This window comes from Brassica napus, chromosome A6, assembly GCF_020379485.1.
Source record: "Brassica napus cultivar Da-Ae chromosome A6, Da-Ae, whole genome shotgun sequence".
In the NCBI taxonomy this organism is placed as follows: domain Eukaryota; kingdom Viridiplantae; phylum Streptophyta; class Magnoliopsida; order Brassicales; family Brassicaceae; genus Brassica; species Brassica napus.
Window position 1 is genome coordinate 29,255 of NC_063439.1, and position 122,281 is coordinate 151,535.

At 37.3% G+C, this 122,281-nt stretch overlaps 15 protein-coding genes, 1 long non-coding RNA gene, 1 other non-coding gene and 1 pseudogene across 22 annotated transcripts; 6 read left to right on the forward strand and 12 right to left on the reverse strand.

Annotated features, from left to right (window-relative positions):
- The window catches only part of LOC125575811, a 1,113-nt pseudogene extending 2 nt beyond the window's left edge, over nucleotides 1-1,111 (reverse strand).
- A 2,045-nt stretch (nucleotides 1,112-3,156) lies between these two features.
- BNACNNG40720D lies at nucleotides 3,157-6,154 on the reverse strand. Its single transcript, XM_022719982.2, has 14 exons — nucleotides 5,831-6,154; nucleotides 5,561-5,655; nucleotides 5,363-5,476; nucleotides 5,167-5,271; nucleotides 5,012-5,083; nucleotides 4,803-4,915; nucleotides 4,597-4,731; nucleotides 4,443-4,511; nucleotides 4,282-4,369; nucleotides 4,145-4,216; nucleotides 3,979-4,079; nucleotides 3,782-3,899; nucleotides 3,630-3,689; nucleotides 3,157-3,546 (listed from the first exon to the last, which is right to left on the reverse strand). The coding sequence occupies exons 1-14, from the start codon at nucleotides 5,928-5,930 to the stop codon at nucleotides 3,325-3,327; spliced, it is 1,464 nt and encodes a 487-aa protein (XP_022575703.2). The 5' UTR covers nucleotides 5,931-6,154; the 3' UTR covers nucleotides 3,157-3,324.
- Nucleotides 6,155-7,842: 1,688 nt separating this feature from the next.
- Nucleotides 7,843-9,406, reverse strand: LOC111215821. Of its 2 annotated transcripts, none has more exons than XR_007314403.1 (2): nucleotides 9,141-9,406; nucleotides 7,843-8,954 (listed from the first exon to the last, which is right to left on the reverse strand). It is a non-coding gene; the product is annotated as an uncharacterized LOC111215821 (long non-coding RNA). The 2 variants fall into 2 exon arrangements; XR_007314402.1 differs by having other exon boundaries at nucleotides 9,056-9,406.
- A 1,475-nt stretch (nucleotides 9,407-10,881) lies between these two features.
- On the forward strand, nucleotides 10,882-11,802 carry LOC125575812 (glutathione S-transferase T3-like). The gene has a single exon (XM_048734915.1). It carries the CDS (start codon nucleotides 10,882-10,884, stop codon nucleotides 11,800-11,802), a length of 921 nt encoding a protein of 306 aa, XP_048590872.1.
- A 3,615-nt stretch (nucleotides 11,803-15,417) lies between these two features.
- On the forward strand, nucleotides 15,418-16,096 carry LOC125575958. Its single transcript, XM_048735416.1, has 2 exons — nucleotides 15,418-15,721; nucleotides 15,819-16,096. Exons 1-2 carry the CDS (start codon nucleotides 15,511-15,513, stop codon nucleotides 16,025-16,027), a joined length of 420 nt encoding a protein of 139 aa, XP_048591373.1. The 5' UTR covers nucleotides 15,418-15,510; the 3' UTR covers nucleotides 16,028-16,096.
- A 785-nt stretch (nucleotides 16,097-16,881) lies between these two features.
- BNAC04G38880D lies at nucleotides 16,882-17,323 on the reverse strand. The gene has a single exon (XM_013874285.3). It carries the CDS (start codon nucleotides 17,254-17,256, stop codon nucleotides 17,044-17,046), a length of 213 nt encoding a protein of 70 aa, XP_013729739.1. The 5' UTR covers nucleotides 17,257-17,323; the 3' UTR covers nucleotides 16,882-17,043.
- A 969-nt stretch (nucleotides 17,324-18,292) lies between these two features.
- Nucleotides 18,293-18,948, forward strand: LOC125575808. The gene has a single exon (XM_048734904.1). It carries the CDS (start codon nucleotides 18,466-18,468, stop codon nucleotides 18,676-18,678), a length of 213 nt encoding a protein of 70 aa, XP_048590861.1. The 5' UTR covers nucleotides 18,293-18,465; the 3' UTR covers nucleotides 18,679-18,948.
- A 6,605-nt stretch (nucleotides 18,949-25,553) lies between these two features.
- On the forward strand, nucleotides 25,554-27,904 carry LOC106433466. Of its 4 annotated transcripts, none has more exons than XR_007314400.1 (4): nucleotides 25,576-25,998; nucleotides 26,075-27,250; nucleotides 27,326-27,468; nucleotides 27,610-27,904. It is a non-coding gene; the product is annotated as an uncharacterized LOC106433466 (transcript). The 4 variants fall into 4 exon arrangements; XR_007314401.1 differs by having other exon boundaries at nucleotides 25,577-25,998; nucleotides 27,330-27,468; XR_007314399.1 differs by having other exon boundaries at nucleotides 25,554-25,998; nucleotides 27,326-27,904.
- A 2,955-nt stretch (nucleotides 27,905-30,859) lies between these two features.
- LOC125575957 (cytochrome P450 94B1-like) lies at nucleotides 30,860-32,529 on the forward strand. Its single transcript, XM_048735414.1, has one exon. The coding sequence runs from the start codon at nucleotides 30,902-30,904 to the stop codon at nucleotides 32,378-32,380; it is 1,479 nt and encodes a 492-aa protein (XP_048591371.1). The 5' UTR covers nucleotides 30,860-30,901; the 3' UTR covers nucleotides 32,381-32,529.
- A 3,642-nt stretch (nucleotides 32,530-36,171) lies between these two features.
- On the reverse strand, nucleotides 36,172-38,015 carry LOC106441516. The gene has a single exon (XM_022719979.2). It carries the CDS (start codon nucleotides 37,957-37,959, stop codon nucleotides 36,187-36,189), a length of 1,773 nt encoding a protein of 590 aa, XP_022575700.2. The 5' UTR covers nucleotides 37,960-38,015; the 3' UTR covers nucleotides 36,172-36,186.
- Nucleotides 38,016-41,538: 3,523 nt separating this feature from the next.
- LOC106433470 (protein LYK2) lies at nucleotides 41,539-44,306 on the forward strand. The gene is made up of 2 exons (XM_013874297.3): nucleotides 41,539-42,073; nucleotides 42,155-44,306. The coding sequence occupies exons 1-2, from the start codon at nucleotides 41,715-41,717 to the stop codon at nucleotides 43,653-43,655; spliced, it is 1,860 nt and encodes a 619-aa protein (XP_013729751.2). The 5' UTR covers nucleotides 41,539-41,714; the 3' UTR covers nucleotides 43,656-44,306.
- LOC125575783 (probable calcium-binding protein CML40) lies at nucleotides 43,650-44,103 on the reverse strand. Its single transcript, XM_048734864.1, has one exon. The coding sequence runs from the start codon at nucleotides 44,101-44,103 to the stop codon at nucleotides 43,678-43,680; it is 426 nt and encodes a 141-aa protein (XP_048590821.1). The 3' UTR covers nucleotides 43,650-43,677.
- Nucleotides 44,307-54,363: 10,057 nt separating the features above from the next.
- Nucleotides 54,364-56,826, reverse strand: LOC125575782 (lysine histidine transporter-like 3). Its single transcript, XM_048734863.1, has 8 exons — nucleotides 56,620-56,826; nucleotides 56,283-56,428; nucleotides 55,827-56,216; nucleotides 55,348-55,738; nucleotides 55,145-55,250; nucleotides 54,943-55,034; nucleotides 54,775-54,843; nucleotides 54,364-54,678 (listed from the first exon to the last, which is right to left on the reverse strand). The coding sequence occupies exons 1-8, from the start codon at nucleotides 56,653-56,655 to the stop codon at nucleotides 54,562-54,564; spliced, it is 1,347 nt and encodes a 448-aa protein (XP_048590820.1). The 5' UTR covers nucleotides 56,656-56,826; the 3' UTR covers nucleotides 54,364-54,561.
- Nucleotides 56,827-58,152: 1,326 nt separating this feature from the next.
- Nucleotides 58,153-58,873, reverse strand: LOC106433494 (classical arabinogalactan protein 11). The gene has a single exon (XM_013874321.3). It carries the CDS (start codon nucleotides 58,783-58,785, stop codon nucleotides 58,369-58,371), a length of 417 nt encoding a protein of 138 aa, XP_013729775.2. The 5' UTR covers nucleotides 58,786-58,873; the 3' UTR covers nucleotides 58,153-58,368.
- A 74-nt stretch (nucleotides 58,874-58,947) lies between these two features.
- On the reverse strand, nucleotides 58,948-63,797 carry LOC125575810. The gene is made up of 3 exons (XM_048734907.1): nucleotides 63,533-63,797; nucleotides 60,939-63,299; nucleotides 58,948-60,815 (listed from the first exon to the last, which is right to left on the reverse strand). The coding sequence occupies exons 1-2, from the start codon at nucleotides 63,572-63,574 to the stop codon at nucleotides 62,895-62,897; spliced, it is 447 nt and encodes a 148-aa protein (XP_048590864.1). The 5' UTR covers nucleotides 63,575-63,797; the 3' UTR covers nucleotides 58,948-60,815; nucleotides 60,939-62,894.
- Nucleotides 63,798-79,679: 15,882 nt separating this feature from the next.
- Nucleotides 79,680-82,993, reverse strand: LOC106433513 (protein SIEVE ELEMENT OCCLUSION B). Of its 2 annotated transcripts, none has more exons than XM_013874345.3 (8): nucleotides 82,691-82,993; nucleotides 82,517-82,612; nucleotides 81,758-82,200; nucleotides 81,568-81,677; nucleotides 81,356-81,498; nucleotides 80,751-81,260; nucleotides 80,358-80,654; nucleotides 79,680-80,268 (listed from the first exon to the last, which is right to left on the reverse strand). In XM_013874345.3, the coding sequence occupies exons 1-8, from the start codon at nucleotides 82,934-82,936 to the stop codon at nucleotides 79,894-79,896; spliced, it is 2,220 nt and encodes a 739-aa protein (XP_013729799.2). In that variant the 5' UTR covers nucleotides 82,937-82,993; the 3' UTR covers nucleotides 79,680-79,893. The 2 variants fall into 2 exon arrangements, with proteins under 2 accessions (XP_013729799.2, XP_013729791.2); XM_013874337.3 differs by having other exon boundaries at nucleotides 82,685-82,982.
- A 3,563-nt stretch (nucleotides 82,994-86,556) lies between these two features.
- LOC106433526 (protein SIEVE ELEMENT OCCLUSION A-like) lies at nucleotides 86,557-89,844 on the reverse strand. Its single transcript, XM_013874357.3, has 7 exons — nucleotides 89,191-89,844; nucleotides 89,023-89,103; nucleotides 88,485-88,954; nucleotides 88,277-88,386; nucleotides 88,052-88,194; nucleotides 87,501-87,965; nucleotides 86,557-87,406 (listed from the first exon to the last, which is right to left on the reverse strand). Exons 1-7 carry the CDS (start codon nucleotides 89,833-89,835, stop codon nucleotides 86,765-86,767), a joined length of 2,556 nt encoding a protein of 851 aa, XP_013729811.2. The 5' UTR covers nucleotides 89,836-89,844; the 3' UTR covers nucleotides 86,557-86,764.
- Nucleotides 89,845-90,509: 665 nt separating this feature from the next.
- Nucleotides 90,510-91,565, reverse strand: LOC106433536. The gene is made up of 2 exons (XM_013874367.3): nucleotides 90,965-91,565; nucleotides 90,510-90,887 (listed from the first exon to the last, which is right to left on the reverse strand). Exons 1-2 carry the CDS (start codon nucleotides 91,481-91,483, stop codon nucleotides 90,570-90,572), a joined length of 837 nt encoding a protein of 278 aa, XP_013729821.2. The 5' UTR covers nucleotides 91,484-91,565; the 3' UTR covers nucleotides 90,510-90,569.
- Nucleotides 91,566-122,281: the final 30,716 nt, after the last annotated feature.

Sequence of the window (122,281 nt, forward strand, 5' to 3'; positions counted from 1 at the left end):
GAGAAAGCAAAGCTCGTGCCTTGGCATCTCCGCCTCTGTCACATATCTCTCTGCCTCTGCCGCATCTCATGTGCCGCTTCTCTGCAGCACCTCCATCTCTCCTCCGTGCCTGAAAAGTTCCATAGGTAACCCCCATTTTAAGATAATATATATCTCACATTCAGCTAGTTTTAGAACCTGTATCATATTTGTATGATTCAGTTCTTTTCCACTACTCTAGCCTAGCTTCTAACGGTTCTTATTACAGTGAACTTACCTCATCAAGGACTCCTCGGCACCTGAAAGACCAAAGACTAAAGTTGTCTCCATCTTTCAATCCATTAGCCTTCACGACATCGTTCCACCCACAAACCAAAGCATAGTTCATAGGACCGTTCATCTCCCATCTCTAGAGAAACGCACCCCGCTTCTTAGTGCCTTGATCAACAAGAAGCACTCCCAAACCCATCTTTTCTTTGCTGTTGATGTGATTCTCGACTCAACGGGTGTCAAGAAGTCGTTTCAGATCAGTTTGTGGAAAGGGATTGAGAGAGGGCTCTGGCTTGGTCTGACATCTGTTTCGAACATAGTCTTCTCGAAGATTAGCTTTGGGTCTTGCGCTGGACTATCCAATCCGGCGTATTTTTCCACTCCCATGTGAATAAAGGCGACGCCTTTGCTTTCTTGAAACTACGCTTTCCTTCTTGCACGGCACGGCACGTCACTTGCGGCTTGTGTTGTTCTTCTTTGTTAGCCACGAAGACGAAGATGATTGGGAACTAGGGTTTCGTGGGGTTGTAGTCTTTGTATTCTATCACTCAACCATGTTGCAATTGACGAGAGGATATCGTGTAAGGGATGAGTGATCTCTTCGATTAGGATTTTGATGGTTTCGATCTCTGTGAAGAAACCAGAGAGGGTTTCTTGATGGAGATCGCCTTTCTCGACGTCGTGCTCTGACTCTGTGTCGTTCGTCGTGTCTGTTCTCCGGGAAGAGAACTGTAACAGATAGATGAAATAGGGTTCAACAATGGTGGAAAGCAAAGAAACCCTAAAAATTATGAGAAAGAAGAAGGAGATGTATTACCCTGAGAATGATTGCTTCGCAAGGAACGGCTCCTCTCTCAATCATCGAACTTGGTTATTTTCTCTCTCTCTCCTCTTTTCTTGTTCTCACTATTTTCTCTCTCTGCGGTTTCTCAACGATCAGAAATAAGAGTGATTCAAATTTTGAAAGAGAAGGAAGAGAAGCTATAAAGAAGATCTTCAAGAATCTTTTAACCGAAACAAAATTAGCCGTTGCTTGGAGTAACGTTTCTGGTTGATCATTCTATGTAAAAACGACATCGTTTATTACTTATTTAAATCAACAAAGCAATAAGACACAAACACAACACGTTATGTGGCGCGTTGACCTTTTATTGATCAGTTTAAACAAAGGTATTAAAAGTTACAAACAAATTTGATTATATATATATGACTAGTTAGTTAGTTGATCAAAAAAATAATATATATGACTAGTTCAAGTTCATGATGCTTCTTGTTCTTCTGTATGTTGTTTTTGTTTCTCGGCTTTCTCTGCCTCTAACTTCCCTCAGGGTACTCAAACTTATCTTATTTCCACTTGATCCATCAGACACTATTTAGACAGCCTCTATCTGCAACAAAAGCACGTCCAATGATAAGGGTTCGCCGAATTGGATCTCTCAAAATGCATCACAAGGTTAAGGCTGATGGACTGAAAAGACGAATGACCTTGAGTTGAGAAAGACCTCTTTCTGCTCTCTTTCTGTTAACTGACAAGCCACAGGGTAACGTCTCTCTGCTGCATATTATGCTTAGCTAAGGAGCTTCTCGAAGCACCAATGTGAAAAGAAAATTAATAGAAAGAATGTGGCAACCTAACAACAATAGCTTCCAATGCTTCATCGACAATGGAAGGACCATATGGATCAGTACTGGGTTCGGTTTGTACAACCAGCTCGGGCTTTATAGCAAGAACATGGAAACAAGTAAATAAGAGAATTGAGAATCTTCATAGTCATTATAAACCAATGAAAAAAGCAAAACTTGTCAAAAAAAAAGACTCTTTTTATTTACCCAGTTTTTGGAAGGGTCTGCTTCTGCGTACAAGTTAGCCAAGTCTCAAACGCTTCATCTTTCCAGAGTTTGAAGCTAGCAGGACCAAAAATGGTTAGTTGAATAATTTCCTTTGCCGGGAAAATTCCACAAGTAACAGCATTCACATCAGATTGAGCAGTATTTGATACCTACTTTGCTCCTTTGTTCGTCGCAGCTACACATGGCAAAGCTTTCCATATCTCAAAAACTTCATCTAACTTGTCCTTTGAGCAGAGGAACTCTAGATAAGCCTTTTGGTATACATATCCAACAGGACCACCCCATCATCCTGCATAAGTTAAGGGAATTGATGAGTCTGTGTCAATAGCACTAGTTATGAGATGGAACTTATTTCTCACCAACAGTTGAGGAGTCAGATCTCTCGGCATTGACTGGGGCATCAATGATCAATTCCACACCTTGCTGAATGCGGTGGAGCTGTCAAGACAATAGGATCACCACTCATATTTGCCTTTGGTTCACCAACGTTAACAAAACTAGATTGTTGCTCCTTGAAGAGATCCAACTTTCCCGAATGTAAGCTCCTGTGACTTTCTATCACTATCAGTTTTGCTTATGCTTGTTAGTTGGTGACTTCCTAATTTGTTATGTTTGGCAGCCATGGTTATATTTAGAGTTTAGAGACTGTCAGTTCTAGTCTAAATCAATCAAGATTACAAGGTCAGTTGCATTTTTTTGTGAAATCATATTATCATATATTTTGGACAAACTACATGAGTATTTCTTGTTTTGTCGACCTGACATTGCTGGAGTCCATGTACGTATGCCTTTGTTTCAATTTTGACGAAGTCAACTTCTTGTGTTAATCGACAGTCAGCAGGTCTTATGTATACTCATTACTCAGTTGGTTGTGGGTTATTTGTCGACCCACTTATATTTGGTTTCTAGAGTAACCTGATCTCATGGGAGAGGACAACAGTACCTAGGTGATATATATACATAGACGCGCTGAGCTATCTGTAGCCTGGGAATAGAGACATTTTGTATTTTTGTAGGTCTTCCTTAAAAATTCTTCAGGCTTGCCCCGTATCAATATAGTTCAATATTGTATATTGCATGCGTTCATATCAGACAATTATTTACGGTGAATTGATTTGTTGCATTTGGATTTTGTAAACAACAGACAAAACATTCGCCACTTTGAGTTTTAGCGAAATGAGTAGAGAACAAATGTTAAAGAAGAGAAGAGAAGGTAGTGAGAGTTCAAGAAGGGGTGACGCCCTGTTTGGCCTTAAGGACAAGCTCCTCGGTGGTGGTCCCTATGATCTCGTTGGCTCGCTTCAGCCCCATGCAGTAGTACCTTCCAATTGTGTCACGGGCAACGATCCCCAACTTCTCTAGCTTTTGAACTGCATCGTCCACATCAAAGTTACACCTCTCACCAAACTCTTCCTTTATCAGTTCCTCACATCTCAGATCCAGATCCTATTCCCCACCAACTCAAGTCAGCACTTGCTAATGATAATAGACAATACCAAAAGAGTAAAAAAAAAAATGGTATTATGTACCTCCAAGGTAGCTTTCCCCTGCTCCATTAGTATGTAGAAGGAAATCATCACCTCTTTTACCTGCGCGTGTAGTGTAACCCAAGTTAGGCTGTGTTCTCCTATTCTAAAGGCATGAATAAGACTTAAGATTCATGCAGGCAGGAACTTTTTACTTCTTGCTGAATAACGTCATCGCACAAGTGTAATAGCGTTCCCTTCCCGCTGTCTAATTGTTTATCATACATTGACTGCGTTATCAGGTTCTGGTACGTCGCCATGTTCTGCTGGAAACTGAAGTAAAACAACTCTGCGATAAGTCTAACTAACACACAAGAATGAAGAGCAAAGGACAAAATAGAAAACACTTAACGTGAAGTATGTTTTGGCACAATAACCAACCACTGTGGAGAGAACTGCAAAGATTACCCATGGGTCTGCTTTCGGCATCTCAACTGAAGTGACCACGGCAACCTGTAGAGAAAGTCGACCAATAAAGAGACATACGATACAAATAGGAAAAGAAGGAGGAGACCAACCAGACCAACTACGGCAGATATCAGAAATTTGACCCAATCCATTGGAGTCAGTCCAGGATTTCTTTTCTCAGGCTGCAAAATAGACGTAGTAGATGTTATTGCTCGCATATGCATAGAGAAAGAAGAGAGACACTTACAAGCACAATCTCCATGTCGGCCATAGGAATGTTTTTGAAATGCTTGACGTAAATTCCTCGTTCTAGATTTGTTTTAGAGCTGGCACGCCTGCAACATCATATCCTTCTTGAACCACAATATTCACAAAGGGAATGAAACAAGAAGACACATAAACCCTTACCTATACACAACAATCATTCTATCAAATGTAGGCTCTTGTATCGTGAGCTTGCTCAAGAAACTCTTAACGCTGAATTTCATCAAGAGAAAAGCCATTTCTTAATTTATTATATATACAGTTTCCAGAAATAGCACAAGAAGCAAGGCGGGGGCACCTCAATTGTGTATTCTCAAGGCGAATACGCTCCACATACAAGTCCTCATTATCTGCTTCAGGGTTTGTCTCATCATATTTTTTGGGATCTTTCTTTTGATGTCTGCTTGACCGATTGGCACGTAACTTATCTAACCTGCGGAGGTTAAGACTCAGTCAGAAGCATCATTTAGTAGGAACTTTAAGACAAGGATAACTTGCGCTTACCAAGTGATTTTCAGGAAACATGACCAAATACGTGATATGATCACATCTAATTTCTCCATGAAAAAGAAGTCGGTGGTCTTATCCATCCCAATACCCCGCCTGAAGATGACATACTACAAAATTGACATACACTACGATGGGTCAAGAAAGGTAATTATGAAACTATAATAATTCTTGGTATTATAAAATCTACAAAACTGAAACTGTACATTATCAGAAAAGTCTGGAAGATTTTCATGTGGGTGCTCCTCAAAATATCTCTTGAGTAGCTTCTTGTCAAGCTTCATCATATACACCAAAACTGGTTTAAGAGAAATCCCGAGGGGGGGAGTAAAATATATGTAATGTGTTGTCGGATTAAAACCTTTGACTCGTCAACTTTGATGGGAAGATTAAGAAGATACTGCCCAGAGCGTGCAACCTCGATCTCATCATCTGTTGTTATTTTAAAGTTGCTCTTGTCCATAACCTTGTGAAAGGAAAAGGAGAACATTCAAGAACACTGACATACATACATACATACATACATACATCATAACACAAGTAAGGCTAATTAATACCTGAAACAAGTAAGCCAGGAAATTCTGTTCAAGCACATCAATTTCCTGAGAAGTTAGGTTCTGCTGCTGGAGTTTCTGAGCACCGTGTACAGGATCAAAAAGAGAGTAGAGTTGCTGCAGACAGCAAAAAGCCATGAGAACAAAATTGGGGGAAAATGCTCTAAGCAGATAGAAAATAAATAGGAACAGGGTAACCACCATCAAATCTTCAAACTGAAGATTATACCAAGCTCGGACAGTGTATTCAATTCTCTTGCAGAGCTTGAGAAACTCTTGTCTATCATTGCTATGTTCTGCCAGAAAAAAAAAAAAAAAGACACGATTTGTGGAAGTCGAGGCATCAAAAAGAAAATCATTACATTAATTAACTGAAGATCGATTACAAAACATGTAACTAAAGTTTTGAATCGGTATTGTCTAATCCGACCTAGCCAAATAGAGAAAGAGGAAGAAATTGGAGAGACTGACCAATGAGATTAGCCAAGGTCATGATGAGCTTAGGTTTGAGGATAGGGATGACGGATTCGGGCTCCAGACGAATCGTTTCCTTTTTCCGTTCAGCCGCCATCTCTTTGGAGAAAAAAATAATCGATTTTTAGGAAGAGAGGAGATCCCCGATTTTAAGACAAGAACAGGATTATATATAACTTAACCCCCCCCTCTGTCCCTAACTACGAATTAATGTCGTTGGGTGGAGTATTAACTCCACCAACGGAGATCTCCCCTGCTTTTCTATTTCGGGTTTTATTTTTTATTTTTTTTAATAATAAGGTATCCACACTCATCTATTTTCCTCCAATCATTGCATCCCAATTCTGAACCATATAATAATTCAGATGACTATTTCCTTGCCGACACCCAAAAAAGTATAATAATTTCAGACCAACTGATGAGCTGATGTGCCGGTAAAAGTTCAAAATGCTAATGATAAAAAAGACGGAACTAGGAATGTACGTCCTCAGTTCAGTTCTATTCCACCATGCTCAAATCATAAGTTAGGCCCGTAAGCTTTATTGGGCTTTGACTACATCCCAAATGTCAGATTAAACTCGAAGAGGCTCTGCCTGGCCCGTTTGGAACCCTAATTCCTCAGCTTTGTAATGGGCTTCACGCTCTTGCCGTGACGAAGACGCCTCTTTTCTGTAGATTTTGATGAGACCTAAATTGTTTTCTCATTATTAAATGTTTGCAAAATTTTGGGAATAGGAGTCATAGTGAATCATTGTGGTAGAGATGACATATACTGTGAGGGACATGATGAAGCCATCCAACAGAGATGCTCATGTAACTAAGCCAAAGCCAAACTTCTCTGATAATGAGCTCTCCTTTCTTCTCAAGCTCATTCCTGAGTTGATACAGCACCAAACTCTGAATTCCCTTTCTCCTATAGTTACTAGTTAGTTAGGATCCCTAGTTTTCCAAAAAGTGTCAAGTGTTTGTACAATGCGATCATGATTCATGAGATGAGAGCCCAAATGTTATGGATTATGTATGAGGTATCACTAGTCGAGTACCATCACCAAAATGCTCTTTGATTGGTGATGTGATTTTGTATAAAAAGATGTTCAAAAGGAGATAGTGTGGATTTGGATGATAGTGGAGACTAGGCAAGAGAGGTCTGTAAACTCTATGGATCTCTCAACCTCTTTCTTGCCTTCTCCTTGTCTCTCAATTTTTCCTCTCCCTTCTATATATATTTCCGTAGTAATACTATCTCCCTGGAGAATTTGGATAATCTCCCTGGATAAAATGTGTCCAGGCATGGCCAGTAATATTAGTCATTTAATAATTCATGTGTACATTCCCAACTATCTTTGGTTAGTGAATATTCATGGCCAGTAATATTAGTCATATTAGGGAATAAACGATTTATGTCAGCACTAACGACATGGTTTGCAGCTAGAGAGTGATGATCTAAAGACTTTTTTGATTTGACTTCATTTTGTACTAAAAAAACTCACAAACAAAGTCACACACAGTGTAAAAAAGTTTTTTTGATTTGAATAAATTTAACACTCTTTAAAAAAAAAATGAATATTCACATCTGGCTACTCTGTATATTGCGTGCCATGATCTGTGCATTTTCAATGTTCTGAAATTTTGTTTATTTACCATACAATCAACATATAATATTTTTTGGTGTTTTATTTTCATTCGCACCATATCAAAAATTTATTTTGATATATCATCTATCTTTCCACTAATCCGGCTCAAAACACATTTAAGGAAAACATTCTTACAACTTTACATGTATGTATATAATTCTAGAAATAAAAGAAGAGTAAAAGTTAGGATACGCATGTCTGACATTTTTGTAGTACATTTTGGTGATATCGGGTAAACATCTCGTTGATGGTGAATGTAAATGAGGCAAAGCATTGTGTGAAGGCTCACTATTCGGCCTTCTTTGAAACATATACCTACGAAGTTGACCTCAAAACTTGTATTGTTGCCTCCTGAAATTTCTAGGCTCAGAAACCTACTCTCAAGTGATGAAAATATATAAAAATGTAGATCAAGGGAAACCAAAAAGTTCGATAGTATACAGGCCCAAAAGATATTTGAATCCGTTGCACCAGAACTTTGAATTATTGCAAGTAAGTAGTCATAATCAGAATGATGAAGCCGCCACACCTTTTCTTTATACTTTCCACCAAACTCTTTAATCCGCTAATCTAGCCCATCTCACTTTCTCTTCTTTCTTTCTTTCTTTTTGTTATCGCTCGCGTCTTCGTTGCCGTCTACGCCTCTCTAACCTTTCACACATAGTCAAAGACACGTGACCTGGCCTACTAGTCTTTTTTGGAATTTACAAGTTCAAAAACATTGATTCTTTCTCTCCACAGAAGGCAGAGGGGAGCAAGAAATGGAGGATAGGTCATGTCAGGTGTTGTTTCCATCTTCATCGGTTGATCATCGCTTGTCTGGTGATCAAACTCAGATCAACACGTCCTCCTCGTTACAGCAGCATAACACTAACAAAGAAGAGAAACACAAGAGTAAGAAGAAAGAGAGAGAAGCCAGGTTTGCTTTCCAGACAAGAAGTCAGGTTGATATTCTCGATGACGGATACAGGTGGAGGAAGTACGGCCAAAAAGCTGTCAAGAACAATCCATTCCCCAGGTACCTACTAGGCTACTACATATATATGCTGCTTTTATTTGGTTGGTGCATGATAAATACTAAAATAATGCGTGTAGGAGCTATTATAAGTGCACAGAAAAAGGATGCAGAGTGAAGAAGCAAGTGCAGAGGCTATCAGGAGATGAAGGAGTGGTGGTTACCACTTACCAAGGAGTTCATACCCACCCCGTTGATACACCCTCCGATAACTTCCACCACATCTTGACCCAGATGCACATCTTCCCTCCCTTTTAGTTATCTTTTTATTGTTTTCATTTTTCTTATGCATACCGATGTATCTTGGGTGGGTTTAGATGAATGAAACTGGCGCAAAAGAATGCTGCTTTCAGACCAAAGCCCTTTTTTACTTTATTAAACTGAGCAATGCGTGAATTGTACACACACCCGTCCTTGTCTTTGGGTTTCCCTGGAACCTATCTCATTTGGTGTCTTGCTGGACTCCGCTGCCCTGAAAAAACCCATCAAACGCAGTCAACAGAGATGATAGACTGGCTGAAGGAATCTCAACTGACCAAATCACTTTGAAAGCAATGAATGATGAGCCCGAACCATTGAATCATTTAAATTTAGTTGTTGAATCAAAAGAGCACTCTTTTACTGTTTTGAGATCCAGAAATCAAAGTCTAATTCCGACCTGGAGGCGGATTGCTTGACATCGCCCTTCAAGAGGAGCACCACCGCCGTCTGAATGAAATTGGTCAAACCATGAAACTCCTTCAAGCGGCCTTTGCTTGAAAAGTAGCCCACTATCCTAAATGGGCTCTAATATTTGCTCTTTATATAACATCAGCCCAAACAAGCCCAGCTGTAGTAATACACCATATTGAATTTATCACCATTTTTCAGGTGCATCAACGTCGATACAGGATCCGGCTATCAAATGCCAACCATTTTAGAGGATTCAAGTGAGTTAGTTTTTTTTTTTTGTTGTTGAGATTTTCACCTTCTTTAGTCTCATCCCGAAACAAATTCAATGGGATCATCAATATAATATAACCATTTTGATAAGAACAAAAAACTAATCATAACTAAAGACCACATGTCATCTGGAATATTTTAATGTCTACGTAAGCAAATAAAAAACGCATCGTACTATAGATCATATACCTTTGGAAGGACCATGTGATAAAAAAGCAAATATGTAACAGAATATATACATTTATAAGAATCTTCTCAAAAGATATGCCAAGTTAAGTTTTAAAATAAAATATGCCAAGTCTTTCTTCCTTTTCTATTCAAGTGTTCTAAGGCCATCATTATCGGGCGTGCATTGGGCCGTCCCTTACCGTTTTTTGGGTCAAAAATAAATGAAAAATGGGAAAGGACGTTACAAACGGGCCTTAATTAAGGGTTGTTCGGCGTCGTCCCTCTTGGCTACGTGGCAGCACCGGAGTTGGAGATGAAATCGAAGACGGTTCGCGTTTTTCATTTTGTTCTTCTCTCCTCTCTACCATCTCCGAAAGGCGACGGCGAAGGGGATTTTCCAGAGGAGAACGCGACGGCGAAGGCGATAACCTGATCTCGTAATCGATCTCCGGTGGCGAAGACCTGATCTCGATATCGAAAGCCCAATCGACATCCGACTCCGAAATCGAAAACAAGGTATGTCTTTCACCTTCTTTTAGGGTTGTGTAGATTGTATGATTCAATCGTATAGATTCTGTGATTGTTTGATAGGATTCGGATAGATTATGTGATTGTTTGATATGATTCAATCATATAGGTTCTGTGGTTCGAGAAAAATCGTATAGATTATTTTCGATTCGGTTAAAATTTATACTACGTTTGACATTGATTATATGGTTGTTTCATATAGGTTGTGTGATTGTTTCTTATAGATTATGCACCAAATTCGTATAGATTGTATGCTTGTATGTGAAAATAACTTAATTATAGTTTGATATCAATGAAAATTTAAATTTTTTTGAATAAACAAATTAGAAGTATGATAGATTGTAACGAGGCAAATCGTTCATTTAGACCATGTTGTTAATGTCTTTAATCAACTAGACCAATCATTTCCAGTGAAAGTACATTTGTTGTTAATGTTTTATAGTAAAGGTACTGCCTAGGTTACACATTTAATCAACTAGATCAACTAGACCAACCATTTCCACGAATATAGTTTGTTTAAAACGAAATCCCTGTAACTTTTAATGATCTTGGTAATGGCTTTTTAGTTGTGTAAGAGAGTTGATAGCTTTTTAGTTGTGTAATAACTTCGGATTAGACATTTCTTGTTTATGGTTGTGTAATAACTTCACTTCCTCCTATTAAACCCGAGCTCATAGAGCTTAAATATACATAGCTACTTGCTCTCTTCTATCATCTCATACGGGTTTCTCCTCCTAAATCTCTTCTCTTTTCTCACTGGTATGGATTCAAGGAATCTTCATACTCAATCCTCTAGTTACGTAGGACTGCTTTACAGTCAACAAGGTAGTGTTCAACATGAAAACTTTCCTTATGAAAGTTTTCATTCTAGTGTTCACTTAGGAGAATCCGAAAACCCTCCATTCAGTTCACAACAATCTGAAGGCACACCAGTAGGCACACCAGTAGGCACACCAGCAGGCACACCACTGAGCACACCCGTGGACCGTGTGGTTCGACGCAAATGGACCCCAGCGGATGACGAGGTTCTAATCAGTGCGTGGCTCAACACTTCCAAGGATGCTGTAGTTGGAAATGAGCAGAAGTCGCTCACCTTCTGGAAACGTGTTGGTGAGTATTACGCAGCAAGTCCTCACGGAGGAGAGGATGGTGAAAAGAGAGAGCATCTTCATTGTAAGAAGAGGTGGCATAGGATAAACGATCATGTTAACAAGTTCTACGGCGCTTACGCAACAGCAGAGAGGCAAATTAGCAGTGGTGAGAGTGACACTGATGTTCTCAAGAGGGCTCATGACATCTTCTACGCTGATCACAAAACCAAGTTCAGCCTTGAGCATGCGTGGTGTGTGTTGAGGTATGAACAGAAATGGCTCAGCCTCAACACTCCAAAAGCGAGCTCAAAGAGGAAAAATGGTGAAACCACAGCTGAAACTCCAACCACCGAGAATGGTGATCATGAGACCCGGCCTGAAGGTATCAAGGCTGCTAAATCGAGAAGGAACACTACTCAAGGGAAGTATGTTGCTGAGTATACCACCCTTTGGGAAATGAAGAAGGAGGATTTGGCCATGAAGGAGAGATTGTCTAAGTTGGACATACTAGATACTCTCCTCGCCAAGTCAGAACCATTAACTGAGGTAGAAGAAGTTGTCAAGAATAAGCTCTTAACTGCGTACTTCTGAAGAATTAAAGCTTATTCTTCTGTTTTAATAACTAAGTCTTTTTAAATCTCGGTTTCAATATGTTTGTCCTTTTAAATCTCTGTTTTTATGTTTTTCTTTTTAAATCTCTGTCTTAACATGTTTGTCTTTATAACATGTTTGTTTGTCTTTATAATATGTTTGTCTTATTAAATCAGTTTCTCTTTTTAATAACTATGTCTTATAATAACTAAGTCTTTTTAATAATTAAAATAACAATGTCTTGCTTAAATGTATACTATGAATGTTCTTGCTTAAATGTATACTATGAATGTTGTTGCTTAATCTGCCATCTAATAATAACTTGACGTTTTCAGCAGGTTAAGAGGAACATGGGACTTGACTACAGCTATAGCCAGCCTTCAGAGTCAGAGGATTTATTTGGTAACGATGTGGACAGTGGCGACAGCGAGATGGATGCCTTAATTCGACGTGACCAAGCGGAGATAAGCTTACAAAGATGTTCACCGGTTCAGTACCCTCCGCAACCCGAGGTTGAGTTCGGCTTCCCCCAGAGATGCTACTGTGGCGCTCAGCCGGTACTTGCAACATCAGACAGTCGATGGAATGATATTGGTAGAAGATACTGTCTACTCTCACTTCTCATTTAGATTAAAAACATTGTTTCTACTGTCACTTCTCATATCTTCTTGCGTATGTTCTCACAGGTAGAAGATACTACACTTGTGTGAATGTAAATGATGGGGAGTGTCACGTATGGAAATGGTGGGATGAGGCAGTGATGGAGGAGATGAGAGCCAGAGATATACACGTTCGTCTGCTGTCTGAAAAGGTCGACAGTCTTGCCCTTTCGTCTGCCTACGAGACTGAGCAGAAGCTGGCTATTGTAGAGAAGATGGTGTGTGATTTAGCTAAGGATAAATCTAAGTTTAGCTATGGGTTTGAGTTCTTTCTCGGGGTAATGGTTCTTGTGTCAGTTTTAATAGGAGTGGTGCTTCTGTTATGGGTTTGAGTAGTTTGAGTGACTCGTAATGCATTGTACTAATGATGGACTTGTAATGTACTCACATGTTTTTGTTCTCAAGCTTCCAAAAATACACGGGAGTGTCACACTACTGTGTGCTCACATGTTTTTGTTTTCTTTCTTCCAAAACTACACGGGAGTGTCACAAGATGTAAATGGCTCACTCACTTCATTTACCATATAAGAGAGACACTTCTCTCATTAAAACTTACACTTCTCCTCACTTTCATAACATATTCTCTCTTTTATAAATTTGTAATGGCTTCTTCTTCACATTATCATTACCACAAAGATGATGATGATGAATTTGATTCCATATTTGAAGATTTATTTGAAACCCCTGATTTTATTCCAGAACCAAAAAAGAGAAAACCACGTATACATATCGAGAGAAACCGGGAAGAAGGCCACACGAAGCTCTGGAATGATTATTTTTGCGAAACTCCAACCTACCCGCATAACTTATTTCGAAGACGGTTTCGAATGAACAAGAGCTTGTTCTTGCGTATTGTGCATCGTATGTCGACAGAAGTAGAATACTTTCAACCAAGAGAAGATGCAACCGGACGGGCTAGTCTATCTCCGCTCCAAAAATGTACCGCAGCAATTCGTCAATTGGCGTATGGTGGTGGGTCTGATACAGTGGACGAATATGTCCGACTTGGTGAAACAACAGCTCAAAAATGTTTGCACAATTTTGCCGCCGGAATAATTCAATTGTTTGGCGATGAATACCTAAGACGTCCCACACCGGAGGATCTGCAAAGACTATTATATATTGGAGAACAACGTGGATTTCCGGGGATGGTAGGAAGCATCGACTGTATGCATTGGGAGTGGAAGAATTGTCCCACCGCTTGGAAAGGAATGTATTCACGAGGAACCGATAAACCAACAATTGTCTTGGAGGCGGTAGCTTCATATGACCTCTGGATATGGCACGCGTTTTTTGGAGCTCCAGGTACTATGAAAGACCTTAATATTCTTGATCGATCACCCGTTTTTGATGACATTATTAACGGAATAGCGCCAGAAGTAAATTTCTATGTTAATGGTAATCCGTACCATTTGGCATATTATCTCACGGATGGTATTTATCCGAAATGAGCGACTTTTATTCAATCTATCCGACTACCACAAGGTCAGAAGAATTCATTATTTGCTCAAACCCAAGAAGCTGTGCGAAAAGATGTCGAGCGTGCCTTTGGAGTCCTGCAAGCTAGATTTGCCGTTGTCCGAAACCCATCTCATTTATGGGATAAAGACAAGATAGCAAATATTATGAGAGCATGTATCATACTCCATAATATGATTGTCGAAGATGAACGATCATCATCCACTCAGTATGACGTTGATGAATTTCAAGAAAGAGAAGAGGTGGATACATTTTCCGTCAATATGCGTTCAAATCTTGGTAATATAATTGATCGTCGAACGAGCGTTCGAAATAGACAAGCCCATCAAAATTTAAAAAATGATTTGATCGAGAATATATGGGCTAAATTTGGACATCTTCCAAATAACATATAATTTATAAGTTTTTATGAATTGAATAAAATGTCGGTTTGCTTTTATTTAGTATGATGTTTGTAATTTTTTTTTTTTGTAATTTTCTTTTGTTTTCAATTTGAATGTTACATTTTTCTTCTATATGTTTTATTTAAAACTTCTCTTTTATATATGTCATTAATTATTAATTAAAATAATAAATTAAATTATGTAAGGGACAAGGTTAGTCCCACCAATAATCAACTAATTTAGCAAAAGCCCTTAGCTTAGTCCCTAAACAAAAAAATAATAATAAAAAATGTCAAGGGCCCTTTAACAAATCCCACCCATAATGATGCTCTACGAAAACACTCATGTTGTTTCATATTGTATACTTTTTTAATCCAATGTACACATATTAAAATTAATAATTTTAAATTACTTTATTTAATTATAATTTATAATTAGTTCATTTAATTATAAACATACATTAGAATACAATTAGTCACACAACACATTTAAAATTATTTGGAATTTTGTAATCTAAATGGAAGAAACATAGTTTTTTCAGTTGAAAACGACATACTAAACAGTAGATATGAAATGTGATGGTTGATACTGTGGCAAAATTATTCCTCTCATTGGTAATCTCATCTTCCTCTAATGGAGTGTAGGCTGTTTATTTATGAAATGAAATTGTGTGTTTTATCAAAAGAAAAAGCCAGTAGATATACATCCATTGAGAAAGAGCAATAAAAATGTTGGCTGTGAACCGCACAACGATAAAGTTAGGGCATGTTTATTGTAGAGTTCTTTGGGTGAGGTAAGAAAAACTAAGAACCCTCCAATAATTCGCTTGGTTTTGTTTATAATATCCTTCTCGAATAAATGTGTCCTCCATTCTTTAACAATAACAGAAAAGCTATCCACATTTTTTTTCTTTGACGACACCGATATGGATGTATCGTCGTGGCTTGTTGAGCATGAAAGTTGAGAGTTATTCATCAAAAAAGTGATGCTTCTGAGTGATATCATTTGAAAGGGGAAGGACCACGCGTCTTCGATACCTTATCTCCCTGCATGTCTTGGCTACAGTATAACGAAACTCGACCCTTTTCCGTGTATATATATATATATATATATATATATAGCATACATGTGAAACACCAACAACAGGAGAAAAGAACGAGTAGTATACTTAAGTCATTAATTCGATCATGGAGATGAACAGTTCAAGGAGATCAAGAGGGTTCAAGATAGCTAAGCTACTGCCCTTTTGCAAAGCTCTCAAGCCTCCAACTGCCTCCCAAGACCTTTACAATAATGTTCACTACACTTCCTCCACCACAACTTCCTACGCTCCTCAACCTAATTTCAGTAACGACGTAACTCCTCTTCCTCCTAAAGTTAGCTTCCTCCTTCAACCATGTACGTAATTAACTTAAATCTTTTTCTCTCTTTATCTCTATATATTTGCTTCATATCATAAAACAAATGACCAGTGGTGTGGTGATGTGTTTGGCAGCCGTGGCTCATGAGGGGGAGGATATGGACAAGAAGCTTAACAAGATGACAGAAAAGCTGATCGGCAGAGGGATTAATGGTATGGAAGATTGTGTTGACGCTAGAGCCGCTTCTTATATATCTTCGGTTCGAGAAAGGTTCAAGCTGGACCATCGTGAGAGACTGACGACGACTGTTGTTAGCTTAGATCATGAAGATGTTGACCGTTAGAATTTAGGTGACCTATAAATCTGTCAGAACACGTCAGAAAAAAAACACTCGCCACAAAAGCTTAAAGCCGATCGTTAAGTTAAATACAAGTTTCGTTGGGTTGTTATGACAGCCTTTTTAGGTTTTTACTGATTTAAAGAGGGAAAATTGAAACTTTAGTTCCTACGAGATATGAAGCAATCAGATTTGTGTACGTGAATTATGGTGGAAAGCAGATCACGTCATTTGTCAGAGCATCCTCAACGGTCAACATCTAAAAAACAGTTTCTATTCCTAATAATAATAATAATTTTATTTATCCATAAGTTTTTAGTCAATTTTTTTTTAGTTTAAAAAAGCAAACCAGTCAAAGATTGACAAATGGCAAAATAAGTATTAGAGGCGCTTTACAAACCTATTTTTAGAATCGCCTCTTACTTTTCTTTCTGTTTTATCATTATTTTTATATTTTTTGGCTTTAAGAACCCCATTATAATCTTCCTGTTGGATGTGTCCTTATTTGCTAAATAAAAATAAATAATAAGAGGAAGTCAAACCACTAATTTGATTGTAATTAGCGATGTGTTGACTCATTAATACATACACTTCAAGGTTCAGCTCTAATTCTTGAACTGCATGGTTTATTCTTATGTACCCTCATCTTTCCAACCCTCATCATATCTTTCCAACTTTCTGTACCACACTTTATCATGAATAAAGAACATGGTCTTTGATTCAGCAGTTGACCATGTTCTGACTCGTCATATATATATCACTGACCCTAGAGCTAAGAGCTTGTATAACGCACTTATTATATTTTTCCTATGTTAATTAAGTTGTATCAGCCCATCTTCCCATGCATATGTATGTATACGTGGAGTTTATAAAGTTAAATTTACGGACGAATTCATGATAGAAGGATGAATAACATGATAAAACATTAATTAATAAAAAATCGACAAGGGAATCAGAAATCAAGAAGACGCAAATATTGAGAAATTAAAGGGACTAGACGAAGTGAAGCTGGGTTTAATTAATTAGGCCGCGTAGATGTGGATGTTAAGGGCGATGAGAGAGATGGTGATGAAGGCGAAGAAGAGGAGAGTGTGTATGACAATGGAAGGACCGCTTGTTTGAAACCCACCGAACTCAACCGCTTTGCTCTTTCCAGGCAACTGAAACAGAACTCCAGGGCTCAACAATATGAAAAAAACCACCGACATCAACACCGGTCCCCAGTCCAACCCCATTTCGATCTCTTTGTTTTCCTACGTCTCTCCTTATTCTCTATATATATATATATATACATGTACTGTTTTACTTATATGTTTATATATATATAAATTAATTGAATCTTGATGTAACAATTTATTGATGTGGCTTGAGCATAAATAAAAGTGCAAGGAGGGTTCTTCTCAAGTTTAGTGGATGAAGGAAAGAACTATTCTTTGACTTGAATTTCAAAATTATATCTATAAACCCTACTTTAAATATATATATAATGGCATTGCTTGTTTGAAACCTAAGCATATGATTCTCGTCTTGAGGGAATCGTGTCTCGCAAGAAGACGACACCTTTTGCGATTCTAGGGGTTTAATTGCTTTGTGGTGCAGATGTACTTAGCCTCTAGTTTAAGCTTATTGTTTGTTAATATACCCGAAAGTTTGATGTTGCTTTGGCTCTTTTCGTAAAGTATAGCAACCGTCGTCACTCGTCCCTATACGACCAAAAATTCAAACCTAAAACAAATGATCGTCTTGAGGCACTTTCATGCATCCTTTCTGGGATTATATAGTCCATAAGCCTAAATATAACAAGTACTGTATATGTTGAACTAAATCTTACTTTTTTAATATATATAACAAATAATTGTTGCTTCTATGTATTTGGCGTAAAGCAACTCTAAATGACATACGAAATCGTAAAATTTATAAAGAGAATATAGGGGAATTTGAGAACGTTAACTCTCTAAGTCAGAAAATATATGTAATCACTAGAATAGACCCAAAACCGCATTAACGCTGATATTTTTAATCATGCACTAAACGCGGTTATACCAATCAAATCAAGTAGGATCTTAATTATGAAATGAGGTTAAGACGCAGTAGGAAAACAAAAGAATCGAAACCAACCCAATATATGCAATCAAGTATATTTCAACACTTTTAACTTTACATAAAGAAATGTATATAGTGGCAATCAAGAAACCACAGACAAGAAGAAAGGAAGATACCAATCAAGCCTTCTGCCTTTTTCTGTCATCCTTAAATAATCACAAATATTACTGAATTTGAGCAACGAACACCTATTCACACACGTTCACAGATATATATATACCAAGCAAGTGCAGTAGTGTGTATATGCTATACAATAAATTTTGCCTCTAGTTAATTAGTTCTTTGATATCTGATAAAACGATCGAATAGTTTGGAGCTCCAACGACTTGAGATCGGTAGAAATGGGAGGAGCTGACTGGGGTCCAGTGGCGGTAGCGGTGGTGCTGTTTGTAGTGTTATCTCCGGGACTTCTCTTTCAGCTGCCGGCGAGGAGACGGGTGTTGGAGTGCGGCAACATGACCACGAGTGGCATATCCATACTGGTTCATGCCATCCTCTTTTTCGCTATTATCACCATTTTGGTCATCGCCATTCAAATTCACATCCACATCTAGTTTGTTTATTTCTCATATAATTATAAAAGGTCTACAAGTTAGGCTGTACAAATTCCCCTCATGTGATTTTGGTGTAAAATTATCGGGAAGATATTGCTTACTATCTATCATGTAATCAGGGGAGAATCCAGGATGGGTAATTAATGGGTGCACTCTTTATAATAAAATAGAAACAGGTCAAAAGGTAGTATCAAACCTTGGTTGTTACGGGTGCACACCAACACTTTTCCAACTATTCTAACTAAAATTTTATGTTTCTTTACACGAAAACTACATTATCAATTAATATTACGGGTGCACAGGCCCCCGTAGTGGGTAACCTGGCTTCGCCCCTGGATGTAATAACAAATAAATAAATGTTACGAAAAGAACTTGTATTTTATTGTATCGCAGAAATTTAAATAAAGGTAAAATTTTATACCCGTAGAATTTATAACACTGATAGAGAGTGTTTATTAGAGGGAGAAGAGAAGGTCGAGGTGTGTTTACAAACGAACGCAAACGTTCGTATATATAGAAGAAAATTTACTGTGCAAATAGTGCAGCGGGCCCCACATCCTTTTATATTTTCAACATATACGGCTGCCTTATTTCTTTGACTTTCGTAACACTCCCCCTTGGGGGCCGGTGTCACTATCCGCTCTCGCTTAACGTCTTTGTTGCCTCGTTAAAAACCTTTCCAGGAAAACCCAATGGGAAAAACCATAGTAGGGTAAAAAGAGTACAACTACGTAAGCTCCCCCTCGAATAAGCAGTCATAGATCCTTTTGATGACGCATTCCAATGTTATGGATGTGTTTTCTGAATACCGAGGTAGGGAGTGATTTTGTGAAGAGGTCGGCTGTATTGTCGCATGATCGAACATATCTTATTTCAATCTCTTTATTCTTCTCGAGCTCTTGAGTGTATGAGAAGAACTTCGGAGGTATATGTTTGGTTCTATCGCTTTTGATATATCCTTCCTTCGTTTGAGCAACACATGCCGCGTTATCTTCATATAGAATAGTTGGCTCCGTATTTTCGTCAATCCCACTGCTTGAACAGATGTGTCGGCTTATTGATCTTAGCCATACACATTCTCTACTTGCTTCATGGAGTGCAATGATCTCAGCGTGATTTGAAGAAGTAGCAACAAGTGTCTGCTTCTGAGAACGCCAAGATATGGCGGTGCCTCCAATTGTAAAAACATATCCTGTCTGGGATCGAGCTTTGTGTGGATCTGACAAATAACCTGCATCTGCAAAACCAATCATTTGACCTTTTGAACTTTTAGGATAAAACAAGCCTAAATCAGTTGTTCCTTGAAGGTAACGAAAGACATGTTTAATTCCATTCCAATGTCTTCGCGTAGGAGACGAACTGAATCTCGCTAAAAGATTAATGGCAAAAGATATGTCAGGTCGAGTACAATTTGCAAGATACATAAGAGCTCCAATTGCACTTAAGTATGGAGTTTCAGGACCAAGTATTTCTTCATTTTCCTCAGATGGTCGAAACGGATCATTTTCAACATTAAGTGATCTAACGACCATCGGGGTGCTAAGAGGAGTTGCTTTATCCATGTTAAAGCGTTTCAATACTCGTTTGGTATATGTAGACTGGTGTACAAATATACCCTTTCGAGAATGCTCAATTTGTAATCCTAGACAATATTTTGTCTGCCCGAGATCTTTCATCTCAAATTCTCCTTTCAGATAGTTTGATGCCTTTTGGATTTCGTTTTGAGTTCCAATAATATTAAGATCATCAACGTACACCGCGATTATCACAAATCCGGATGTTGTTTTCTTTATGAAAACACAAGGGCATATAGGATCATTCGTGTATCCTTCTTTTGTTAAGTGTTCGCTGAGACGATTATACCACATTCGTCCAGATTGTTTTAACCCATATAATGATCTTTGCAATTTTATTGCACATAACTCTTTAGGTTTGGAACTTAACATTTCTGGCATTTTAAATCCATCTGGGATTCTCATATAGATATCAGTATCTAATGATCCATATAAATATGCCGTAACGACATCCATGAGACGCATTTCTAAATTTTCATTGGCCGCTAGGCTCATCAGGAATCTAAATGTGATTGCGTCCATAACAGGAGAATAAGTTTCCTCATAATCAATTCCTGGCCTTTGAGAGAAACCTTGGGCTACGAGACGAGCTTTGTATCTTGTAATCTCGTTTTTCTCATTTCTTTTTCGGACAAACACCCATTTGTACCCAACAGGTTTTACATCTTTGGGTGTGAGCACAATAGGTCCGAATACATTTCGTTTGTTAAGCGAATCTAATTCGACTTGAATTGCATCTTTCCATTTTATCCAGTCATGTCTCTTTTGACATTCATATACAGACTTTGGTTCTGGATCTTCGTTTTCTTCATTTATTTCCTTTGCTAAAAGGTATGAGAAAACGTCATCAATATCATCCATCTCATTTCGTTTCCATATCTTTCCATTATGGATGTAATTGATAGAAATCTCGTGATTTCATCAGATTCATGATGCTCTATATTGTCGTTCGATTCACAATTCGCTTCTTCCAAAATATTTTCCGCTATTTTGGGAGTATCATGCTTTTCACATTCCTTACGTTTTCTAGGAAGTTTATCCTTTGAACCAATAGGTCTACCGCGCTTTAAACGTGTTCCTGATTCACGTGTATCAACTGCCGTTCCACCATTTTGTGGTATTTCAATACGAGCAGGAGTATTTGCAGCGGGTATATGTGATTTAGTTACCATTTTGGTATCAGCAAATGCATCTGGTAGCTGATTTGCTATATTTTGTAAATGCATGATACGTCGAACTTCTAGTTCTGACTGTTTCGTAGGAGGATCAAGGTGTAATAACGATGGTACACTCCATTTGATCTCTTTTCCTACTTGTTTATTGTCTCCCCCTAGAGTTGGGAATTCTTTCTCATTGAAATGACAATCGGCAAATCGTGCCGTAAACACATCACCAGTTTGTGGTTCTAGGTATCTTATTATTGATGGAGAATCATAGCCAATATATATTCCCAACCGTCTTTGCGGTCCCATCTTTGTACGTTGTGGTGGTGCTATTGGAATATAAACCGCACAACCAAAGATTTTTAGATGAGAGATATTTGGTTCTTTTCCAAATGCTAACTGTAATGGGGAATATCTATGGTATGCACTTGGTCTTATCCGAATTAGTGCTTCTGCATGCAAAATAGCATGTCCCCATACAGATGTTGGGAGTTTTGATCTCATGATCAATGGCCTTGCAATTAGTTGCAGCCGTTTAATTAATGATTCTGCCAAACCATTTTGTGTATGAACATGAGCAACAGAATGCTCTACTTCAATCCCTGATACCATACAATAATCATTAAAAGCTTGGGATGTGAATTCACCAGCGTTATCTAATCTAACTCTTTTAATTGGATAATCTGAGAACTGTGCTCTTAATTTGATTATCTGAGTTAGAAATCTCGCAAATGCCATATTTCGAGATGATAACAAACAAACATGTGACCATCTACTCGATGCATCGATTAATACCATAAAGTAGTAGAATGGTCCACACGGTGGATGTATTGGTCCACAAATATCACCTTGGATTCTTTCCAAAAACTTTGGTGATTCTTTGTCAACTTTGGTTGGTGATGGTCTTATGATTAATTTCCCAAGAGCACACGCATCACATGTCATTTTATTACTTTGGTATATATCTTGGGTTTTTATTGAATGACCATGTGAGCTTTCAATGATTTTTCGCATCATTGTAGTGCCTGGATGACCAAGGCGATCATGCCATAATGTAACATCTTCTGGATTTCTTTTTATCACAAGATGTGATTCTATAGCATCAATATAAGTGTGATGCAATCCAGAAGGAAGTTCTGGAAATTTTTCCAGTACAAGGCCTTTGCCTGATTTTTCAGAAGTTATATACAAATACTTCTTTCCATTCTCAGTTGCAGACTGAGTGTTATACCCTTGACGGTATATATCTTTGAAACTCAACAAATTTCTCTTAGAATTTGGAGAATATAAGGCATTATCTATGGAAAACTTTGTTCCATTAGGCAACATAAAGTTCGCCTTGCCAATTCCTTCGATCAGGTCTGTAGGACCTGATATTGTGTTTATAGTCATTTTTACTGACTTTAAAGTAGAGAAATATCTCTTATCCTTCAGTATAGTGTGCGTTGTGCCACTATCTGGTATGCAAACTTCTCTACCAATTTGTTTAGTTGTTGTTCCATTTGCTTTCTTATCCATTTCTGTAACACACAGTTAATATAATAAAGAAAATAAACTTTCATAAGTAAACATATTATTCATCAATAACAAGTACACAATAATTATACATTAGATATTTTGAAATACAACATTATTTTGAAAGTGAAATACATAATATTTTATGGCATCACTAGGCATTATTAAGCTTGATCAGTACAAGCACTTCAAATATTTTGATGAGTGGCCTCGTCGAAATCTCCCATAAAGTCAGAGGATTCGAGGTATGTCGATGTTGTACCCACAAGGTGTTCATTGAGATTTACTTCCTTTGCCTTGCCTTTAATAGATTCTTGGTACAATTGGCATAGATGCCGAGGAGTTCGACATACTTGAGACCAGTGTCCCTTCGATCCACATCTGTAACAGACGTTCTCATTTTTATGAGTAGGGTTTTCTTGGGTTTCTTTCCCTTTTACCCGATCAGATCGATTCCATGTGTTGGATCCCCTTCCTCTTGGGTTGTTACTCCTTTCATGGTTGCGGTTAAATCGATAACCACGACCACGACCAAAACCACGATTGTGACCACGGCCACGACCACGCCCACGATAGGAATAATTTCCTTTTTCCGGATTTTTTATATCCGTTGCATTTACCTCAGGAAATGCTTTGGTTCCCGTGGGTCGGGCATTGTGTGTTTTAATGAGGAGTTCATTATTTCTCTCCGCTATTATAAGCGCCACAGCGAGTTCAGAGAACCTCGTATACCCACAATTTCTATATTGTTCTTGTAGAACATAATGATTTTTGTGGAACGTTTGGTAAGTTTTCTCGAGCATTTCTGCTTCCGAGACAGGCTTACCGCAATAATCTAATTGCGCCGCTATTCTCAATATAGCGGAATTGTACGTTTCCACTTTTTCAAAATCTTGAAATCGTAGATTTTTCCACTCATCGAGTGCATGGGGGAGAGTAATTTTCTTTTGGTTATCAAACCTCTCCTTCAGAGCTTTCCAAAGATCTAAGGGATCTTTGGTTCTCGCATAATCATGCGTAAGATTTTCATCTAGATGCCTTCTCAGAAATATCACGGCCTTAGCCTTTTCATGAGAGGTTGATATATTGCCGTCTTTTATTGTTCCGAGTATTTCCTCGGAATCTAGATGAAGCTCCATGTTTGTAACCCATGCCGTGTAGTTTGTCCCAGTTACTTCCAATGCCGGAAACTGAAGTTTCTCGATTTTTGCCATTTGTATTTCTAAAGCACATAAATAAAAATTATTAGAATATTATTAATATTAAAAGGAACCGTTTACATTGATCATGCAAGCAATTACAAGGAGAAGCGATGTAAAGAAAATTAAACCGATATTCATCTTAAATTCACTTGGAGTAAATTCTCCAACGAATAAACCATAAATAGAAACACAAATAAAAATGGCACATAAAAACAAAAGTGCGCGAATCATCTTTCTTGAAATGAAAAATCGGAGGAGAGCGATTTGAAATTTTTTGAGAGAAGATGAAATGTTTTGGATGATGAAATGGAGTGAAAATGAGTTGTATTTATAGATGAAAAACACTGTTCATAACCATTGGAGAAAGGGGAAATTTTTGAAAAAAATTCTTTGTGACCGTTGGGGTTAAATCGAGTGCACTAAAAATCAGTCTGAAAATATCGTATTAAACGGTCAATCAAATCTAAAAAGTAAAAAAAATTATGACAACAAATCATGCGACAGCTCAGCCGATCAATGCAAAATAATAAATAAATTATACGGCGGCTCGGCCGACCAATTAATAATAAACAGGATATAAGGCGGCTCGGCCGACCAATAAATAATAAACAGGATATAAGGCGGCTCGGCCGACCGATAAATAATAAACAGGATATAAGGCGGCTCGGCCGACCGATAAATAAATTAAATTACTAGTAAATAATATAGGCGGTATTCCGGCCATTATAACATGATATAAATAATAGTAGAGGCGGTATACCGACCATTATAACAGGGTATAAATGATACAAATAAATTTTACCGAATCGCAGAGTGATCGTGCTGATAACGTGTTATGAAAAGAACTTGTATTTTATTGTATCGCAGAAATTTAAATAAGGGCAAAATTTTATACCCGTAGAATTTATAACACTGATAGAGAGTGTTTATTAGAGGGAGAAGAGAAGGTCGAGGTGTGTTTACAAACGAACGCAAACGTTCGTATATATAGAAGAAAATTTACTGTGCAAATAGTGCAGCGGACCCCACATCCTTTTATATTTTCAACATATACGGCTGCCTTATTTCTTTGATTTCGTAACAATAAAAAATATATAGTGCATGATCAATTATTATTATGGTCATCTCAAGAAGAAAAAAAAGTTTATCCAAAATTTCTAAACATTACAAAAATAAAAGCCGCAACATTACCACCAAAAGAAGAGATTAGGGCCACAATTTAGAGCTAATTAGAGGGGTGAGTTCAATGGAAGAGTTAAGTGTTTAGTATCACAAATTCACAACAATATGCATGAAGAAGAAGAAAAAGGAGAGTTAATTAAGAAGCAAAATGTTGGAGGCATTGACTTGCCCAATCGAAAGTTGGTTGGGCCGTAATAGAAGCCTTTTGGGATATTTGGGCTGAGACTCTTCTTTGACAAAGTAACAAAAACCTTCGTACTCTGACCACCACAAAGACAAGCAAAGGAAGCGTCGTGGTGGTGGTTTATCTGTAAAAAAAAGATATGCCTGAGATTCGCGGACCGTCGGAATACTAACTATCAGGAACCATCTTGTGACCTCTGTCTCAAAGTCAACACAAAGGAAAGCTCTTCTTTGCTTTGTTTCTGATATGCTATTTTATGTATTCATTCGATTGACAGGAGATAGCCCTTCAATGCGGAGCCTTCTCGCTCTGCCTTAGTGTCATCTTTTGTCACTCTTTTCTACAAGCGAATCATGGCCCCGCCCGCTCCCATTGTTGATCACATCGAAAGGTCCTCATCTTCCGTTTCTTTCAACTTTGCCTCCCTCTCTGATTCTGGATCTCTCGTTTCTTCTAACCAGCTACTCCGTGGCCGTCACCCTATTCATCAAATATATCAGGTTTATTATAATAATATGTGTTTTTTTTTTGGGTGTAAATGTTAAATTCATACCAAAGGTTTTTCGAATTATACAGGATTGTTGCCTAGCAATTTATTTCAAGAAGGGGGAGAAGAATATTTAAAAAATAAATAAAGAAACCTACGAAGTAAAACTAAAATACAAGCCAAGAAGGGAAACAGAGGCATCCGAGGGAGTGGGAATGGAGAGAAGCCTATCCCTGATAGTTCGATCCACAAGAAGGAAGAAACCTGGTTCTGACAGATACTCATTCCGGAAGATCCTAGCATTTCGCTCCTTCCAAGTGTTGTAGACCATTACCTGGAGTATAAGCTTCAGAACGGACCAGGAAGCGGACTGAGAGGCCTGACTTCGCTGTTGAATGATGGTGATGGCTGAGTTGATGTCGTAAGGAGGTGCAGTAAGGAGGCGTCCACAGAATCTGAGCCACACTGCTTTGACAAAAGGACAATTGAAGAACAGAGGCTGATGTGATTCGGTTGCAGCATCGCATAAAAACAAGCATCTGGCACTTGCATTCCCCAAGAGATAAGCCTATCCTTAGTTGGAAGTCTTTGGTTAATCGCCAGCCAGATGATGAAGTAACATCTTGGGATCTCCTCCTTAAACCAGACCGCATTTGACCATGAAACAGTTGGTGAGTGCACTCTGATTCGGTTCCAAGTAACTCTAGAAGAGAATTTATGTCCAAAGCCACCTGCAGCATTTCTCCATAAGAACATATCATGGCCTCTTAGCCAAGCCACAAACCCTGAAGCCGACGCTCCTCCTCACTTATGAGATGAATGGAGAATTTTGATATCTTTCTCTTTGCCAGCAAAACTAGTCTCATCATCACTTGTTTGACGTGTCATTGCTCAGAGCTTTGCTTGTTTGTTGGTAAATGTTTACCGATCCTGAACATGGCTCACGGTTTTCCGTTAAGGGTGATTGATGCCATGTCTGTCTCAGCAAAAGTGTCATGCTTTGCTTTCCCCTGTTTTTAGAGTGCAATCTGCTCTTTGGAGGACGTGCAAATGGTGAGAACTTTCGAGTTGAAGTCATTCCCAGGTAAGAATCAATGGATATGAGGTTTCTGGAGGTAAAAGCGAGTGGATATATCTATGGATGGAGGCAGAAGCTGGGTGGAAGGCTTCTAGAACACAGAAACCAGGAAAGCATTACATCTCTGAACACAACTCCAGTGCTGTTTGAAGCCACCATTGATGTCTCCCAGGTCATCGCCAAGGCGGTAAAGCCTCTCAACATTATTCTCAGATAATTAGTGGATTATTGACATTATCTCGTTTAACAATTGTGGGGATAGGCAGGTGGATTCGGCGGCCATTGTTCAGCCGGAAAACGTAGAGTCAGTGTGGAACCTAAGAAGGGTGCTCAACACTTCGTGGCACCGTATCCTGCTCCATCTAGGCCACACTCTTAACTTGTAGATCAAGTTACCACCGCTTTGTATGTCTCTTCTTTGATCTCTTTTTCGGTTAAAAAAAAAACAATACTCTTCTTTTATTAAAAAAAAATATCCACGTGTGATTACCCATCGCTGTGGATAACCCAAAAAGTAGTATCCTTTTGGCATGTATCGGACGAAAGTACCCCTGCTTTATCGAAAACAGATTCGGCGATAGTACAAGGCGTGTGTCAGACGATGGACGGCGGGACAGGCGACGGACTGCTGGATAGAGAAGTGAATCGTACGCGTTATGATGATGATAGTGTCGGTAACTTTCTCCTTAACTGATACGGGAACCATTATGTGTTATACTTGTTATTAGCAGATACATAAACATAAGTTGTTAACGAATTCATATTCTATGTACATGTAAACTAATATGTTAGCAGTTAACCTAGGATTTAGAAGGTAAATAATACAATGTTTTTACATATACACATACTTATGATGTATTAAAGTTTAGGTTAATCTATACTAATAACAGATACATATGTCAATATCGCCTAAATCCGTTAAATAAAAAGTTAACATTTAGGCAAAGAAATAGCAAGTAACAGTTGCTAGAGGTGTTACGGATCGTCAACCATGTCGTATGGCTTGCTCAGAAACGGCGGCAGAATAGAGCTCATCACCACCGTCGTGGAAACAGAGGAAGAGTTCGCCGTAGGTACAGATTAATGAATCGATCCCATTTTTAATCCCAAAAGTAATCAAAGATGTCATCTTTATCGATGTAGATATATTGAGGACGAAATTAGGGTTTTCTTGAGGTGGATGAAACGAAAGAGACTATGAAATGGAACAGATTATGAACAAAATCATGTATAAAGGAGAAGAAGTAGTGGTTGGGTATATGTTAATAAATGCAACTCTTCGAAATTCGAAAACGACATAGTAGTCTCAAGCTGTTTCGTTTGCAGAAACTGAAAAGACATAAACCATTGTATTGACCAATGGGTGAAGGGAGTCACCAGACATACATCCACACGCAACGCATTTCTACTCGCTGTAGGTTGATGTATCTGGCAGGGGTAAAAACGTCCAATGAAAAAGGGTTTCCTAATTAAGGGTATATGACCCATTATACGAGTGTTTAAGTGCATTTTTACCAATTTCTGTATATTTATATTCAACCACTGTTTTACAGATTTTGATGCATTATTATTATTGTTATAATAAATGTGCATGGAATCATATGGTTGAGCACTTAAGAGAGAGAAAGAGAGAGAAAAAAAACAGATCTGTTTTGGGTCCGGCGTTTGGCCGGCGCGTGAGCGTCCGTGCCGTCGCCGGAACCCTTTTTCTTTTGGCTAGAAACGTTCCCCGACATCTTCTTCACTTCCTCTCTCTGTTCGTTTTGTCGAAGCTCTGTCCAGTTTCCCTCTGGAGCTGTCAACTCGGGGAGTGATCAGACACATGCGGTGGCGCGGTGGCTGGAGTAACGACGCGACTGGGTGATGGGTGAGGTGGAGTGATGTCGGTCTGTCAGATTAGGGTTTCCAAGGAGGTGGAGGCTTCTACAGATCCATCGCCGCCTGTCTAGTTTCCGGGAGGTGGAGGCTTCGTTAGCTCCCCTGTCGCCGGCTTCAGTTTCCGGGAGGCGGAGGCTTCGTCAGCTCCGCTTTCGCCGGCTTAAGTTTCCGTGGGGTGAAGGCGATCAGGTCTTGCGCCGCGGCATTTTAGTCCCCTAGGTTTGTTAGGGTTCGCTTTTTATCTTTGGTTTTTTCGGTTTCGGTTTGGTCTACTTGGAGGAGTTCTCGTCGGAAGACGATTGAAGCTATCCGATGTTGGTTGTTTGGTTGTGCCGGCGAAGCTTCCTTCCCATTTCCGGTGACGAAAGGAGGCGGATGAGATCTCGGGTTACCGATTGACTCTCTCCACTATTGGGAACTCGCGGTTGGAAGCGTTTGCGGCGAAGAAGTTGTGAAGCCTGTGAGTGTCGGTTTTTTACGGTGGGTCGTTGGGTTGACCACCGGTGATGGCTGGGAGCGGGGGGTCGCCGTCTGCAAACGGAGGCGCCGCTTTTAGTTTTTCTCTTCGGTTTCGTTTGGTGGGCCTTGGGCCTTTTTGTATTACTGGGCTTGGCCCTTAAAATAATAAATTTCACTTTGGGAAAAAAAAAATCATATGGTTGAGCACATTTATCTGTAGCGTATGCTCCTTGATTACTTCACAGTCCACTTTCCTCCTAGTCAAGTTTGGAAGAAGGTGGGAATGTAAATATTCCTTTACTGAGAAGAAAAAAGGATCAAATTTCTTTAATGATGTATAATCGCTATTTATCCTCTTTTCCTGAGAAGAAAAACAATAAAAATAGTATTGAGAATAGAAAGATTGGCTGACTATTGTGATGCAGTATTTCAAAAAAAAAATATTTCTCTTTTAGCTGCTCCATGTGTTTTAGATTTGGCATTTTTTCTAACCAACCCAGTAGATTGATTCCCTGATTATTTAAGAGTTACGATATAGTGCCACAGCTCGTTTCCTATGTATTTTTATTGATCGTATACCTTGTTTTGTCGGACAAATAATCTACGTGTGCTCCTCCTATAGCCTTACTCGTATGATAATATGTACATGATCCTTGCATGTATAACATATTATATTATTCGTGCGTCCCTAGGACCGCAATTCTCGCGTCAATTTGCAACACTTGGTAAAATATCGAGCATGGATGTTACACAACCTAAACCACATTATCATTGAATGAAATAAAATAATTTTAGTTGTGTAGAAGATTGAAGAAGAAAGAGGATTATTAAATAATAAGATGATGTCGGGGTAAAAGTTAATGGAACTCCACTATAGGTTATATACTTATATTTATATTACTTGAAACATGGGGGTCCCTTAAATGTTTGGGGCTAAAACAATATAGGGAGGGTTTTCAAATTTTTTTCTTTTTTTAACAAATTCGGAGGTTCTATACCAATTGTGCTCAGGAACACCTCTGAATGAAAAATAACTATAAATCATTGACAAAAGTCCTACCAATAAGAGCATCTTTATCCGGGGATACTAGAGAGTTTTTTAGCGTGTGGATCCCGTGTAGGATCCACTTTTTTTAAGAAACCGGTTACAAAAACTATTAAATAGTAGTCGGTTCTTAAGGGTTTCTTACACTGTTTGCGGGTCCCACTAACACGTGGCGGCCCACGATTGATTCGTTTTTTTTTCTTTCTAAATTCGAAAAAATAAAAAAAAAAAAAAATTAAGAAACCTCATTTGGGATTTCAGGGATAATGATGCTCCAAACAAATAAATATATAAATAATATTGTGGGACTGGGATCCAATTAATTCAGGCTCGTGCGTCAAATCTCTATAGACTAAATTTTTGTTGCTTAAAAAAATGAGAAGAAATGGTCTCTTGACCCTTCCCTAATTGTCGTATCCTTTAAAAAAAAAAAAGTTTTGAAGCTCATCATCAACAATGGAAGCTTTAACTCTTGTTCTTCTTCCTTTTCTCTTCCTCGTGGTTTTGATACTCTCTACTGGAAAATCTCTTTGTCTACGTAACTCTATAACGCCGAAAACATACCCGGTTATCGGATGCTTACTTTCCTTCTATACGAACCGGAACAGGTTGCTGGATTGGTATACCGAGCTCCTAACCGAATCCCCAAGTGGGACAGTGATCATTAACCGCTTGGCTGCCCGGAGAACCGTGGTGACGGCCAACCCATCCAACGTCGAGTACATCCTCAAGACAAACTTTGATAACTACCCGAAAGGCAAACCCTTCACGGAGATTCTTGGAGACTTTCTCGGCGGCGGGATATTTAACGTTGACGGAAACCTCTGGGTAAAGCAGCGGAGACTGGCTACTCATGATTTCACGCCCAGGTCGCTGAGAGAGTACGTTGACGTTTTGAGGAACGAGGTCGAGGACGAGCTTCTGTCCTTCTTGGACGCTGCCGCCCAAGATTATCAACCCTTCGATCTCCAAGAGCTTCTCCGGAGATTCACTTTCAATATTGTCTGCATTGTTTTCCTCGGGATCGATCGTTGCAGTTTAAACCCGTCGTCACCCGTTTCTGAGTTCGATCGAGCGTTTCAGACTGCGGCTGCCGTTAGCGCTGGACGTGGTTCCGCACCGCTATCCTTCGTGTGGAAGCTGAAGAGACTGGTCGGTTTTGGATCTGAGAAAGACCTCAGACACGCTGTCCAAAAAGTTCACAGCTGCGTCAATGAGATCATTCGAGAGAAGAAGATCAATACCAAGAGCGATTTTCTGTCGCGATTGATCGTCGCTGGAGAAAGCGACGAGGCTGTGAGAGATATGGTAATTAGTGTTGTAATGGCCGGGAGGGACACGACCTCGGCGGTCACCACACGCTTGTTTTCGTTGATCTCCTGTCACAAGACAACCGAGTGTGAGCTAGTTAATGAAATCAGATCGGTTAAGGATATAACCGGGGGCTTCGATTATGAATCACTGAAGAAACTGAGTCTGTTGAAAGCGTGCTTGTGTGAAGTGATGCGATTGTATCCTCCGGTGCCTTGGGATTCCAAACACGCCCTAACCGATGACCGTTTACCAGACGGTACGGCGGTGCGTGCGGGAGACCGGGTTACGTATTTTCCATATGGGATGGGGAGAATGGAGGAGCTTTGGGGGAAAGATTGGGATGAGTTTAAACCAAACCGATGGTTTGACTCTTATGATCATAAGACCAGAGTTTTGAAGAAAGTGAACCCTTTCAAGTTTCCTGTTTTTCAAGCCGGTCCGAGGGTTTGTCTCGGGGAAGAGATGGCGTACCTGCAGATGAAGTACGTTGTGGCTTCCATGCTTCACCGTTTTCAGTTTGAACCGATCGGTACGGACAAACCGGTTTTTGTGCCAATGCTCACGGCTCACATGGCTGGTGGGATGCGAGTCCGCGTTCGCCGGAGAGATGGATCTCGATGAAGAGAACCATATTTGCATTTTCAGTCAAAATGGTCTCTAACAGTCCGAATAAAGTCAATGATCACTATGGTTCTTTTGAATGTACGTAAAATGTTTCCATGCTCGTATTATCTCCTTTGGGTAAACCAACCCACATTTTAAATTTTCGAGATTTCAATACACATCAGTAAAAAACTATTATAATATTATTATTGTCTGAAAAATAAATTTAGTTGAGAAGCAATTAAGCACGGTAAAGAAAAAGGAAGCACAGAGACACGAGAGGGAGAGAGAAGAGAGAGAAACTAGATCTACTTTGGGACCGGCGTACAGCCGGCGCGTGAGCATCCGTGCCGTCGCTGGAGCCCTTTCTCTTTCGTCGAAGTTGTTCCTCTTAGCCCCTTCTCCGCCGTCGTGTCAACGACTGCCTTGTCCGAGCTCTGGTACCGCAACTGATACGACCAAAATATGGATCACTCTTTCGGTAAGGTTGATATGAACTCAGATCCGAGAGGATTGAGAACTGATGGATCGAGGGGTGACACTAAGGGTTGCGGAATAGCCCAAAGATACTACCAGACTTCGATCGTTGCCGGATGTGACGCACCGGTCCAACAAAAGAAGGATCGAAACTTGGAGATAACCTCACCAAGAAACTAAGAAGTGTTCTAAACAAAGAACAATGAGAGAAACTCATAAAAAAGGAAAAACAATCTGTTTTATTTCGTGGCTCTAAGGCCTTATTTATAGGATTACAAGTTGTAGAGATCCAAAGAAAAATGTGCTAAAAACAAGACATTGGAAATAGAAACAAAGACTTGACTAAATAAAGTCTTTGACTGAAACTTGGACTACCTCTTCATATAGCCACGACCAGGACTTTGAAAGGTGAATAATATACTCCTGATATGGGCCAAGACATGTCCCTTTGAGGCCTGGTCGAAATCCATCTTTTCCCTTAGCCAATATTTATCGGTTTCTCCATTTGGCCCAAACAAGTTCGTTTTTGAATCTTTTTGAAAACCATCAAGCCCAATGCTTTCTTGAACATTTAGAACATGAATAATAACCTTTGTCATGATTGAATTGACCGTTGGTTCATCAGAAAGAAGGTTAGCCATTTCGAGCTTCTCGGGTGGTCTGAATTCGCGAGAACTGAAGATCACCTGATTTGTAAATAGCATAACTATCACATATGAACTTCGTTTGATCTGATTCTTCTTCAAGGAGCTCCGTAATTGAGTTGAGAACATTCTCCAAGTGATTTCATGCGTAGAAGCCTCGTGGTTTGGAAGATATGAGTCAAACAATGAACATATATCTTTACTGCTTTCCATGATCAAGCCATGCATGCCTGTTTTGCCCGGTGCGCTACCCCACGGCACATCAGCAACCATCCCTAACGGTGGCTCGGCTCTTGGAGTAATGACACGCTCGATTGAAGGTCCACGGTGGAGAGGGAGCGCCTTGCATGCTCAGTTGTGGTGTTTTTCCGGGAGATGGAAGGTAATATAGATCCGTCTTCGTCGGTTTATGCGGGAGGTGGAGGCTTGCTCAGATCCATCGTCGCCGACTTTAGCTTCCGGGAAGGGGAGTTTCCTTCAGCTCCGCCTTCGCCGGCTTTTAGTTACGAAGAGTGGAGGCTTGCAAAGCTCCGCGCTGCCGCTTAGAAACCCGGTGTCCTTTGGGTTAAGGTTACTAGTTTGATTTGTGTCAAGTTCGGTGAGGTTGCCGTTAAGGTGGGTGTTTGGTCACTGCGGATGAGATATCGTTAGACGATGAAGCTCTCCGGCGGTGGTAACGACTTTCAAGGGAAGAAAGCAGTGGTTCTCGGTTCGCTTGTCTTGGGTTTGAAGTGATTCAAAGTCGGTGGAGATCTCGGTGATCGATGGAACTCGCCGGCGTGAAGACAGTGCGGTGAAGAACGATTATGGGTTCGTTGGAGGCTTGTCTGTTTCCAAGCTCCGACGAACGCATGTTTAGATGGTGATGCTCCGGCGGCGTAGAGGCGGAGGCGGTTAAGTTGAGACGGTTGCGACGCGTGTCGCGTGAAGGGAGCAGATCTCTCCACGTGTCTAGCCTCCTTGACTTGCTATCCGACCAGGTCGTCCGGTTTCTAGGTCTGGGCCGAGGGTCCATTTAGTCTTTTGTTTAGACCGTAGTCTCTTGAGCTTTAAGCCGTTTTTTTGTTGTATTCGGGCTTCAGCCGATTACTGGGCTTGGCCCGTTTATTTAATATATAAAAACATTGACGGAAAAAAAAAAGCAATTAAGCACTTTTTACATCTTTATTGTTCTTATGAAGTCATACGTATATTAAAAGCAACGTGAGAGCACATTCGTTAGTATTTATATATCTCAATTAATAATACAATAATATTACACATTAATATTGCTATTAAATACTAAATCCAATCAATCGTCCTAAATTTTTTTAATGTTTAAATTTTATTCCGTTTAGATTGTCAATTTGGAGTAAAACAATCAGCAAAACAAAAATTCCTATAAAAGTCAACCGTGGAATCGTCTGTTTGAATAACATAAGTGATGTTAAATTTATGAAAAAGTGCTGGATAAACTAGAACAAAGTAAATATGCAATTAAGAAAAAGAAGACATGATATAAATATTTTTAATGATAGCACATACCAAAAGTTAAGTATCCATAGCTGATGTTTGATGGAATAACTTACAAAATAACCTAAAAGAAAGAGAAGCTGGACAGCCATATTGACTGACTTGGGTAGTGAAAATAAGTAACTCCTTAGTGATTGTTGGCTTCTGGACCAAAAGTAGCGTATCATTGAAAGCAAATTTTCAGTGAGTGTATTAGTATTTTGATGGGGTGACTTTTTTTCTTTCTCAGCGTTTCAATATACTTCTCTGTTGCAAGCTTTGGTGAATTCCAACCGTGAAAACAACCATTTTCCATGTCTTTTTTCTCTTCAACATGATACTGGAAAGTCCCTTAGGATCGGGGAATGATACCTCCACTAGCACATCATAACACGCTAGCTCGATGGCGGGATTGTTCCCCCATAGCTTAATCATGTGTTTGAGATGGATGGAAGGAGGGGATATATATATGTGCTGAGGTATCTTATGAGAGACTATACTGGAAAATTTCATCTTTTCTTCCACCAAAATTCTATAGAAAGCTGCAGGGGCCATTAATTGTCTAACCCTGACATGGTAATCATAGAAAGAAATGAACCAGTTTACAAGCTTTGTTTTTTCTACAAACAGACGCACACAATGATGCAATTAGTTTTCTCTTTGCATACAACAAAACACATTTAAATTATGCGACTGAAATCAATTTGAAGGACTTTTTATTTTGAATTAATATTTACCATGTTTTAACAAGATGTATGTTTTGGTGTTTTTATATATATTAAACAAATTATAATAGATTTTAATTATAAATACATTATTTATCAACTATTTTCAGAAAACCTAAGCTAATAAAAGTTTGCTAAACACATTTTTAATTAAAATTTACAGTTTACCATATATTGCATAATAATAAAAGTGCACAGAAAATATACAAAATAAATATGTTTGAAACAATTTTTTTTCTCTAAAACACTGTTTTTCAGAAAGAATAACATTTTAGTTTTTAACACATATTTAGGTAAATTTTTTTTTTTGCTAAATTATAATTTTACGTAAAGTTTCACTAAATAGCTTTCTTTCTTTATCCCATCAAACTGAACTGACTCATATGAAAAAAAATCGACAGAAGGAAAAATCAAAATCAAATAGTTTGTTTATTTATTTTAGTTTAATTAAATATGAGGATCAGAGACAGGAATGAGTGAATGAATATTATTCATCAGCGTTCCAAGACTGTTTGACTTTGGGTCCAGTGGGACCCTCTTCTTCAAGGACTTCATGAGGTATTTTGTCAGTGAGCTCACGGAATTTCTTACGCAAAAATCCGGGCAATGTCTTGGCAAAACCGTCAATGGTCTTTTCAAGGTCATGTTGGACGGTTGGTCCCCATTTCCTAAAATAATTTAGCCACGGTGGCTCCACGATTCCTTGTCCCGCAATCACCTCATAACCAGTACTAGTATCAAAGAACTTATCACTTCTCGCCATGTCATTCCTTATGCCGTTCCCGTCTTGGCCTTGCAACACCAGTCCGGGTCTTGAGAACATTGCGTGTCCGTGAAGAGACGCGTAAGCCACAGGCTTGTTTCCACCTTGGAACTCTAGATCGCATGCCTCCACTAGACTTCCTCCACTGTGCTCAGAGAAGTAGACACGCCACAATTCGCCGTTGAAGTTGCTGATCCGCAAGGTAACGTGTTCCCAATCTCCAATATGTTCACCGACATTCCCTAGGGAGAGGCTCTTCATGAATAAAATCTTGAGGTGGGCATTGCCGTTGAAAGGAAGGAATATCCAGAGGACAATGTCAGTGAAAGTGCCTCCAAACATTGGTTTGATGTGTAGATACACCTTTGTGTTCCCTAAGTCTCCCCTCTTAACCCTTTCCCTTGCACTCTCATCGGCTGGATAATCCAACCAGTATAAGCCATCGTCCGAGCCGCCTTGCGGAAGGTTTGAACCGTTGGGTTGAACCGGGACGGGGTTAGATTCGTTACCTTTCTGGTATAACAAGGCACCGTTGGAGAAAACCCAATCGACAGAGGAAGGAAGGAACTCCTCATTCGGATGAAAATAAATCAAAGGAGAATAGGCTCGAAATAAATCTCTAGTCTGATCTTGGCTTGGCATGCTAGACAAGTCAAATTTTGTATTTCTCAGGCAGGACAAAGACGGAAGAGGAAAATTTAGTTGCTGAAAGCTGAATGTCCCTGTGTACACACCATCTGCCTCTGTTCCTCTGTTTGCAGGTCTCAAACTAGAAACAGTAACTCCTTCTATCCCCCATACCCATGCATCGGCTTCGCTCATTTGTTCCGTATGATCCGATCTGACACAGCTTATTGATTCTTGTCTTAAAGATGGCTTCACCGGAGAAGTAGTGACAAACACGCCAACCGCTCCATACCCGTTGGGACATAAAGGCTGCCAAAAATATGCTGGCCCATCTTGCTTGACGACGACGGAGGTAGTGTTACCGAGTTCCATGTAGTCAATGGGTGGTCTCAAGCTATTCCCGGATACGTCTTTTGCAACAAGAACCCAACCGAAAAGCATACGGTTGTTGGGTTGTGCATAGAAACCAAGTGTGAAGAAACCAGCAGGAAGATTGATGGGTTCAAAGATGCTGACTCCCATGTTGTCGGGCCCTCCCTCGAATGCTCTCCATACCCTCTGTGACGTTGACTCTGAGATGGAGACTTGGATCACCTCAAGACCTCCAAGATCTATCTTTCCATTCCCGAAGTTTTTCTCACCACCCGGAGGGATAACAGGCAACGGAGAAGGAAACTTAAAACTTGTCTCTACAGGTAATGGAGAAGGAATCTTGAAGCTTGTCTCTACAGCTAATGGATGCGGAGATATGCTAACTGTGAGATTCAAATCGGAGCTGGTTCCATTTCCGTCGCAAAATACATGGTTAACAAATACTATAATCAAAAGAAAACTCAAAAGTTTAGAGGCTTTTTCATTAGACGATTGCATTCTTCTCTCTTACTCTTGGTCAGTAATAATAATAACAGGCCACAAAACTATACATTTACGTTTTGAAACCGTTTGACCTCTATTCTCCAAACAATTATACTAATATAGTGTAAACTATCTTTTTTTTTGGTCAAAGTGTTATTAATAAAACGTGTATAATTGGTTGACTGTATGCAGTCAGACATATATTTATAGACTTTTTACTATAACTTATCAATTTATTTTGGAAATATCTTTTAAAAACAACATAATTTTAGGATGTAATATCCAATTATAGCATAAAATTTTCAAGTTCTTAATCTCACCAATTTTAAATTCCTGATTTCTTGATAAAGGAATCTAGGATTTTAGAGTCAGTCTTCAACTTTTTTTTATCATAAAAGAAATTTAGTTATTTTCAAAAGTAAAGTTTAAATATCTCTGTGTGTTTTTAATTTAGAAAAGTGCTAAATTTATCTTTTGTTAATTAAAAGTCTTTGGGATAGTAAAAGAGACAAATAATTTAAGTGGATCCATGCACTTTAGTTAATTTTTTATTTTAAACTTGATACTTTACGTAAGAAACAGCATAAGATATTGTGTACTATTATAGTTTTCTTAAACATGCATGATTATGAGTATCCGGTTCTCAATGTTTTCATCTAGATGTTTTCTTGAAATAGATCTTATATATTTGAGTCCAGTAGTTGTGTCAGTCATAATTGTTGTGCACTGATTTGTGGGATCTTTCAAATATATATTGACCTAAATTTTATTTATTTATTGAATATTTTTGAATAGATATATATATTATATATATATATATATATATATTTTTTTTTTTGAATAGATATATTTCCCTTGAACAAATGTTATAGGATTCTAACCCATATCACGAAAACCGTGGAGCCTGGTTTTGGAAGACAAGAAGTTCATGCCTAGAATGATGGACAATGTCTTTGACACGAGTGTTTAAAATTATGGAGATGTAATGCCATTTGCTTATCGAAATCCCCTCGATAAGACTAAGGCCTCTCTCATCCTACACAGACAGAGGATTGATCTTTCCCTTACAACTTATTGAGTGCATCTGTTGCTCCTCCTCGTTCCTGGATTAGGTAGACGACGGCTTAGGCTCTTCACGATCCATGCAGCTGTTGCAGCCGGGGGAGGGGGCAACCGGTATCGTCGCTGGAAACTCAGTGTTTGGCGCTTTTTTCTCAATGCGGGCCACCGTTGAAAAAGCCCAACCCACCACTTGATAGAAGCGTCAATTTCTAAATATTCATTTATGCAATAACAAGGGGATAGTTCTAAAAGTATCTCCAACACATTGCTATTTTTGCCTCTATAATAACATTTAGAGTAAAATAACTTCAATCCATTCCAAATATTTCTTTGAAATAGAAATTGTTATTTTTTTCTCTATTTATAAGGAAAGAAATAACAATCTCTAATTTTTTTATTCTTTATTTTGAAGATTAATATTATAGGGGAATACATTTGATTAAATTTTTTTTTTCTATCATAGAAATTTTCTATTTTAAAGGTAAAAATAGCAAAATTCATTTGAGATGGTCTAAGATAAACATTTCAAGTCCTTTGTTAAAAAAAACTCAAGTGCTTTAGCTAATAAAGTAATAAGTAGCTGTTTCTGTCTTTGTTGAATAATTGGAATATGTGGAAGCTCCATGTGTTGGCGGTGGTGCTTACACGGCACAGTATTTAAAATGCTATATCGTGAATCGTTTAATATAGCCTTGGTTTCAAGAGCTAGAGTGGTTATAATTCTCTTAACACAAGACTAGTATGTATGTATTTACAGGGACTAGTACATCATGATAATTGTTTTTAGGATTCTATTTCTTCACTCCATAGTATAGGAATTGGGTGATGAGTTTATGGGTAGTATACAATGTATTCGATCGTTTTACTATTGTAGTATTAAGTGTTTTTTTTAATAAAAAGGTAAAATCTTACATCGTTAAAAAAATGCACACTACTCCTTTTTTTTTTTTTATCAATGCACACTACTCCTATTTATTAAACACTTATATTATGATATCAAATAAAACATGAAGTCAAAATACATAGAGGAGTCTAATAAGATCCAAAGATCATATAGGAAACAGAGGAATCTAATTAAAAAAACCCTTAAGCCAATGAGGAAAACCCCTTGCAATGTAGGATTGAAACATATTTTCCTAGACAACACTATTAGCAATCGAAAGGCTGCAGTAAGGGCTTGTCGAGACTGTTTTTATACTCACCAACACAAAAAGTTGTTAAGCATAGAAGTTAGCTTCAGAGATTAGAACTTTAAAGCAGGCCATGCAGCAGGTTTTGCAAGAGCTCCAACTTTCAAAAGAGGCATCAGTTTTACTGAGAATATTGTTGAAAGATCTTCTCCCATGTAGTAAAACTAATCCAGTTGAATTCCTAAGAATCCAAGACGCTCCACATTCAGACCTACTTTTGTCCCAAACAGAACCAATATCACATTTCAACGTATCCAATGCACACTACTCCTAATTTTGTAGTTATCTGTTAAAATTACCCTTTTTGATCTCGTTTCTTTTTTTATTTATCCTTTTTAGGTCAACTTAGGTATATATTGCAAAATAGACCTAAGAGTACTTAGCTTTTTGCTCCTAGATGCCTTTGTCGTTGCTTTGTTTTGCATGTCTTTTCAATTTCTTGATAATGTTTTTGTGTCTTCCTGTTTTTGTTTCCTCCCCTACTATCAATTTCCACATCATTATTCTCCACACACTACGTTTTGGATTTTACTCGACCAAACCATTGGATCTTAAAAATTCAGTCTAGCTTTTTATTTATTTAACAGTATTTTTGTATGAGTTGGCTTGAAATCTTTTTGCAACTAGATATGTACTGACGGCATTTTGGAACGATTTCTCAATATCCGAATGATAATGGGGCAAGACAATATACTAAAAGTCTATTGTCGCTACGCCAAAAGTCCAAACTAGTGTGAACTACAATGGGCAAGTGTGTGCTTGGGTGAAATGCTTATCAGGTCTCAGCCAATAAGGAAGTGTTACTAGATTAACACAAAATGGATATATACGTGTTTGCCCCTGTGGTTATTATTTTGCAAGCTTACATACAGTAGAGTATAAAGTTTAGGTATGAATCAATTCTCAGAATCTTAGATATCCGACTCTATAAGCTAGTGCACATGCTATTGACCCAAAACTTTTTTAAAAAAAAATTGTAAAAGAAACATGGGGCATGAGTCTAGGATGATGATACCCCCAGCAAAATCGAAAACAGTGGGACCGAACACGGCCTAAACCTTGTTCTTAAACAATATAATCTTCTTAGGACAAAGCGAGAGTGTACCATTGAGATTCACTTAGCTTGGACTTTGCACACTTTGTGAATGTTGTTGAGTTTACGAAGAATAAGGTTCCAAGCACAAGAAGATGTCCTTTCTAATAAATTAATTAATTAGAGAAACTTGACTTGGGATTCACAGCCACCCCTGCTGTCTGTCGACAAAAGTCACAAAACTCAGAGGCTCCGATACTCGTTTCTGCTTTCCAATAAAATATCAAAAAACAATAGAATGCTTTACGGGTACTTTAACCTTGTAATTAATTTATTACTAGTATATGTATGTATATATCCAAGTGGAGGTCATGTGTACAAAATAATTCATCAAATATTTCCTTGCAACAAATCAATCAATTAAAAATCAAAAGTTGTTGTCCCACTTTCTCTTCGTCAATATATAGAGACACGCCTATACTGTAATGCCGAAGCTTATTCTAAACGTCAACATGGCTGGTTCAGTTAGTAAAGAGTGCGTGACAAGTCTTATAATGTTCTTTTTCACATGGTCTCTCTGTGCAACTTCAAATGATCTGCTTAGCTGCGACCCAGAAGAATCCTCTTCCTCCTCCTCAACTAGCTACGTTTGCCACTCAAACCTCCAAAAGTGCCGCACTTTCGCCACTCTAAGAGCCAATTCTCCCTTGAGGGGCCATTTTATCCCGATTGACTGCACATGTAATGGAAGGTTCTACGAGGCTCATCTGTTCAAAACTTGCGTTAAAGGCGACACCTTTCGCTCTCTCGCTGCATCCCTACAAGGCCAGCTGACCACGTGCCTGTGAGCCCATACCTGATTTTTCAATTTAAAATTAGACTTGGTCCTTTTTTTTTTTTTAAATTCCGGATGTTCATTTTTCAGGTCTATAAGGGACGAGAATCCTCAAGTTTCGGAGGAGAGCCTGGACGAGAAGGTTAAGTTGCGGTTGGGGGTCAAGTGTTCATGTCCAGAAGAAGGTGGCGCCACCAGGTTTCTCGTTACATATCCGGTGAGTGAGGGGGAAAGCGTTTCAAGCTTGGCAGACAAGTTCAACACAACAGAGGATGCTATTGTGTCTGCAAACAACAATTCTGGAGTGGTTCCACGCACCCCTGCTCTCATACCTCTTGATCATAAACCACAGAACACCACCCCGAGTCGCCAGAAGAAAAAGCGGTCAAAGATGAAGAAGCTGATGATCGCTGTGATCAGCGCGATTGCTGGAGTTATGGGTCTTATCACTCTCATGGTGCTGGGTTACTTGCACTGGAAGAAAGAGACGCGTCTGCAAAGCTGGATAAGCAATAAAGATCCAGAGACGCGGCAGCTGAGCCTGAGCATCCGAACCACCAGTGACAAGAAAATCTCCTTTGAAGGGTCACAGGAGTTGGATTCGGTTGTTGTTGTTGGCACCACAACTCCCCGAAAGCCCGTTGTGGAGATTTACGCGTTGGAGGAGCTGGAGAAAGCCACTGAGAATTTCAGCTCAAGCAATCACATCAAAGGTTCCGTTTATTTCGGTTCTCTCAAAGGCAAAGACTTGGCTATCAAGCAAGTGAGCGCCGGTGTAATGAAAAGATTCGACTTGGGGCTTCTCAACGATCAGTCACACTACTACAGTCACAACCTGATGAGGGTTCTTGGGACATGTTTCAGAGAATCCCCGCCGGATGAGGGTGCTTCTTATCTGGTTTTCGAGTACGCAAAGAATGGGTCTTTGTGGGATTGGCTCCAGAACAAATTGGCCATCAAGAATCAATTCATCGAGTCTTGTTACTGTTTCTTGGCATTGAAACAGAGGATCAAGATCTGCCACGATGTCGCCATCGCCTTAAAGTTTATGCATCGGATTAACTATGTTCACGGCAACATCACGAGTAGGAACATTTTCTTGAATGAAGATCTTAGAGGTAAAGTCGGAAACTTTGGCATGTCGTCAAAGGATGACAACATTGATTCTTCCATGTCTCCAGCTACTGACGTCTTCTCTTACGGGATCATCGTAATGGAGGTTTTGTCTGGACAAACCTCAGAGATGTTGCTTGGACCGCAAGAACAAGAAGAAGAAGAAGAAAATAGGGTTAATCCCGAGTGGAAGAGACTGAGAGAGTCGTTTATGATGGGGGAGAAGGAAATGCTAAGGGAAGTGATGGATAGCACGCTGGGGGAGAGCTATTCAGTTGACTCTGCCTATGAAATGGCAAGACTTGCAGCAGACTGTACTGCTGAAGAAGCAGAGCTAAGGCCGAGCGCGGCTGAGATTGTAGAGAGGGTTTCGAGATTGGTGGATGAAGAAGAAGACGAGGCAGTCTTAATAGAGAGAGATAATACCATTTCAGAGAGTTCTTACAAGCCTTTGGTAAGGAAAGGAGATGAATGCTAAGTTATATATATATATATATATATTATTGCATCATGACCCTAAACTCATCGAAACTAATAATTCCATCCCTATTAATATCGAATTGCGAGATCATAACCTCGCATTCTTCAAGGCTTTTAGACTCACCCAACAAACTTAGCATCCTCTTCAAACTTTTAGGAGTAATGCCTTGTAGACTCTCTTCAAACATCATGTTGAAAGCCTGCTTCAAGTCCCTCTCCTTGTCTTCCTCTGCTCCTTGTTCCACCAGCTTCACGAATTCCTCGAGTTCCAAGGATTTATCAGTGTGTGGTGAATCGGTCGTGTCTTCTTCTGGTACGGCCTTTTCCCCGGACTTAATAGCATCCACACATCTCTCGATGGCGGAAACAGAAACCTTCCCTTGTTGGGTCTTGTCAAAGCAACTAAACACCCTTTGATGATACTCTTCACGTTTGTTGCTCTTCATAGATTATACTAGGGAAAAGAGGGATGCGAGTTTCTGTCTTTCTTTTCTTGAAACTTTTGGCTTTAGGAATGTGGAATACTACTTTTTATATAACAAGAGAGAGAGAGCGATGGGGGAGCATAAATGTTGGACTTGTTTAATATTCTTTAAAAGACCAGAAGAAACGCTTGAATTTCCGCGGGTTTTAATTTCTGTGTTGACAAGTTCGTTTCCCATAGTTGTAACATTCCGATGACTTTTGACTATTCTTCTTCTTTCTACTAAAGAAACTCGGTCATGTGAATAGAGAGATGTTTAATTGGTTATCCATGCTCGTCGCTTTTTATTAGTTAGACTTGGATATGACTTTCTCAATCGACACTCACCAGAAACTTGTTAGTAATCTGGTTAAGGCTATCTTAAGACCCAGTAAAGGCCCAAAAGAAAGTTAAAATCCATTTACCTTGCGTTATTGCATACTTGTTCCGCAAATCGGACACACGCGCTTGTACATTTGACGGTTCGCAACCTGGGGAGAGGTTTACTCTCTCTCTCTCTAGGGTTTAACTTTATCTTCATCAAACTCTCAGGGGGGAGGAGATATACGATTCCGCCTCGGTTTGATCGAGTTGGTTAGTGTTTGTTTTGCATAATTGACTGTTCAATTTAGGGTTCATATTGCAAATGACTTCTCTGTCTTGTTTTATAATTTGGCGAAATGACAGTGAAGAAGGGTAGTTTCCGAGGAGGAGATTACTATCGTACTAGTTGTTTTGGTGATGATGATGATGAAACCTTTGGTAGAATCCCCAGAATGCTCCTACCATTGTCCAGCCTTGTCCTCCTCCTCCTCTGAAAGGCAAAATCTTATTAATAGGCTACGACAGGAGCTGCTTCAGTTACGCTCCTCCTTTCACAAGGATTTCCTCCACCTTCCTCCTCTTCTTCTTCAATGCGAGACCGTCCTGAAACGCATGAGTAGGGTCATCTCTTTAATTATCCTCCTCCTCAAGCTCAACATTCCTGATTATTTATCCATTATTAAGCATCCCATGGATTTGGGCACTGTAGCTCTACCCCTTCCCACTTCTCTGCTGATGTCCGTCTTACTTTCTCCAACGCCATGACTTATAACCCTCCGGCCAATCCTGTTTATCTGATGCCTGATAGTTTTTTGGAGTCAGGTGGAAAACTATTGACAAGAACAAGTCTTCCCGAGGAACCTTATTATCTCAACCTGCTGACAACAAACTGCCTGACCCTTAACTTGGCAGAGATCTGGGTTCCTTGACAGACTTATAATAAACTTCCTGAGAGATCACATCTCCAATGCTGGGGGATCTGGAGATGATGAGATTGAGATTGACATTAATGGTCTCAGTCATGATGCCTTGTTCCAGTTGCGGGATCTCTTGGATGAGTTTTTACAAGAAACCCAGAGCAAATATTCAAATGGTGGTGAACCCTGTGATGAGTTAGAGGTAAATTCATCTTCCTACATCTCATGCTTAATCCATTTGATAACATGACTGAATACAGCCAAAATTTCCTTGATGTAGCTTCTGCATGGACCAGGGAGTTCATTGACGCAACACTATGATGGTTTGTTTGCTGTTTGAGAAAGGTCTCATGTCCTACTGTTTGATTTAAATTCTCACTTTACTTGCAGGGAGTGAAATGGAGGACTAGGATGTTGACATTGTTTATAACGAGCAACCTAAATCCCGCATCTCTCCTGTCAGGACACACAAGGATGAGGCAGTGGGGAACTCCACTCGTGAGTTTTCTTCATCTCATATTGCATTAGTCTTGTTCTCTGTGTAACTTTTGCAGATGATATCTGATTGTTGATGTTCTTTCACCCACCCTCAGAACCATCTTAATAGTCTCTTGTCAGAAGTGGTCGACACTCTAAAATACTCTTATTTCCTCTATACTTGCTGTTCTTATTCCAGTGGCCTTTTTACTTTCAGTTGAGAGCAACTTACACGCCTAGTTTGATAGTGAACATTCTCTGTTTGTATTGCTCCCATATCGCTGTTTTCTTTGTTCTTTAGTGCTCATATTATTCCTTGTAGTTCTCTAACCTCTATGGGTTTTGGTGCATGTAACCAATCAGGCGTGAAGAGTGTGCCAAGACTATTGAGTTCACCAAAGGTAAATATCACTATGGATAATAATTGATACCTCTGAAAAGGTCTTAGATACGTTGCCACAGTCTGATGCTGGCGAACTATATTGAGTGGCATTATGAAAACAATTGTTGTTGTTGTCATGATAATATATACTTTAACTAAGTCTTAGATAGTGGAAGTAATTAAGAGCATCTTTATTTTCTCTCCCAGGCACAGCGTGCGAGATAAGTCTTTAGCTTACGGTCCCACCGGTCCCCCAGCCTAAGATCCAGCGGTCACTCCCTTCTGATTGGTGCAGGACCTGAGATACCTTTCTGCCAATTCAAAAAATTCCCTCTTTTAGAAGTATCCTTTGGTCCATCAAAGCTTCTGACGGTCCATCACCGGGTTCCACCTGCGACTCCGGTCGACAGGTCCGACTACCTCTGCCATCAGACTCCTCACCGACGACGGAACTCACCCCAAACCGACAATGAAGCAGGAAGGACCATCAGCACTAAGCGCTCAAACCCTCTGTCCAAAGGGACTACAAAGAACTTCCTGAAGGATCCCAGCCTATCTCCTTCACAAATTCCACTGGGGATTCCCGGTACTTCGTTCTTATCAGGCTTACAAAAAGCTTTCTAGAGGCAACCTCAGTTAACCCTCTTCCTAACCAGAACTTCCCGGTCAAGTGTGTGTGGTGTTGACTTCGGGGGATTCCCCTAAGCGATATCTACGGTTCGCACCAAGACTATCCTTCCTCTAAGCCATGGCGCACCGTCGGATCTCCTCTGCAGAAAAAGGGAAGGGGCTAGACCTAGGGTCTCAACAACCATCTCGCTCTGCTCGTGTGAGGGTTCCCCTCCCAGACAACTCGTAATTACTTCGCAAACATTCACTCACCTTTATCGGTAGAGTAACAAACAAGACAGCACAGAAAGTCTGGTCGTTAATACCTTTTTTCACGGAGCACTGGAAAACAGAGTTCAAGCCGGTTGGAGCTGATCTAGGCAATGGACTATTTCAATTTCAGTTTGAACGAGAATCTGATCTGCTAGCGGTATTAGAGCAGCGCCCATACCACTATGCAAGATGGATGATCATTTTGCAGCGCTGGGAACCTACGGTTTCCCCCAGCTTCCCTTCCCTTATTCCTTTTTGGATTAAGGTTCAAGGACTCCCTGTTCATCTTTGGACAGAACCTACCCTTAGATGTATAGGGGCAGATATCGGGATGTACGAGAAGGCTGAAATCACTCCCCTTACCGCTAGAATGAGAGTCCACATCGATGGCCTGCTCCCATTAATCAAAGAATCTGTCGTGGAGTATCCAAACGGAGACGAGGTTATTACTACTCTGGTGTATGAGCGCTTGGATAAGCACTGCACCAAATGCCATCGACTTGACCATGAACTAAAAGAATGCCTAGTGGCTAGGGCAGAAGCAAGAGCTCTGAAGACGTCCCAAGAGGAAACTAGAAGCAAACCAGTCAGCCACTCAGGCCAGGAAGCGGGCTCTGCCAGAGAAGCTTCCCTCGCTTCAGCTCATAATGAGCCTAGCCACAGAGAAAGAGGCCAGCGAAGTACAGCCCCTTTCCAGTTCTCAGCCTCTAACCAGAAACAAAACTTTGAAAAAGACCTACGAAGGACTTAAGAGAAACGCTGCACCACAGAGCATATAAAGATCAACCAAAAACCTGGCAAGAAAGGAGCTCATATCGCCGGTCGAATCAGGCTAGGGAGAGAGCCAGAGGAGCAGGTGACAGATCCACACATTCTTATCGAGCTTCTGAAAGCCAGCGTTACCTCCCTCCCCCCCCCCCCCCCCCCCCCCGAACAGAAGCTACTATCGGGAGGTTCCTAGGAAAGGAATAGATACAAAAGATACAGGATCTAGTGTTTCCAAGCAGCTGAGCAGACCAGCCAAAGGGGGGAATCCCCCGGAAAATGAAAACGATCTGAACTCAGTACCGCATGCTGCCCTACAAGCGGCTATAGGCGAAGTTAGGGACGTCATGTTACAGTATACTAGAGCCGCTGACCCGACAGAAAGAGAGGCAAGAATTGAAAGGGTGAGACAGGCTGAGGAGAGAGGTGAGCTAGAAGAAGTTGCCCTCCATATGCTGCAAGCATCTAACAATACAATCAGCAAGGACAATACCCCAGCCAATGCCACTCCGGAGCGCCTCTCAGCCTCCCAGAGATTAGGACCGGCTCCCCAGTCCCACTCTACTGATAGAAGGAAATCTTCCGCAGATCTCAGCACAGACAACCGAGAAAGACTACCAGCAACTCTTCGACTAGGCCCCCTCCCTTGGAGCTAGGTCAGCTCAGCAACGAGAGGAGCGAAATCCAGACAGTGACAACAACTGAAAGAGTTCCAGCCCCCCTGCGGCTAGGACCTTTAAACCTTGAGAATGCGGAGACACGGGTTGTACCGGAGCCAGAGCCGACTAAGAGGAAGCCAGGCCGCCCTCCTGGCCCAATGAAGAATACAGGGGAAAATCCTAGTTCCAAAACAAGAGTAATAGCAAGTAAGAGAAAGGTTACACAAAAGCCTTCTCCAATTCGCCGGAAGATCACTGCAGACTCAGAGGGTACAACAACAATAAAGAAAAAGACAGGTAGAGCGAAGACAGGAGGAACCTCTCGAGCAGGTGCACAGCAGGAACGACAGCCCACAGCCTCGGAAAATACTCCCTTGGTCAACTTAATACCAAAGTCTACGCGACGTCGGATGGATTTTCGGATTCCATCCAGCCTCGCTCCTTAGCGATTGCTAGTTGGAACTGTCAGGGGTTGGGGAATCCCCGGACAGTTCGACGCCTAGGAGAGATATCAAAGAAGTATGATCCTGATATTATCTTCATAATGGAATCGAAAAATCCCGATGAAGTGGTACTGAAAAAGCTCGAGCATCTCCGCCTGAAGTATGATTGTCACCACCTGGTCTCTCCAACGGGTCATGGAGCAGGAGGGTTAGGACTCTTCTGGAAACAAGAGTTGAATCTCCAAATTCTAGAATCAAATGCCCATGTATTAGACACAATTGTAGCTTTTGAAGGAAAGTCTTTCTACTCTTCTTTTGTCCATGGTAGCACCGACATAAATCAACGGAATTTATTATGGGACCATCTGGTTACAGAAGCTGTAGGAAGGGATGAACCTTGGTTCGTAACCGGTGATTTCACTGACCTTATAAATGGCGCAGAAAAAGATGGTGGAACGGAAAGAACAGAGGGATCTTACTCTTGACCTCCGTACTTTCTTTTCGGAGGGGAATCTGTTTGATCTCCAACACTCAGGAGACTTCCTGTCATGGCGAGGAAAGCGAGGAGATCACCTTGTACGGTGCAGGTTGGACAGAGCAGTTTTTAACACCCAATGGGCGGAATGTTACCCGACGGCTCGGTGCGAATATCTCGGCTTCGAGAGATCTGATCATAAACCCCTTATATCCTTTTTTGATAGAGGAAACAGGAGGAGGAGGGGCATGTTCCGCTATGATCGCAGACTGTGCAACAATGAAGAAGCGAAGAAAGTGATATCTAATTCATGGCGCGCTTCGGTCAACACCTCAGTCAACGAGAAACTCAGCTCAACCCGAAGTGCGATCTCAGAGTGGAACAAAACGCAACAACGCAATAGCCAGAGAATTATAGAGCAGCAGAAACGAGAGCTTGATGCGGCTCTCTCCAGCCCAGCAAATGATACCGTCCTGATCCAAACGATCTCCGAGAAGCTGAATGCGGCCTACTTAGCTGAAGAGGAGTACTGGAAACAGCGGAGTAGACTCCTGTGGCTCAAGCTAGGAGATCGTAATACTAGCTTCTTCCATGCTATAACTAAAAGCCGAAAAAGTGCTAATGGCTTCTCAATCCTTGAAAACGAAGAGGGGCAGATGGTCCACAAAGAAGAGGAGATTGTGGAGGTGATAGGCAACTATTTCCAAACGCTGTTTGAATCACACCTGGGAGATAGGGAAGAAACAGTACGCCGGGCCCTCAACCCTATTGTCTCTGAGGAGGAAAACATAGCTCTCATTGCTGTTCCGACAGCAAGCGAGATCAGAGAAGCCTTATTTGCGATCAATGCTGGAAAGGCACCAGGCCCGGACAGGTTCTCGGCGGGATTCTTCCATACTCATTGGAATGAGATAGGGCCTGATATTATAAGGGAGGTGCAAGGATTCTTCGCGGGAGAGCCATTGCCCGAGGGGATAAACAGCACACACATACGGCTCTTTCCGAAGATCTCCCAACCGCAGAAAGTCTCGGACTACCGACCGATAGCCCTGTGTAATGTTTATTACAAGATCTTCTCTAAGATCCTAACTAGGAGGCTTCAACCACTGATGGATAAACTGATCTCGGAGAACCAATCCGCCTTCGTACCAGGAAGGGCCATAGGAGACAACGTCCTCATCACGCATGAGGTCCTCCACTACCTCAAAACCTCCAAAGCGGAGCAGCGGTGTGCGATGGCGGTAAAGACGGACATGAGCAAGGCATATGACCGGCTCGAATGGGAGTTTATCTCGCTTGTATTGGCTCGGCTGGGATTCCACCGAGATTGGATTAGATGCATAATGCAATGTATCACATCTGTTACATACTCCTTCCTCATTAACGACTTGCCTAGAGGGAAGGTAGTACCGAGTAGAGGTCTCCGCCAAGGTGACCCTCTTTCTCCCTACATATTCATCATGTGTAGCGAAGTCCTCTCGGGATTATGCAACAGAGCGCAAGAAGAAGGCTCTCTTCAGGGTCTGCAAGTTGCTCGGGGCAGCCCTCGCCTGTCTCACATCTTCTTCGCGGACGATACAATTTTCTTCCTTCAAGCTTATAAGGAGAATTGTGCATCTCTAAAAACCATCTTGAGTGACTACGAGCAAGCTTCGGGACAGTGCATCAGCAAGGAAAAATCAGCCATCACCTTCTCCAAGAAAGCCCCGGCGAGCCTAAAGATTATGGTCAAAGCTCAACTGCAAATTGAAAAAGAGGGAGGAGCTGGAAAATATTTGGGACTACCCGAGCTGTTCGGACGTCGTAAAAAAGATCTCTTCTCCTCGGTCGTTGACAGGATAAAGCAAAAAGCACGGAGCTGGAAAAACCGATACCTCTCAGCGGCGGGAAAGCTGGTAATGCTTCAGAGTGTGCTCTCTGCAATCCCTTCTTATCCGATGTCCAGCTTCATGATGCCGGTTTCCCTATGTAAAAGAATTCAATCCGCGGTGACACGGTACTGGTGGGATCACAATGAAAATGAGAGGAAGATGGAGTGGGTGTCTTGGGAAAGTATGGCAAAGCCAAAAGCAGTTTAGGCCTCCGAGACTTCCAAGAGTTCAATGTTGCTCTGCTGGCCAAGATTGGGTGGAGATTATACCAGAAGCCAGATTGCTTGCTAGGGAAGGTTCTCTTTGGGAAGTATGGCCCGGGGAGCGATATTCTGAACGCTACTCCTTCATCTACAATGTCGCATGGGTGGAGAAGCGTGCTATTGGGCAGGGACCTTTTACTACAGAATCTGGGGTGGCTGGTTGGAAATGGGGAGTCGATAAACCTCTGGGATGACCCCTGGCTGAGCCTGACCAGTCAAGAGAGACCCATGGGACCTCCGAATGAGGCGCACGTGAAGCTTTCGGTCGCTGACCTTATAGACCATACAACAAAGGACTGGGATGTTGCTAAAATTCAACTACTACTCCCAGCCTATGAAAACAGTATCACGAGTATCAAACCAACCCTTACCGGGACTCCGGATAAGCTCTTCTGGTTAGGCACAAAATCTGGAGAGTATACAACAAAATCTGGGTACTATACTGCAGTTAACAAAGAGGATAACATGGCAGGCGTGGCCATTGCAGGTGGATTCAAGTGGAAGAATAGCGTTTGGAATCTTCCATGCGCGCCAAAGGTCAAGCTCTTCTCTTGGAAATTACTTAGAGGAGCAATCCCTGTGGGCGAAAGACTCGTTGAGAGACAGGTACCGATAGACCCTCTCTGTAAACGCTGCAGCTGTTCAGAATCTATTGTTCATCTCCTATTCCAATGTCGTTTTGCTCAAAGAGTATGGCACCTTGCCCCTCTTGCTACGACCCTGGATGTCAGCGGAACTATAGATTTGATGTCTAGCTGGGACAGCCTTTGCGCTCTCAAGTGCCTTCCCCCTGCAGGTATCACTACTGGATCGCTTGTTCCGTGGATCTTGTGGTCACTTTGGAAAGCTCGGAATAACTTTGTGTTTGAAGGCCACTCAGCCTCTCCTGAGGAAACCTTATCGACCGCCATAAGACTTGCAAGAGAATGGGGCGTGGAAGTTAAGAAAGACGATAATCTCGGCTCAAGACAGACTCCTTTGGAAATAGTTCCACCTTGCCCGGGATCGCTGGTGGTAAGAACTGATGCCGCGTGGTCTTCAGAGGCTAACGAGGCGGGTTTGGGATGGGTCATCTTCTCAAATGCGGGAAACTCCTCTTTCAAGAAACCAGTGAATCGTGTAGCTACACCACTGATGGCGGAAGGGCTTGCTCTCAGAGAAGCAGTTCAAACATGTGTGACCTTGGGCGTGAAAGCGGTGACCTTCCAGTCAGATTCGTCGCAACTGATAGAAGCAGTGACAGGAGGGGTAACGACAATCGAACTCTACAGTGTGGTCGCGGACATACACTCTTTTGTTTCAGTCTTTGATTCGGTATCTTTCTCTTGGATCCCTCGAGAAAGAAATGTAATCGCAGATGCTTTAGCAAAGGCTGCTTTGATTGTGGCTGGTGTTTGGTGGTTGAGGATGCTTTCATAGCTCCCAACTAACTCTCTTAATTAATCAATTTGTGTTTCAAAAAAAAAACTAAGTCTTAGATTTGGTCAGACACCAATTATTCTGATTGGTTGTTTTCTTTTTCCTTTCATCAGCTGATACAGGGGCCTCAATGCGTGGAATTGGAGTTGCCTTTTTACATGGAGCGACAAGCAATTCCCCAAGGAGAAAACGTGAGCAGCAGATCTCTAAATTTGTTGCAGAAGAGGCTATAAGTTCTGTTGATACTGATTGTGATTCGCTTATTACCTTTCTAAAAGAAGGTCCAGTCAGTGGATTGGGTGAGCTGGAAGATGCATCAAACGATAAGCAAACTTGTGTGGAGGGGGAAGATTGTCGTCGAGATGGTAAGCTCATGAGGAGTGTGGCAGAAAAAAAAATGTCTGGGGGTGGCATCTTACTTCTTCAACCGTTAATAATCTAGGGAATAGTGCTCATCAGAATGAGAGGCAAGTACCTCCAGAAAAGTTTCACAGGGCTGCTCTATTGAAAAATCAATATGCAGATTTAATCTTGAAGGCTCGAGAGAGAAGTTCTAATCAGGTTAGCTTTGTTTTGTGGAGCTCTGTTCTGGTGACCTTTTCATAACTAACTTTAAGAAATTAATTCTGAGTCAGAATAAGAAGCGAGACCCAGAGAAAATGAGACGAGAGAGGGAAGAAGTCGAATTGCAAAAGAAGAAAGGTATAACTTGATTTGCTAGTTGTAAGTATTCGATTTTGATGATACACATAAGAGTGATGTTTTTTTTTAGGGGGGGGGGGGTACCAGAAAAAGCACGGTTACAAGCAGAAGCCAAGGAAGCGGGGAAGAAGCTAGAAGAAAAGCTGAGGCGGGAGCTGCAGCTGAAGCATCAAGTGAGGCAAAGAGGAAACTGGAACTTGAAAGAGAAGCAGCCCGCAAAGCTTTGCTTGAGGTAAAGAAGAAGAAGCTAGCTATGAATGTTGGGTGTTGTGAAAGACGGAATGAAATATTAATGGGTGAACAACAAACAGATGGAGAAGTCGGCAGAAATAAACGAGAACTCAAGGTTTTTCAAGGACTTGGAACTGCTGAAAACAACAACAACAACAACAAGGGAGCAAATGAGAATAACAAGAGAAGAGGATGGGTTGGGTGTTTTGGGGGCTTGGAGGCAGCAATCCTCTAGAGCAGCTGGGGCTGTTTATAAAACACGAGGATGAGGATGAAGAAGAAACTGATACGCTGGTTGCTTTGCCAGATCTCATCTTGGCACAAATGAAGAAGTGGAGGAAGGTGAAATCGATTGATTCGGTTGTTGTGTCTTATTATGGTGGGTTTGTTAACATATTATGATATTTTGGTAGGTATCAAATCTGAGTCTAGATTAACTGTATAACCGGAAGAAAGAGCATAATCATCTGAATCTGAGTTTGTGTACAATACAAGAATATCAAATCTGAGTCTAGATTAACTGTATGATGAACCAAACCGGAAGAAAGAGCATAATCATCTGAATCTGAGTTTTTGTACAATACAAGAACTGACAATTCGTGGAATCCAAACGAAGAAATTTTCTACCTTTTCAGGTGATGGTGCAGTTTGAGTTAGGTAGACTGTCGTTATTGATCTGATATATTAATTTCGTTAGTCCCCCAATAGGTGCAATGATCATCAGTACAACCCCAATAATTATGCAACTCTGAGAACAATGAAGAAAAAGTTAACAGCATTTCCTTCTTTAATAGCTATTTGTATAGTATAAAAACAGAGGAGTGAGAGAATTTCAAATACATACCCAATTGATAAACCATGATAGACTAAATCTATTTGGTCTCTTCAGGATCAACCATATGATGCAAGGGATCTGAAACACAAAACAAACAAACAAATTGTTCAACTCTTCTGAATCATCATCATAACAAAGAATAGCAAAGTAGTATATTTATTTCTTAGGGGGGCTTACAAAGTATGTGGTTGGGGCAAACACGAATCCCCCAAAAAATGATAGCAAAGCACTGAAATACGGTAATGCCACTGCAATACCCATCGTGGCAGCTGCGACCATGATTTCATATGTTTTTAGAGGACCACCACACCAACGTATTATTATCAATTAATAATCTCGAACAAAACACATTTTTTTTTAATGATTGTGTGGAACTTACCCACGAATGTCCATCGGATGCTAAACCTTAGAACTCTAGTTGGCCTGAAGTGCCATTTCCTTATCATTACAGATTCGATCATATCAAACACGGGCATTGCGTACACCTTTTTTTTTTTTTTTTAAAGACAAAGACAAACATAATATAATTAGTTTCCCTGGTCGTGTCATGTTTGGTTTTCTTCTATTCATATAAAGTAGTACCTGGTAGCTTCCGAGGAGGTGTACGACCACAAACATGTTGGCAAGAATGATAAGTGCCTTGGGATCATGGAGTGATGTCAGTATGTTTTCTTCGACATTGTTCCCAAAGGTCTTAAACCCTATAAGAGCCACAGGGAAGTAGCAGAAAGCTACGATGAGATAAGCTACGATGGCTCCCTTCCACATGGGTCGTTTCGACGGATTCTCTGGTGTTGATGGGATCGTTGCTTGAATTTCTAAAACAACGTTATGACCTGCGTACGCAAAAGCCATCTCCCCCAGTCCACCTAACAAGTCTAACGGCACCGAGTTTGATCTTGTTTTGTAACCGTACTTGACACTCTCTGGGGCCTCCCTTGCCAGTGAGGCTACCCAAGCTATCGTGGAATAGCTGTGCATGCACGCAAAACATTGATGACTTAATATATATATTGTTTCTCTTTTTTTTTCCCCAATAAATAATGTCTGCCATACCATACCTTACAGACATGACGGCAGCTACCAAAGAGACACCGGAAATTGAGTTGAAGTTCTTTAGAAGGGAGAGCACAAACTGTGAAGAGGCAAATATCAAAATGAAGTGTCGGATTGTCAGCTTTGTGCACTTGTCATCTCCCACAGAAAGTTGATGAACCTTTTTCAACGATTCACCTCCGGTCACCATATAGATAATGCACGCACTGGTTTCAACAAGAAGCTGTAGCGGCACGATGATGTACAAACCAAGCTTCCTCCCAAAGGCTGCCTGACCCAACTCGTGGTACCTATCAAACCGTTGCCCTTCAAACATCTCGTGCATCTCAATCATTTGCCAGAGGGTGTACAACGTGATCACCCATGAGAGGATCAGCACCGCAACCCCAGGTCCCCTGATATTTTAAGTACAACAACAAATCAAGTTTATAATTTCACTTGTGAGAAGAAGAGGATTATACCATCCAAGCTCTGACATGGCGTAGGGAAGGCCAAGAACTCCAGCACCAACCATTGCAGTTACGTTGTGGAAAGCTGAATAGTACCAATTTGCATTTCTTGATGCTGTTATTGGAAGCCAATCTTCCAGATCAAATGATTGATGATCCTGCAAATGCATGATTTATCATTTTACAACACATCATTCATCAAAAATTAAACACTTTCAAGACCAAAATTAATTAAGGTTTTCTAAGATCGTATCACTGTGTTACAAAGCATATCTTTATATATATATATATATATATATATATATATATATATATAATCATGATTATATCATAAAGAGAGCTTAATTACCTCCACATGATCTCGGTTTGGTGGACTTTGGATCATTGCGGACACAAACTTTAGGAATGTTGTTGTGACTTGTGAGGCAATAGTTGTGTTATCTCCTTTTCTATGTGGTTCCAAAAGTTTGTATACAAAGAGAGATAGAAGTTGACTTTGACCTATTGGAAGTGCCTTGAATGAACTGTGTTCGTCCCTGATATTTTGTTTGTTTGAAATTACCAGGAAATTTATTTATAGTGTTGTTCAACTCTTTTATTATTCGTATTAGAAATGGTCGTCGATTGGGATACATGTCAATAAGTAAATAACTCCAATGGCGTTATATACTGTAATTGTTTTAAATTAATGTCACTATTGGACAGTTTTACAATTCCTAAATTATTGTTTTTATATACAGTATAATAATCTGAGACTCTTGGACCACATAATTATTTTGTCATTTCAGCAGTTCTTATTGGGGTCAACGGATCCCCCTTTAGGATTATACGGTTGAAATTAGCTGGAAACATTAGAGTACGAGGAAGGATATACATAATAACTATTTCACATCAATCACTCAACCGGCAAGGAGTTCCCTACAGTGCTTGATGCTAGAAACAAAAAACGGCACGTAGTTTAATTTCAGGATACAAATTCCTATTACCGACATTAGGGCATATTTATCGGGGAGTTCTTAGGACGGGGTTCTTAGCGTAATATAATAACCGTCTTTTAACTTTTAACTAAGAAAAACTAAGAATCGACTCTTAAATCATGCTCTAACTTCACGACAGTCATCTCCCATCTTTAGGTCTTTTTTTTAAGGAATGATGGTAAAAGTTCTATTTACACTTCCATACGCAAATGTTATAAAGAAGCATCTTTTACATGAATTGAGAGACATGATATTTCCTTGGTGCGATTTGCGACGGATTGTTATGGGAGATTATGACTATTTGTTTTGGTTTTAAAAATCTGATGAGCATTGTATTGTATATACGTACAATTAAACAAAAAAAGGTGAGACATTTTGCTTGATAATCTGGTATCCCACACCCCCACCCCCCCTATATGGTTTCTTTGTATTCTTAGTGATTTGTTTCTTCTTTTTTTCTTTTGTAATAATTCTAAATTGGCATTCTGTTTTCTCAAGCATGCAAAGGAACAATCTCTTAGTTCAAACTCATGAGAGAACACCATTAGGGATGAGCTGGAAGAAGTATCCAAGATCCTTTTGACAAAAGATCACAGTGGTTTAGTAGCCAAGGTGTGCTCCCACTTCCATCTGAATAATATCTGCTATAATTCATATCTAAAACATATATATTGACCTAATAAAAGTGTAATATATAGAATTGAGCTTCAACTGCCATAAACAAAAAATTAAGCCAATGTGTCAGAGAACTATGCTTCACGTCACTGTGTCTGTAAGGTTCAGTTTAGAAACTAAACCAAAAAAGTTGGAGTTTGTGTGGTGCAGTTTAGAAGAAGAAAAAAAACAAAATTAGAAGGTGGCATTCCGAAAATTGAATTTGAGACCTCTTAAGCGAGAATCATATATACCACAAGACCAAATGCTCATTTAAAAAAGAAATCAGATTATGTTTCAAAATTTAAATAAAAGATCAACACACAAAAATTAATCAAAAACATGTATATATATAGTAATTAAAACTCCATTTAATATTGTAGGTATAATTGCATGCAGTAGTAGTTAAAGAATCCTCTCACAAATGTTAAACAAATATGATTCCGTCCTCCAGGTTTAAAGAAAACTTAGAGAGAGAAGAAGAAGAATCCAACGGCGGCGACAGTGCCGGCGATAGAGAGCTTCACATTGGTTACGGCGCCGCTTTGGGGTGACTCGGCGGTGGGTGCGTCAGATGATGGTCCATCGGCGGATGTGCTTTCCGGGGTAGGAGCCGGTGGGGAGGATACGGTGGGTCCCTCGGCAGAGTCACTGGGGCTGGTTGCCGAGTAATCATCTGCGGGGGTTGGTTCCTCTGCGACAGGGGACGATGCTTTGGGTGCGGGGGCGGAGGAGGAGGTTTTGGGTGCGGAGGCGGGAGCCTTGGTTTGGGTGGTGGGTGCTTTGGTCGGAGAAGCAGTGGGTGCAGCTGAAGGTGCGTCGGCAGCGAAAGCGGTGGCCACAGCCAAAGCCAAAAGGGCAAAAACGATAAATTGACGTGCCATTTTTGTAAAGATTAATAATGTAATGAGGTTGTGTTCCAAAACTAAAGCAGTATTTTATTTAGTTTCTCAATACTGCAAAAGCTTTAGATGAAGAAAATAACAAAACCATGAGAGATATTTATATGCTTTTTGAAGATGAGATATATTAGGAAAATCGATGGATTTGAGAGAAAAATGGAGATCCAATTGCCTTATTTAGAAATGTTTCTGTATTTGTAGCAAAACTTCCTATAATTAGAATACATACCAAAAATTGACTTCCAGAAAGAGAACCCAAACCCGTGATGAAGCTTGGTTCATCACCGGGGACCTGAACGATATTTTGTGCAATGATGAAAAAGATGGAGGGACAGTACAGCTGGAAAGCTCTTTCTCTGACCTCCGGCCTTTCTTCTCAGAAGGAGACTTATTTGACCTTCAACATTCAGGAGATCCGCTCTTTTGGAGAGGTAAACGAGACGACCATATCGTGAGATGCCGGCTGGATAGAGCAGTAGCCAATACCCACTGGGTAGAAGCCTTTCCTTCAGCAAGGTGTCAGTATCTCGGGTATGAAAGTTCTGATCACAAGCCGTTAATCTCCTTCTTCGATAAGGGTGGCAGAAGGAGACGAGGCCTATTCAGATATGACCGCATGCTCTGTAAAAAAGAGGAGGCTAAGAAGATGATTGTGGAGACTTGGAAAGGGCTTCCTTCTGCCTCTGTTTCTGAGAAACTTGCTACCACTAGAAGCGTCATCTCAGCCTGGAATCGCTCTCAACAGCGAAACAGCATGATGATTATCGAGCAGAAGAAGCTAGAGCTTAATGCTGCTCTTTCCAGCGCTATCGAAGACTCTGGTTTGATTCAGGAAATATCAAATCAACTAAACTCAGCATATCTGGCCGAAGAAGAGTACTGGAAGCAACGCAGCCGGCTTCTCTGGCTGAAGCTTGACGACCGTAATACCGGCTACTTCCATGCCATCACTAAGTCTACGAAGAGAAAAAACTCTTTCTCGGCCCTTGAGCGAACCGACGAGCAGATGGTCCATAAAGAAGAGGAGATAGTACAAGTTATTGGGGACTACTTTGATCAGCTATTCACCTCAAGCCCGGGTGAGAGAGCCGCAACAGTCAACCGAGCTCTCCACTCCATTATCACACCGGAGGATAACTCCATTCTCATGAGCGTACCGTCTGCAGCGGAGATAAAGGATGCGGCCTTTTCTATTCACGCTGACAAAGCTCCCGTGCCGGATGGCTTCTCTGCCGGGTTCTTTCACACTCACTGGGATGAGATTGGACCAGATATAGTGACGGAAATTCATGACTTCTTTTCTGGTGCTCCCTTACCAGACGGGGTCAATGACACTCATATCCGGCTTATACCCAAGATTACCAACCTGCGCAAGGTCTCGGACTACCGTCCAATTGTGCATTGCAACGTCCAGTACAAGATCTATTCCAAGCTATTGACTAGACGGCTCCAGCCTTTGATGGACAAGCTTATCTCTGAGAACCAGTCGGCCTTTGTACCGGGCCGTGCGATTGGTGACAATGTTCTTATTACTCACGAGGTCCTCCACTATTTAAAGATGTCAAAAGCGGAACAGCGCTGTGCCATGGCGGTCAAGACGGACATGAGCAAGGCTTACGACCGGCTCGAATGGGACTTCATAGCGCTTGTGTTGGCTCGGTTGGGATTCCACCGAAGCCTAATCACGTTGATAATACAATGTATCTCATCTGTTACATACTCCTTCCTCATTAACGGCTTGCCTAGAGGAAAGGTAGTACCGAGCCGAGGGATTCGCCAAGGCGATCCCCTCTCTCCCTACATATTTATTATGTGTAGCGAAGTTCTTTCGGGATTATGTAACAGAGCTCAAGAGAATGGTTTACTTCAAGGGATCAAAGTTGCTAGAGGCTGCCCCCGAATAAACCATCTACTCTTTGCAGACGATACAATGTTCTTTCTCAGCGCTACGGAAGAAAACTGTGACGCCCTCAAGTATATCTTGGATAGCTAGGAAGAAGCTTCTGGCCAATCTATCAATAAAGACAAGTCTGCCATTACTTTCTCTCGAAGATCGCCTCAGTCTCTAAAGGATGCGATAAAGTCTTCACTTCAAGTAGAAAAGGAAGGTGGAGTTGGGAAGTACCTCGGCTTACCTGAGCATTTTGGGAGGAGAAAATGTGATCTGTTTGCCTCGATCTTTAGCCGTATACAACAGAAAGCACGCAGCTGGTCAACTAAATTCCTATCGCCGGCCGGGAAACTCGTTATGCTACAAAGTGCGCTTTCTTCAGTCCCCTCATACTCTATGTCCTACTTCAAGCTTCAGGTTTCCCTATGCAAGCGAATTCAGACAGTGATTACAAGATTTTGGTGAGATAACAACGAGGGAACAAAGAAAATGGCATGGATTTCATGGGAAAGAATGGCTACACCAAAAGCTGTCGGAGGACTTGGAATGCGAGACTTTCAAAAGTTCAATGACGCCCTACTAGCCAAGATCAGCTGGAGATTACATGAGAACCATGACTGCCTTCTTGGCAAGGTCCTGAAAAGTAAGTATTACCCGGAGAGCAACATCCTTCTAGCAGAAGAAACGTCTTCCTTGTCGCATGGATGGAGAGGTGTTCTGATAGGTCGCGACCTACTCGCAAGAAACATTGGCTGGGCGGTTGGAGATGGTCGGTCTATCAACATATGGCACGACCCTTGGCTTAGCATGAGCAAACAGGAGAGACCCATGGGACCTCCTACAGAGCAAAGCGCTGAACTCTCTGTTTCGGACTTATTGATAACAGGAACAGGCCTGTGGGATAGAAACAAGATCCAACGCCTGTTACCAGAATACGAAGAGAGGATCCTCTGCCTGAAACCAAGCGTCACCGGGGCTCCGGACAAACTATTTTGGTTGGGTACTAAGTCTGGAGATTACACCTCAAAGTCAGGTTATTATATAGCCATCGAGGAAGATATGGATGCACCACTTGCTGAAGCGAACTTTAATTGGAAGAAGAATGTATGGAATCTGAGTTGTGCGCCTAAAGTCAAGCACTTTGTATGGAAGGTCCTCAAGCGAGCAATACCAGTTGGAGAACGCCTAGTCGAACGCCATATTGATGTGGACCCGAGATGTAAACGTTGCGGAGAAATTGAATCTATCACTCATCTTCTTTTCCATTGTCGTTTTTCACAAAAGGTCTGGCAGCTTGCCCCCTTTACGACCGACAAGGATTATAGAGGAATCATAGATTTGATCTCTGTCTGGCCCTTGCTCTGCACGCAAGCGTGTTTACCCCCAACAGGAATTCCCTCTGGCTCCCTCTTTCCCTGGATTTTGTGGACAATATGGAAAGCACGAAACAAATTTGTCTTCGAAGGCTTCTCGGCTTCTCCTGAGGACACTCTCTCGTCTGCTATTGTGTTAGCCCGGGAGTGGACCATCAACAGAAAATCTGAGCCTTCAGGGCCATCAGGAAGAGCAGGACTTGATCCTATAACGCAGAGTGGCGCGCTAATTAGCAGATCCGATGCTGCTTGGGAGTCAACTAGTACTGTGGCAGGCCTAGGCTGGTGCCTCCTCTCCCCGTCTCAGAAGCAAGAGTTTCGCCAACGACGCGAGTTTGTAGCTTCCCCCCTAATGGCGGAGGGTTTAGCTCTGAGAGAAGCTGTTCTCACATGCCGAAATCAGGAACTGCGAGAAGTAGGGTTTGAGTCGGACTCTACTCAACTGATTAAGTGTGTAAACTCAGGAGATGGCGTTGCAGAGATTCATACTGTGGTTTCTGATATCTTGACTCTTGTTGAGGAATCTCTGTCTGTCTCTTTTGTTTGGATTCCTAGAGATAAAAACGTTCTAGCTGATAGTTTGGCCAAGAGTGCTATGATTGTAGTTGAACCTTTGGTGGTTGAAGAAGCTGTTAATGCTTCCACGTACCCCTCTATCTATAATTAAAAGTGTGTTTCAAAAAAAAAAAAGAGAACCCAAAAAAAGCTGAGGAAATTGTAGGCCTAATTTGTTGAAAAAAATGTTATTAACTGCATTAAAAAAAGAGTTACATATCAATATCATTATGTACTTGAATCATCATCTATACATATTATAATCATATATATTACTCAGGAATCCGACGGTACTCTATCACATTCTCAATCTCATGGGAGTGGTCAACGCTCTTCAGAGTCTTGTCATGGCAGTCAACACTCCTTCTAGACCGACGACCAAGATGATGATCAAAAGAGATCCTGAGCTTGCTGCTGCTTGTCTTCTTCGACTCATGACTCTTTGGCGGTGCCTTACACTCTGTGCTCTGTCTAGGCTTCTCTCTCCTGTCCACACTCTTCCTTTGAGGTAATCTCTCAACTGTTGTGATGAATTTTTTGAGGTGTCTTATGTATTCAGGGTAGTGCTCAAGGTCACAGTGGTTCCCTCCTTTCACCCAAAGCGGCTCATACTTGTTTTTGCACAGTTCCCATAGTTGTTTCCCATGACAACAGTCCACTACTTCATCCGCAGTCCCCTGCACATATATATTGTTACTCATATTGTTATAAACACAAAAGTTATGGCCCAAAAGGTATCTCAGAAGCTTTACTAATAACTTACATGAATGATGAGAATTGGGCAATCCACATATGTGATTTTGTCTATTCTGCAGATATACAAGGAAAAACCACAGACAAACGTATGTAAAACTGTTTTACGATTTGAAGAGTGCGCCAATATTGAAAAAAAATGAAATGAGCTGCATACCTTGTAGATATCGAACCAGTAGGTTTTCTTAACGGCGTACATTACTCTTAAACCGGAGAGGATGGGGCTGTGGAGTACACCGGCTCTCAATAGAGGTAACCGGGAAGCAAGATCTAACGTGGGACCGCTACCTACAGACTGGCCGTATAGGATAACATCATCTTGTTTAGAGCCGTAGGATAAACGAGACGACCATATCGTGAGATGCCGGCTGGATAGAGCAGTAGCCAATACCCACTGGGTAGAAGCCTTTCCTTCAGCAAGGTGTCAGTATCTCGGGTATGAAAGTTCTGATCACAAGCCGTTAATCTCCTTCTTCGATAAGGGTGGCAGAAGGAGACGAGGCCTATTCAGATATGACCGCATGCTCTGTAAAAAAGAGGAGGCTAAGAAGATGATTGTGGAGACTTGGAAAGGGCTTCCTTCTGCCTCTGTTTCTGAGAAACTTGCTACCACTAGAAGCGTCATCTCAGCCTGGAATCGCTCTCAACAGCGAAACAGCATGATGATTATCGAGCAGAAGAAGCTAGAGCTTAATGCTGCTCTTTCCAGCGCTATCGAAGACTCTGGTTTGATTCAGGAAATATCAAATCAACTAAACTCAGCATATCTGGCCGAAGAAGAGTACTGGAAGCAACGCAGCCGGCTTCTCTGGCTGAAGCTTGACGACCGTAATACCGGCTACTTCCATGCCATCACTAAGTCTACGAAGAGAAAAAACTCTTTCTCGGCCCTTGAGCGAACCGACGAGCAGATGGTCCATAAAGAAGAGGAGATAGTACAAGTTATTGGGGACTACTTTGATCAGCTATTCACCTCAAGCCCGGGTGAGAGAGCCGCAACAGTCAACCGAGCTCTCCACTCCATTATCACACCGGAGGATAACTCCATTCTCATGAGCGTACCGTCTGCAGCGGAGATAAAGGATGCGGCCTTTTCTATTCACGCTGACAAAGCTCCCGTGCCGGATGGCTTCTCTGCCGGGTTCTTTCACACTCACTGGGATGAGATTGGACCAGATATAGTGACGGAAATTCATGACTTCTTTTCTGGTGCTCCCTTACCAGACGGGGTCAATGACACTCATATCCGGCTTATACCCAAGATTACCAACCTGCGCAAGGTCTCGGACTACCGTCCAATTGTGCATTGCAACGTCCAGTACAAGATCTATTCCAAGCTATTGACTAGACGGCTCCAGCCTTTGATGGACAAGCTTATCTCCGAGAACCAGTCGGCCTTTGTACCGGGCCGTGCGATTGGTGACAATGTTCTTATTACTCACGAGGTCCTCCACTATTTAAAGATGTCAAAAGCGGAACAGCGCTGTGCCATGGCGGTCAAGACGGACATGAGCAAGGCTTACGACCGGCTCGAATGGGACTTCATAGCGCTTGTGTTGGCTCGGTTGGGATTCCACCGAAGCCTAATCACGTTGATAATACAATGTATCTCATCTGTTACATACTCCTTCCTCATTAACGGCTTGCCTAGAGGAAAGGTAGTACCGAGCCGAGGGATTCGCCAAGGCGATCCCCTCTCTCCCTACATATTTATTATGTGTAGCGAAGTTCTTTCGGGATTATGTAACAGAGCTCAAGAGAATGGTTTACTTCAAGGGATCAAAGTTGCTAGAGGCTGCCCCCGAATAAACCATCTACTCTTTGCAGACGATACAATGTTCTTTCTCAGCGCTACGGAAGAAAACTGTGACGCCCTCAAGTATATCTTGGATAGCTAGGAAGAAGCTTCTGGCCAATCTATCAATAAAGACAAGTCTGCCATTACTTTCTCTCGAAGATCGCCTCAGTCTCTAAAGGATGCGATAAAGTCTTCACTTCAAGTAGAAAAGGAAGGTGGAGTTGGGAAGTACCTCGGCTTACCTGAGCATTTTGGGAGGAGAAAATGTGATCTGTTTGCCTCGATCTTTAGCCGTATACAACAGAAAGCACGCAGCTGGTCAACTAAATTCCTATCGCCGGCCGGGAAACTCGTTATGCTACAAAGTGCGCTTTCTTCAGTCCCCTCATACTCTATGTCCTACTTCAAGCTTCAGGTTTCCCTATGCAAGCGAATTCAGACAGTGATTACAAGATTTTGGTGAGATAACAACGAGGGAACAAAGAAAATGGCATGGATTTCATGGGAAAGAATGGCTACACCAAAAGCTGTCGGAGGACTTGGAATGCGAGACTTTCAAAAGTTCAATGACGCCCTACTAGCCAAGATCAGCTGGAGATTACATGAGAACCATGACTGCCTTCTTGGCAAGGTCCTGAAAAGTAAGTATTACCCGGAGAGCAACATCCTTCTAGCAGAAGAAACGTCTTCCTTGTCGCATGGATGGAGAGGTGTTCTGATAGGTCGCGACCTACTCGCAAGAAACATTGGCTGGGCGGTTGGAGATGGTCGGTCTATCAACATATGGCACGACCCTTGGCTTAGCATGAGCAAACAGGAGAGACCCATGGGACCTCCTACAGAGCAAAGCGCTGAACTCTCTGTTTCGGACTTATTGATAACAGGAACAGGCCTGTGGGATAGAAACAAGATCCAACGCCTGTTACCAGAATACGAAGAGAGGATCCTCTGCCTGAAACCAAGCGTCACCGGGGCTCCGGACAAACTATTTTGGTTGGGTACTAAGTCTGGAGATTACACCTCAAAGTCAGGTTATTATATAGCCATCGAGGAAGATATGGATGCACCACTTGCTGAAGCGAACTTTAATTGGAAGAAGAATGTATGGAATCTGAGTTGTGCGCCTAAAGTCAAGCACTTTGTATGGAAGGTCCTCAAGCGAGCAATACCAGTTGGAGAACGCCTAGTCGAACGCCATATTGATGTGGACCCGAGATGTAAACGTTGCGGAGAAATTGAATCTATCACTCATCTTCTTTTCCATTGTCGTTTTTCACAAAAGGTCTGGCAGCTTGCCCCCTTTACGACCGACAAGGATTATAGAGGAATCATAGATTTGATCTCTGTCTGGCCCTTGCTCTGCACGCAAGCGTGTTTACCCCCAACAGGAATTCCCTCTGGCTCCCTCTTTCCCTGGATTTTGTGGACAATATGGAAAGCACGAAACAAATTTGTCTTCGAAGGCTTCTCGGCTTCTCCTGAGGACACTCTCTCGTCTGCTATTGTGTTAGCCCGGGAGTGGACCATCAACAGAAAATCTGAGCCTTCAGGGCCATCAGGAAGAGCAGGACTTGATCCTATAACGCAGAGTGGCGCGCTAATTAGCAGATCCGATGCTGCTTGGGAGTCAACTAGTACTGTGGCAGGCCTAGGCTGGTGCCTCCTCTCCCCGTCTCAGAAGCAAGAGTTTCGCCAACGACGCGAGTTTGTAGCTTCCCCCCTAATGGCGGAGGGTTTAGCTCTGAGAGAAGCTGTTCTCACATGCCGAAATCAGGAACTGCGAGAAGTACGGTTTGAGTCGGACTCTACTCAACTGATTAAGTGTGTAAACTCAGGAGATGGCGTTGCAGAGATTCATACTGTGGTTTCTGATATCTTGACTCTTGTTGAGGAATCTCTGTCTGTCTCTTTTGTTTGGATTCCTAGAGATAAAAACGTTCTAGCTGATAGTTTGGCCAAGAGTGCTATGATTGTAGTTGAACCTTTGGTGGTTGAAGAAGCTGTTAATGCTTCCACGTACCCCTCTATCTATAATTAAAAGTGTGTTTCAAAAAAAAAAAGAGAACCCAAAAAAGCTGAGGAAATTGTAGGCCTAATTTGTTGAAAAAAATGTTATTAACTGCATTAAAAAAAGAGTTACATATCAATATCATTATGTACTTGAATCATCATCTATACATATTATAATCATATATATTACTCAGGAATCCGACGGTACTCTATCACATTCTCAATCTCATGGGAGTGGTCAACGCTCTTCAGAGTCTTGTCATGGCAGTCAACACTCCTTCTAGACCGACGACCAAGATGATGATCAAAAGAGATCCTGAGCTTGCTGCTGCTTGTCTTCTTCGACTCATGACTCTTTGGCGGTGCCTTACACTCTGTGCTCTGTCTAGGCTTCTCTCTCCTGTCCACACTCTTCCTTTGAGGTAATCTCTCAACTGTTGTGATGAATTTTTTGAGGTGTCTTATGTATTCAGGGTAGTGCTCAAGGTCACAGTGGTTCCCTCCTTTCACCCAAAGCGGCTCATACTTGTTTTTGCACAGTTCCCATAGTTGTTTCCCATGACAACAGTCCACTACTTCATCCGCAGTCCCCTGCACATATATATTGTTACTCATATTGTTATAAACACAAAAGTTATGGCCCAAAAGGTATCTCAGAAGCTTTACTAATAACTTACATGAATGATGAGAATTGGGCAATCCACATATGTGATTTTGTCTATTCTGCAGATATACAAGGAAAAACCACAGACAAACGTATGTAAAACTGTTTTACGATTTGAAGAGTGCGCCAATATTGAAAAAAAATGAAATGAGCTGCATACCTTGTAGATATCGAACCAGTAGGTTTTCTTAACGGCGTACATTACTCTTAAACCGGAGAGGATGGGGCTGTGGAGTACACCGGCTCTCAATAGAGGTAACCGGGAAGCAAGATCTAACGTGGGACCGCTACCTACAGACTGGCCGTATAGGATAACATCATCTTGTTTAGAGCCGTAGGTTTCTTCAAGACACTTATAAACAGCTTCGATATCAGCATACGTGTTATTCTCACTCGTCTTTTTTTTTTTTTTTTGTAACACAAACATATTTCATTCATAATTTAGCCAGCTACAAAGATAAAAGCAACATCAAAGACTGGATGTGCGATCCTAATGAAAACGTTCAATACAAGGCAGTAAAGATATAAAGACACAAGTAGATAAACTTGATAACAAGTTGAAAGAGTGATCAAAGGTGCCACGTACGAAGAAACCTCTAGAGAGATTACAGCGTCCTTTAAATTCTTCAACGATAGTCACCGTATATCGTGACGTTGAGCGCTCCACAACCTCGATTCTCACCGGGGTGAGTATCGTTGTACCTTCCGGTCCCAAACAAACCATCACACAAGGTATCAAGCGGTAAGGAAATCGACAATGATCATTGGCTATGCAGCCAAGACAGGGGTCCTTCTCATGAAGGAAGACTTTGATGGAAGTTGTCACTCCTGCAAAGCGGAGGAAGGTGGAAAAGGATCTCTCATGGCCCTTGCATGAAGAAGTTTGGCTAGCCTTTCTAAGAGTGGAAAAAGTTAAAGGACTACAATCTTCAAGCTTCGATAGATTCCAACATAATAATAATAATATTGATGTGGTACTTGTTGTTGTCGGAGTTGGACGTTGATGGTGAGTTACACTTGAGACATTTGGGACAATTCCAAAGATTGCACCAAGGAGGAACGTATGTACTTCTGAGTCTATCACTCGTGGATGTTTCAACTTGTGTCTCCAAGCTAAGTGTTGAATCCCACAAACACAGGCCGGTCGAACAGACATTGACAATGTAAAGCACGAACTCATGAAGCATGTATGATGTGCGCCTAAGACAATGGTATGAAGACATGAATGATACAAATTAGGCAACACTGATCTTTTTACCTTCACATCAACGGACATAAGGATGAGCTTCTCAATAGATTCCAAAAGGGCAGGCAGTGAATCCATGCATATACTTTCACTTCCAACATTACCGTGTTGGAGCCATAAAGATTTGCCAGAACCAAAGTCGAGCCTCTGGTCAATGAAGTCTGAAAAGCTTAAGGAGAGTAAGCTTTCGTTGTTGTGTACAGCTGCGAGGATTTGCGGTGAGAGCTCAGAGCCGTCATGGCTTGCGATTTTTGTCTGCAGTGAACAAGAAGGTTCAGGAAGATTGGTGAGACAGGTCAGAGTAAGACATAACGCTGTCGGGATGGAGCTGGAGAATCGACATCGTGTTTTCAGCTTTGGTTGTCGCGATAGGAGTGGAACTCGAGCATCGAGTATAGACGTAGTGTCTGTTTTAAAGTGAAGTGCAAATCTCTCGTTAATGGAGGTCCATCCGCCTCCTACCATACCAGCGGCTAGCCCGTGCACGAAGGTGATGGAGAGTAATCTTCGGAGGTTTTCCGAGAATGGTTCAGATCCGGATCTCAGATCCGGAAGAGAAAGTTTGTGATTGAGCGGTGATTGAGCACCGTAAAAAAGCTCAGTTTATCTAGGGCAGCGAAAGAGTGAGCATTGACATAGATGGTTGACATCGAACCAGAAGCCAAAACACCAGTCGGAGTCACCCCCCTTGCGGACCAGTCCAACCCGAGAGAAAGAAAAAGGAGAAACAAAAGGATGAACAAGGAGGAAAGAAGCAACAAAACGAAACTACAAGTATGTGGAGGTCGACGCCGGCGAGCAGTGGCTCTACCGGCGTCGGAGAGCTGTCTCTGATGCGGCGCCTCGATATTCACGTCTAGGAGGATACTTAGTTGAAATGCATGGATAGTTTCCAGACGAGCCACAGGGGCGAAAACCTCATCAAAATCTACTCCATACTCTTGAACATAACCCTTCGCGACCAATCGTGCCTTATATTTGTTGACCGTTCCATCTGACTTACGTTTGATTTTAAAATTCCAACGTAGTCCAATAGGTTTTACTCCTATCGGTAGATCCACCAGGTTCCACACTTCGTTCTTCTCGATGGATCGTAGGTCTGCTTCACACGCTAATATCCATTCTCTAAGTTCGCTAGCCTCGAGAAAGTTCCTCGGCTCATTATTTAAACATAGCAGCAGCAGTTCACCTTCTTCTTCAGCGAGTAAGACGTAATCCCCAAGATATTTTGGCTTCATCGTTTGTCTTTCACTCCTCCTTAGTGTTCCTGCATTGTTTTCTCCTTGAGTTATATCTCTTATCTCATCATTCTCTGTTTCAGAATGATCATCACTTTCAACTTCATTGGTTTGACTATCGACCTCGTCCTGTTGAATTTTCTCGTCATTGGCATTAGCCCTTTCCATGATGCCATGGTTACCGAACTCCCCAAGCTTCACAACAAAATCTTCATAGCTCTCCGGCTCTGTATTGTCCTTCTTCCAATCCCAACTTTTTATTTCATCGAATATAACATCTCAACTTACCACTATCTTCTTATTTTCAGGATCCAACAGTCTGTATGCCTTTGATCCAGGTTCAGTCCCTAGATGTACAAGAATTCTGGACCTATCATCAAGCTTCTTCAACTGCTTCTTGTCGATCTTTGCATAACTTATGCATCCAAAAATACGAAGGTGGCTGATGTTTGGCTTCCGTCCTTTGAACAGTTCATATGGAGTCATGTCTTTGAGCGCTCTTGTAGTAAGTCGGTTGATCAGATAAGTTGCGTGTTGTATCGCTTCACCCCATAAGTAACTTGGCATATGCGTATGCTTCAATAAGCTTCTCGTCATCTCTATCATCGTTCTGTTCCGTCTCTCGACCACTCCGTTCTGTTGAGGAGTGTACGGAGCAGTGAGATGTCTTGTTATGCCAGCGTCTTCGCAATACGAGTTGAATTCATGAGACACGAACTCTCCGCCTCTATCAGTTCTGAAGGTTATTATCCGTTCCCATGTTTCTTGCTCGATTATGCTTCTTAAGTTTTTGAACTTCTGAAACGCATCTCCTTTGTCTTTTAATAATATTGACCACATGTAACGAGAATGGTCATCAATAACCACAAATACATACTTGTTTCCGGCTAGTGTGCTCGGATTTATGGGTCCACACAGGTCACCATGTACGAGCTGTAGTCTCTTAGTTGCTCTATACGAAGTGGCTTGTGGAAAAACTTGTCTTGCTTGCTTCCCAAGTATGCATGAAGGACATATTTCTCGCACAACATTGACACTAGGGATTCCGTTTACCAGCTCCTTCTGCATCATTATCTTCATTGTTGTTTGATTAACGTGACCCAGCCTTGCATGCCACCTATTTGCTTCGCTAATCTCCGTTAGGTGCAGCTGTGTAGTGTCTTGAATTCCCATACGAACCTTATACAAACGGTTCTGTGATCTATTTGCTAAGCTTTCCACTGCTGTCGTGCATAGTCAGATAGTCTCCTCTCAATCTTATATCACAGCCAGACTCTGTTGCTTGACCTAGGCTGATGATGTTGCTTCTTAACTCGGGTATAAAGTATACATCCATCTAGGAGGATATTTAGTTAAGAGCTCATACATTTGTCCCAGATCGGCGGCGTTTCCATGCGAGTAGATTATCGTCGAGTTTGCCATCGGGTGCCTCACGTACATGGCCATTATCTCGGTGCCTCTTCGGGTCTGAAGCTTGTGGATTTCCACGTTTTCTCGGTGTGGTAAAGAGGCGAGAAGCAACAGTCCCGTCACCTTGTCTGTTACCACCTTGTAAGACGGCGGACTCGGCGGGAAGAAGACTAACTTCGCCGCCACTGAAGATGTCATCCCTCCCATGTTCTTTCTCTCTTTCTCTCTCTCTCTCTGTATCTACACAAATAGCTTGAGATTGAAGCTTCTTTTTAACTTTTGTTGTTCTTGAGAACAGAGAGACATATAGTTGACTAAGCAATAAATAGTTTACATTCTTCTATGTTTCTTTTCATGATTCCAACGCTAGAAAATAAACAAGAGATTAAAAACTTTCGACAAGATAGCGTGACTCTAGTTTATGTAGGGTCTGTGTAACGTATCATGTGATTTCACGTACTTTCATTCATTTATTTTTTAGTATATGCACTCTGTCTGGAAAATAACCCCCCCCCCCCCCCCCCCCCCCCCCCCCCCCTCAATGGTACAAGACAAAAACCAATTTAAAAGTTTTGTTCGCAAGATCATGAATATACACACTATATCTAATCTATTAAAAGAGAAGTACAAATAGTACTTAGCCCTGACTTTTCCCAAACAATTACAATAGAATGCCACTGGGCTTATACACCGTCGTTTTGTAGCATTACTATACCATAGCATTACCATCTATTTTTTCTTCTTGATTTTGCATCGTGTTCTTCGTTGTATCTCCAAATTGTTATTCTTGATTCTTCAGTAGGAAATGGAAACTCTCTGCGCCAAGCTCTACGACAAATACACCACCTTCAAGGTTTGATTTCTGATTTTAATTTCTAGGGATTTCGATTTTAGAAAACTTTCAAAACTTTCGTTTCGATTTGTGTCTCCAGAAATTTTCAAGTTTTCGGAATTGGACGAGGTTAATAGGAAACAAGAAGACGAGAGTTCATTACCTTTGTTTCAGGTACCATCTGAGAAAGTCTCTTCCTTTTTCATCCATACTTCAACTTTCACTCTCTCATTACTTGCTTCTGTGTCGTTAGGTTTGATTACTAATTTGTTTGACAGTAGAGCATCAATACCACTCCGAATCCCTAAGCTTCCTTGTAAACATTTGGAATTATATAACAATTCAGTTTCTTTAATTTTTTATGTAGTTAATTGCCTGCTGAACTCCAGTGTTTTGAAAGTATGTTCTTTGCCTGTCCTTCTCTCTTTTTCTTTTATAGCCTCAGACACAACATTTGAGAAGTGAAAACCAGAATTTGAAGGAGAACATGGAGAGATTGAGGAATGAGATAGCTGAAATCAGGCATGTAGTATTACTGTGTTAATCTTCTCTTCCCTTGGACTTCCTTCTGGATTCTTGTGAAATGTAAAAATCATGGCTGTTTTGGTCCACAGATATACCAGGGACGAGGAGCGTTTGGAGTCTCAAAAGTGTCTTGTGGAAGAAGAACGAAAGAGTAAGAAAGCTGAATTTTTTTTAATGAATCAAGCTTTTCTTTGATATCAAATGCTTTGTCCTTTTACTAACTGGGCATAAAAAAATTTACAGACAAGACACTTTCCGAGCAAGTTGAGAAAATAAAAGAGCTGATATCAGAGGGAGTTCCTCACTACAACAAAAATCAAAGTGGAAGAACACGAAAGACTCCTGAATCTCCTCAAGTTACAACGTGAAGCATGAGGAAGCGTAGCAGGCAGACTGAGGATATGGTTGAAATGGACACGGTATAACCTATGAGAAGCATGATGAAACGTAGCAGGCAGACAGAGGATATCATGGAAACGGACGTGGTATCACCTCATATTAGCGTACGTCACAAATCAACCGACTTAAGCTGCAGCATCTTCTTTAAGTGAGTCATCAAAATTTTGCTTACTAATACTATTTTCTTGCTTTTGTTTCAAGGAAACGCTCTTGGTTTCTCAACCACAATGCTGTAAAACAACTGACAGTGGATCAAGTAACTCTGCTGGTTGTCCATTTCAAGCTCTTGGCGAGCACTTGACCGGAGTGAAATTGTCAACAAATAATAAAGACAAACGAATCTGCATTGTTGCCTCCCATCCATCAAGTGGTACGTACTTTCTTTTGGCACATAGTTTATGCGCCAAAGTTCTCAAGTAAAACATCCATTTTAGATCATCAGCCACCAGAAAAGCACCAATTTTTAATATTACTCCCTGGCTTTTGACCATGACATGTTTATCATTCACCTTAACTTGGGTAAATAACTACGCTGATTAAGAAGCTGCTGCTGTACAAGGCTGAGTCGTTGGGAATATTTGAAAGAGTTGTGTCCAAATGGATGATACATATATATAATAATATATATATAAGTTCGTATAAATTATTTTAAATTTATATTCCTTTTTTTACAAAGTACAAATACATTCATATAAACAAACAACTAAAGAAACTGAATAATCTAAACAATAAATTAGAACATATAAACAGTAAGAATGTTTATGTGTATACATAAGGTGTCCAATCCGGTAAAACTGAACCAATTAAACCAAAACCGACGTACAGAAAATATAGATTTGGTAATACCGAATATATCGAATGTATTTTTAGAAATCACAGTAAATAGATATGGTTTGATATATAAATTGATCAATTAATTATAGTAGTATTATCATATGTAAATTATATAAAATAACTAATAACATAATTTATTTTATTGATATGATTTCACACATAAAATGTTGATTTTAGTAATTTAATATTTTATATTAAGTTAAAGGTTTTTTATCAAATTAAAAAAAAAACATATTTTTTACCTTTTTGTTGACAAATATATGTACTAATATTTAGTTATTTAATAGTATTATGGATTAGTATTTTTTATTTTTATTCTAAAAAACTATTACTATTATTAACTTATTATGTTTACTTATAATTTAAATAGTAAAATAAAAAATGAAAATAGTCTATTTAAAAATCAAAATATCTTCATGATATATTAAAATTGATATCAAACCATATAAAGCAAAATTTGCAAAAAAAATATTATAAATGATAAATATATTTATGGTTTTTGGTATAAAATCGAATAAACAAAAAATTGATGGTATATCAGCCGAACCAAACTAAAGTATGCATGATTTTAATATGGTTTAAATTCTTTATAAACCGAAATACCGAAAACCAAAAAAAAAGAACCGAAATCGAACCGATATCCGGATTAGACATCCTTTAAATAAAAGTATCATAAATAAATCATTCACAAAAAATGACACCCGTGCGCCCGCACGGGTGGAAGCACTAGTTTTCTTTTAAAAATAGGTGCATGCTGAGCTGATATATAAATATATATTAAAAAGACCCGGGGGTACATATATATTGAATGTTCCATTCCATACATTTTCAGCTGGATACTGTGTTAACTGAGGGATTTGTTAGTATAATGACTAGATATCACATTAATAAATTACTTACCACGGAATAATAACACATCTCATAACTCCTTTGAAAACTATAGGTATCTACTTTTCATATAAGATAGCAGAAACTGGAAGTATATATCAGATACTCGTTAGACAGAGAAGAAGGACAATAGCATGAGAGGGTCGGTAATTAGATAAAATCATAGGCCATGTGATCAGACACTTGTGTTCTGTTAACATTTAAGCCTTGATTAGACTAATCCAACGTGCATAAAAAAGATCCATCATATTACTTAAATGAAAGTGTTTTTTTAATAATTGGTTTAACAAATGAAAGTTTCCTTATTAATTATGGCTTACATCAAAAGAAGAAATTATGGATTTGTATTCTAAGCATATAACAATACGATTATTTATAAGTAAATAATTCATGCTTTACTGGGAATAAAAAAAGAAAGAAAAGAAATATCTGAAATTAATAAGATGGACCACACATGAGCATATGGCCCAAAACAAAGAAAATAAAACATTAAATTGACAACATGAGGGGCACACTGAATGCTATAATTCAATGGACAATAAAATGAGATATCAGCTACAGCATGTTTATTGTAATTCTCTTGAGTTGGGTCTATTAGCGTAATATAAGATACGGTCACTTAGCGTAATATAAGATACGGTCTCTTAGTTTTTAACTAAAAAAACTAAGAGACGTCTCTTATATCTCTTATTTTAAGAGACGTCTCTTAGCTTTTCTAGTTAAAAACTAAGAGACCGTATCTTATATTATGGTAAGAGACCCAACCTAAAAGAGTTACAATAAACATGCTCTTAGAGCACTATTAACCTAACAATTCACGTGTCAGTGGAGCCCGCAAACAGTGCAAGCAGCGGTGTTCTAATGGACTGCAAAAAAGCTGGTGCTTAAAATTTTGTGGGTCCCACCCTGGAACCCACATACTATTATATTATTTTTTGTTAAGCACTCTTTCCATAAGTATTTGGGTTAAAGATGCCCTTACGTAGGAAAAAAAACATTTAGAAGAAGATATATAAAACCCAACAAATTAGATGATAAGAACATAAGAAAGTATCTTTGTATCACAAATTCACAACTCTCCCTTTGGCCCTTTTTCTGAGTGAGTCCCTTAATGAATTATCTTTGTTGCTCAAAAAGACATAAGAAAGTAAAAACATTTGATGTCAAGGATCCTACAAGGCAAATACTACCACTCAGAAAGCTTCATGGATGTCACTGAAAAATCTGCAATATCACATGGCTGGCGTGGGATTCTTGTCGGCATGGATCTTCTAAAGGAAAATATGGGATGGGTGGTAGGAGACGGCTCGTCAATCAGCGTGTGGAATGACCCATGGCTCAGTCTTACCGATCAGTTGAGACCCACAGGACCAGCGACAGAAGCCTCAAGGAATCTAAAGGTGGCATACCTATTCCATGAAAACTCTAAAATCTGGAATATGGAAACAGTTCAAATGCTGCTCCCACAATGGGAAGGAACTATCAAGGCAATTCAACCAAGCATTACGGGAGCGCCTGACAAGCAAATATGGCTGAGCACTCCATCAGGAGAGTACACAACAAAGTCTGGTTATCATACATCCATTGCGAGGAAAACAGAGGAATTGGAACATGTCGAGGCAGCGGGAGAAGTGGAATGGTTCAAGAGTGTTTGGAATTTAAATACCTCCCCAAAAATTAAGATGTTCCTCTGGAAAGTGTTCCAACAGGCAATCCCCGTGGGAGAGTTACTTATTGCGAGACATATCCCATCAGATGGATTATGCAAGAGATGTGGTACTCTAGAATCTATAGATCATCTGTTCCTACACTGTCCGTTTGCAGAGGAAATTTGGAGAAATGCCCCCTTTGCAACAGCCATTGAGCTTAGCGGATTGATAGATTTGCAGAGTAACTGGCTTGATTTGTGTGGAAGATCCTGTCTACCACCAATCGGGATTGTCTCAGGCCAATTAGCACCCTGGATATTATGGCAGATTTGGTGTGCTAGAAACAAATTTGTGTTTGAAGGGAACTCAGCATCAGCAGAGGAGATATTGACAAAAGCGATAGTTTCGGCTAGAGAATGGATAAATAGTCAAGAAAAACAAAGAAAGCCGCCAGCCATAAAAAACCAACCTCGACTCCGGATAGCAGAGAACTGCACAGTCGTTACCACAGACGCATCATGGAGAGCAACTACTCAGGCAGCGGGTCTTGGATGGACAATAAAATCGCAACAAAGAATGTCTGAGTTTACCTCTTATGTCCAATGCGTTGGCTCGGCACTGGCCGCAGAGGGTCTTGCGATGAGGGAAGTGATCGCCAAATGCAGAGAGATGGAGATTCAACGCCTACATTGCCACTCGGATTCAGCCTCGCTGATAAAAGCCATCACGTCTGGAGAAGCTCCACCGGAGCTATAAGGAATTATGTCTGATATTACCTTCTTTTGTAGATCACTTGATGAGTTTTCTTGCTCTTGGATCTCGAGAGTACAGAATAATGTTGCTGATAAGCTAGCAAAAATGTGTCTGGTTGAGGGTGAAGCATTTATGGCAGACACCTAACTCTTTTCTTGCATTAATATAAGTTGTGTTTCCAAAAAAAAAAGTAAAAACATGTGAAACTCGAAAGAAATAAATATAAAGGTGTATGTTGGGGTCCTTCATGGCGGTCCCGATAAACAAAATGGAATCTAGAAATATTAAAAAGAGGGAAAGCAAAAAGTTATTTTGAAGTGGAAAAAAAAAACAAAGGGACAAAATGTATTATATATATATATATATATGAAACATAGAAAGAAAGTATAGAAAGATTTACAAAGATTGTATTTACTTTCTCTCTGACCCGCAACCCTAGGCGCCGCTTCATAGCAATGGTCATTGACGCCGGCGGCGGCTCGGCTCGCCGGCGTCACCGCTTCCCCTCCTCACACTCTGTTCTCCTCGTCTCCATGTACCTCGTCTTGCTCTCTGTTTTGATTCCGGTGGCCCCTCCACCGAGAATTTCTCACTCACCATCAAGCACATGCTTGAAGTCCATCGTCTCTTCCGCCATTCGCTCCTCCTCTCGTCATAGTTCCGTCCTGTCCTCCGCCACCACGTTTCAAACCTCAGCCACTAGTCCTATGCTTCCCCCAGATCTAGCGCCTCAGGGTTCAACCGCTCCCCTCATCATTGCCGTCTCTCCCACTTCTCCATCCCTCAGCACCGTGCCTCCTTGTACAAGCGGGGACACCAGGTCTACTCATCCCGAGCAGAGGCTCGCCAGATCTGATCGTTTCTGTATCTCTAAAGCGCCTCCACCACTCCACACCGCCTCAGATCCCTTCACCGATGCCGTGACTCCGTCCTGCTGCTCCGTATCTTATTTAGACTACACCGTACATCAATGTCGTTCCGATTTAGTCTCCTTCATCATCGCTGCGAACCTTCGCCGCTCTAGACGAGGAGGCGTCTCTCACTCGTGTAGCATCGCGTCTTTTTCAGTTCGGAGTCCAGATCCGGCCACCGCCTCCGTCTTCAACCTGCGCATCTCACCAACCCTCGTCAGCTTCCTTGCGGGCTTTGATAATGATGTATTTCCATCTGTCATTGAGCCAACACTGCGTCAACGCCAAGTACTCTATAGAGATAAGCTTTTCCGAGTAGACCTTTTGTCATCTCCACCAATTGCAAGGTTCTGTCCACTGCGTTTCAACCTCCTTCCTCACCTAGGAAGAGATATCGAAAAAGGTCAGTTCGCTCCTCCACTGCCATGTGCTCTCATTCCAACAAAGCGGAGGAACACTCCGAAGTATTGTGCAAGGAGACTCGACTGTTCCAAAACACTCTGCCTCTTACCCGACGTTACTTTAAACACGCTAAACCAGAACGAGTGCGATGTTAATATGCTCAGGTCTGTCTCGGTTACTAATTATTGGCTTCGACACGGTAATGTTGAGGTCCAAAGTTTTGACCCGAGTAAACTGTTGAGTTCGTCATCAAACTCCATTGTCCTAAGCGTCCCTAAGAAGGCGAAACTAGCTTTAGAGATTCACCTAGTCTCGTTGAGAAGCTTTGTTGAGTTCAGAACTGATCCTACCAACTTCAGTGCCAAATCAAGTCAGATAGGACTTCTTCTTGGTGTTGCCCAAAGTCTTGGAGCTTCTCACCAAAAGCTCTTGTCGCGCAACAATCCAACTGCTTCTTATTGGTGTATCAACGTCGATTTCGACTATCAGTTGTTCTTGCGAACAATCGCCTTAGGGATTAAGGTGAAACTTCTCTATGGGGTTTTTCATCTTGCTGAGTTTGACTCGCCTCTTATAGGCTTTATCCTTCTATGTTTCATAATGCTTTCTACTTTTGTTGTACCGTCGAGCATGTCTCCGGAATCATATGCTTCAGTTGTAAACGTTCTTGCTCTTTGAGCTCTTTAATATAAGTCTCGTGTTACAAAAAAAAAAAATATATATATATATAAATTCATTCAAGAAATAGTGAAATACTTTATTATTGAGAATTATTTAGAAATAAATCAACGAAACATGGTCCACAAAGGACAAACCACACACATGGACAGGGCCAATTCTGTTATACAAACACTGAAATTATTGAAACAAATAAAGGAAATGAGAGAATTTCCAAATTTGAAGTAAAGAAAAAGAACCGCGAAGAGGGTATAGTATAGGTTTTTTTTATTATTATTTATCTAGAAGTTGTAGTTCTCGTCTTGGTCAAGGAGCTTCTCATCGTGACAACAAGCGAAGCTCATGTACTTCTCCATGGGACGGTGGCATTCGAAGCAGTTCATCTTCTCTGGAATCCGACCGCTCCGAGCAGTGATGTGGAAATCAAAGTGAGCGCATGGATGTCCGGTTTCCCTGAGAACCTCGTCATGATGGTGGTCGTACATTGCCTTGCTGTAGCCTTTGGTCGGGACGTGAGTTTTCCAGGTTCGGTCGTAGACGGTGACAGTCCTCTCAATGACACCGTGAGTTATCATCACTATCTCAGCTCCTTTGCTCAGCAGTGCCCATCCTCCAAGCTTGTCGTAGCTCAGTATCTTCTTGATTCCTTGCATCACCTATAATTTGATAGATAGACCCACACATTTTAAACCATTCCCAACCCTAGTCTACTCTTGTTTCAGTATTTTGTTTTACGAGTACCTACCTCATCGTGATCATCGGATTTACCGAGTTGAATTTTGGAGTAGAGCATGCTCTCGAGCCTAGCCCAGAAGAACCACATTAATGCAGGCTCGGCCCAGCTGTGACTCAGATTTTCAGCCCTGACGGCTTCACTGATCCGCCTGATCTGTTCTCTGTGGCTGTGGTTCCGTTTACCAACATAAGCCATCTCCAGCTTCACGTCGGAATCTTTAGCCGTTGCTTTGGCCGCCATTGTGAACCTTCTTATCCAGTCCAAGTCATCTCCTCCGTACAAGAATATGTAATTTCCCGGATTTATCTGTAAATCAAATCGCAGCCATCATTAATTAAAACATATTATTTGGATGGTAGCCAAAAATGGAAACTTTCCATGCATATATCTTTTTTAATTTACCCAGTTGAAAATGACAGCGTCGATGCCATCGACGATGAGGTTAAGGGTAAAGGTCTCCCTCCTCCAGAGCTCTTCCTCACGAGCTCTGGTGAAAGGGAAAGCTTCAGTCCCCCAAATCCAGATCATGTGAAGCGCATTGAGACTAGCCTCGTTGCCTTGTGGGTCAAGCACCACAAGTATTGGCTTGTTCATGAAATGCCATCTCTCTCTCATAAACTCCACCACATGTCTCTCTACCAGCTTTGGACTATCCACTGTGTACCATGGCATAGGTGCACGGAGAGCCTCGAATTTCTTCTGCAGACTCGGTGATCTTTCGTAATCTTCGATCGGATCCACTATCGGAACCCACACAACCTCGTACGGCATATGACTCTTACCATCGGCTCCCAACAAGCTGCTCCTTGATTCTGTGTAGATTTGCTCGAATATCGATAGCTCGTCTTGCAATATGTTGAGGTCAGATATTAGCAACAACACTGTCTTCCTCCTCAACACGTCCAAGTGAACCTACAATTTATTCTTACTAGTTTAGTTTTTTAGATTGATTGAGCAGTTTGTTTACATGAACGGCCTTTTTTAAATAAAAAAAGAAATTTAGAAACCTTTCTCTTGGTTAAACCATCTTGCAATGGCATGGTGTGGTTTTTAGGATGAATGAGGGCCGTGAGAATCTTCATGTTATCAATGTGTGTTGTGTCGAATAGAGAATGCAACATCTTTAAGGATTCTGAGCTCCTCTGCTTCTCTGTTACCTTTATTTGTCAGCAGAGAGAGAGAGAGAGAGATCAATGTGTTGAATTGAGACCGTACGAACCTATGTGACGGTAGCAAAGTCTCAAGGTCTCGGCGAGATGGTCATGAATGTTCTTGAGCTTGTTAGCTAACATGGACGTTTCCCATGAATCCATTTGAGTGTTCATCATCCTGTTATAGTAGTAATATTATCGTTAAGAGTCACAGCTCAAAAGCAATAAAAAGATATAAAATAAAAATCATCATCGCACTCGTGTCCCATGGCAGTGATCATGTTGATTTGAGAAATGCAAGCCACGATGCTTCTTATGGTCCAATAGACAGCGATTGGGATGGTAGAGATGATTCTCGACAGCTGAGGATCGTCCAGTGTAATGTAGCGACCAGGTAACTCACTGAGTTCCACTACACATGCGGTGACGCTCTTCATCTCACGGATGAGATCGTTGAGCCCTTGGGATACAGACTCGAGGGTCACTCTGTTCTGAACAGGGACGAGCTTTAGCATAGCTAGGGATTTAGCCAGCTGATTCTTTGAGTAGAACTGGACCAGAAGCCAAAATTCTCCGTAGTTCAAGGCGAACGCGGCTAGAGTCAGGACTAGCTTGCCGTCCCAGTGGAAGCTCGAGAGGTGTTCGAACACTGACATTGTTATTTCATGTGCGTCTGATCCGGTCAGAGACTTGTAGGCTATCTACAATAATAATAATTAAAAACATAAAGACAGTGCATGCAAAATTAAACTTATCCTTATATTTGCTTGTTTCACAAGTTATTTCGCAAATTAGGTTTTGGTGGTAAATTGTATAACAAATTTTACAGGGTATGATGGCTACAAATTTGGGTTTCCCATTCAAACCAAGATAATTAAACCAAAACCAAAGTAAAATCTTCCATAAACTGATTAGTTCTATATATCATGAAAGTAACCAAACACACCAAATCCTTATATTTGCTTGTTTCCCAAGTTATACCGAATGTAATTCTAAATAAAGAAAAACCGAGTTCACCTCGCAGGCGACGCGATCGATAGCATATGAGACGCTATCAAGAACGCTCATCATGCTTGATTGCATCAGTTTATCATCCGTAGGCAATGGGAGCATCTGCGAATTCAAACAAGTGCTTAACATTTTATGTCATACGAATAAAGTAATTATGAAACGTGTTATATGTACACTAACGGAGGCGTTGGAGTCGTCGGAGTCAAGAGTGGCACGATCGAGAATATCTTCAACGAGAGAGAGAAGGCCACGCACTTGGACTTCGCGAGCATCAGGGGAGTGTGTTTGTTGGATCAGCTTCAGCATCATGCTCTCGTCCGATGACATCGTTAGTCCCGTCGTCGCCGGTATAATCTCCGTACCCGGAGCTTTACCACTGTGGCCAGCTTGTTTCTGAGCGTGCTGGGACTTGATCAGTGACTCCATTTCTTGGTTTGGTTGCTTCTGAAGAAGAGCTAGCTAGGGAGTTTTGAATTGGTGTGTGTTATGCGAAATCAACTACTAGCCTTTAAATACTCCATTTTCCAAATTGGGAATCAACTACTTTGCTTCGGCAACAATTAAATTAAATCTACAAGAATATAAACCAAGAATGCTTTTTTTTTTGTTTCTTTTCTTTTTGGTATCTTACTTTAGAAGAATGTTTTTAGATATAGCAACCGTCCACGTGAATGTCGCTACTATAGAGTAGTATTAACCTAAACTATAAAATGTACGCCATGTATTAGATTTTTTACTACATTTTTTTCTGTATATAGTAATATTCACGGTTCACCGAAGCTTGAGCGTTTATTGACTCCGATTCATATAGAGGAAATATGGATTAAGAGAGATTAGTTTACACTTTACTATTTACTATTACACGATTGATTTTATACACTATCACCTTTGATCGTTTGGTCCCTATATATTTATTTAAACAAATTTATTCTGTAGTATCACGTTTTAGACACGGCCAGAGCCTATACATTCATATATTGATAATAATGATATCAAAAAGCTATTTTCTGTGTATTTCGTTGTATCATCAAATATTCCATATTGGCCATAGCTAGTAATCACTCTTATGTTTCATCCAAGAAAGAATTCATTCTTATATGTTATATAACAAATACAACGGTGATCATTTGGACAACCATGTAATTTAATTTCGCAGTTTATATTACTAAAAGAGATCGAGAAAACAAACCTAGAACACATGGAGTTTAATTGCTACTTTGCTTTTATTCTTATGTTGCTTCCCTTATGCAATATAATTTTGTGGATTCTGTCATTTACTTTTATTTAGTTTATTTTTTATAGTACGTATATATTACTCGTGTATCACAAAATAGCATTAAGAGTGAGGTGAACAAAAGGTGTGAAGTGATTCTTTGCTCTTTTTGGGGTAAAACTATGAATTTCTATAAGTTCATATATATAGGATAATGCTAGAATAAAAAATGGCAAAACTAGAGTAACCAAGGATATACGAATCAAATGCAATTCCTTTTATAAAAGTTATGCTTTGTTAAATATTTGGTAGTATCTAAAGGTAATGTTGGTATGTTTGGAATTAAATCTGCATGACTTGTTCTTTTTTTTATTTGAACACTGCATGACTTGTTCTTCTTCTCAAAATTTACCACAAGTTCGTAACTTGGATTAATTTGAATTCCATACAAAACAAATGAGTATTTCTTGGTACCTTTTGGTTGCAGTATCTAAAAAAGAGATTATTTATGCAATAATTCGAAAACAATTTAGCTAAAATTTTAAACTACAGCTGGCTAGTAATCGATGCTTTCCCCTTTAATTTGTAACATTAATTAGTTTTGTTGTTGACAAAATGTAATACCGCCACAACACTTATATATTGTTCAAAAACTTTTTGCTCAAGCGATATGAGTCGTTTATTAAAATTTCTTAAATGTGAGCATCTAATAAAAAACAGTTGAACCCCAACATCACGCATATACTATAACAAGATAGACTATTATACATGTATTATAAAAAGTTTGTCTAACTCATAATCAAAAGTTAGTAAAAGATTGCCACATCGTTTGGATATTATCCCAAAAAATCCTCTTATCCAAGCAATGTGGGAAATTTAATAATGACAAACTTTATTTGGAAACCTTAAATATATCTCATGTATGTTACATTATTCTTTTTGTTGTCAACGTTCATCTATGTACTAAAGATCCACGACAAAGTGATGTCTAAATTTTATTTATATGCCAGAAACTGTTCATTTGTTGACTGTTTATTTATTATCTAGTTAGTGATCTAATTTGTTAGCTCTAAACTAATTTTAGTTTCAGAAAGCTATATGTTCACTTTCTACTAATCTTTTTTTGTAACACGAAATATATATTAAAACTCAAAAGTCTAAGTGGTTATAACAGGAGCCATAGTCGAAGATAAGATGAACAACAAATAGTACATTAAAACAGACGATATGATGTTGGTGGGAGAGGCTTGCTCAATGTGAAGAAATCCTTGGATGATCTTCACTTTTATCCCTGAATTGAAAGCTCCAACAAGCTAGCTATAGTCGTAAACGACGTTGATACACCCAAGCGAATGGGTTTGAACCGAAGTACAGCTAGAACTAGATAAATAGTCGAGCAAACAAACAACCGTATCTCCATCAGTAATCTCTGAGAAGATTATCTGAATCTTATACATAGTAGAGAGCATCTTCAGTGAAACGTACAGTGATCTGGACGGGTCTAACATCATCTCCAGTTCCATAATTGAATTTGATACTATGAAGCTTGATATGGACACATACGGAGGGAAACGTGGTAAGAGACCGCAAGAAAATACCTTTGGGTAGCGACCACTGATATCAGCTCTACCACCGACGATGTTGATCCGGGAGACTAGGTGAATCTCAATCGATCCGGTAATCACACTGTTCGGTGAGCGGGATGGTAAGATGGTTGATGATATCTTCCTCTCCGAATACATAATTGTTTTTGGCACTGAAAATACCAGAATGGATGAGTAAGTCGGAGGAAATTGTCGGATGGGGCACTGATGGTGAAGGCACTTGACAATATAGGAAATGTTTAGGTTAAGGCCCAATACATCAGGGAAGGCCCAAATACTTGAAGAGGCCCAAAAGATTAGGTTTAGGTCAGATGGGAAGCTGGGACCACGGACGCCGCCGCGAGAAGAAGATGGGACACCCACCGGTAGCCGGTTGTATTCATCGGAGCCTTGAGTAGACACGACGGGTCTTGATGGGGAGGAGACAAATCCATCCTCAGAGGAGCCTGCGTTGGAGTCAATGAAGGGGCCGACCAGAGATGGATCAAACGGAGATACGGTGGAGACGGTTTGTAGCAGAAGGCTCGAGTACATCACCCACCATGGCACAGGATCTATTCGACAGTATGAGAGTGGAAAAACATGATTCCCAGTCACCAATTCGTCGAGGGCTGTTGAAGTGCGATGCGGTTGCGGTGTGGGGACATGAGCCCATCGGAGACTGTCTTCAAACAGAGATGTCTTCATTGAAGCTTTAGGCGGCGAATAGAGCACAGATCTGGGCGACGACCTAGGAGAGGTGAGTCTTAGACCAGAATTCCAGAGATTCCCGGAGCCAAAGTCAGAGCTGGGAGAGCTCAAACAACGACCCGAGGTAGTGGCGATAGAGAGAACCGATGGGATGGCGATGTTGAAGATGACGATAACACAGAGGCTGAAGACGACGATGTAAGAAGCAGCGGACGGTAAAGAGAAACTGGTGGAACAGAGAACCCGACGCCGGCGGCCAAAAGCCTCTCCGGCGTCGAGGAAGATGGGGTGCGGCACGACCTCGAAAATCGGGACAGAGAGAGATTTCTACGTTTCTTTTTAGGACACTCAGCTCACTTTCTACTAATCAAATTCATAAAGAATGTGGTCTAGTGTTCAATTAAAAAGTTGATTACGGACAACAGAAGAAGAAAATCAATTATTTTTGTAAGCTAACCAGTGTTATAGAAGTTTAAGACTCAAGAAATCAACAAAGGAGAACACTACTCAGTCGGGTTATTGTTCTAAAAGCTTTGAAATACATAAATTCTTTGTATTTTATTTTTCAAATCACAAATGAACAAATTTTAGTACAAATATACTTCGTTCATAGACCAGAAGCAACGGCAACAACAACAACATGAAGTAGAGAAACACGAGAGAAATTATTTGAAGGAGAAAAAGACGCAAACTTTGGTTTTATTAGAATGTTGTAGAAGCTTCCAAACCAATATTGTCGGATCGATCTCACTCAAGGCAGCATTGGTACAAGTAATACTTTTCCATGGTCCTACGGCACTCGGTGCACTCGACCTCATTGGGTATAATCCCAGCAGTCTCAGGAAGCATGAACCTTGTGCAGTGGTGGGGTGGGATACGCATCAAGAGATGGTCATTGAGCGCTTTCAGAAAACCATGTGCGGGAATGTTGACTTCCCACTCGTTATATTCAGCCAAAGCATTCGAAAACAAGTTACCTTTGGCACGAACCATCAAGTCGGAAGTTTTACTCACCAGTCCCCACCCATCTCCTTCTCCTCCAAAACCTAACAAAGCAACGATTTCTTGCAGAACAAGGTCCTTTTCCTCTTCTTTAAACCCTTTGGTTCCGTGGGCTTTTAGCATCCGTTGCTTCGACTCCCACATGCTCTCGATCCTCGTCCAGAAGAACCAGATCTGGAACAAGTCCGGAAGTGTGTGGCTGAGGTTGTCTTCTCTGATTGTGTTGATTATCGGCTCGATTCCCTTCTTAGGGTTCCTTTTCCCAACATAAACCATCTCGAGTTGAATGTTTGCGGCTTTTGCGACACGACGCCACAGACTCGTGAAGTTTCTGATCCATTGCATGTCTTCTCCCCCATAGATACATATGTATTTTCCTTCAACAAGCTGATATAAGAAAAATACTCATTTTCTTTAGGTTACTTGTTGCGCAAGGAATATGATTTTATAAATACTCTATTTTCACAATCTCAAGAAAAACCTGGTTGAGGGAGTGAGGATCAGTGCCATCAATCAAGAACTCAAGATTCCACTCCTGCTCACCCCAGAGATCACGTTCCCTTGAGGTCGTGAATGGATGGGCGTAGGGTTGCCAGATCCAGACCATGGGGAAAGCGTTAGTGGACATAACTTGACCTTTGGGATCAAGTGCAATGAGTATAGGTCTGTTCTTGAATCCCCACCATTGTCTCATAAACCTCACAGCAGATCTCCTTAACCTCCGAGGCTCTCCAAGAACGTACCACTTCATGTTGGAATGAAGTGACTCGAACTTAGCATCATCGGCTTCTGTCCAGAAATCTTGAACTGGGACCCATAGAATCTCGAATGATTGCTGCCAGGCTTCTGTGTAGAGAGATTCGAGGATGTAGAGCTCTTTTTCGATGTTTTCTAGGTCAGATACAAGAAGAAGCACGTGCTTTTGGGTGAGCACATTGATCCCAACCTAGGTTAATAATGGTTGAAAACATAATCAAAAGGCAGAAACGGAGCGGCAAAGAGATTTGAAAGAAAAATTAGTATATAGATTACGCGTCTCTTGGAAGCACCATCTCCATGGTAAAGAAAATCAATGGGTCTGAGAAGACGAATGAGAGGAGGAACAACGTCAATGTGAATGATAGTAGTGAATGTCTGAATGAGTTCTTGATACTCTTCTTCCATGATACCATCCTCTGTATACAGAGAGCTTCCAGATGAGAAAATCAAAGAGAAAGAGAGCTTAAAACGAACTTGAATTATGCATATAAATCTCACCTATGGTCAGGTGACTCTTCTTGAGTTGTTCTAGCAGATAAGCATTGATCTTCCTAAGCCTTTCACTATTCTCATGTATCTCCGAAACTTCCATAAACGACATGATTTGGCTGCACACCCCAAATATGATTAGTTTTATTTTTTTTTAAAAAACTGCTTTCTTGAAGGACAAGAAATCTTCGAAATAAGAATATATTTGTGTACGTACTCCTGCTTGAAACCGCTGGCGCCACTGATATGAGAAGCGCAGATCAGAACACAGCGAATAATCCAGTAAACTGCAGTGGGGACATGATCGGTAAACGCGGGTGTGATGTGGTGAGGTGGGAGTTGATGGATCTGGATGATGGTAGTGGTGAGATCAACCATGTCTTGCATCAGAACTCGGGTCTTGTCGAGACGCTGGTGTAGCGCGTTCTGCCTAGAGAAGATGCTAGGCAGCTGTTTGATGAGTGCCAGAGATTTAGTGAGCTGATTTGTTGCGTATGTCTCCGCCAGGAGGAGGAAAACGCCGTATTTCACGGCCAAAGCGGCTAGGATAAGGACTAGCTTAGCATCCCAGCGGTATTTGGAGACCATGCCCAGAACAGAGAACGTCGTCGTATTGCGACTGTCTAAATGAAGCCCTGTTGTCCTCATACCGTGAGACTCACCTCCATGAAGACACTTGCACTCGATCTGTGTCAGAGACATTGATACTTTTTAGAAAAATAAAAGCTTCATATGGGATGACTGTATGTAAATACCTCGCAAGAGATTTGATCGATGAGGTCCGCGAAAGTTTCAAAGGAGACATGGTCAGCATAGTCCTTGAAAACGAGTGACGGCTACACAATTTTGAATTTGAAAGAAAAATAAAATTAGTCAATATATTGAAATGCTGGGGATTGATTGCGGAGCAAGAAACAAAAAACCTTAGGAGCAGAGGAGTCGATGGATGGGACATGAGACTTGAAGATGTCGTCAACAACGGAGAGAAGTGATTTGACATCAAAGAAGATCATGTCTGGACTATGAGTCTTCAAGACTCTATCAGCCATCACTCTGTCATCAGAAAGTGAAAACATGGGTCTCCCATTTCTATGGAAAGCTTGTTTCTTTCCCGGTCCAAATCTTCCACCGAGAGAGTTGTCACCCAGTGATCTCGGCACCAAAGAGTGTCGACTATTGGCAGCGACGATATCCTCAGATGAGTGAGGATGATGTGCGGTCTTAGGGGTAATGGAACCCTTCTTCTCGGTCTCATGATCCATCACCTTAGTAGGTTCCACAGTTTTGGGAGGAGGAGCAACATGGTGACCATCTGATTGTTCACCGTCTTCGTGAGTTTTCGCGGGTACGGGACGCCTCTCGCCTAGGTTATCAGTCAGCTTCTGCTCGGCGGATCTTGGGATCAGAGAGACCCTTTTGAGAGGATCGGCTGGTGGGTCAGTACTGAAGGGCTTTGGGTTCAACTGGAAGCGTTTGGCCATACTCGCCGAGGAGGTAGGGGTTGAAGAAAAATCGATATGTGAAGGATATGATGGGTTGAGGAGGTGAATGATTGGGTTAGTACACATGCATGTATATATATATACACGTGAAAAGGGATTAAGAAAACAAGTGGTAACTTCGAATCAACTTCTTTGCTTCATCTATGGTTCAATATTTGTTTTGTGTCTTTGACACTTCCGTAGACGTTTCCTTTGATAAAAACGTAACCAAATTTGTTTGGTTGGTAACTTCTTCATAGCTACTTAACATTACTAATTAACTGTATATCAGTAGTACGTACTACATGCAATTAACATAATATAACGCATTTTTTTAGTAATGTTGTCATAGATAAAATTAAAAAAAGTTCATGATATAGACAACTCGTGATACTCGTGGAAAGGGACAAAGCTACCTTGCTTGGATATTGTTAAAATTGTCCATGAATCTAGGAACAAAACGAATCACACACAAACGCATGCATGCTATTGAAAATTATGTTAGAATATATTATAATTTCCACAGTGTGTATGTCTGATTTTTCTTTCAGTTAATTCTTTTGTATTACAGGTTCCTCCAATCTCATTGGTTTCTAAAAATCTAGAATTTTCTTTTTTTTACTGTTTTTGAATTTGTCTTGTAAGTTTCTCCAGCTGGATTTGGTCTTCTAATTCAAAGCTTCTTTTTCTTGCTTATCTATGTTTCAAACTTGTTATTCAAGATCAACTTCTTTTCTATATATTTTCCACTCATAGTAATATTAGAAAAAACGTGACAATGCATTTATACTCTCAAATGAAATAATAGACTATTTGTTTGTTTACTCATACAGAGGTTTGAAATTCTTATAAGCAATCACAGCATTAAAAGGGTCCGGCCTAGAAGCTAAACCAATTAAACCCATAAACCAATTCAAAACCGGTTTCTCAGCTCCTCCACCAGGAGGAGGCTGTTGCCGGATGGTCTCCGGCTGAGTAAACCCTTGGACAGACTGAAAGTACTGAACCACCAGTTGCACCCGACCGTACTCGGTTCCATCTCTCCAAACCCTGATTGCTTTCTCATAAAACATCCGATTGCTAAAACTCACTATCAACGCACCTCCCGGTTTCAACACTCTATACACTTCCGCAAACACCTACGCAGCATTAGTACGCATGTCCGGTTTAGGAAATAGACATATGTTCATATACATATTATTTTAATGTTAGGTACCTTTTCGGGTTGTTGTAGATACTGTACACCGACAGAACATAAAACCGCATCGAAATATTTGTCTTGGAATTCGAGTTTCTGATCCTCGTTAAGATCCTTGACGAAGAAGTAATCGACTCTAGGGTTTCTGGCAAGCTCCTGTGCGTTAAGACCATGTCCCACTACTTTCTCGTACTTCACCTCTTCTGGTAGATGGCTAACCCATGAGCTCATCAGGTCTAATACAATCGAACCGGATCTTAACCGGTTTCTGTAGAGATCCGTTAAGGAGGATATGAAACCGTCGTCGACGTGGTTCACGAATCGTGGGTATGAATAGAATTCGCGGTCAGGACCGGCGTTGAGTTTAGTACGACCTTCATTGTTGAGTACTAACCGTTGGATCTTACCGGCCGAGGATGGTGGTCGCGTTTCGGTTTCTTCGGTTTGGTTCGAAATGTTAGTGATTCTTGGTCGAATAGTTCTTCTGGGTCTCAACTGAAAGGGAGATTGCTGAAGGTTGAATCGAAGAGAATCCATAAAAAGCTATATATTCTCTCTCTGTTTTGGATTTTGTGGCTACAAGCTAAGAATCTTTAGCAGAAAAAAAAGGTGAGCAACCCCTTTAAATGTGTCTTTTTGAATTTTATAAATTTTTTACAAGGAGTGGATAATTGATGAGTGGTGGATATTGCTTTAAGCCCATTTCAGTTTTAATAGGCCTTTATTGGATAATTTATTTCTACCTTTTTGCTCTAAGAAATGCTCAAATGTTTTGGATTGATCGGAGATGTTTTTCTTCGGCCTATCTATTTTATAACGATTAGTCTACTAATTCGAGATTATGGCTCCGAATGGTAACTGCAGATTGAACGGTGCGAGACAAGCGGTTCAACTGCGGTGCGGTTCTAACAGTTATAAAAACATATAGATATATAATATATATAGAGATTTTTGTGGTGCGGTTCGTAACAATCTAAAGCATATATGAAGTTTTACAAAATTAATTTATAAAAAAAAATAAACGATGCTCATGTACCATGAAAGAGAGTTTAACATACATTAATATAAATGTAGAATGTTGTTAGAAATTATAAAACAACACTAAAGATTATAAGCTTCAGTATATAAAGCATTTACCAAAAACTCAATATTTTCGTAGATTTTGAGAAAAATTCGAAAAATATGACAATAATGTTTTAATGCATAGTTGCATCATGCACTAACATATGATGATGTTCAAAGAGGTTTGGAGCCTTTTTTGTTTCCATTTTTCAAGAAAATATCGATTTTATAGTGGTTATTCCACCGATTTAGGGAGTATTATATTAATTGATAAAAAACTTATAACGATTCACATATATCGTGAAAGAGTGTTTAACATACATTAATATAAATGTAGAATGTGATTAGAAATTTTAAAACAACACTAAAAACTTTAGGTTTCAGTATATAGAGCGTTTAACGTAAAACTCAATATTTTGTATGGGTATATACATAGATTTTGAAAAATTTCAAAAATATAACAATATTGTATTAATGAATAGTTGCATCCTAAACTAACATATGATGATGATTAAAGAGGCTTGGAACCTTTGTTGTCTGTGTTTCTCTAGAAAATAGCGATTTTATAATGGTTAGTCCACTGATTTAGGGATTATATGAATTTTTACTAAAATAATTGATAAAAAATTAGAAAGATGCCCATGTACCATGAAATAGAGTTTAAAATACATTAGTACAAATGTAGAATGTGGTAGGAAATTTTAAAACGACACTAAAGATTATAGGCTTGAATATATAGAGCATTTACCGAAAACTCAATATTTTCGTAGAGGGTACACATAAATTTTGAGAAAATTCAAAAAAAAATGACAATATTATGCATAGTTCCATCCTGAACAAACATATTAATGTTCAAGGAGTTTTGGAACCTTTGTTGTCTCCGTTTCTCTAGAAAAACAACGACTTTATAGTGGCTATAGTCCACCGATTTAGGGAGTATTATGAAGTCTTACTAAATTAATTGATAAAAAATTAGAACGATTTCCATGCATCATGAAAGAGAGTTTAACATACATTAATACAAATGTAAAATGTGGTTAAAATTTTAAAAAAACTCTAAAAAGTATAGACTTTAGTATATAGTTTGTTTAACGTAAAACTCAATATATTCGTAGCAATTTATACATAGATTTGGAGAAAAATACAAAAAATATGACAATATTTTTTATAGTTGCATCCTGCACTAACATATGATGATGTTCAATGAGGCTTGGAACCTTTGTTGTCTCTGTTTCTCAAGAGAATAACGATTTTATAGTGGTATTCCACTGATTTAGATAGTATTATGAAGTTTTACTAATTAATTGATAAAAATATAGAAAGATTCTCATATACCATGAAAGAGAGTTTAACATACATTAATACAAAATTAGAATATCGTTAGAAAATTTAGAACAACAATAAAAAGTATAAGCTTTAGTATATAGAGCGTTTAACGTCAAACTCAATATTTTCGTAGGGGTACATTTTGAGAAAAATTCAAAAATGTAACAATATTGCTTTAATGCATAGTTGCCCACTGTACTAATATATGATGATGGTCAAAGAGGTTTGGAACCCTTGTTGCCTCAATTTCTCTATAGAATAGGGATTTTATAAAGGTTATTCCACTAATTTAGGGAGTATATGAAGTTTTACTAAATAAATTTATAAAAAAAATTAAACAATGCTCATGTACCATGAAATAGAGTTTAGAATACATTAATACAAATGTATAATATGGTTAAAATTTTTAAAACAAAACTAAATATTATAGGCTTTAGTATATAAAACATTTACCAAAAACTCAATATTTTCGTAGATTTTGAGAAAATTTCAAAAAATATGACAATATTGTTTTAATACATAGTTGCATCCTGCACTAACATATGATGATGTTAAAAGAGGTTTGGAGCCTTTTTTGCCACTTTTTTTCCAAGAAAATAGCGATTTTATAGTGGTTATTCCACCGATTTAAGAAGTATTACGAAGTTTTACTAAATTAATTGATAAAAAAATTATAACTATTCCTATATACCAAGAAAGAGAGTTTAACATACATTAATACAAATGTAGAATATGGTTAGAAATTATAAAACAACACTAAAAAGTATAAGCTTCAGTATATAGAGAGTTTAACGTAAAACTCAATATTTTCGTAGGGATTAACACGTAGATTTTGAGTAAAAATTCAAAAAATATAACAATATTGCTTTAATGCATAGTTGCCACCTGTACTAATATATGATGATGGTCAAAGAGGTTTGTAACCTTTGTTGTCTCCATTTCTCTAGAAATAGCGATTTTATAATGGTTAGTCCACTAATTTAGGGAGTATAGGAAGTTTTGCTAAATTATTTTCTAAACAAAAATTGAACGATACTCATATACCATGAAATAGAGATTAACATACATTAATAAAAATGTATAATGTAGTTAGAAATTTTAAAACAAAACTAAAGATTATCGGTTTCAGTATATAAAGCATTTACCAAAAATTCAATATTTTTCGAACACATAGATTTTGAGAAAATTTCGAAAATATGAAAATATTGCTATAATGCATAGTTGAATCATGCACTAACATATGATGATGTTCAAATAGGTTTGGAGCCTTCTCTGTCTCAATTTTTCAAGAAATTAGCGATTTAATATTGGTTATTCCACCGATTCAGGGAGTATTATAAAGTTTTACCAAATTAATTGATAAACAAAATATAACGATTCACATATACAACGAAAGAGAGTTTAACATACATTAATACAAATGTAGAATGTGGTTAGAAATTATAAAACAACAATAAAAAGTATAAGCTTCAGTATATAGAGCGATTCACGTAAAACTCAATATTTTCGTAGGGGTTAACACATAGATTTTGAGAAAAATTCAAAAAATATAACAATATTGCTTTAATGCATAGTTGTCTCCTGTACTAATATATGATGATGGTGAAAGAGGTTTGGAACCTTTATTGTCTCCATTTATCTAGAGAATAACGATTTTATAAAGGGTAGTCCACTAATTTAGGGAGTATAAGAAGTTTTACTAAATTAATTTCTAAAAAAAATTGAACGATGTTCATGTACCATGAAATAGAGTTTAGCATAAATTAATACAAATGTAGAATGTGGTTAGAAATTTTAAAACAACACTAAAGATTATAGGTTTCAGTATATAAAGCATTTACCAAAAACTCAATATGTTTCGTAGGTGTTAACACATAGATTTTGAGAAAATTTCGAAAAATATGACAATATTGTTTTAATGCATAGTTGCATCATGCACTAACATATGATGATGTTCAAATAGGTTTGGAACCTTCTTTGTCTCCGTTTTTCAAGAAATTAACGATTTTATAGTGGTTATTCCACTGATTTATGGAGTATTATAAAGTTTTACTAAATTAATTGATAAAACAAATTATAACGATTCTCATATACCACAAAAGAGAGTTTAACATACATTAATAAAAAAGTAGAATGTGGTTAGAAATTATAAAACAACACTAAAAAGTATAAGCTTCAGTATATAGAGCGTTTAACGTAAAACCCGATATTTTCGTAGGGATGAATACATAGATTTTGAGAAAAATAAAAAAAATATAACGATATTGCTTTAATGCATAGTTGCCACCTTTACTAATATATGATGATGGTCAAAGAGGTTTGTAACCTTTATTGTCTCCATTTCTCTAGAGAATAACAATTTTATAATGGTTAGTCCACTAATTTAGGGAGTATAAGAAGTTTTGCTAAATTATTTTCTAAAAACAATTGAACGATGCTCATGTACCGTGAAATAGAGTTTAGCATACATAAATACAAATGTAAAATATGGTTATAAATTTTGAAAAAACGTTAAAGATAATAGGGTTCAGTATATAAAGCATTTACCAAAAACTCAATATTTTTCGTTGTTGTTAACACATAGATTTTGAGAAAATTTCTAAAAATATGACAATATTATTTTAATGCATTGTTGCATCCTACACTAACATATGATGATGTTCAAATAGGTTTAGAGCCTTCTTTGTCTCTATTTTTCAAGAAATTAGCGATTTTATAGTGGTTATTCCACCGATTTATGGAGTATTATAAAGTTTTACCAAATTAATTGATAAAACAAATTATAACGATTCCCATATACCACGAAAGATAGTTTAACATACATTAATAAAAATGTAGAATGTGGTTAGAAATTATAAAACAACACTAAAAAGTATAAACTTCAGTATGTAGAGCGTTTAACGTAAAACTCAATATTTTTGTAGGGGTTAACACTTAGATTTTGAGAAAAATTCAAAAAATATATCTATATTGCTTTAATGCATAGTTGCCACCTGTACTAATATATGATGATGGTCAAAGAGGTTTGTAACCTTTGTTGTCTCCATTTTCCTAGAAATAGCGATTTTATAATGGTTAGTCCACTAATTTAGGGAGTATAAGAAGTTTTACTAAATTATTTTCTAAAAAAAATTAAACGATGCTCATGTACCATGAAAAAAAGTTTATAATACATTAATACAAATGTAGAATGTGGTTAGAAATTTTAAAACAACACTAAAGATTATTGGTTTCAGTTAAAACATTTACCAAAAACTCAATATTTTCGTAGGGGTTATAACACATAGATTTTGAGAAAATTTCGAAAAATATGACAATATTGTTTTAATGCATAGTTGCATCCTGCATTAACATATAATGATGTTCAAATAGGTTTAGAGCCTTCTTTGTCTCCATTTTTTAAGAAATTAGCGATTTTATAATGGTTATTCCACCGATTTAGTGAGTATTATAAAGTTTTACTAAATTAATTGATTAAAAAATTAAAACGATTCCCATATGCAAAGAAAGAGAGTTTAACATACATTAATACAAATGTAGAATGTGGTTAGAAATTATAAAACAACACTAAAAAGTATAAGCTTCAGTATATAAATCGTTTAACGTAAAACTCAATATTTTCGTAGGGATTAACACATAGTTTTTGAGAAAAAATAAAAAATATAACATTATTGCTTTAATGCATAGTTGCCAATGCATAGTTGCCACCTGTACTAATATATGATGATTGTCAAAGAGGTTTGTAACCTTTGTTGTCTCCATTTCTCTAGAGAATAACGATTTTATAATGGTTAATCCACTAATTTAGGGAGTATAAGAAGTTTTACTAAATTATTTTCTAAAAATAATTGAACGATGCTCATGTACCATGAAATAGAGTTTAGCATACACTAATACAAATGTAGAATGTGTTTAGAAATTTTAAAACAACACTAAAGATTATTGGTTTCAGCATATAAAGCATTTACCAAAAACTCAATATTTTTCGTTGGAGTTAACACATAGATTTTGAGAAAATTTTGAAAAATATGACAACATTGTCTTAATGCATAGTTGCATCCTGCACTAACATATGATGATGTTCAAATAGGTTTGGAGCCTTCTTTATCTCCGGTTTTTCAAGAAATTAACGATTTTATAGTGGTTATTCCACCGATTTAGGGAGTATTATAAAGTTTTACAAAACTAATTGATTAAAAAAATTAAAACGATTCTCATATACCACGAAAGAGAGTTTAACATATATTAATTCAAATGTAGAATTTGGTTAGAAATTATAAAACAACACTAAAAGTATAAGATTCAGTATAAACGTTTAACGTAAAACTCGATATTTTCGTAGGGATTAACAAATAGATTTTGAGAAAAGTTCAAAAAATATAAAAATATTGCTTTATTGCATAGTTGCCTCCTGTACTAATATATGATGATAGTCAAAGAGGTTTCTAACCTTTTTTGTCTCCATTTCTCTAGAGAATAGCGATTTTATAAGGGTTAGTCCACTAATTTAGGGAGTATAAGAAGTTTTACTAAATTATTTTCTAAAAAAAGTTAAAAGATGCTCAAGTACCATGAAATAGAGTTTAGCATACATTAATACAAATGTAGAATGTGGTTAGAAATTTTAAAACAACACTAAAGATTATTGGTTTCAGTATATAATGCATTTACCAAAAACTCAATATTTTTTGTTGGAGTTAACACATAGATTTTGAGAAAATTTCGAAAAATATGAAAATATTGTCTTAATGCATAGTTGCATCCTGCACTAACATATGATGATGTTCAAATAGGTTTGGAGCCTTCTTTGTCTCCATTTTCAAGAAATTAGCGATTTAATAGTGGTTATTCCACCGATTTATGGAGTATTATAAAGTTTTACTAAATTAATTGATTAAAAAATTAAAACGATTATCATATACAACAAAAGAGAGTTTAACATACATTAATACAAATGTAGAATGTCGTTAGAAATTATAAAAAAACACTAAAAAGTATAAGCTTCAGTATATAAAGCGTTTAACGTAAAACTCAATATTTTCGTAGGGATTTTGAGAAAAATTCAAAAAATATAACAATATTGCTTTAATGCATAGTTGCCACCTTTACTAATATATGATGATTGTCAAAGAGGTTTGTAACCTTTGTTGTCTCCATTTCTCTAGAAAATAGCGATTTTATAATGGTTATTCCACTAATTTAGGGAGTATAAGAAGTTTTACTAAATTATTTTCTAAACAAAATTGAACGATGCTCATGTACCATGAAATAGAGTTTAGCATACGTTAATAGAAATGTAGAATGTGGTTAGAAATTTTAAAACAACACTAAAGATTATTGGTTTCAGTATATAAAGCATTTACCAAAAACTCAATATTTTTCGTAGGGGTTAACACATTGATTTTGAGAAAATTTCGAAAATATGACAATATTGTCTTAATACATAGTTGCATCCTGAACTAATATATGATGATGTTAAAATAGGTTTGGAGCCTTCTTTTTCTCTGTTTTTCAAGAAATTTGCGATTTAATAGTGGTTATTCCACCGATTTAGGGAGTATTATAAAGTTTTACTGAATTAATTGATAAAAAAATTATAAAGATTCCCATATACCACGAAACAGAGTTTATCATACATTAATACAAATGTAGAATGTGGTTAGAAATTATAAAACAACACTAAAAAGTATAAGCTTCAGTATATAGAGCGTTTAAAGTAAAACCCGATATTTTCGTAGGGATTAACACATAGATTTTGAGAAAGATTAAAAAATATAACAATATTACTTTAATGCATAGTTGCCACCTGTACTAATATATGATGATTGTCAAAGAGGTTTGTAACCTTTGTTGTCTCCATTTCTCTAGAAATAGCGATTTTATAACGGTTAGTCCACTAATTTAGAGAGTATAAAGAATTTTACTAAATTATTTTGTAAAAAAAATTAAACGATGCTCATGTACCATGAAATATAATTTATCATACATTAATACAAATGTAGAATGTGGATAGAAATTTAAAAAAACACTAAAGATTATTGGTTTCAGTATATAAAGCATTTACCAAAAACTCAATATTTTTCGTAGGGGACACATAGATTTTGAGAAAATTTCGAAAAATATGACAATATTGTTTTAATGCATAGTTGCATCCTGAACTAATATATGATGATGTTAAAATAGGTTTGGAGCCTTCTTTGTCTCCGTTTTTCACGAAATTAGCGATTTAATAGTGGTTATTCCACCGATTTAGGGAGTATTATAATGTTTTTCTGAATTAATTGATAAAAAAATTATTACGATTCCCATATACCACGAAAGAGAGTTTAACATACATTAATACAAATATATAATGTGGTTAGAAATTATAAAACAAAACTAAAAAGTATAAGCTTCAGTATATAGAGCGTTTAACGTAAAACTCAATATTTTCGTAGGGGTTAACACATAGATTTTGAGAAAAATTCAAAAAATATAACTATATTGCTTTAATGCATAGTTGCCTCCTGTACTAATATATGATGATGGTCAAAGAGGTTTGGAACTTTTGTTGTCTCCAACTCTCTAGAGAAAAACGATTTTATAAAGGTTAGTCCACTAATTTAGGGAGTATAAGAAGTTTTACTAAATTAATTTCTAAAAAAAATTGAACGATGCTCATGTACGGTGAAATAGAATTTAGGATACATAAATACAAATGTAAAATGTGGTTAGAAATTTTAAAACAACACTAAAGATTATAGGTTTCAGTATATAAAGCATTTACCAAAAACTCAGTATTTTCGTAGAGATTAACACATAGATTTTGAGAAAATTTCGAAAAATATGACAATATTGTTTTAATGCATAGTTGCATCCTGCACTAACATATGATAATGTTCAAATAGGTTTGGAGCCTTCTTTGTCTCCGTTTTTTCAAGAAATTAGCGATTTTATAGCGGTTATTCCACCGATTTAGGGAGTATTATAAAGTTTTACAAAATTAATTGATTAAAAAATTAAAACGATTCCCATATACTACGAAACAAAGTTTAACATACATTAATACAAATGTAGAATTTGGTTAGAAATTATAAAACAACACTAAAAAGTACAAGCTTCAGTATATAAAGCGTTTAACGTAAACCTCAATATTTTCGTAGGGATTAACACATAGATTTTGAGTAAAAATTCAAAAAATATAACAATATTGCTTTAATGCATAGTTGCCACCTGTACTAATATATGATGATGGTCAAAGAGGTTTGTAACCTTTGTTTTCTCCATTTCTCTAAAGAATAGCGATTTTATAATGGTTAGTCCACTAATTTAGGGAGTATAAGAAGTTTTACTAAATTATTTTCTAAAAAAAATTGAACGATGCTCATGTACCATGAAATAGAGTTTAGCATAAATTAATACAAATTTAGAATGTGGTAAGAAATATTAAAACAACACTAAAGATTATTGGTTTCAGTATATAAAGCATTTACCAAAAACTCAATATTTTTCGTAGGGGTTAACACATAGATTTTGAGAAAATTTCGAAAAATATGACAATATTGTTTTAATGCATAGTTGCATCCTGAACTAATATATGATGATGTTAAAATAGGCTTGGAGCCTTCTTTGTCTCCGTTTTTTCAAGAAATTAGCGATTTAATAGTGGTTATTCCACCGATTTAGGGAGTATTATAAAGTTTTATTGAATTAATTGATAAAAAAATTATAACGATTCCCATATACTGCGAAAGAGAGTTTAACATACATTAATACAAATGTAGAATGTGGTTAGAAATTACAAAACAACACTAAAAAGTATAAGCTTCAGTATATAGAGCGTTTAAAGTAAAACCCAATATTTTCGTAGAATTAACACATAGATTTTAAGAAAGATAAAAAAAATATAACAATATTACTTTAAAGCATAGTTGACACATGTACTAATATATGATGATGGTCAAAGAGGTTTGTAACCTTTGTTGTCTCCATTTCTCTAGAAATAGCGATTTTATAATGGTTGGTCCAATAATTTAGGGAGTATAAGAAGTTTTACTAAATTATTTTCTAAAAAAAATTAAACGATGCAAATGTATCATGAAATAGAGTTTATCATACATTAATACAAATGTAGAATGTGGTTAGAAATTTTAAAACAACACTAAAGATTATTGATTTCAGTATATAAAACATTTACCAAAAACTCAATATTTTTCGTAGGGGTTAACACATAGATTTTGAGAAAATTTCGAAAAATATGACAATATTGTTTTAATGCATAATTGCATCCTGAACTAACATATGATGATGTTCAAATAGGTTTGGAGCCTTCTTTGTCTCCGTTTTTCACGAAATTAGCGAATTAATAGTGGTTATTCCACCGATTTAGGGAGTATTATAAAGTTTTACTAAATTAATTGATTAAAAAATTAAAACAATTCCCATATACAACGAAAGAGAGTTTAACATACATTAATACAAATGTAGAATGTCGTTAGAAATTATAAAACAACTTTAAAAAGTATAAGCTTCAGTATATAAAGCGTTTAACGTAAAACTCAATATTTTCGTAGGGATTAACACAGAGATTTTGAGAAAAATTCAAAAAATATAACAATATTGCTTTAATGCATAGTTGCCACCAGTACTAATATATGATTATTGTTAAAGAGGTTTGTAACCTTTGTTGTCTCCATTTCTCTAGAGAATAGCGATTTTATAATGGTTAGTCCACTAATTTAGAGAGTATAAGAAGTTTTACTAAATTATTTTCTAAAAAAATTGAACGATGCTCTTGTACCATGAAATAGAGTTTAACATACATTAATTCAAAAGTAGAATGTGGTTAGAAATTTTGAAACAACACTAAAGATTATTGGTTTCAGTATATAAAGCATTTACCAAAAGCTCAATATTTTTCGTAGGGGTTGTTAACACATAGATTTTGAGAAAATTTCGAAAAATATGACAATATTTTCTTAATGCATAGTTGCATCCTGAACTAATATATGATGATGTTAAAAGTGGTTATTCCACCGATTTAGGGAGTATTATAAATTTTTACTGAATTAATTGATAAAAAAATTATAACGATTCCCATATACCACAAAAGAGAGTTTAACATACATTAATACAAATGTAGAATGTGGTTAGAAATTATAATCCAACACTAAAAAGTATAAGCTTCAGTATATAGAGCGTTTAACGTAGAACCCGATATTTTCGTAGGGATTAACACATAGATTTTGAGAAAGATTAAAAAATATAACAATATTGCTTTAATGCATAGTTGCCACCTGTACTAATATATGATGATGGTCAAAGAGGTTTGTAACCATTGTTGTCTCCATTTCTCTAGAGAATAGCGATTTTATAATGGTTAGTCCACTAATTTAGGGAATATAAGAAGGTTTATTAAATTATTTTCTAAAAAAAATTGAACGCTGCTCATGTACCATGAAATAGAGTTTAGCATACATTAATACAAATGTAGAATGTGGTTAGAAATTATAAAACAAAACTAAAAAGTATAAGCTTCAGTATATATAGCGTTTAACGTAAAACTCAATATTTTCGTAGGGGTTAACACATAGATTTTGAGAAAAATTCAAAAAATATAACTATATTGCTTTAATGCATAGTTGCCTCCTGTACTAATATATGACGATGGCCAAAGAGGATTGGAACCTTTGTTGTCTCCAACTCGCTAGAGAAAAGCGATTTTATAAAGGTTAGTCAGCTAATTTAGGGAATATAAGAAGTTTTACTAAATTAATTTCTAAAAAAAATTGAACGATGATCATGTACCGTGAAATAGAGTTTAGCATACATAAATACAAATGTAAAATGTGGTTATAAATTTTAAAACAACACTAAAAATTATAGGTTTCAGTATATAAAGCATTTACCTAAAGCTCAATATTTTTCGTAGGGGTTGTTAACACATAGATTTTGAAAAAAATTAAAAAAATATGACAATATTGTTTTAATGCATAGTTGCATCGTGCACTAACATATGATAATGTTCAAATAGGTTTGGAGCCTTCTTTGTCTCCGTTTTTGTCAAGAAATTAACGATTTTATAGTGGTTATTCCACCGATTTAGGGAGTATTATAAAGTTTTACAAAATTAATTGATTAAAAAATTAAAACGATTCCCATATACCACGAAAGAGAGTTTAACATACATTAATACAAATGCAGAATTTGGTTAGAAATTATAAAACAACACTAAAAAGTATAAGCTACAGTATAAACGTTTAACGTAAAACTCGATATTTTCGTAGGGATTAACACATAGATTTTGAGAAAAGTTCAAAAAATATAAAAATATTGCTTTATTGCATAGTTGCCTCCTGTACTAATATATGATGATGGTCAAAGAGGTTTGGAACCTTTGTTGTCTCCATTTCTCTAGAGAATAGCGATTTTATAAAGGTTAGTCCACTAATTTAGGCACTACAAGAAAATAGTAATATTGCAATAGTGGTATATTGTTGCAATTCTCTAATATATTGTTGCAAAAATGAAATTGCAAGAAAAATGTGACAAATTTTAATGTCGTGCTGTTTGAATGTTGCAAATTCACATTTGTTGCATATATGTAGCAAAATTAGCAAGAAATTGAGTTGTTGCTATAATTGTCATATTATTGCAACAATGGTTTTATAACAATTCTGTTGTTTTTTTGCAACTTTTTTTTTGTAACTAAATAGTGACAAATCATTGCTACATAAAATTTATAGCAAATAACATTGTAAATTTGCAATTAATTTATTTCTTGCAATGATATAGTATTAATGCAATAAGAAGAATAATTAACGATTGTTAAAATTACAACGTATAGTTGCAACTTATACATTGTTACAAAATTTTGCTACATAAAAGATACAAAAAAGTTGTTGTTGCAAAATTTCTTATAGTTACTTTTACATTTCGTGCAAGGTGATTGTTACGTGCCATCAATTAATATTTCAATAAAATTAGTAGACTATCAAGCTTAGCATAAATGATCATTGTGGTTTTTATATTTAATAGCAGATGCATAATTTACTTTTATAATATATATATTTAAATGATCACATTTATTCAATACAATAAAACATTTAAAAGTTCAACAACCATTCATAAAAAGAGATCAACGCTAATTTGAAAACTAGATAAATGATCCATCAATGATCCATCCATAAAAAACATCTACATTTTTTAAAACTCCTCACTAATTAGCTTTTTCCATTCATCCACAAATGATCCATGTGATTTCTTGTGTGTCTCCAGAAAACATAAATGTAAGATGCATATCCATTCTTTTCCTTCTACAAAATAAAAATTAATCTGAAAAAATGACAAAGTCAAAGATAACACTTAAAACAAACTGATTAAAAAGAAGTAAAACACAATAACATACTGGAGATGAATAAGCTTACGAAGAACTTTTTTTTTTTTTTTGTAAACTAGCTTACGAAGAACTATTGTGTACAGAAGTGTAGAGTTATTAAAAAGCACACTTATGGTCTATATATAGATATATGAAAACAATAAAATCTGAAGGTATCTTGATATGGGATATTTTCTTATCATTTAATATCATATTATCTCAACAAACTAATGGGATCAAAATATAAGATGGAAACAACAGATAACAAAAAAAGGAATCTAAATTTTATTACTAGTAGATTCTTTTTGTGTCCCTTAACCAAAAAACAAACAACTCTTTACACAACTAATTTTATTCACGTTGGGACTGATGATGTGCATTTTGATATTAGTTAGTGGAAAATTTCCATTTTTAAAAACTTAAACTTAATACTATAAATGATCATAGTTTCTTCAATTCCAAGCAACGTATACGTCTTGGATAATGTGGTCGAACATCAACTAAATTGCCTACTCAATAGAACTTTTTCTGGTTGGATTTAATCTAACAACCGATTCATGTTTGAGCTCTTACACATTCAGGACATAGTAGAATAATGAAATGAAATCCTCAAGATCTAAGGTATTAAATTTTTTTTTTTTTTTTTTTTTTTAAAAGGCCCTAAGGTATTAAATTTCCATAAGTATATTTTCTAAAGTTCCATTGTGTACAACAAACTTGTGTTCAATCAATTTAGGGACTAGGGGTTATAAGTTCTCGGCACATAATCAATATGACTAGTCATTAGCGTTGCCAAATTTAAACTTTGAAGATCATTTACTTCATTGTCTTCTTTGTTAAAATAGTACTTCGTCTAATCAAACAATCCTAATTAACACTTATTAATATACTATACTATATTAGTTATTTTATAATTATTTTTGAAAAATATGTAAATTAATTTTTCATCTAATTTCTTTTTTGAATAGAACTAAATCACACCATACTAGACCTAAACAAAATAAAATTCATAACATAAAACTTTTTACAAAATCTCAAGAATCGGAAACCTTTAAAATATAGTGTACATTTCAAATTATCTAATATATATATATATATATATATATATATATATATATATATAGTATTTTGTTGTACTTTATATACAAAACGTTTTTTAGGAACATATGACTAATGTCACGTTTTCGTCACGTATTGTTTATATATTTTTTTTTTGCAATTTAGCAATGGTTTTTAAACTGTTGAATGTTTCTTGCAAAATTTCCGAGATATTTTTTTACGTCGCAAAATGTTGCAATTTACTAATGAAAACCTGCAACATATATTTTGGTTGTAGTTTTGCAATAAAATTGTAATGAAATTGGAACAAAAATTCATCATTGCAAATATATTGCAATAATCATGGCAAATTTTTAACATAAATGAAGGTTGCAATTTTGTTGTTGCAATATTGCTAATTTCTTGTAGTGAGGGAGTATAAAAAGTTTTACTAAATTATTTTCTAAAAAAAATTAAACGATGCTCATGTACCATGAAATAGAGTTTATCATACATTAATACAAATGTAGAATGTGGTTAGAAATTTTAAAACAACACTAAAGATTATTGGTTACAGTATATAAAACATTTACCAAAAACTCAATATTTTTCGTAGGGGTTAACACATAGATTATGAGAAAATTTCGAAAAATATGACAATATTTTTTTAATGCATAGCTGCATCCTGAACTAATATATGATGATGTTCAAATAGGTTTGGAGCCTTCTTTGTCTCCGTTTTTTCACGAAATTAGCGATTTAATAGTTGTTATTCCACCGATTTAGGGAGTATTATAAATTTTTACTAAATTAATTGATTAAAAAATTAAAACGATTCCCATATACAACGAAAGAGAGTTTAACATACATTAATACAAATTTTGAATGTCATTAGAAATTATAAAACAACACTAAAAAGTATAAGCTTCAGTATATAAAGCGTTTTACGTAAAACTCAATATTTTGTAGGGATTTACACATAGATTTTGAGAAAAATTCAAAAAATATAACAATATTGCTTTAAAACATGGTTGTCACCTGTACTAATATATGATGATTGTCAAAGAGGTTTGTAACCTTTGTTGTCTCCATTTCTCTAGAGAATAATGATTTTATAATGGTTAGTCCCCTAATTTAGGGAGTATAAGAAGTTTTACTAAATTATTTTCTAAACAAAATTGAACGATGCTCATGTACCATGAAATAGAGTTTAGCATACGTTAATACAAATGTAGAATGTGGTTAGAAATTAAAAACAACACTAAAGATTTTTGGTTTCAGTATATAAAGCATTTACCAAAAACTCAATATTTTTCGTAGGGGTTAACACATAGATTTTGAGAAAATTTCAAAAAATATAACAATATTGTCTTGATGCATAGTTGCATCCTGAACTAATATATGATGATGTTAAAATAGGTTTGGAGCCTTCTTTGTCTCCGTTTTTTCAAGAAATTAGCGATTTAATAGTGGTTATTCCACCGATTTAGGGAGTATTATAAAGTTTTACTGAATTAATTGATAAAAAAATTATAACGATTCCCATATACAACGAAAGAGAGTTTAACATACATTAATACAAATGTAGAATGTGGTTAGAAATTATAAAAAAACACTAAAAAGTATAAGCTTCAGTATATAGAGCGTTTAACGTAAAACCCGATATTTTTGTAGGGATTAACACATAGATTTTGAGAAAGATTAAAAAATATAACAATATTGCTTTAATGCATAGTTGCCACCTGTACTAATATATGATGATGGTCAAAAAGGTTTGTAACCTTTGTTGTCTCCATTTCTCTAGAAATAGCGATTTTATAACGGTTAGTCCACTAATTTAGGGAGTATAAGAAGTTTTACTAAATTATTTTGTAAAAAACATTAAACGCTGCTCTTGTACCATGAAATAGAATTTATCATACATTAATACAAATGTAGAATGTGGTTAGAAATTTTAAAACAACACTAAAGATTATTGGTTTCAGTATATAAAGCATTTACCAAAAACTCAATATTTTTCGTAGGGGACACATAGATTTTGAGAAAATTTCGAAAAATATGACAATATTGTTTTAATGCATAGTTGCATCCTGAACTAATATATGATGATGTTAAAATAGGTTTGGAGCCTTCTTTGTCTCCGTTTTTTCACGAAATTAGCGATTTAATAGTGGTTATTCCACTGATTTAGGGAGTATTATAATGTTTTACTAAATTAATTGATTAAAAAATTAAAACGATTCCCATATACAACGAAAGAGAGTTTAACATATATTAATACAAATGTAGAATGTGGTTAGAAATTATAAAACAACACTAAAAAGTATAAGCTTCAGTATATATAGCGTTTAACGTAAAATTCAATATTTTCGTAGGGGTTAACACATAGATTTTGAGAAAAATTCAAAAAATATAAAAATATTGCTTTAATGCATAGTTGCCTCCTGTACTAATATATGATGATAGTCAAAGAGGTTTGGAACCTTTGTTGTCTCTATTTCTCTAGAGAATATCGATTTTATAATTGTTAGTCCACTAATTTAGGGAGTATAAAAAGTTTTACTAAATTATTTTCTAAAATAAATTGAACGATACTCATGTACCATGAAATAGAGTTTAGCATAAATTAATACAAATGTAGAATGTAGTTAGAAATTTTAAAACAACACTAAAGATTATTTGTTTCAGTATATAAAGCATTTACTAAAAACTCAATATTTTTCGTAGGGGTTAACACATAGATTTTGAGAAAATTTCGAAAAATATGACAATATTGTTTTAATGCATAGTTGCATCCTGAACTAATATATGATGATGTTAAAATAGGTATGGAGCCTTCTTTGTTTCCGTTTTTCAAGAAATTAGCGATTTTATAGTGGTTATTCCACCGATTTAGGGAGCATTATAAAGTTTTACTGAATTAATTGATAAAAAAATTATAACGATTACAATATACCACGAATGAGAGTTTAACATACATTAATACAAATGTAGAATGTGGTTAGAAATTATAAAACAAAACTAAAAAAGTATAAGCTTCTGTATATAGAGCATTTAACGTAAAACTCAATATTTTCGTATGGGTTAACACATAGATTTTGAGAAAAATTCGAAAAATATAACTATATTGCTTTAATGCATAGTTGCCTCCTGTACTAATATATGATGATGGCCAAAGAGGTTTGGAACTTTTGTTGTCTCCAACTCTCTAGAGAAAAGCGATTTTATAAATGTTAGTCCACTAATTTAAAGAGTATAAGAAGTTTTACTAAATTAATTTCTAAAAAAATTGAACGATGGTCATGTACCATGAAATAGAGTTTAGAATACATAAATACAAATTTAAAATGTGGTTATAAGTTTTAGAACAACACTAAAAATTATAAGTTTCAGTATATAAAGCATTTACCAAAAACTCAACATTTTCCGTAGGGGTTGTTAACACATAGATTTTGAGAACATTTCGAAAAATATGACAATATTGTTTTAATGCATAGTTGCATCCTGCACTAACATATGATAATGTTCAAATAGGTTTGGAGCCTTCTTTGTCTCCGTTTTTTCAAGAAATTAGCGATTTTATAGCGGTTATTCCACCGATTTAGGGAGTATTATAAAGTTTTACAAAATTAATTGATTAAAAAATTAAAACGATTCCCATATACTACGAAACAAAGTTTAACATACATTAATACAAATGTAGAATTTGGTTAGAAATTATAAAACAACACTAAAAAGTACAAGCTTCAGTATATAAAGCGTTTAACGTAAAACTCAATATTTTCGTAGGGATTAACACATAGATTTTGAGTAAAAATTCAAAAAATATAACAATATTGCTTTAATGCATAGTTGCCACCTGTGCTAATATATGATGATGGTCAAAGAGGTTTGTAACCTTTGTTGTCTCCATTTCTCTAGAAATAGCGATTTTATAATGGTTAGTCCACTAATTTAGGGAGTATAGGAAGTTTTGCTAAATTATTTTCTAAACAAAAATTGAACGATGCTCATATACCATGAAATAGAGATTAACATACATTAATAAAAATGTATAATGTAGTTAGAAATTTTAAAACAAAACTAAAGATTATCGGTTTCAGTATATAAAGCATTTACCAAAAATTCAATATTTTTCGAACACATAGATTTTGAGAAAATTTCGAAAATATGAAAATATTGCTATAATGCATAGTTGAATCATGCACTAACATATGATGATTTTCAAATAGGTTTGGAGCCTTCTCTGTCTCATTTTTCAAGAAATTAGCGATTTAATATTGGTTATTTCACCGATTTAGGGAGTATTATAAAGTTTTACCAAATTAATTGATAAACAAAATATAACGATTCACATATACAACGAAAGAGAGTTTAACATACATTAATACAAATGTAGAATGTGGTTAGAAATTATAACAACACAGTAAAAAGTATAAGCTTCAGTATATAGAGCGATTCACGTAAAACTCAATATTTTCGTAGGGGTTAACACATAGATTTTGACAAAAATTCAAAAAATATAACGATATTGCTTTAATGCATAGTTGTCTCCTGTACTAATATATGATGATGGTCAAAGAGGTTTGGAACCTTTATTGTCTCCATTTCTCTAGAGAATAGCGATTTTATAAAGGTTAGTCCACTAATTTAGGGAGTATAAGTAGTTTTACTAAATTAATTTCTAAAAAAAATTGAACGATGTTCATGTACCATGAAATAGAGTTTAGCATAATTAATACAATGTAGAATATGGTTAGAAATTTTAAAACAACACTAAAGATTATAGGTTTCAGTATATAAAGCATTTACCAAAAACTCAATATTTTCGTAGGTGTTAACACATAGATTTTGAGAAAATTTCGAAAATATGACAATATTGTTTTAATGCATAGTTGCATCATGCACTAACATATGATGATGTTCAAATAGGTTTGGAACCTTCTTTGTCTCCGTTTTTCAAGAAATTACGATTTTATAGTGGTTATTCCACGATTTAGGGAGTATTATAAAGTTTTACTAAATTAATTGATAAAACAAATTATAACGATTCTCATATACCACGAAAGAGAGTTTAACATACATTAATAAAAAAGTAGAATGTGGTTAGAAATTATAAAACAACACTAAAAAGTATAAGCTTCAGTATATAGAGCGTTTAACGTAAAACCGATATTTTTGTAGGGATGAACACATAGATTTTGAGAAAAATAAAAAAATATAACAATATTGCTTTAATGCATAGTTGCCACCTTTACTAATATATGATGATGGTCAAAGAGGTTTGTAACCTTTGTTGTCTCCATTTCTCTAGAGAATAACAATTTTATAATGGTTAGTCCACTAATTTAGGGAGTATAAGAAGTTTTACTAAATTATTTTCTAAAAAAAATTGAACGATGCTCATGTACCATGAAATAGAGTTTAGCATACATAAATACAAATGTAAAATATGGTTATAAATTTTAAAACAACACTAAAGATAATAGGGTTCAGTATATAAAGCATTTACCAAAAACTCAATATTTTTCGTAGTTGTTAACACATAGATTTTGAGAAAATTTCAAAAATATGACAATATTATTTTAATGCATTGTTGCATCCTACACTAACATATGATGATGTTCAAATAGGTTTGGAGCCTTCTTTGTCTCTATTTTTCAAGAAATTAGCGATTTTATAGTGGTTATTCCACCGATTTATGGAGTATTATAAAGTTTTACCAAATTAATTGATAAAAAAATTATAACGATTCCCATATACCACGAAAGAGAGTTTAACATACATTAATAAAATGTAGAATGTGGTTAGAAATTATAAAACAACACTAAAAAGTATAACTTCAGTATAGAGCGTTTAACGTAAAACTCAATATTTTGTAGGGGTTAACACATAGATTTTGAGAAAATTCAAAAAATATAACTATATTGCTTTAATGCATATTTGCCACCTGTACTAATATATGATGATGGTCAAAGAGGTTTGGAACCTTTGTTGTCTCCATTTCCTAGAAATAGCGATTTTATAATGGTTAGTCCACTAATTTAGGGAGTATAAGAAGTTTTACTAAATTATTTTCTAAAAAAAAATAAACGATGCTCATGTACCATGAAAAAGAGTTTATCATACATTAATACAAATGTAGAATGTGGTTAAAAATTTTAAAACAACACTAAAGATTATTATTTTCAGTTAAAACATTTACCAAAAACTCAATATTTTCGTAGGGGTTAACACATAGATTTTGAGAAAATTTCGAAAAATATGACAATATTGTTTTAATGCATAGTTGCATCCTGCACTAACATATAATGATGTTCAAATAGGTTTGGAGCCTTCTTTGTCTCCATTTTTAAGAAATTAGCGATTTTATAATGGTTATTCCACCGATTTAGGAGTATTATAAAGTTTTACTAAATTAATTGATTAAAAAATTAAAACGATTCCCATATACCAAGAAAGAGAGTTTAACATACATTAATACAAATGTAAATGTGGTTAGAAATTATAAAACAACACTAAAAAGTATAAGCTTCAGTATATAAGCGTTTAACGTAAAACTCAATATTTTCGTAGGGATTAACACATAGATTTTGAGAAAAATTCAAAAAATATAACAATTTGCTTTAATGCAAGTTGCATAGTTGCCACCTGTACTAATATATGATGATGTCAAAGAGGTTTGGAACCTTTGTTGTCTCCATTTCTCTAGAGAATAGCGATTTTATAATGGTTAGTCCACTAATTTAGGGAGTATAAGAAGTTTTACTAAATTATTTTCTAAAAAAATTGAACGATGCTCATGTACCATGAAATAGAGTTTAGCATACATTAATACAAATGTAGAATGTGGTTAGAAATTTTAAAACAACACTAAAGATTATTGGTTTCAGTATATAAAGCATTTACCAAAAACTCAATATTTTTCGTGGGTTAACACATAGATTTTGAGAAAATTTGAAAAATATGACAATATTGTTTTAATGCATAGTTGCATCCTGCACTAACATATGATGATGTTCAAATAGGTTTGGAGCCTTCTTTGTCTCCGTTTTTCAAGAAATTAGCGATTTTATAGTGGTTATTCCACCGATTTAGGGAGTATTATAAAGTTTTACTAAATTAATTGATAAAAAATTAAACGATTCTCATATACCACGAAAGAGAGTTTAACATATATTAATACAAATGTAAATTGGTTAGAAATTATAAAACAACACTAAAAGTATAAGATTCAGTATAAACGTTTAACGTAAAACTCAATATTTTCGTAGGGATTAACACATAGATTTTGAGAAAATTCAAAAAATATAAAATATTGCTTTAATGCATAGTTGCCTCCTGTACTAATATATGATGATGATCAAAGAGGTTTGGAACCTTTGTTGTCTCCATTTCTCTAGAGAATAGCGATTTTATAAGGTTAGTCCACTAATTTAGGGAGTATAAGAAGTTTTACTAAATTATTTTCTAAAAAAATTGAACGATGCTCATGTACCATGAAATAGAGTTTAGCATACATTAATACAAATGTAGAATGTGGTTAGAAATTTTAAAACAACACTAAAGATTATAGGTTTCAGTATATAAGCATTTACCAAAAACTCAATATTTTTTCGTAGGGGTTAACACATAGATTTTGAGAAAATTTCGAAAAATATGACAATATTGTTTTAATGCATAGTTGCATCCTCACTAACATATGATGATGTTCAAATAGGTTTGGAGCCTTCTTTGTCTCTATTTCAAGAAATTAGCGATTTTAATAGTGGTTATTCCACCGATTTAGGGAGTATTATAAAGTTTTACTAAATTAATTGATTAAAAAATTATAACGATTCTCATATAACAAAAGAGAGTTTAACATACATTAATACAAATGTAGAATGTGGTTAGAAATTATAAAACAACACTAAAAAGTATAAGCTTCAGTATATAGAGCGTTTAAGTAAAACTCAATATTTTCGTAGGGATTTTGAGAAAATTCAAAAAATATAACAATATTGCTTTAATGCATAGTTGCCTCCTGTACTAATATATGATGATGTCAAAGAGGTTTGGAACCTTTGTTGTCTCCATTTCTCTAGAAATAGCGATTTTATAATGGTTAGTCCACTAATTTAGGGAGTATAAGAAGTTTTACTAAATTATTTTCTAAAAAAATTGAACGATGCTCATGTACCATGAAATAGAGTTTAGCATACATTAATACAAATGTAGAATGTGGTTAGAAATTTTAAAACAACACTAAAGATTATAGTTTCAGTATATAAGCATTTACCAAAAACTCAATATTTTTCGTAGGGGTTAACACATAGATTTTGAGAAAATTTCGAAAATATGACAATATTGTTTTAATGCATAGTTGCATCCTGAACTAATATATGATGATGTTCAAATAGGTTTGGAGCCTTCTTTGTCTCCGTTTTTCAAGAAATTAGCGATTTTATAGTGGTTATTCCACCGATTTAGGGAGTATTATAAAGTTTTACAAATTAATTGATAAAAAATTATAACGATTCCCATATACCACGAAAGAGAGTTTAACATACATTAATACAAATGTAGAATGTGGTTAGAAATTATAAAACAACACTAAAAAGTATAAGCTTCAGTATATAGAGCGTTTAACGTAAAACTCAATATTTTCGTAGGGTTAACACATAGATTTTGAGAAAATTAAAAAATATAACAATATTGCTTTAATGCATAGTTGCCTCCTGTACTAATATATGATGATTGTCAAAGAGGTTTGGAACCTTTGTTGTCTTCATTTCTCTAGAAATAGCGATTTTATAATGGTTAGTCCACTAATTTAGGGAGTATAAGAATTTTACTAAATTATTTTCTAAAAAAATTGAACGATGCTCATGTACCATGAAATAGAGTTTAGCATACATTAATACAAATGTAAAATGTGGTTAGAAATTTTAAAACAACACTAAAGATTATAGGTTTCAGTATATAAAGCATTTACCAAAAACTCAATATTTTTCGTAGGGGACACATAGATTTTGAGAAAATTTCGAAAATATGACAATATTGTTTTAATGCATAGTTGCATCCTGAACTAATATATGATGATGTTCAAATAGGTTTGGAGCCTTCTTTGTCTCCGTTTTTCAAGAAATTAGCGATTTAATAGTGGTTATTCCACCGATTTAGGGAGTATTATAAAGTTTTACTAAATTAATTGATAAAAAAATTATAACGATTCCATATACCACGAAAGAGAGTTTAACATACATTAATACAAATGTAGAATGTGGTTAGAAATTATAAACAAACTAAAAAGTATAAGCTTCAGTATATAGAGCGTTTAACGTAAAACTCAATATTTTCGTAGGGGTTAACACATAGATTTTGAGAAAAATTCAAAAAATATAACAATATCGTTTTAATGCATAGTTGAATCATGTACTAATATATGATGATGGTCAAAGAGGTTTGGAACCTTTGTTGTCTCCAACTCTCTAGAGAATAGCGATTTTATAAAGGTTTGTCCACTAATTTAGGGAGTATAAGAAGTTTTACTAAATTAATTTCTAAAAAAATTGAACAATGCTCATGTACCATGAAATAGAGTTTAGCATACATAAATACAAATGTAAAATATGGTTAGAAATTTTAAAACAACACTAAAGATTATAGGTTTCAGTATATAAAGCATTTACCAAAAACTCAATATTTTCGTAGGGGTTAACACATAGATTTTGAGAAAATTTCGAAAAATATGACAATATTGTTTTAATGCATAGTTGCATCCTGCACTAACATATGATAATGTTCAAATAGGTTTGGAGCCTTCTTTGTCTCCGTTTTTCAAGAAATTAGCGATTTTATAGTGGTTATTCCACCGATTTAGGGAGTATTATAAAGTTTTACTAAATTAATTGATAAAAAATTATAACGATTCCCATATACCACGAAAGAGAGTTTAACATACATTAATACAAATGTAGAATGTGGTTAGAAATTATAAAACAACACTAAAAAGTATAAGCTTCAGTATATAAGCGTTTAACGTAAACTCAATATTTTCGTAGGGGTTAACACATAGATTTTGAGAAAAATTCAAAAATATAACAATATTGCTTTAATGCATAGTTGCCTCCTGTACTAATATATGATGATGGTCAAAGAGGTTTGGAACCTTTGTTGTCTCATTTCTCTAGAAATAGCGATTTTATAATGGTTAGTCCACTAATTTAGGGAGTATAAGAAGTTTTACTAAATTAATTTCTAAAAAAATTGAACGATGCTCATGTACCATGAAATAGAGTTTAGCATACATTAATACAAATGTAAAATGTGGTTAGAAATTTTAAAACAACACTAAAGATTATAGGTTTCAGTATATAAAGCATTTACAAAAACTCAATATTTTTCGAACACATAGATTTTGAGAAAATTTCGAAATATGAAAATATTGTTTTAATGCATAGTTGCATCCTGAACTAACATATGATGATGTTCAAATAGGTTTGGAGCCTTCTTTGTCTCCGTTTTTCAAGAAATTAGCGATTTTATAGTGGTTATTCCACCGATTTAGGGAGTATTATAAAGTTTTACTAAATTAATTGATAAAAAATATAACGATTCCCATATACCACGAAAGAGAGTTTAACATACATTAATACAAATGTAGAATGTGGTTAGAAATTAAAAAACAACACTAAAAAGTATAAGCTTCAGTATATAGAGCGTTTAACGTAAAACTCAATATTTTCGTAGGGGTTAACACATAGATTTTGAGAAAAATTCAAAAATATAACAATATTGCTTTAATGCATAGTTGCCTCCTGTACTAATATATGATGATGGTCAAAGAGGTTTGGAACCTTTGTTGTCTCCATTTCTCTAGAGAATAGCGATTTTATAATGGTTAGTCCACTAATTTAGGGAGTATAAGAAGTTTTACTAAATTAATTTCTAAAAAAAATTGAACGATGCTCATGTACCATGAAATAGAGTTTAGCATACATTAATACAAATGTAAAATGTGGTTAGAAATTTTAAAACAACACTAAAGATTATAGGTTTCAGTATATAAAGCATTTACCAAAAACTCAATATTTTTCGTAGGGGTTAACACATAGATTTTGAGAAAATTTGAAAAATATGACAATATTGTTTTAATGCATAGTTGCATCCTGCACTAACATATGATGATGTTCAAATAGGTTTGGAGCCTTCTTTGTCTCCGTTTTTCAAGAAATTAGCGATTTTATAGTGGTTATTCCACCGATTTAGGGAGTATTATAAAGTTTTACTAAATTAATTGATAAAAAAATTATAACGATTCGCATATACCACGAAAGAGAGTTTAACATACATTAATACAAATGTAGAATGTGGTTAGAAATTATAAAACAACACTAAAAAGTATAAGCTTCAGTATATAGAGCGTTTAACGTAAAACTCAATATTTTCGTAGGGGTTAACACATAGATTTTGAGAAAAATTCAAAAAAATATAACAATATTGCTTTAATGCATAGTTGCCTCCTGTACTAATATATGATGATGGTCAAAGAGGTTTGGAACCTTTGTTGTCTCCATTTCTCTAGAGAATAGCGATTTTATAAAGGTTAGTCCACTAATTTAGGGAGTATAAGAAGTTTTACTAAATTAATTTCTAAAAAAATTGAACGATGCTCATGTACCATGAAATAGAGTTTAGCATACATTAATACAAATGTAAAAATGTGGTTAGAAATTTTAAAAAACACTAAAGATTATAGGTTTCAGTATATAAAGCATTTACCAAAACTCAATATTTTTCGTAGGGGTTAACACATAGATTTGAAAAATTTCGAAAAATATGAAAATATTGTTTTAATGCATAGTTGCATCCTAACTAACATATGATGATGTTCAAATAGGTTTGGAGCCTTCTTTGTCTCCATTTTTCAAGAAATTAGCGATTTTATAGTGGTTATTCCACCGATTTAGGGAGTATTATAAAGTTTTACTAAATTAATTGATAAAAAATTATAACGATTCCCATATACCACGAAAGAGAGTTTAACATACATTAATACAAATGTAGAATGTGGTTAGAAATTATAAAACAACACTAAAAAGTATAATCTTCAGTATATAGAGCGTTTAACGTAAAACTCAATATTTTCGTAGGGGTTAACACATAGATTTTGAGAAAATTCAAAAAATATAACAATATTGCTTTAATGCATAGTTGCCTCCTGTACTAATATATGATGATGGTCAAAGAGGTTTGGAACCTTTGTTGTCTCCATTTCTCTAGAAATAGCGATTTTATAATGGTTAGTCCACTAATTTAGGGAGTATAAGAAGTTTTACTAAATTAATTTCTAAAAAAAATGAACGATGCTCATGTACCATGAAAAAGAGTTTAGCATACATTAATACAAATGTAGAATGTGGTTAGAAATTTTAAAACAACACTAAATATTATGGTTTCAGTATAAAGCATTTACCAAAACTCAATATTTTCGTAGGGGTAACACATAGATTTTGAGAAAATTTCGAAAATATGACAATATTGTTTTAATGCATAGTTGCATCCTGAACTAACATATGATGATGTTCAAATAGGTTTGGAGCCTTCTTTGTCTCCGTTTTTTAAGAAATTAGCGATTTTAATGGTTATTCCACCGATTTAGGGAGTATTATAAAGTTTTACTAAATTAATTGATAAAAAATTATAACGATTCCCATATACCAGAAAGAGAGTTTAACATACATTAATACAAATGTAGAATGTGGTTAGAAATTATAAAACAACACTAAAAAGTATAAGCTTCAGTATATAAAGCGTTTAACGTAAAACTCAATATTTTCGTAGGGGTTAACACATAGATTTTGAGAAAAATTCAAAAATATAACAATATTGCTTTAATGCATAGTTGCCTCATTTACTGTACTATATATGATGATGTCAAAGAGGTTTGGAACCTTTGTTGTCTCATTTCTCTAGAGAATAGCGATTTTATAAAGGTTAGTCCACTAATTTAGGGAGTATAAGAAGTTTTACTAAATTAATTTCTAAAAAAATTGAACGATGCTCATGTACCATGAAATAGAGTTTAGCATACATAAATACAAATGTAAAATGTGGTTAGAAATTTTAAAACAACACTAAAGATTATAGGTTCAGTATATAAAGCATTTACCAAAAACTCAATATTTTTCGTAGGGGTTAACACATAGATTTTGAGAAAATTTTGAAAAATATGAAAATATTGTTTTAATAAATAGTTTCATCCAGCACTAACATATGATGATGTTCAAATAGGTCTGGAGCCTTATTTGTCTCCGTTTTTTAAGAAATTAGCGATTTTGTAGTGGTTTTTCCACCGATTTAGGGAGTATTATAAAGTTTTAGTAAATTAGTTGATAAAAAAATTATAACGACTCCCATACACCACGAAAGAGAGCTTAACATACATTAATAGAAATGTAGAATGTGGTTAGAAATTATAAAACAACACTAAAAAGTATAAGCTTCAGTATATAGAGCGTTTAACGTAAAACTCAATATTTTCGTAGGGGTTAACACATAGATTTTGAGAAAAATTCAAAAAATATAACAATATTGCTTTAATGCATAGTTGCCTCCTGTACTAATATATGATGATGGTCAAAGAGGTTTGGAACCTTTGTTGTCTCCATTTCTCTAGAGAATAGCGATTTTATAAAGGTTAGTCCACTAATTAGGGAGTATAAGAAGTTTTACTAAATTAATTTCTAAAAAAAATTGAACGATGCTCATGTACCATGAAATAGAGTTTAGCATACATAAATACAAATGTAAAATGTGGTTAGAAATTTTAAACAACACTAAAGATTATAGGTTTCAGTATATAAAGCATTTACCAAAACTCAATATTTTCGTAGGGGTTAACACATAGATTTTGAGAAATTTTGAAAAATATGACAATATTGTTTTAATGCATAGTTGCATCCTGCACTAACATATGAAATGTTCAAATAGGTTTGGAGCCTTCTTTGTCTCCGTTTTTCAAGAAATTAGCGATTTATAGTGGTTATTCCACCGATTTAGGGAGTATTATAAAGTTTACAAATTAATTGATAAAAAATTAAAACGATTCCCATATACCACGAAAAAGTTTAACATACATTATACAAATGTAGAATGTGGTTAGAAATTATAAAACAACACTAAAAAGTATAATCTTTAGTATAAAGCGTTTAACGTAAAACTCAATATTTTCGTAGGGATTAACACATAGATTTTGAGAAAAATTCAAAAAATAACAATATTGCTTTAATGCATAGTTGCCTCCTGTACTAATATATGATGATGGTCAAAGAGGTTTGGAACCTTTGTTGTCTCCATTTCTCTAGAGAATAGCGATTTTATAATGGTTAGTCCACTAATTTAGGGAGTATATAGAATTTTACTAAATTATTTCTAAAAAAAATTGAACGATGCTCATGTACCATGAAATAGAGTTTAGCATACATTAATACAAATTTAGAATGTGGTTAGAAATTTTAAACAACACTAAAGATTATAGGTTTCAGTATATAAAGCATTTACCAAAAACTCAATATTTTTCGTAGGGGTTAACACATAGATTTTGAGAAAATTTCAAAAATATGACAATATTGTTTTAATGCATAGTTGCATCCTGAACTAACATATGATGATGTTCAATAGGTTTGGAGCCTTCTTTGTCTCCGTTTTTTCAAGAAATTAGCGATTTTATAGTGGTTATTCCACCGATTTAGGGAGTATTATAAAGTTTACTAAATTAATTGATAAAAAAAATTATAACGATTCCCATATACCGAAAGAGAGTTTAACATACATTAATACAAATGTAGAATGTGGTTAGAATTATAAAACAACACTAAAAGTATAAGCTTCAGTATATAGAGCGTTTAAGTAAAACTCAATATTTTCGTAGGGTTAACACATAGATTTTGAGAAAATTAAAAAAATATACAATATTGCTTTAATGCATAGTTGCCTCTTGTACTAATATATGATGATGGTCAAAGAGGTTTGTAACCTTTGTTGTCTCCATTTCTCTAGAAATAGCGATTTTATAATGGTTAGTCCACTAATTTAGGGAGTATAGAAGTTTTACTAAATTAATTTCTAAAAAAAATAAACGATGCTCATGTACCATGAAATAGAGTTTAGCATACATTAATACAAATGTAGAATGTGGTTAGAAATTTTAAAACAACACTAAAGATTATAGGTTTCAGTATATAAAACATTTACCAAAAACTCAATATTTTCGTAGGGGTTAACACATAGATTTTGAGAAAATTTCGAAAATATGACAATATTGTTTTAATGCATAGTTGCATCCTGAACTAACATATGATATGTTCAAATAGGTTTGGAGCCTTCTTTGTCTCCGTTTTTCAAGAAATTAGCGATTTAATAGTGGTTATTCCACCGATTTAGGGAGTATTATAAAGTTTTACTAAATTAATTGATAAAAAAATTAAAACGATTCCCATATACCACGAAAGAGAGTTTAACATACATTAATACAAATGTAGAATGTGGTTAGAATTATAAAACAACACTAAAAAGTATAAGCTTCAGTATATAGAGCGTTTAACGTAAAACTCAATATTTTCGTAGGGGTTAACACATAGATTTTGAGAAAATTCAAAAAATATAACAATATTGCTTTAATGCATAGTTGCCTCCTGTACTAATATATGATGATTGTCAAGAGGTTTTGTAACCTTTGTTGTCTCCATTTCTCTAGAGAATAGCGATTTATAATGGTTAGTCCACTATTTGAGAGTATAAGAAGTTTTACTAAATTAATTTTCTAAAAAAAATTGAACGATGCTCATGTACCATGAAATAGAGTTTAGCATACATTAATACAAATGTAGAATGTGGTTAGAAATTTTAAAACAACACTAAAGATTATGGTTTCAGTATATAAAGCATTTACCAAAAACTCAATATTTTTCGTAGGGGTTGTTAACACATAGATTTTGAGAAATTTTCAAAAATATGACAATATTTTTTAATGCATAGTTCATCCTGAACTAATATATGATGATGTTAAAATGGTTATTCCACCGATTTAGGAAGGAGGGAGTATTATAAAGTTTTACTGAATTATTGATAAAAAATTATAACGATTCCCATATACCACGAAGAGAGTTTAACATACATTAATACAAATGTAGAATGTGTTTAGAATTATAAAACAACACTAAAAGTATAACTTCAGTATATAGAGCGTTTAAACGTAAACCCATATTTTCGTAGGGTTAACACATAGATTTTGAGAAAGATTAAAAAATATAACAATATTGCTTTAATGCATAGTTGCCCACCTGTACTAATATATGATGATGGTCAAAAGGTTTGTACCTTTGTTGTTCTCCATTCTCTGGAGAATAGCGATTTAATAATGTTAGGTCCCACTAATTTAGAGGAAAAAAAAAATTTAGAAGAAGTTTTCTTAATATTTTTCTAAAAAAAATTGAACGCTGCTCATGTCCCCATTAAATAGAGTTTTAGCATACATTTAATAACAAATTATAATGTGGTTAGAAATT

Excerpts from the sequence above, each read along its gene's own strand:
- BNACNNG40720D (XM_022719982.2), bottom strand. The coding sequence starts at position 5,930 with ATGGCGGCTGAACGGAAAAAGGAAACGATTCGTCTGGAGCCCGAATCC. Across the intron at positions 5,477-5,560 it reads TTCAGTTTGAAGATTTGATG|CAACTCTACTCTCTTTTTGA; the intron begins GTGGTTACCCTG and ends TGCTGTCTGCAG. Across the intron at positions 3,690-3,781 it reads ATGACGTTATTCAGCAAGAA|GTAAAAGAGGTGATGATTTC; the intron begins GTAAAAAGTTCC and ends CTACACGCGCAG.
- LOC125575812 (XM_048734915.1), top strand. The coding sequence starts at position 10,882 with ATGGATTCAAGGAATCTTCATACTCAATCCTCTAGTTACGTAGGACTG.
- LOC125575958 (XM_048735416.1), top strand. The coding sequence starts at position 15,511 with ATGGAGATGAACAGTTCAAGGAGATCAAGAGGGTTCAAGATAGCTAAG. Across the intron at positions 15,722-15,818 it reads TAGCTTCCTCCTTCAACCAT|CCGTGGCTCATGAGGGGGAG; the intron begins GTACGTAATTAA and ends TGTGTTTGGCAG.
- BNAC04G38880D (XM_013874285.3), bottom strand. The coding sequence starts at position 17,256 with ATGGGGTTGGACTGGGGACCGGTGTTGATGTCGGTGGTTTTTTTCATA.
- LOC125575808 (XM_048734904.1), top strand. The coding sequence starts at position 18,466 with ATGGGAGGAGCTGACTGGGGTCCAGTGGCGGTAGCGGTGGTGCTGTTT.
- LOC125575957 (XM_048735414.1), top strand. The coding sequence starts at position 30,902 with ATGGAAGCTTTAACTCTTGTTCTTCTTCCTTTTCTCTTCCTCGTGGTT.
- LOC106441516 (XM_022719979.2), bottom strand. The coding sequence starts at position 37,959 with ATGCAATCGTCTAATGAAAAAGCCTCTAAACTTTTGAGTTTTCTTTTG.
- LOC106433470 (XM_013874297.3), top strand. The coding sequence starts at position 41,715 with ATGCCGAAGCTTATTCTAAACGTCAACATGGCTGGTTCAGTTAGTAAA. Across the intron at positions 42,074-42,154 it reads GGCCAGCTGACCACGTGCCT|GTCTATAAGGGACGAGAATC; the intron begins GTGAGCCCATAC and ends TTCATTTTTCAG.
- LOC125575783 (XM_048734864.1), bottom strand. The coding sequence starts at position 44,103 with ATGAAGAGCAACAAACGTGAAGAGTATCATCAAAGGGTGTTTAGTTGC.
- LOC125575782 (XM_048734863.1), bottom strand. The coding sequence starts at position 56,655 with ATGATCCAAAGTCCACCAAACCGAGATCATGTGGAG. Across the intron at positions 54,844-54,942 it reads TTGCCCCAACCACATACTTT|ATCCCTTGCATCATATGGTT; the intron begins GTAAGCCCCCCT and ends TTTGTGTTTCAG. Across the intron at positions 54,679-54,774 it reads TATCATGGTTTATCAATTGG|AGTTGCATAATTATTGGGGT; the intron begins GTATGTATTTGA and ends CATTGTTCTCAG.
- LOC106433494 (XM_013874321.3), bottom strand. The coding sequence starts at position 58,785 with ATGGCACGTCAATTTATCGTTTTTGCCCTTTTGGCTTTGGCTGTGGCC.
- LOC125575810 (XM_048734907.1), bottom strand. The coding sequence starts at position 63,574 with ATGTACGCCGTTAAGAAAACCTACTGGTTCGATATCTACAAG. Across the intron at positions 63,300-63,532 it reads ACTGGTTCGATATCTACAAG|GGGACTGCGGATGAAGTAGT; the intron begins GTATGCAGCTCA and ends ATATATGTGCAG.
- LOC106433513 (XM_013874337.3), bottom strand. The coding sequence starts at position 82,936 with ATGGAGTCACTGATCAAGTCCCAGCACGCTCAGAAACAAGCTGGCCAC. Across the intron at positions 82,201-82,516 it reads TCGATCGCGTCGCCTGCGAG|ATAGCCTACAAGTCTCTGAC; the intron begins GTGAACTCGGTT and ends TTATTATTGTAG. Across the intron at positions 81,678-81,757 it reads ATCACTGCCATGGGACACGA|GATGATGAACACTCAAATGG; the intron begins GTGCGATGATGA and ends CTACTATAACAG.
- LOC106433526 (XM_013874357.3), bottom strand. The coding sequence starts at position 89,835 with ATGTGTACTAACCCAATCATTCACCTCCTCAACCCATCATATCCTTCA. Across the intron at positions 88,955-89,022 it reads TCGATCAAATCTCTTGCGAG|ATCGAGTGCAAGTGTCTTCA; the intron begins GTATTTACATAC and ends TCTCTGACACAG. Across the intron at positions 88,195-88,276 it reads GAAGAGTCACCTGACCATAG|AGGATGGTATCATGGAAGAA; the intron begins GTGAGATTTATA and ends CTCTGTATACAG.
- LOC106433536 (XM_013874367.3), bottom strand. The coding sequence starts at position 91,483 with ATGGATTCTCTTCGATTCAACCTTCAGCAATCTCCCTTTCAGTTGAGA. Across the intron at positions 90,888-90,964 it reads ATCTACAACAACCCGAAAAG|GTGTTTGCGGAAGTGTATAG; the intron begins GTACCTAACATT and ends AATGCTGCGTAG.